The 127,677-nt window shown below is 38.1% G+C and overlaps 1 protein-coding gene and 1 pseudogene across 1 annotated transcript; both read right to left on the bottom strand.

Moving 5' to 3' along the window:
• Nucleotides 1-24,520: 24,520 nt before the first annotated feature.
• Nucleotides 24,521-24,935, bottom strand: LOC103230706 (large ribosomal subunit protein eL36-like; annotated as a pseudogene).
• A 33,700-nt stretch (nt 24,936-58,635) lies between these two features.
• On the bottom strand, nt 58,636-118,078 carry RGS5 (regulator of G protein signaling 5). Its single transcript, XM_007989722.3, has 5 exons — nt 117,920-118,078; nt 83,726-83,836; nt 77,347-77,408; nt 68,859-69,025; nt 58,636-63,837 (listed from the first exon to the last, which is right to left on the bottom strand). Exons 1-5 carry the CDS (start codon nt 117,961-117,963, stop codon nt 63,676-63,678), a joined length of 546 nt encoding a protein of 181 aa, XP_007987913.1. The 5' UTR covers nt 117,964-118,078; the 3' UTR covers nt 58,636-63,675.
• Between the last annotated feature and the right edge of the window lie 9,599 nt (nt 118,079-127,677).

The raw sequence follows: 127,677 nt of genomic DNA, 5'->3' as shown, positions 1-127,677 counted from the left end.
TTTGGCTTTGAGTTGTATTCCCAACAGCAGTGTGCAAGAATTTCCTTTGATTCACATTTTTGACAACATTTAATATGATTAGACATTTCAGTGTTTGCCAATCTGCAAAACAGGGATTGATGGCTCATGATTTCAAGTTGCACTTCCCTGATAACAAACATTGCACATCTTTTTGTTTCCTTGCTTTGTGATTTTTCTTCTGCAAAGTAGCTGTTTCAGTTTTTGTCCATTTTTTTCTATTTTGTTTTATTAAATAATGATTTTTAAAAATTTCTATATATCGTAGATGCTAATTCATTGTCAGTTGTACATATAACACATTTTTTTCCAGGTTTTGTTTCTTGTTTTTTTCCCAATATTTATGATGTCTTTTAATGAGCAGAAATTTTTATTTTAAGGTAGCTGAATACATGTTTTCCCTTTATGGTTTATCTATAATGCTAAAAGCATATATATATTTTCCTATATGTTTTCAAAATTATGTAGCTATGCATTTCATGTATAACACCTCTAATCCATAGGAAATTGATTTTTTTATTAAGTAGTTGATTAATATTTTGTTTTGCATGTATCCAGGTAAACATTTACTGAAAAATCAATTCACTTGACACTGGGTGTGAGTGCCAGGTGTGTCATAAATTAAATTGCCATATGAATAAGGATTTATGTCTGGAATGTTCTATTCCATTGGATCGTTTATTTATCCACCTTTCCTAACCTCATTCCCTCAAGCTTTTTTTTGTTTTGTTTTAAGGAGTGTCTTGGCTATTTTTGAGTCCTTATTCTTCCATCACCCTTGGAATTAGCTTGGCAGATTCCCCAAGAAATTTTGATGAAACAATTCTTAATGCCTTGACCAAAATTTTAACTGGAATTGAGTTATACTTACAAATTCATTTGAAGCTAATTGACATATTTAATATTCAATATTCCTGCTTATGAACATGGTATTCCTTCTCTTTGCATCTTTTTTTTTTTTTTGAGACGGAGTCTCGCTCTGTCGCCCAGGCTGGAGTTCAGTGGCCGGATCTCAGCTCACTGCAAGCTCCGCCTCCCGGGTTTACACGATTCTCCTGTCTCAGCCTCCCGAGTGGCTGGGACTATAGGCACTCGCCACCTCCGCTGGCTAGTTTTTTGTATTTTTTTTTTTTTTTTTTTTCAGTAGAGACGGGGTTTCACCGTGTTAGCCAGGATGGTCTCGATCTCCTGACCTCGTGATCCTCCCGTCTCGGCCTCCCAAAGTGCTGGGACTGCAGGCTAGAGCCGCCGCACCCGGCCCTGCATCTTCTTAAAACCTTTCAAAAAGTTTATAATTTGTCTGTAAAACAAATCCATACTTTCTAAAGGTGTATTTCTTGATGTTTTATACCTTTACTGCTAGTTTGAAAGCACTTTTAAATTACATTTTGTTATTGATGAGAAGTGTATTTGAATTGTAAATACTAATTTTATATTCAGTGTTCTTTCTAAATTGCCTCATTAATTCTAATAATTTATTTGGAGATTCATTTGGATTTTCTCCAAAGATAATCACGTAATTTGCAAATACTTATAATTAAATTTCATCTTTAACGATTTTGATGTACTGTATTTATTTTTCTCCCTTTACTCCAGGTTTAATGAAGGTAGTAATAGTGGTCATCCTCACCATGTTCCTAATCTTAAAGGGAATGCAACTTAATGCCTGCTTTAGGCTTTTTGGGGGTACTCTTTATCAAGTTGTTGCAGTTCCCTTCTATCTCAAGATTTCCAATACAACCATAAATGAATGTTGAATTTCAGTGAATAATTTTCTGAATTTATTGAGATAATTTACTTCCACCTATTTTTGCTTTATATATTTGAGCCTATATTATTTGGTACTATCAACTTTAGAATAATTTATATCTTCTTGAGATCTAAATATATTATCTATTAATAACTCTTGGATATTTGTTTTTTTTCCTGTAAAGTCTTTTTATCTGATATTAATATAGTTACATGAGCTCTGTATTGGTTATTACTTATCTAGTCTCTCTCTCTATGTGTATATATACAGATATATACATATACATATATATGTGTATATATAGACATATATAGACATATATACACATACATATATATGTCTATATATAGACATATACACACATATATACACGTATATTTATATTATTTTAATTTTATCTATTTTATATCCAGATATTGTCAATGTGTTTTTAAATATAATTTAAACAGGGTATTACATCTAGTTTGATAATATTTTCTCCTTTCAAGTATTTTAGTAGACTATACATTAACTCCTATTGCTGATATATTTCAATTCATTTTTACCACTGTTTTGGGGGTGGGGTGGGGTCTGTTTATTCCTTGCTTATTTATTCTCATTTTAATTGTTTTCTTCTTTATTATTTTGCAAGTTAAAATTTCTATTCCAATTATGTTCACATTTACTCTGTATACTTTAACACGTACATTTAACCAAGCAGTGTATTAACTAGTATTTGCCCTTTCACTGGATACAGTCATGTGTCCCTTAACAGGGATACATTCTGAAAAATGCATCCTTAGGTGATTGCATTATTGTGTGAACATCAGAGTGTATGGACACAAACCTAGATAGTATAAGCCTGCAAGACACCTAGGCTATACACAATAGCCTGTTGCGGCTAGGCTAAAAATCTGTGCAGTATGTTACTATACAGATACTGTAGGCTGTTGTAACACAATGGAAGTTATTTGTGTATCTAAACATAGAAAAGGTACAGTAAAAATGCAGTAGAAAACATTAAACATAGTACAACTTTATAGGGCACTTACTGTGAGTGGAGCTTGGAGGACTGAAAGTCGCTCTGGATGAGTCAGTCAGTGAGTAGTGAGTGAATGTGAAAGCCTAGGACATTACCATACACTACTCTAGAGTTTGGAAACACTGTACACTTAAGCTACACTACATTTATGAAGAAAATAATTTTCTTTCTTTAATTATAAATTAACCATAGCTTACTATAACATTTTTATTTTATAAGCTTTTAAAATTTTTTAACTCTTTGACTTGTAATAACACTCAGCTTAAAACAAACACATTGTACAGCTGTACAAAAATATTTTCTTTCTTTATATCCTTATTCTATAAGCTGTTTTCTATTTTTAATTTTTTATTTTACTTTTTAAACTTTTTTTGTTAAAAACTAAGACACAAACACGCACTTTAGCCTAGGCCTCCACAGGATCAGAATCATCAGCATCACCGTCTTCTACCTCCACGTCTTGCCCCATTGGAAGGTCTTCAGTGGCAATAACATGCATGAAGCTGTCATCCCCTGTGATTAAAATGCCTTCTTCTGAAATACCTCCTGAAGAACCTGCCTGAGGCTTCTTTATGTTTGCCTTTTTTTTTTTTTTTCTCTAGATCACGGTTTCACAGTGCTGAGGGGGCTACATTTTTCACATATATAAGTAGATGGAATACACTTTAAAATAATGTTTAAAAGTATCATACAGTAGATACATAAGTCAGTAACACAGTCATTTATTATCCTTATCAAGTACTATGTACTGCAAGTAATTGCGCTATACTTTTATATGATTAGCAGCACGGTAGGTTTGTTTATACCAGTATCACCACAAACACGTGAATAATGATGCTGCACTGCGACATTATGACAGCTACAATGTCACTAGGCAAAAGGAATTTTTCAGCTCCATTATAATATTATGGAGCCACTATCATATATGTAGTCCTATTGACCAAAATGTTGTTATGCAGCAAATAACTGTATTTCAAAGACCTTGGAATATTTTCAAGTCTATATTATTATCTTTACCGCAACTTATATGGCATAGCTGTCCATTACTTTAATTTTATTTTTTTCAAATACTCCAACCTGAATATTGTTGTATACTTATACAATCAATATCGTGTACTGAGTTTTTTGTTCAACATTCCTTCCTGCTGAAATAATTTTCCTTGTACTCAATGTAAAGCCCTTAGGTTTTCTTTAGGGGAAATCTGTGAGTGGTAAATTCTCAAACAACAAAATTTGTGATCTAAAAGTCTTTTAAATTTATTCTCATTCTTTAAAGAGAATTTCACTGGATATAAAATTTTAGTTTGAAGTTTATTTCTCCTTAACATATGAAATATAATCTTCCATGATCTTCTGATGTCCCTCATTGCTGCTAATGGAAAGTCAGCTATAAGTGTAATAGTTTTTCTTTGTTTGATAATCTGCCTTTTTGCTATCAGCTTTTACAATTTTCTTGTCTCCAATTTTTTTTTACTTGTAGATTTATTCATTCTATAAGAAGTTAGTAGGACTTGTTAAATTGTAGATTGCCTTTAATTAATTCTGGAAACTAATCATCATGTGCTTGATAATTAATTCTCCTCCCACTATCTCCCTTATTTTATTCTGGAACTCCTTACACATGTTGATCTTGACATCCTATATTTTATGCCTCAACTCTCTGGCATTCTGAATGATTTCTTCAGATCTGCTTTCCAGTGTACTAGTTTTTTCCTTCTACAAGTGTCTAATGATTTGTTTAAGCCAATCTGTTCAGAGATTTTTCTTATAAAATTATTTTATTATTTTACTACTTTTGCATTTACATTTAACATACATAATTTATTTTTATATACAGTGTACTGAGAAAAAAGGCAGAAAATAAGATTTAAAAATCTTTGTATGTAATGATCAACCTGGATACCCAGAATCCCAAAGTTGCAGTAAAATCTATTAGAACGAATAAGATTTGGTCAAGTACCTTCCTAATATAGCTGGTATGAATAACTTTTCCTTTTTATACCAAAATGTGTTGGTAGATGGAAATGAAAGTATTTTACTTAGTATATTACCTTTAAGAACAAATTTAATAATAAGTTATCGAATAAAAACGTTATCAGGAACATATAAAGAAAACTGTAAAATATTATCAAACATATAAAGTAAGAACTAACTAGAAAGATTCATAGTAGTGGATAAGAACTCTTAACAACATCCAAAAATCAATTTTTCCCAAGTTAATTAATAAATGTAATGCAACTGCAATTACATTCCCAATAAGATAATTTTGAAATTGCATAAAATGTTCCTGTCAAATGGGAAAAATGCTCAAAAAATAGCAAAGAAAAAAGTCTGAAAAACGAGAACAGTGAGGACAGAACTTGTCCTACCAATATCAAATATGATGTGCTATATTCATATCAGTAACAACTAATATAATGTATATTTTGTTTCAATAGGAAAATATTACATCCTCTTTCATCTTCCTTTTTCACATTTCTATCTGTATTTTCTTTTTTTTTTTTTTTTTTTTTTTGAGACGGAGTCTCGCTCTGTCGCCCAGGCTGGAGTACAGTGGCGCGATCTCGGCTCACTGCAAGCTCCGCCTCCTGGGTTCCCGCCATTCTCCTGGCTCAGCCTCCCGAGTAGCTGGGACTACAGGCGCCCACAACCGCGCCCGGCTAATTTTTTGTATTTTTAGTAGAGACGGGGTTTCACCGTGGTCTCGATCTCCTGACCTTGTGATCCGCCCGCCTCGGCCTCCCAAAGTGCTGGGATTACAGGCGTGAGCCACCGCGCCCGGCCTCTATCTGTATTTTCTAATCCAAGTGATGTTTCACTCTTCTAGGAAAATATTAATGACCCCTATTGGTTTTAATGACTCACTTCTGTATTTCCAAAACACATAGCTTTAATCAAACTCAGTTCTACCTACTTTTGTCACTCTGATACAGAAGGGAAGCGCTGGGAAAGGAAGGACATGGTCCCTTTAAGTGATACGGAAGGTGGGAAGGGAAGTGCTGGGCAGAGAAGGGCTTGGTCCCTGGCTAGGGTTCCACCCCAGGGCCTATGTCCATAGACCTAGGTGAAGACAGCGTTTTTGTTTTCCTGCCCAAATGTTGGATTTCTCAAGGCCACCCTGGACTGCCATGTCCCCATCCTGTGCCTATAAACCCCGCACCCCGTGCCCCTAGCAGGCAGACACACAGGCAGCTGGACATCGAGAAGAGCACATCAGTGAAGGAACATGCAAAAGTCTGAAAGTTGAAAGGAACGCACCGACATGACTTCACACCAGCAGGCCACTGACCAGCAGCAGCAGAACCATGTGGAGTTTGACCGCGGCAGTTGGAGGAGAGCCCAGGCCACCGAGCAGCCCAACTCCAGGAGAAAACTATCTCCCTTCTGGCTCCCCCATCTGCTGAGAGCTACTTCCGCTGAATAAAGCCTTGCATTCATTGCCCAAGCCCACATGTGATCTGAGTCTTCCGGTACACCAGGGCAAGAACCCCGGGTTACAGACAGCCTTCTGTCCTTGTGATAAGGCAGGGGTCTAATTGAGCAGATGGCTAAACTAAAAGAGCACCCTGTAACACATGCTCACTGGGGTTTCAACTGTAAACATTCACCCCTAGACACTGCCATGGGGTCAGAGCTACACAACCTGCCCATCTATATGCTCCCCTAGAGGTCTGAGCAGTGGGCACTGAAGAAGTGAGCCATTCGCCCTGTCGCATGCCCTGTGAGGGGGGCAAGGGAACTTTTCCCCTTTCAATTCTGTGATGCTTTCCTAAATTCCTGTTTATTTTTTCAAAAACAAAAATAGGTCTTTGAAGGCAAACCCCATGTGGAAGATTTCTTCTGTATATGCTATAGCTCTGGAACGTTGGTAGGCAGAGAGACTAGTGTTCAGCAAGTGTTTACAGGTGTAGTGACATTGATGTGCAAACAGTTAAACTTAAGATGTGATGTTATTTAAGGTGATTCCCATGCAAGCACCAGAACTCATTGGAGACATATCTCCCTCTTCACATCACTGCAGGACTCTAAGCTCTTGGAGCTGAGTCATATTATTTTCTGGAAAACCCACCGGGGGATAGGAGTAGGTATTCAACAAATGTTTGCTTATTGAATAAAAGAAAACTGAATACAAAAAAATTTTTTTAATGAGTCAAAGAGAAATATAGGAAAGAAGAAAGGAAGGACGGATGGGAGGAAGGGAGAGAGAGAGAAAGGAAAGAAAAGTTGATTGATTTAGTCCCTGATTGATTTGTAACAATAGAGTTTCAGGGAAAAGAAAGGCGAAATTTTTAAAAGCCAATATAGGAAAACAAAAATACATCAGAAAGCATATTTAAGTCAGAAACATATTGTGCTTGGCAACCATTTGGTGCACAAATGAAAGCACTGTTGCCCAGTCAGCTAAATGCACATTAGACACAGTTCAATTAAGAGGTGTTGTCGGATAGCCTGTTTTACTGGAAAAGGTGTTTTGGTCAGCTGAATTTTCCCTTCACAGATCACTGGGAGAAAAGAAGTCCCAATGGATCCAGTCAAGCAGATGTATTTGGATTAGCTTCTTCCAGGAAATGGAGTATTCCAAATAATTTTTAGGCACATTGGACAGTTACATTGTTTCTTGCATGTGACAGGTTGTCCTTTAATTAGTTCTTTCTCTCAACAAGAGACTGCTGACTCCAAACTGGGAAGAAACCCATTCACCAGCAAAATGCTGCTGAATTCACTCTGATAGTTTTTAAATCTCTCATCATGTGGCAATGATGAAGCCAGTATTGTTACCACAAGACTCAGATATATCTATCTCCCAAGATGATTTCTCTTTAAGATGCAATAAAAGGGACCCTTTCTCCCCGTTTATTAGCATCTGAGATGAAATGAGAGCCAGAGAAATAAAGGGAAGAAAGAAAGAGAATTTACTACCTTTATAAGCTGAAATTGGAACTATATTTCAATAAATCTCTTTTATTGCTTATACTTCATCAGTTTTAATTCAGAATGGGATGAGGTCAGTGATGGATTAAAGATAAGTAGACCTTGTTTAATCTTCAATGAGTCATGCTTATACAAAAATACCTGCTATCTGGGTCATTTAGCCATGACCAAATTATCATCCTTTCTTGTTAGCAATATTTCTCAATTTTATCTTCAGTTCTTTAAATAGGATCAGAAACTTCTTGAAATTTATGTCTACAGAGTAATAATTAAAGTGGAAGTAATGTTGCAAAGGCTCAAGGGTGATGTTTTTATCTGTGCCTGCCCCATCTCCCCAGAAATAAGAAAACCCTTTATCTGCAGCCTGAAAAAAACAGGAAAAAAAATAGACAACAGAATCTATATTTTCCAGAGACTGGTAACAATGAATTAAGAAAAATATTCAGAAATGAGCAGGAAACCAGTTTTGAGGATTTTAAAAAAAATTTTTTTTTTTTTTCTAGAGTAGAATCAAAGAAGACAAGCCGACACTTAACAGGCTATCCTGAGAACTAAATTATCTATTGGCTGTGAAGCCCTTAAAAAGCATTGTGTGATTTACTTATGTAAGGTGCTATAGTTAAGCCTGTGAGGAAAGGGAGAGTGTTGGATGGCCCCAAGTAAAGGCACTCCAAAGTCTGATTACAAAATTCAAACATTTTATTTATAGAGTAGGTGTTCACAATATTCAATAATCAATGAATTAATGTAGTTAAGGTCATTATGGTTTAGAAATAGTTCCTGAAAAAGAAAATCAGGCACCTTCTGATTTAATAAAACTTTGATGCAAATTGGAACATGAAGTAATATTTTAATATTGGGATCCTTGGGTAACTTGCTAATAGAAAATATTGAGAGTAAGAGGATAAAAAATTATCTAGGCCATTCAAGAGGTGAGAAAACTGAGAACTGTTTTTTTTTTCTTTTTTTTTCATGCCTCCCGAGTGACTGGTACTACAGGCGCATGCCAACATATCCAGCTAATTTTTGTATTTTCTTTTGGTAGAGATGGGGTTTCACTATGTTGGCCAGGTTGGTCTTGAACTTTTGACCTTAAGCAATCTACCCACCTCAGCCTCCCAAAGGGCTGGGATTACGGGTGTGAGCCTGCACCTGGCCCAGAGAATGGTTAATGATCAATTGTCTTTCCTTCACTTCATGTGTTCCTGGTGATGCCATCAGTCTTAATAGCCTGGCCCCTCCTTCTCTCCATGAGATTGATCTCATGAAATAAGCAAGGCTGTCCGACTCTGGTGATCTAAATGTTTTTTTTTTTTTTTTTTTAATTTATTTATTATTATTAAACTTTAAGTTGTAGGGTACATGTGCACAACGTGCAGGTTTGCTACATATGTATACTTGTGCCATGTTGGTGTGCTGCACCCATCAACTCGTCATTTACATCTGGTATAACTCCCAATGCAATCCCTCCCCCCTCCCCCCTCCCCATGATAGGCCCCGGTGTGTGATGTTCCCCTTCCCGAGTCCAAGTGATCTCATTGTTCAGTTCCCGCCTATGAGTGAGAACATGCGGTGTTTGGTTTTCTGTTCTTGTGATGGTTTGCTAAGAATGATGGTTTCCAGCTGCATCCATGTCTCTACAAAGGACACAAACTCATCCTTTTTTATGGCTGCATAGTATTCCATGGTGTATATGTGCCACATTTTCTTAATCCAATCTGTCACTGATGGACATTTGGGTTGATTCCAAGTCTTTGCTATTGTGAATAGTGCTGCAATAAACATACATATGCATGTGTCTTTATAGCAGCATAATTTATAATCCTTTGGGTATATACCCAGTAATGGGATGGCTGGGTCATATGGTACATCTAGTTCTAGATCCTTGAGGAATCACCATACTGTTTTCCATAATGGTTGAAGTAGTTTACAATCCCACCAACAGTGTAAAAGTGTTCCTATTTCTCCACATCCTCTCCAGCACCTGTTGTTTCCTGACTTTTTAATGATCGCCATTCTAACTGGTGTGAGATGGTATCTCATTGTGGTTTTGATTTGCATTTCTCTGATGGCCAGTGATGATGAGCATTTTTTCATGTGTCTGTTGGCTGTATGAATGTCTTCTTTTGAGAAATGTCTGTTCATATCCTTTGCCCACTTTTTGATGGGGTTGTTTGTTTTTTTCTTGTAAATTTGTTTGAGTTCTTTGTAGGTTCTGGATATTAGCCCTTTGTCAGATGAGTAGATTGCAAAAATGTTCTCCCATTCTGTAGGTTGCCTGTTCACTCTGATGGTAGTTTCTTTTGCTGTGCAGAAGCTCTTTAGTTTAATGAGATCCCATTTGTCAATTTTGGCTTTTGCTGCCGTTGCTTTTGGTGTTTTAGACATGAAGTCTTTGCCCATGCCTATGTCCTGAATGGTACTACCTAGGTTTTCCTCTAGGATTTTTATGGTATTAGGTCTAACATTTAAGTCTCTAATCCATCTTGAATTAATTTTCGTATAAGGAGTAAGGAAAGGATCCAGTTTCAGCTTTCTACTTATGGCTAGCCAATTTTCCCAGCACCATTTATTAAATAGGGAATCCTTTCCCCATTTCTTGTTTCTCTCAGGTTTGTCAAAGATCCGATGGCTGTAGATGTGTGGTATTATTTCTGAGGACTCTGTTCTGTTCCATTGGTCTATATCTCTGTTTTGGTACCAGTACCATGCTGTTTTGGTTACTGTAGCCTTGTAGTATAGTTTGAAGTCAGGTAGCGTGATGCCTCCAGCTTTGTTCTTTTGACTTAGGATTGTCTTGGAGATGCGGGCTCTTTTTTGGTTCCATATGAACTTTAAAGCAGTTTTTTCCAATTCTGTGAAGAAGTTCATTGGTAGCTTGATGGGGATGGCATTGAATCTATAAATTACCTTGGGCAGTATGGCCATTTTCACGATATTGATTCTTCCTATCCATGAGCATGGTATGTTCTTCCATTTGTTTGTGTCCTCTTTTATTTCACTGAGCAGTGGTTTGTAGTTCTCCTTGAAGAGGTCCTTTACACCCCTTGTAAGTTGGATTCCTAGGTATTTTATTCTCTTTGAAGCAATTGTGAATGGAAGTTCATTCCTGATTTGGCTCTCTGTTTGACTGTCACTGGTGTATAAGAATGCTTGTGATTTTTGCACATTAATTTTGTATCCTGAGACTTTGCTGAAGTTGCTTATCAGCTTAAGGAGATTTTGGGCTGAGACAATGGGGTTTTCTAAATATACAATCATGTCATCTGCAAACAGGGACAATTTGACTTCTTCTTTTCCTAACTGAATCCCCTTGATTTCTTTCTCTTGCCTGATTGCCCTAGCCAGAACTTCCAACACTATGTTGAATAGGAGTGGTGAGAGAGGGCATCCCTGTCTTGTGCCAGTTTTCAAAGGGAATTTTTCCAGTTTTTGCCCATTCAGTATGATATTGGCTGTGGGTTTGTCATAAATAGCTCTTATTATTTTGAGGTACGTTCCATCAATACCGAATTTATTGAGCGTTTTTAGCATGAAGGGCTGTTGAATTTTGTCAAAGCCTTTTCTGCATCTATTGAGATAATGATGTGGTTCTTGTCTTTGGTTCTGTTTATATGCTGGATTATGTTTATTGATTTGCGAATGTTGAACCAGCCTTGCATCCCAGGGATGAAGCCCACTTGATCATGGTGGATAAGCTTTTTGATGTGTTGCTGAATCCGGTTTGCCAGTATTTTATTGAGGATTTTTGCATCGATGTTCATCAGGGATATTGATCTAAAATTCTCTTTTTTTGTTGTGTCTCTGCCAGGCTTTGGTATCAGGATGATGTTGGCCTCATAAAATGAGTTAGGGAGGATTCCCTCTTTTTCTATTGATTGGAATAGTTTCAGAAGGAATGGTACCAGCTCCTCCTTGTACCTCTGGTAGAATTCAGCTGTGAATCCATCTGGTCCTGGACTTTTTTTGGTTGGTAGGCTATTAATTATTGCCTCAATTTCAGAGCCTAATATTGGTCTATTCAGGGATTCAACTTCTTCCTGGTTTAGTCTTGGAAGAGTGTAAGTGTCCAGGAAATTATCCATTTCTTCTAGATTTTCCAGTTTATTTGCGTAGAGGTGTTTATAGTATTCTCTGATGGTAGTTTATATTTCTGTGGGGTCGGTGGTGATATCCCCTTTATCATTTTTAATTGCGTCGATTTGATTCTTCTCTCTTTTCTTCTTTATTAGTCTTGCTAGTGGTCTGTCAATTTTGTTGATCTTTTCAAAAAACCAACTCCTGGATTCATTGATTTTTTGGAGGGTTTTTTGTGTCTCTATCTCCTTCAGTTCTGCTCTGATCTTAGTTATTTCTTGCCTTCTGCTAGCTTTCGAATGTGTTTGCTCTTGCTTCTCTAGTTCTTTTAATTGCGATGTTAGAGTGTCAATTTTAGATCTTTCCTGCTTTCTCTTGTGGGCATTTAGTGCTATAAATTTCCCTCTACACACTGCTTTAAATGTGTCCCAGAGATTCTGGTATGTTGTATCTTTGTTCTCATTGGTTTCAAAGAACATCTTTATTTCTGCCTTCATTTCGTTATGTACCCAGTAGTCATTCAGGAGCAGGTTGTTCAGTTTCCATGTAGTTGAGTGGTTTTGATTGAGTTTCTTAGTCCTCAGTTCTAGTTTGATTGCACTGTGGTCTGAGAGACAGTTTGTTATAATTTCTGTTCTTGTACATTTGCTGAGGAGTGCTTTACTTCCAATTACGTGGTCAATTTTGGAGTAAGTACGATGTGGTGCTGAGAAGAATGTATATTCTGCTGATTTGGGGTGGAGAGTTCTATAGATGTCTGTTAGGTCTGCTTGCTGCAGAGATGAGTTCAATTCCTGGATATCCTTGTTAACTTTCTGTCTCGTTGATCTGTCTAATGTTGACAGTGGAGTGTTGAAGTCTCCCGTTATTATTGTATGGGAGTCTAAGTCTCTTTGTAAGTCTCTAAGGACTTGCTTTATGAATCTGGGTGCTCCTGTATTGGGTGCATATATATTTAGGATAGTTAGCTCTTCCTGTTGAATTGATCCCTTTACCATTATGTAATGGCCTTCTTTGTCTCTTTTGATCTTTGATGGTTTAAAGTCTGTTTTATCAGAGACTAGTATTGCAACCCCCGCTTTTTTTGTTCTTGATTTGCTTGGTAGATCTTCCTCCATCCCTTTATTTTGAGCCTATGTATGTCTCTGCGTGTGAGATGGGTCTCCTGAATACAGCAGACTGATGGGTCTTCACTCTTTATCCAGTTTGCCAGTCTGTGTCTTTTAATTGGAGCATTTAGTCCATTTACATTTAAGGTTAAGATTGTTATGTGTGAACTTGATCCTGCCATTATGATATTAACTGGTTATTTTGCTCGTTAGTTGATGCAGTTTCTTCCTAGCCTTGATGGTCTTTACATTTTGGCATGTTTTTGCAATGGCTGGTACCGGTTGTTCCTTTCCATGTTTAGTGCTTCCTCCAGGGTCTCTTGTAAGGCAGGCCTAGTAGTGACAAAATCTCTAGGCATTTGCTTATCTGTAAAGGATTTTATTTCTCCTTCACTTATGAAACTTAGTTTGGCTGGATATAAAATTCTGGGTTTAAAATTCTTTTCTTTAAGAATGTTGAATATTGGCCCCCACTCTCTTCTGGCTTGAAGAGTTTCTGCCGAGAGATCTGCTGTTAGTCTGATGGGCTTCCCTTTGTGGGTAACCCGACCTTTCTCTCTGGCTGCCCTTAAGATTTTTTCCTTCATTTCAACTTTGGTGAATCTGGCAATTATGTGTCTTGGAGTTGCTCTTCTCGAGGATTATCTTTGTGGCATTCTCTGTGTTTCCTGGATTTGAATGTTGGCCTGCCCTACTAGGTTGGGGAAGTTCTCCTGGATGATATCCTGAAGAGTGTTTTCCAACTTGGTTCCATTTTCCCCCTCACTTTCAGGCACCCCAATCAGACGTAGATTTGGTCTTTTTACATAATCCCATACTTCTTGCAGGCTTTGTTCATTTCTTTTTCTTCTTTTTTGTTTTGGTTTCTCTTCTCGCTTCATTTCATTCATTTGATCCTCAATCGCTGACATTCTTTCTTCCAGTTGATCGAGTCGGTTACTGAAGCTTGTGCATTTGTCACGTATTTCTCGTGTCATGGTTTTCATCTCTTTCATTTCGTTTATGAGCTTCTCTGCATTAATTACTCTAGCCATCAATTCTTCCACTTTTTTTTCAAGATTTTTAGTTTCTTTGCGCTGGGTACATAATTCCTCCTTTAGCTCTGAGAAATTTGATGGACTGAAGCCTTCTTCTCTCATCTCGTCGAAGTCATTCTCCGTCCAGCTTTGATCCGTTGCTGGCGATGAGCTGCGCTCCTTTGCCGGGGGAGATGCGCTCTTATTTTTTGAATTTCCAGCTTTTCTGCCCTGCTTTTTCCCCATCTTTGTGGTTTTATCTGCCTCTGGTCTTTGATGATGGTGATGTACTGATGGGGTTTTGGTGTAGGTGTCCTTCCTGTTTGATAGTTTTCCTTCTAACAGTCAGGACCCTCAGCTGTAGGTCTGTTGGAGATTGCTTGAGGTCCACTCCAGATCCTGTTTGCCTGGGTATCAGCAGCAGAGGCTGCAGAAGATAGAATATTTCTGAACAGCGAGTGTACCTGTCTGATTCTTGCTTTGGAAGCTTCCTCTCAGGGGTGTACTCCACCCTGTGAGGTGTGGGGTGTCAGACTGCCCCTAGTGGGGGATGTCTCCCAGTTAGGCTACTCAGGGGTCAGGGACCCACTTGAGCAGGGAGTCTGTCCCTTCTCAGATCTCAACCTCCGTGTTGGGAGATCCACTGCTCTCTTCAAAGCTGTCAGACAGAGTCGTTTGCGTCTGCAGAGCTGCTGCGTTTGTTATTGTTTACTGTGCCCTGTCCCCAGAGGTGGAGTCTACAGAGACAGGCAGGTTTCCTTGAGCTGCTGTGAGCTCCACCCAGTTCGAGCTTCCCAGCAGCTTTGTTTACCTACTTAAGCCTCAGCAATGGCGGGCGCCCCTCCCCCAGCCTCGCTGCTGCCTTGCCGGTAGATCACAGACTGCTGTGCTAGCAATGAGGGAGGCTCCGTGGGTGTGGGACCCTCCCGGCCAGGTGTGGGATATGATCTCCTGGTTTGCCTGTTTGCTTAAAGCGCAGTATTGGGGTGGGAGTTACCCGATTTTCCAGGTGTTGTGTGTCTCAGTTCCCCTGGCTAGGAAAAGGGATTCCCTTCCCCCTTGCGCTTTCCAGGTGAGGCAATGCCTCGCCCTGCTTCAGCTCTCACTGGTGGGGCTGCAGCAGCTGACCAGCACCGATCGTCTGGCACTCCCCAGTGAGATGAACCCAGTACCTCAGTTGAAAATGCAGAAATCACCGGTCTTCTGTGTCGCTCGCGCTCGATCTAAATGTTAAGAATAAAACTGTCTCTGAGTTTATGCTGCTAAATCAGTTCCCTAGTTTTGAACTTCTCAGAGTCTGATAACTCAGTTATTCCTTTAATTTTGTCAACTATATAATACAGTACACACTATACAACTACAGTACATTCTTTTTGAGTCTTCTTGAGTTTGCCAAAGTTGATTTCTGATGTTTAAAATCAGAGGTCACTATTGCTAATAACATTGTCACCTGCAGAAATGTGTTCTGGCAGGTGGGTATTTCATAGGAGTCTTAAACTCTCTTTATTTAGATTTCTTGTATTTACTCCAAGCAACCTTCTGATTACTACTTTAGTTTCCTTATTTCTTGACCATTGGAGGCAGCTCTTCAGAACACTATCATTTTTTATTAAATTTTTATATCAGTTCTTACTGCACAACAAACTGCTCCAAAACTTGAAACTTAATGGCTTAAAACAATTACTCTCACTTTCATGCTTAGGGAACTGCTGAGGGTCCTCTGATCCAAGCCAGGCAAAGCTGGCCTTGTCCTCACGCTACAGTGTTGTGCCTAGTTCTTCTCCACAAACCTTCTATCCTTGGCCAGCAGGCTGTCCATGCTATGTTCTTCTCAGGGAGAAGTGCAAGATAGCAACACTCACTATGCAAACATCCTTCAAGTCTTTCCTATAATAATATCCTTTCTACTGACATCACATTAGCCAAAAGGTCACATGATCAAAGCCATGCTGGGAAGCTATATTAGGAAGTTCTTTATACCTATGGTAGAAGGAAGAAGAGAGTGAATATTTGCTGTAAGGCATTCTAAATTATCACATTCCACCTTTCATGCATATTTTAATATCTTTCCACACATAAATGTGGGTCCCCCACGAGCATCCCCAAGAGTCTCATTCAATCCCAGCCTCAAGATCAAAGTCCAGAATCACGTTCTGGTCTACATCACGTTCAGATGAGGCTCATATTCTACAGACCTAAAAACTTTCAAGAGAATCTGCCCTCCACACACTGATTACACAATGGGATGGAAACAGAATAACCGCAATATATGCTCCTATTTTGAAAGGGAAAGCATGGAAGACCCCTCATAGTCACTAGTCCAGAGCAATTCTGAAATCATGCATTCCTACTTAAATTATACAAACAGAAAAGTTCTAGGTCGAATGGACAAAAGACAAATTTTATTTATAAAAACAGAGAATCATAGCCCCCCCAATCAGCTTCCAGACTTAAGCCAGTTTACAGACCCAGAATCCCTTGACTGAAGGGGAGGCTGGGTCCCACTGAGGAAGGATCTCACTTCATTACTGACAATTTATGCAGTGAATCTCTCTCACACCCTTCCCCAAGGAGATGTCCAGGTTTTTACCAGGGTAACTGTGCAGTGGGGAAAGGGAAATGATCAGACATTTCAGGGACTACTGGACACTGGCTCTGAGCTGATGTTGATTCCAGGGGACCTAAAATATCATTGTGGTCCTCCAGTTAAAGTAGGGACTTATGGAGGTCAGGTAATTAATGGAGTTTTAGCTCGGATCTGACGTACAGTGGATCCAGTGGATCCCCGGACTCATCCTGTCCTCATTTTCCCAGTGCTGGAATGCATAATTGGCGTAGACACACTTAGCAGCTGGTAGAACCCCCACATTGGCTCCCTGACTGGTAGGGTGAGGGCTTCTATGGTGGGAAAGGACAAATGGAAGCCATTAGAGCTGCCTCTACCCAAATTTACTATTTCTAGAAAATTTTCTAGAAAATTTTTCTACTGTTTTCCAGAAAAATAGTAAATCAGAAACAATATTTCATCCCTGCAGAGATTGTGGATATCAATGTCACCAACAAGGACTTGAAAGATGTAGGGGTGTTGATTCCCACCACATCCCCATTCAACTCTCCCATTTGGCCTGTGCAGAAGATGGATCTTGCAGAATGACAGTGGATTATCATGAGCTTAATCAAGTGAAGACTCCAATTGCAGCTGCCATACAAGGTGTGGTTTCATTGCTTGAGCAAATTAACACATCTCCTGGTACCTGGTATGCAGCTATTGACTTGGCAAATGCCTTTTTCTCCATTCCTGTCCATAAGGCCCACCAGAAGCAATTTGCCTTCAGCTGGCAAGGCCAGCAACACGCCTTTGTTGTCCTACTTCAGGGTGTATCAACTCTGGCTTTGTGTCATAATCTTATTCAGAGAGACCTTGATCACTTTTTGCTTCCACAAGATATCACACTGGTCCATTACATTGATGATATTATGCTAATTGGATCCAGTGAGCAAGAAGTAGCAAACACACTGGATTTATCGGTGAGACATTTGCATGCCAGAGGATGGGAAATTCAGGGACCTTCTACCTCAGTAAAATTTCTTGGGATCCAGTGGTATAGGGCTTGTCCTTCTAAGGTGAAGGAAAAGTTGCTGCATTTGGCCACTCCTACAACCAAGAAAGTGGTACAATGCCTAGTGGGCCTATTCGGAGTTTGGAGACAACACAGTCCTCATGTGGGTGTGTTACTCTGGCCCATTTATCAAATGACCCAAAAGGGGGGTCCAGAACAAGAGAAGGCTCTACAATGGGTCCAGGCTGCTGTGCAAGCTGCTCTGACACCTGGGCCATATGACCCAGCAGATCCAATGGTGTTTGAGGTGTCAGTGGCAGATAGGGATGCTGTTTGGAGCTTTTGGCAGGCCTCCATAGGTGAATCACAGCAGAGGGCTCTAGGATTTTGGAGCAAGGCCCTCCCATCTTCTGCAAATAACTATTCTCCTTTTGAAATGGAGCTCTTGGCCTGTTACTGGGCTTTGGTGGAAACTGAATATTTTACTATGGGTCATCAAGTCACCATGTGACCTGAACTGCCTATCATGAACTGGGTGCTTTCTGGCCCATCTAGCCATAAAGTGGGTTGTGCACATCAGTATTCCATTACCAAATGGAAGTGGTGTACATGATCAGGCTTGAGCAGGTCCTGAAGGAACAAATAACTTACATGAGGAAGTGGCTCAAATCCCCATGGTCTCCACTCCTGCCTTCTCTCCCCGATCCTGCACCGATGGCCTCATGGGGAGTTCCCCATGATCAGTTGACAGAGGAAGAGAAGACTAGGGCCTGGTTCACAAATGATTCTGCATGATATGCAGGTACCACCCAAAAGTAGACAGCTGTAGCACTGCAGCCCCTTTCTAGGAGCTCCCTGAAGGACAGGGGTGAAGGGAAATCTCCCCAGTGGGCAGAACTTCGAGTAGTGCACCTGGTTGTGCCCTTTGCATGGAAGGAGAAATGGCCAGATGTGTGATTATATACGAATTCATGGGCTCTGGCCAATGGTTTGGCTGGATGGTCAGGTACTTGGAAAAAGCATGATTGGAAAATTGGTGACACAGAAATATGGAGAAGAGGCATGTGGATGGACCTCTCTGAGTGGTCAAAAACTGTAAAGATATTTGTATCCCATGTGACTGCTCACCAGTGGGTGACCTCAGCAGAGGAAGATTTTAATAATCAAATGTATAGGATGACCTGTTCTGTGGACACCACTCAGCCTCCTTCCCCAGTCACCCTTGTCATCTCCCAATGGGCTCATGAACAAAGTGGCCATGGTAGCAGAAATGGAGGTTATGCATGGGCTTAGCACATGGACTTCCACTCACAAAGGCTGACCTGGCTACAGCCACTGCTGAGTGCCCAATTTGCCAGCAGCAAAGACCAACACTGAGCCCTTGATATGGCACTATTCTTTGGGGTGATCAGCCAGTTACCTGGTGGCAGGTTGATTATATTGGACCTCTTCCATCATGGAAAGGGCAGAGGTTTGTCCTCACTGGAATAGACACTTACTCCAGATATGTATTTGCCTATCCTGCATGCAATGCTTCTGCCAAGACTACCATCTGCAGACTCATAAAATGCTTTATCCACCGTCATGGTATTCCATACAGCATTGCCTCTGACCAAGGCACTCACTTTACGGCTAAATGAGTGGGACAGTGGGCTCATGCTTATGGAATTTGCCGGTCTTACCATGTTCTCCATTATCCTAAAGCAGCTGAATTGATGGAATGATGGAATGATCTTTTGAAGTCATAATTACAATGCCAACTAGGTGACAATACTTTGCAGGGCTGGAGTAAAGTTCTCCACAAGGCTGTGTATTCTCTGAATCACCATCCAATATATGGTATTGTTTCTCCCATAGCCAGGATTCATGGGTCCAGGAATCAAGGGGCAGAAGTGAAAGTGGCACCACTCACCATCACCCCTAGTGATCCACTAGCAAAATGTTTGCTTCCTGTTCCTGTGACATTATGTTCTGCTGGCCTAGAGGTCTTAGTTCCAGAGCAAGGAACACTACTATCAGGAGACACAAGAATGATTCCATTAAACTGGAAGTTAAGATTGCCACCTGGACACTGGACTCATCCTACCTTTAAATCAGCAGGCTTAGAAAGCAGTTACAGTGTTGGCTGGGGCAATTGATCTGGACTATCAAGATGAAATCAGTCTACTACTCCACAATGGAGGTAAGGAAGAGTATGCATGGAATACAGGAGATCCATTAGGACATTTCTTAGTATTACCATACCTTGTGATTAAGATCAATAATGGGAAACTACAACAGCCCAATCCAGGCAGAACTACAAATGGTCCAGACCCTTCAGGAATGAAGGTTTGGGTTTCTCTGCCAAGACAAAAACCACAACCTGCTGAGGTGCTTGCTGAAGACAAAGGGAATACAGAATGGGTAGTAGAAGAAGGTAGTCATCAATACCAGCTACGACTACGTGACCAGCTGCAGAAATGAGGACCGTAACTGTCATGAGTATTTCCTCCTTCTTTTGTTAAAAGCATGTTTGTGCATGTTTACATTTGTACTAAGAAAATATCTTCATTTTATTTCCCTTTCCTTTATCATGTGACACAAGATTTATTGACTTCATATCAGCATTTAAGTATGTTAACTTCATGTAATAATATTTGGGTTGGGGATTGGTGCATTTCCAGTGGGCACTCAGCAGTGGCTGTAGCCAGGTCAGCCTTTGTGAGTGGAAGTCCATGTGCTAAGCCCATGCATAACCTCCATTTCTGCTACCATGGCCACTTTGTTCATGAGCCCATTGGGAGATGACAAGGGTGGCTGGGGAAGGAGGCTGAGTGGTGCCCACAGAACAGGTCATCCTATACATTTGATTATTAAGGATAGTTGCATTATGTTAGGCATAATTATGACCTCATTGTTGTCTTTATTTGAAGATTATGTATGATCTCAGGAGATGTGTATGGGTTCGGGTTGACAAGGGGTTGACTTGTGATGGTTAACACTGAGTGTCAACTTGATTGGATTGAAGGATATGAAGTATTAATTCTGGGTGTGCCTGTGAGGGTGTTGCCAAAAGAGATTAACATTTGAGTCAGTGGGCTAGGGAAGGCAGATCTACCCTTAATTTGGTGGGCACAATCTAATCACCTTATGGATACAAAGCAGGCAGAAAAAATGTGAAAAGAAGAGATTGACCTTGGCTCCCAGCCTACATCTTTCTCCTGTGCTGGATGCTTCCTGCCCTGAAACACCAGACTCTAAGTTCTTCAGCTTTGGGACTTGGACTGGCTCTCCTTGCTCCTCAGCTTCCAGACAGCCTATTGTGAGACCTTTGTGATCATGTAAGTTAATACTTAATATACTCCCATATAGAATATATATATATAATATATACATCCTATTAAGTCTGTCCCTGTAAGAGAACCCTGGCTAATACAGAGCCTCCATCTCTTCTTCAATTCAGTAAGCAAAATGGTACCTACTTTACAGTGTTTCTGTGAAGATTGAATAAAATTGTGCACTAACAAGTGCCTAACATAGGACAGTGGATTTGCTCTGCCAGCAAGGTTCTGAACCCCTTATAAGCTGCCTTCCAGTCCTGCCAGCCTGGGAAACCAAAGAATTATATCCCTCATAAACCACTGCAGCAAAATTTCTGAATGTGAGTTGAACTTCACCAATTGGATACGATTGTATGAATCTTTAGTATAGAAGGGAGATAAATAGAAAGAGAGCCGGAATATGATGTAGTTATTTTGCTGGCGAGGATCATGGCAACTGTGGTAAAATTCTGGATCTGGCACCTGTAGTGGTGACTTCCCTGATTCAGCAGCTTTGTGTTCATGGCCAAGGTGTTGACAGGAGCCATGGCAACTACTTTCTTGATTCTGCAGTTCCTTGAAAGTGGAAAGAGCAGCAGCTCCTTGGCAGGCCAGTTCTTTGGTGTGGTGTTAAAGTCATTTCTGGAAGCTCAATCCGAGTCTGTTTCTTCAGCCCTGCCAATAATTCTGTGAATGGTCTGTAACTGTTAATAAATCCATTTTTGCTTAAACTAGCTATAGAGGATTTGGTTTTTACAATTAGGAACCGTGATGAATATTGTAAGCAATAAGCTTATGAGTTATGTCTGAAGATATGTCTCATGGAAGGTATCCTTTTAGGGAATAAGTTTTGGTTTAGTGGGAAACTCATGGCTTTGGGGGACATCATATATTCAGATCCAGATGCCTTGTGAGTCATGGAACACCAGGCAAATTATTACCCTTGTCTGAAATTCGGGCTCCTCATCCGTAAAATGTTGTTAATAGTATCAATATAAATGATTTATTATTAAAATATCTATTAACTATTTACTAAATGTCAACTCTTTTTTTAACTTTTAGGTTCAGGGGTACATATGCGGGTTTGTTATATAGGTAAATTGCATGTCCTGGTGGTTTGGTGTATGGATTATTTCATAACCCAGGTAATAAGCATAGCACATGATAGGTAGTTTTGCAATCCTCACCCTTCTCCCACTCCCCACCCTCAAGTAGGTCCTCATGTCTGTTGTTCCCTTCTTTGTTTCCTTATGTACTCAATGTTCAGCTTCTACTTATAAGTGAGAATATGCAGTTTTTGGTTTTCTGTTTCTACGTTAGTTTGCTTAGGATAATGACCTCCAGCTCCTTCCAGGTCACTGCAAAGGACGTGATCTCACTATCTTTTATAGCTGCAAAATATTCCATGGTATATATGCACCACATTTTTTAATCCAGTCTACCATTGATTGGAACTACATGTCAACTCTTTAAAAAAACTTCTTTTGAACCAAATAGACTAATGCCTGTTTTCACAGAGCTCAAACTCCAGTGGGAAGATAAAGACAATGAAATATAGAAATAACGATACATACTCTGTCAATAAGTACTTTGAGAAGAAAAATAAGCTAGAGGAAGAGACTGGAGTACAATGTGGGGCAGGTGGATCCTGTTTCATGTAGTGTGGTCAGGGAAGGCTACTTTGAGTTGAGACCTGAAGGATGTCAGAGCAAAAGAGACGTGGATATCTGAAGTAAAAGAGTGCTAGGCAGATGGAAAGCATGCTTTTCACATTTAAGGACCAGCTGGAAGGCCAGTAAGTGATGGAAAGAATGGTTGGCAATGAGGCCAGAGTGTTAGCAGGTTAGAACCATGAACCAGACCGGGGTTTTCAAAACACTGAAAGGCCTTTGTATTTCATGGGGATTGACAATAAGATATAGGGTTGGTCACAATGGCTCATGCCTGTAATCCCAGCTTTTTGGGAGGCCAAAGTGAGAAGATCACTTGAGGCCAGGAATTCAAAAGTAAGATGTAAAATGTCCACCTCCTAGCCAGGCACAACCGAGTTCCCTTTTCTTTCCTCCACAAAGTTAGTTTAATACTATGATATAAGTGGGACTCTTAGGCACCACTGCAGTCTTATTTTTCCTGTGCATTCTTCTCCTCTTTCCAGAAAATTGTAAAAATCTTACTCATCTTCACAGGCTACCAATTTATTTTTCTTAGAACAGACCAGTCTTTAATAACCCAGTGAATATGAGGTGTGTAAAGGGAAAGAAAAGTATAGAAAGTAAGAAAGTAAGAAACTAAAGAAAAATGTTGATGTCATCCTCTGGACTGACATCCTGACACTTCACAAGAGAACAGCTTTGACAAATATTTGTAGCATGTGAGAAAAGTAATTTATCAGCTGTTCTGCTAAAGTCAACAGACTTCTCTGCATTGCATCTTTGACACAGAACAGAACCAGCTGTCTCCTGGCCTTGTCTCTCTTGTCAGACCTTTATGTGAAGCCCTTCTTCTGCTTGTGATGTTTCTTCTCTTTGGATTGACCTTGCTTCTTTTTGCCTGACAAAATCTTTTTGATTTTTTTTTTTAACAATAATTAAGACCTAGCTTCAGTGCCTCCTTCTCTGTAAAGCCTTCTTTGATTCCCCAGAGTAGAGTCGGTCAACTCTGCTCTCTGTTCTCAGAGCATTTTCTTATCTTTATTGTTAAACTTAGTCTTTCCTGTCTCTCCCGCTAGGCTTTGAGCTCCTCGAGACATAATTATGTCTCATTTATATTGGTTTCCTCATCATCTTTTTATTATTATCATTCGTATTTATTTTAAGTGCTGGCAAAAATGTTTGTTGACAGATGATTGAAAAGAAGAAAAGGAAGGGAGGGAGGGAGGGAGGGAGGGAGGGAGGAAGGAAGGAAGGAAGGAAGGAAGGAAGGAAGGAAGGAAGGAAGGAAGGAAGGAAGTTTGGTTATTTATATTCTTTGTTGCATGCCTTTCAAACACTTTTTGAAAGAGACAGAATATTTTAAACATTCAAGGAAACATAAAACCCTTAGAAAACTATAAACATATGTGGGCATTTGGTGATGATGACAAGCAAGGATTCTTGCTGGAGATAGACAATTTTAGAGAGATCACATTTTCTATAAGAAATACTTCTTTTGAAAAACCTTAACATTCCTAATTCACTCTGCCTGAAATTATGCTAAATTTCTTCCTGTTCCCTAAAAAGAAAAAAAAAAGATTTGCATATTTTCTTTAAGATGAGCAAAAATTTCCTAATTATCTTTATTCAAACAAAACATTGATCTGAGAAATCTGACTTGCTTAATAAAAAGCTAAGTCCTGATTTATCTTATCGCTTGGTATTCTGGCAGATGCAATAAAGGCAATTTCCACTGAAGGACAGTTTTCTTTTTTCCAAGTTGTTTTGTCTGTTCTGAGCTTTATTTCAACAAACCTGAATCAAAGATCTGAAAAGAGCCAGAACATTGTTGATAACAATAAAGCTCGTATTTATATAAGTCTTTTTTCTGGAAGGTTAGTGGATCAGATCATATTATCCAATCTTTTTTTTTAAAAAAAGGAAACAGATTCAGAAATTACACTATTAGTCTGACTTGTATAGTATAATTCTATACTGGAACAGTGAATTTAAGCATTTGGGAAGTGTTACTTTGCACCTACATTTTCACTTACTTTTAATTGTTAGTTTTGTAGTTACACTCTCTTTTTTTAAAACTACATTATTCTTTTTCTTTTTTCTTTTTCTTTTTGTGTCAAGCTGTTATTTATTTCAGGGAGAAGCCAGGGGAGGGGGCTCAGTCTTTCTTGGCAACAGCTTTCCTCATAGGGGCCAATACGTTGCTCAGCTCCTCCCGCTTCCACTTGGCGCGGATGTGCGTCCCCACCCTTTTCTTGATAAACTTGAGGGCCCGTTTGTCCTTGGAGACCTTCAGTAACTCCATGGCGCGCCGCTAGTACTGGGCAAAGCCACACACCTCCCGAATCATGTCTCGCACGAACTTGGTGTGTTTAGTCAGACGCCCGCGGCGGCGCCTGTGCCTGGGCTTGCTCACGTTCTTGGTCACCTTGTGGCCCTTGTTGAGGCCCACGGCCATAGGGTAGCGTAGAGCCATGGCTGCTGCTCTCCAGTGGCGGCCGTGGCGGAAGCAACTACATCATTCTTAACAACACATTTTATCAATTTATGGATATTAGGCAGGGCTTAAGGGGGCAAGGAGAGTCCTGGTAATAATCAGATTTGTGGTTTATATTTAAGAGAAAAGCACCGGGGCCTATCATGGGGAGGGGGGAGGGGGGAGGGATTGCATTGGGAGTTATACCTGATGTAAATGACGAGTTGATGGGTGCTGACGAGTTGATGGGTGCAGCACACCAACATGGCACAAGTATACATATGTAATAAACCTGCACGTTATGCACATGTACCCTAGAACTCAAAGTATAATAATAAAAAAATAAATAAAAATAAATAAATAAAATTTCAAAAAAAAAAAAGAGAAAAGATGGTATAAGAGTGAAAAAAAAGGTAGATATGGTCAGATCACTCAAATTTTTGAAAACGTAAATGATTCAAAAAAGATGAGAAGTTCTAAAACATGAGTGCCAACAAGGTGACAGTTCAGTAGTATAAGACACATGACAAAGTTTTCTAGGAAATAATAACTAAGTTTTAAAAGAGTGCATTTTATTTATTATTTAGTTATTATTTCTAGGAAATAATAACTAAGTTCTAAAAGAGTGGCATTTATTTTAGGGAATTCAACATAATTTTAACGAGCTTAACCCCTGCCTAACACCTAGAAATCAATAAGATACTATTACAAAACAGTGACTATATTTTCTATCTCCACATCCGGCTTGCTGCCATTCATAGCCTAGTGTGAATGTTTTCATAGCTTCAACCTCTACAAAATGCTAAAATTAAGATTAAATTTTCATCTCCAAAATAGTTATAATCCCCACTAATGTAATTAATGGATTATGAAATTTTTGTAGAGAACCAACCTGCCATTTGAGCCAAGAATTACAACAGCAGAGAAGAAATTAGCGGAGAAGTGTCATTCAGCCAGAAGCAACAGAGTTAGTAATTTCTCACTTGGCCTTGATAGCAATCCCACTGCGGAGGAAAAAAATGCTACCCTCGAGTTAAGAAAGAACTTGTGATTAAAGTCAGCAGAATCTTTAAATAATAAGATGAACTGGAATTAATTTAAGCCCTTATTATGTAGCTAGAAAGGTAATAAGCACTTTGGCAAGTATGTATCTTGTTTAATTATTGCTGTTTTAATGATGTTATTATTATCTCCACTTTACAAAAATTAAAATTGAGGCCCAGAAAGACTAAATAACTTGACTGAGGTCACAGGCAGGAGGGCAAGCATGGACACAGTCAGATTTATGACCTGTGCTTGAACAGAGAAGATTATATGGACTCCAAAAGAAAAGTTGGTATGATTTGCTGTCCCAGACATTTTTTAAATAGAGAAATGACTCAAAAGAGAGGGGATATGGACAGGCGCAGTAGCTCATGTCTGTAATCCCAGCACTTTGGGAGGCCAAGGCGAGCGGATCAACTGAGGTCCAGAGTTTGAGACCAGCCTGGCCAACATGGTGAAACCCTCTCTCTACTAAAAATACAAAACTTAGCCGGGCATGGTGATGGGTACCTGTAATCCCAGCTACTCAGGAGGCTGAGGCAGGAGAATCATTTGAACCCGGGAGGAAGGTTGCAGTGAGCAAAGATTGTGCAATTGCACTCCAGCCTGGGTGACAAGAGCGTAACTCCATCTCAATAACAACAACAACAACAAACAGAGAAGGGAAGCAAATGACAGCTATCAGTATAGAAGTTGAATAATATAAGCGTATTACAGGGTTCTCTAGGAAAGAATAGCTGAATGCTAAAAAGCCCCATGATAAATTTAACATGAATTAGGAGATGAACCTCCACTTCATAGGTTCAAGGAAGACTGGTCAATAATCTGAGTTAGTTATTTTTCTTAAAAAATTTCAACTTTTATTTAGACTTGGGGATCCATGTGCAGGTTTGTTACATGGGTATACTGTGTGACCCTCATTCCTCTCTCCCCCAACTAGTAGTCCTCAATGTCCATTGTTCTCAACTTTATGCCCACGTATACTCAATGTTTAGCTCCCACTTACAGGTGAGAACATGCGATATTTGGTTTTCTGTTTCTGTGTTAATTTGCTTAGGGTAATGGCCTCCACCTGTGTGTTGCTACAAAGAACATAATTTTATACTTTTTATGGTTGTGTAGTAGTCCGTGGTGTATGTGTACCACATCTTCATTCAATTCACCATTGACAGGCACCTAGGTTGATTCCATCTGAGTCAGGTCAATTCGAAAAAGGTGACTCATAATGATAGAGTTCACCTTACACTTACACTCTTCATAAATAGAATGCCAACTAATGTATGAAAATGTTCATTGGAACAAGGTATTTATGTGCACTGGATTGGAGCGTTATCCTCCCATAGACAAGGAAAAAAATCAAAATATCATGAAACTCAGCAGCTCAAATCATCTCCGCTAATCTCTTTAGTTATCTCCATCTCCATCTCCACTTTTTTATGTGTGCTAATGGGCTTACAGTTTACAGTCAGTTCTGCCTCATGATTCATTCTTTCACTGGTTACCTACTTAGAATTCCTGTAGCTCTTTCTTTCTCCCTGATCAAGCTATCCACAACAGGAAACAATCTCTTGTTCTCGGATTCCCCTCTACGATCACACACACACAGAACAAGGCTAAAGGGCAAAGATTCGTGTATAAGACTTTACAGAAGGTATTGGGAGGCTTTCAATATAAGAAAACATAAAACTTGTAATTCTAAGTTAGGTAACCATGTTCTTAAAAGTACTTTGGCCACTCTACCAAGATGCCCAATAATATTTTCTCCTCTACTCACCTCTCTTCCCTGATTTCCCCAGTATCTAGATTTTAGTTCTTTGTTTTGTTGATGCTATTTTTTATGAATTTTAAATTATACACAAGTGACACATTGTATTAGTTTGTGTTTATGCTGCTGACAAAGACACACCCGAGACTAGGAAGAAAAATAGGTTTAATTGGACTTACAGTTCCACATGGCCAGGGAGGCCTCAGAATCACAGTGGGAGGTGAAAGGCACTTGTTACATGGCAGCAGCAAGAGAAAAAGAGGAAGAAGGAAAAGTGGAGACTCCTGATAAACCCATCAGATCTCGTGAGACTTATTCACTATTATGAGAATAGCACAGGAAAGAACGGCTCCCATGATTCGATTACCTCCCCCTTGGTCCCTCCCACAACATGTGGAAATTCTGGGAGATACAATTTAAGTTGAGATTTGGGTGGGGACAGAGCCAAACCATAGAATTCCACCCCTTACCCCTCCAAATCTCATGTCCTCATATTTTAAAACCAATCACGCCTTCCCAACAGTCCTCCAAAATCTTATTTCATTTCAGCATTAACCTAAAAGCCTACAGTCCAAAGTCTCAGCTGAGACAAGGCCAGTCCTTTCCACCTATGAGCTTGTAATATCAAAAGCAAGCTAGCTACTTCCTAGATACAATAGGGATACAGGTATTGGGTAACTACAGCCATTCCAAATGGGAGAAATTGGCCAAAACAAAGGGGTTACAGGGCCCATGCAAGTCCAAAATCCAGCAGGACTGTCAAATTTTAAAGCTACAAAATGATTTTCTTTGACTCCAGGTCTCACATCCAGGTCACAGTGATGCAAGAGGTGGATGCCCATGGTCTTGGACAGCACTGCCGCTGTGTCTTTGTGGGATACAGCCTCCCTCCTGACTGCTTTCACAGGCTGGTGTTGAGTGTCTGTAGTTTTTTCAGGTGCATAGTGCAAGCTGTTGGTGGATCTACCATTCTAGGGTCTAGAGGATGGTGGCCCTCTTCTCACAGCTCCACTAGGCAGTGCCCCAGTAGGGATTCTGTGTAGGGGTTCTGACTCCACATTTCCCTTCTGCACTGGACTAACAGAGGTTCTCCATGAGGGCCCCGCCCCTGCAGCAAACTTCTGCCTAGGTATCCAGGTGTTTCCATACATCTTCTGAAATCTAAGCGGAGGTTCCCAAACCTCAATTCTTGACTTCTGTGTGCCTGCAGGCTCAACAACACATGGAAGATGCCAAGGCTTGGGGCTTCCACCCTCTGAGACCACAGCTCAAGCTCTAAGTTGGCCCCTTTCAGCCACAGCTGGAGCAGCTGGGACACAGGACACCAAGTCCCTAGGCTGCACACAGCATGGGCACCCTGGACCTGGTCCACAAAACCACTTTTTCCTCCTGGGCCTCCAGGCCTGTGATGGGAGGGGCTGCCATGAAGGTCACTGACATGGCCTGGAGACATTTTCCCCATGGTCTTGGGGATTAACATTAGGCTCCTTGCTGCTTATGCAAATTTCTGCAGCAAGCTTGAATTTCTCATCAAAAAATGGGTTTTTCTTTTCTACTGCATCATCAGGCTGCAAATTTTCTGAACTTTCATGCTGTTTCCATTTCAAAAATAGAAGCTTTTAACAGCATCCAATTCACCTTTTGAATGCTTTGCTCCTTAGAAATTTCTTCTGCCAGAAGAATCATCTCTCTCAAGTTCAAAGTTCCACAAATCTCTAGGGCAGGGCAAAATGCCACCAGTCTTATCTAAAACATAACAAGAGTCACCTTTGCTCCATTTTCCAAAACTTCCTCATCTCCATCTGAGACCACCTCAGCCTGGACCTTATTGTCCATATTGCTATCAGGCTTTTGGTCAAAGTCATTCAACAAGTCTCTAGGAAGTTTCAAACTTTTCCACATTTTCCTGTCTTCTTCTGAACCCTCCAAACTGTTCCAACCTTTGCCTGTTCTAAAATTACTTCCACATTTTTGAGTATCTTTTCAGCAATGTCCCACTCTCCTATTACCAATTTACTGTATTAGTCCATTTTCATGATATGGACAAAGGCATACATGAGACTGGGTAGAAAAAGAGCCTTCACATGGCTGGGGAGACCTCAGAATCATGGCAGGAGGCAAAAGGCACTTCTTACATAGCAGCAGCAAGAGAAAATGAGAAAGAAGCAAAAGTAGAAACTCTTGATAAACCCATCAGATCTTGTGAGACTTACAATCATGAGAATAGCACTGGAAAGACCTCCTCCATGATTAAATTACCTCCCCCGGCCCTCCCACAACACGTGGGAATTCTGGGAGATACAATTCAAGGTGAGATTTGAATAGGGAAACAGACAAACCATATTACACATTAATACATCCACCTTCAAAAACAACACAGAACATTGACAGTAAAGATACTTCCCAACCTCGGCTGGGAGCGGTGGCTCAAGCCCGTAATCCCAGCACTTTGGGAGGCCGAGACGGGCAGATCCCGAGGTCAGGAGATCGAGACCATCCTGGCTAACACGGTGAAACCCCGTCTCTACTAAAAAATACAAAAAAACTAGCCGGGTGCGGTGGCGGGCGCCTGTTACTAGGGAGGCTGAGGTAGGAGAATGGCGTAAACCCGGGAGGCGGAGCTCGCAGTGAGCTGAGATCCGGCCACTGCACTCCAGCCTGGATGACAGAGCGAGACTCTGTCTCAAAAAAAAAAAAAAAAGAAAGAAAAAAAAAAGATACTTTCCAACCTCAAATAATTTGCTCTTTATTTCTGGAGCAGAGAACTTTATTTCTTTGTTTTTCTTGTTGTTGTTGTTTTTGACAACCAATACTTATAAGATCTCACCTACCAATTCAACCTTATCAACTTATTTTCCAAACAATAATAGTTTCTTCTTGAAGAGACACTCTATTTCCAGCTCTAGGGATAGTTTTTAAAGCTGTGTGATAATCAGATTTCATAGTAAGCATGGAATCAAAACATGAGAAGGTTATTTATATTTTCAAGGGTTTATGGGGTTTTGTCTCCGATACACAGAAATAGACAATGACATGACAGAGCTCTTCTCACTTGGCCATTGATTATGGGTGCTGCTTATATCTGCCTCTGTCATTCTTCTTATTCTATGCTTCTGTTGCATGAATTTTATGCTTTCAAATGAGTTCAAGTCTTCATGTTCAAGGGAATTCTATTTCAGAGTACTAAAAACACCAGAACGATAGCCAATAATTTTGGAAAATTTGATGGAATGAAAATGGTACTCAAATGGAATATTCTTAAAGAAACTAATGAAGAAAAAAGAGGTTTTTATCTGTACTAGAGACTAATCAGTTCAATACAACTCCTAAAAAATTTTAAGAAGTTGATTATGCAGATGGCTTGGTAAGACATTGTAGTGAAAGAAGTAGTTATTACTGGAAAAAAGCATTGATTCATAGGAATCAAGTAATTGCAAATGGGTCTCATTCTTCTTTTTTGAGTAGATTTACTGGCATATCAGAGAACGTCAAAACAATATATTTAGATTCCGGCAGAATTTTAATATATATTTTAAAATACTATTGGATACCAGATTGAAAAATATGGAAAAAGCCAACAATTTAGTTAAGTGAATGTGTAATCAAATGGGAAATATACATGCATATGTGTGTGTGTGTGCATGCACATGTGTGTATATAATATTGTGTAAAGAAAAATAAACAGAGTAAGAAAATAGAAAGTGACAATGTAGGCCGGGCGCGGTGGCTCACGCCTGTAATCCCAGCACTTTGGGAGGCCGAGGCGGGCGGATCACAAGGTCAGGAGATCGAGACCATGGTGAAACCCTGTCTCTACTAAAAATAGAAAAAATTAGCCGGGCGCAGTGGTGGGCGCCTGTAGTCCCAGCTACTCGGGAGGCTGAGGCAGGAGAATGGCGTGAACCCGGGAGGCGGAGCTTGCAGTGAGCCGAGATTGCGCCACTGCACTCCAGCCTGGGAAACGAAGCGAGACTCCGTCTCAAAAAAAAAAAAAAAAAAAAAAAAAAAAAAAAAGAAAGTGACAATGTAATATTTTAGATAGGTATTAGTAGAAGATCAGAGAAAGAGACATTTGAACGAAAGCTTTAATTGACCTAAGAATGTGAGCCTTGTGTATATCTGGCAGAAAAAATCCAAATACTTTATTATTTTATTTTATTTTATTTTTTTAATTTTTTTTTTTTTTAGATGTAGTGTTGCTCTGTCACCCAGACTGGAATGCAGTAGACCGGTCTTGGCTCACTGCAACCTCTGCCTTTTGGGTTCAAGTGATTCTCTCACCTCAGCCTCCTGAGTAGCTGGGATTACAGGCATCCACCACCACTCCTTGCTAATTTGTTTATATTTTTAATAGAGATAGGGGTTCACCATGTTGACCAGGCTGGGCTTGAACTCCTGACCTCAAGTGATCCGCCTGCCTCGGCCCCACAAAGTGATGGAATTACAGGTGTGCGCCACTAAACCCAGCCCCCCAAATCCAAAGATTTTAAATAAAATAATAGCAAGCACAAAGTCCTAGAGAAAAGAATGTGTTGAATGTTTGAAGAACGTTGAGATGGATAATAAAAAATGACTAGGGCAAGAGTGGTAGAGAAGGAGTTTGGAAGGTGAGCATTAGATCATATAAGATCATGCTAAACATTTTAGATTTTATCCTGAATCTTATGGGAAACCATCATATGGCTCTTAACTGATTTAGGTTTTAAAAAAAATCACTTTGGCTGCAGTGTGAAGAATCGAATATAGTGAATTAAGAAAGCGAAGGCAAGAATGGAAGCAAAGAGACAGTTAAGAGGCTATTTCAGGAGCCCAGAAGAACATATTGATAGCTTGGACACAAGATGATAACTGTGGAGGTGGTGAAAAGTGGTCACATCCTGTATATATTTTTGAAGGTGACACAATAAAATTTGTGGAAGGAATGGGCAATTGGTTTAAAGAAAAGAGGAGTAAAGGATGAGTTTGAGGTTTTGGTTTAACAAATGGGTGACTAGTGGTATCATTCATTGAAACAGGAAACCTTGGAGAAGGGACAGAGGAGGGTGAGTTTGAGAACAAAATGTCTGACTCTAATTTTGGTTATATTTATTTTAAGATGCCAATTTTCTCTGTGATGAAGATAACATCTCAAATCAGAAGAAAAAAGTTGATTATTAAATAAGTGGTTCGAGGACAAATGGATAGCCATATGGCAAAAAATAAAGTCTATCTTGGACTTTACACTGGAATAAGTTCCAAATGAATCAGTTTTAATGGTAAATGAAACTATAAGATTGTGAGGAAAAAAAAATTGGAAAATTAGATAATCTTAATTTAGACAAAGTCTTCCTATGACGCAATGTTATTTTTAAACCCTCAACACTGTCAAAATCTCTGCTTTAGCAAATGCAAGATGCAGTCTGCTTGGTTTCATAGCCTCCATACCAGGCATGTGCAGCTTAGGAATCTATCACTGACAGAGGAGGAACTGAATTCAGAATTTTGGCTAATTTCTCTACCATTTCTTCCCTCTCAATGATATTGGCTCCTTAGTCCTGGCTGCTCCCAATGTTTGTCCCTCAGCCCACTGATACCACTGCAAACTGTAGGGTTCTACTACTCTCTTTTCAGAATTTACACTCCATGCCAAGAGTCAACAAATTCTCTGGGGGAAAAAAGCAATGGATAAATGTAGGACTTATCTCAGTACATTTTTCTTCACTCTAGGATCTTACCATTCAATTACTGACTGTTTTGGGTGCATTTTGATGACCTCATATGGCTATTTTTTATTTCTTCCACATATTATAGTTGTTCTCAGTAGGAGGGTTTGCACGATACAAGTTATTCCTCTGGCATGGACGACTGTTCCTTCTCTTGGTAAGTAATTGATCACACAAACAATAAATCAGTAAGAATTTAGATGATTTAAAAGGTACAATCTATACATTTGAGCATTTATAAACTTAACATGAAAACCAACAACTGGAGAATGCACATTCTTTTGAAGTTATCTTGAAAAATCTTCAAAAATTTATCATGTACTGAGATATAAAATGAACCCCAACAAATTTCAATGAATCATTTTCATAAAGAATACCTATAATTAAATAATATACGTAGGTTATGAATCAAAACCAAGAATGACTGGAAAAAATACATTTGAAGATTTAGAAACATACTTATAAATAATTAAAGGCAAAATTATAATAGAAAGCAAAGTTTTCTTAGAATTAAATAATTATGAAAACACTATGTATCAAAACTTGTATAATGGAGTTAAAGCAGTACTTAGATTTATTATATAGCATGCAGTAAAAATCAAGACAGTCTAAAAAATAATGAGCTAAACATCCAACTTCAGACATTAAAATAAGGAGAGCCAGATAGACCACAAAAATAAAGAAGGGAATCATAAAGACATGAGCAGAAACTAACCAAATAAAGAAAAATTACATAAAAAAGATTTGCAAAGCCAAAAAATTTTTTTAAAAGAAGCCAATAAAATAAACCAAACTTTCAGATAATTATCAGAAGAATTCACTATCAAATAATATTTAGAAAAAGTTGGTGTATGTGTATGTGATAACTATGGATCCTAGAGATTAAAAACAATGAAGGATATTTTAAATTAGCATGTAATATGTAAAAACATATACAAATAAGTTTTTTAAAAAAATGTTAAACACAAAAGAGACTAACTTGTGAAAAATTAAGAACCCAAGGAATCCAATAACCACTAACAAAACTGAATCAGTCTCAAATGGCTTTTACTGATAAATTCTACCAAATATTCAAGGAACAGGTAACCTCCATTACATATAATTTCTTCTGGAAAACAGAAAAAGAAAGAATGTTTCTCAACATATTTAACAAGGCTATCATAATTTTGATACCAATATCAAAATTAAAGGCAGATCTCACTCATGCAAATGGAAACAAAAATTTAAAAATATATATTTACACAATACACTTCACAAGAAAATGGAGGAATACATTATGACTTAAATTTATTCTAGAAATTTGAAGTGATTTAACACTGAAATCAGCATGTTTTTACCACATTACGCAATGAAAGGGGGGAAGTATATAAGTGTCTGTTACGCATAGAAACATAATATGATTAAGAATTCTCTTCCATTAAAAGGAACAAGATCATGTCCTTTGCAGGGACATGGATGGAGCTGGAAGCTATTATCCTCAGCAAACTAAACACCAGGGAGAGAAACAGCAGGGAGAGAAAACCAAACACCACAAGTTCTCACTTAAAAGTGGGAGCTGAACAATGACAACACATGGACATAGGGAGGGGAACAACACATACTGGGGCCTGTTGGAGGGTGGGGTTGAGGGAGGGAGAGCATTAGGGAAAACAGTTAATGCCATGTTGGGCTTAATGCCTAGCTGATGGGTTGATAGGGGCAACAAAGCACCGTGGCACACGTTTACCTATGTAACAAACCTGCACACCCTGCCTATGTACCCTGGAACTTAAAATAAAAATAAAAATTAAAAATAAACCAGTATCTTAATCACATTAAAAAAGAATAATTCTCTTCGTTTATAGTGAAATCTGGCAAATTAAAAACTGAAAAGCATTTTCTCTATCTGATAAGTGATATTTACATAAAAACTACAGTGAATGTCATATCTAAATATGAACTGTTAAAAACTATTGTCTTAAATCAGAAAAGGGCACTTCTTAAATTCAACATTGTACTAAAAATCCTAACCATCACAATAAAATTAGAAAAACAAGATATTTTCTAACTTTGGAATTGGAAAGAACTAAATCTACAATTTTTTTTTAGTTGATGTAATTATCTATACAGAGAAACTCAAAAGAATATACAAATTGTTAAACTAATAAAAATATATCAATACCAAAACTCAATGGATTTTCTGTATGCTATACACAAATAGTTAAAATGCAACAAAATATTAGTTTTCTAGAACTACTGTAGCAAATTATCACAAACTGTGTGGCTTAACACAATAGAAATTCATTTTCTCACAGTTCTGGAGGCTAGATGTCTGAAACCAAGGTGTTGGCAGAGCCATGCTTCTTCTTAAACTTTAGGAAAAGATCCCCCTTGATTTTTTTGGCTTCTGGTAGCCCTAGGCATTTCTTGTCTTGTGGCAACTTAACTCTAATTTCTGTGCTTCACATAGCTGTTTTCTCTTTGTATCTCTCTCCCCTCCTTATAAGGACACCATTTACATCGGATTAGGTTGTACTCTAATTGAGTGTAACTTCATTTTAACGTGATTATATGTGCAGATAATCTATTTCCTTGTAAGATCACATTCACTGATACTGAGGTTTAAGACTTTAACATATGTTTTAGAGGGGTGCATTTCAACCCATAACAAATGTGCATGGACTTTATGAAGACAATTATAATGATCTGTTGAAATATAACAAGGAAGATATTCCAAAGTGGAGAGATATGTCATATTCATGGATAAAAACTTGCATTATCAAAATAATGGAATTCAATCTCAATTAAGTCAGTGATTCAATACAATTTCAATAAATCAATGGTTTTGTTTGCTGTTTTCTTAGTGAAACTTAATAAACTGTTCCCAAAGTCTGTATGAAAAAGTGAAACAAAAAATAATCTATGCATTTCTTAGGAGAAAACTGAGACTCAGAACTTGCTCTGCTAGTATTGATTTTAATTATCTTATTTCCTCAAATCTAAGGTGGCATAATTTGTGAGATATATTACTATTTATGTACCATTAAGAAAGAAAAACACTGTCACTATGAGATGAAGCATGGTAGATTTGATGATAGGCTGCATAATGCATGAATGAGTCACACTAGCCTTTCAATGCTTTGAAATTTCTTTTATCTATTTGAGATTAGACCATTTCTCCTGTCTTTTGATTAATTGCTTTGTTTGTGATAGAAAAATTGTTACATGTATCTTAATAAATAAAAGTAAAATAGTGTCATCTACTTATGATTATCTTAATTTATTAGGTTCTATTAAGCATTTGATATTGTCTTTAAAAATATAAAACTATGGTTATTTCTCCAACAAGAATTTTATTTGCAACTTTATGCCCAACTGCTATGTTTGGGAGATGTTATGAATACAAAATGAATCCTCCTTTCAATAAGAAATCATAGTGCAAAATTTTAAAGAAATTCAAGTAGTAATTGCAGACATCACATGTATAAGTCATAATGCATATAATGTGACTTATATGTGACTTAATGTGACTACAGTATGATCATGTATAATTAAATTTGCAGTTGCTTAGGAAAAAAAAAATCTACATTATGACTGCCCTCTGGCCAAGTGATATTCCATCATCAGATGGGCTAAACGTAAACTAAACATGCATCTTATAATTTATTAAATATAGTATAAAACTCAAACAATTAAGATAATATGGTACTAGCACGGGAGAGAAATATAGACAAAAGGAGTACTGAAACAGACTTACATACCAAAAGTATGATAAATAACAGATTAGGTAATTAACATCAGTGGAAAAAAAGACTAATCAATAAATTGTGCTGGGGTAATCAAGTGTCAAAATGAGGATGGGAATGGGAACCAGTCATAACATTTACAAAATCCATTCTTGGCATATCTCAAATATTTAAATGTGAAAGCAATACTTAAACATAATTAAGATAAAATAATAGAAAATATGAATTTGAGATAGGAAAGATATTAAAAACAAAAAGTACAGGGCTATTAAGGAATAGATGGGCATATTAAACAATATCTTTTTTTGCTTAAATTCTCTTTATCAAAAGGCAAACTCTAGGCCAGGCACGATAGTTCATGCCTGTAATCCCAGCCCTTTGAAGGCTGAGGCAGGCAGATTGCTTGAGCTCAGGAGTTTGAGACCCACCTGGGCATAATGGCAAAACCCTATCTCTTCAAAAACTACAAAAATTAGCTGAGTGTGGTGGCATGTACCTATGGTCCCAGCTACTGGAGAGGCTGAGGTAGGATTGCTTGAGCTTGGGATATTGCAGTGAGCCATGATTGCACCAATGCACACCAGTGTGGGTGACAGAGTGTGACACTCTGTCTCAAAAAGAAATAAAAAGGCAAGGGTTGAAAAACTACCTTTCAGGTACTCTGCTCAGTACCTGAGTGACAGGATCAATCGTACCCCAAACCTCAGCATCACATAATATGCCCAGGTAACTGAATCTAAAATGAAAGATGAAAAAAAATTAAAAAGATATTTCAAAATGATAAAAAAGAAAATTTATTCTCTACCCTGAAGACATTGAAATAATCTTTTCTATTATATTCTAAAAGTTGCATTGCTTTGTCAATTACTGTATGTTTTTGAATGCCAGAAATGATATCCATCTATGGATGGATTAAATGATAACAGACAAATATTACCATTTATTTGTCTTCAACATAAGGCATTTGGTATTTATGAAAAAGACCTACTGTTTTGTTTAGTGTTTGAAAACAATTTTTTTTTCTTTTTTTTTTTTTTTTTTTTTAGATGGAGTCTTGCTCTGTCGCCCAGGCTGGAGTGCAGTGGCGTTATCTCAGCTCACGGCAACCTCTGCCTCCCAGGTTGAACCGATTCTTCTGCCTCAGCCTCTCAAGTAGATGGGACTACAGGCGTGTGCCACAACGCCCGTCTAATTTTTGTATTTTCTTTTTAGTAGAGACAAGGTTTCACCATATTGATCAGGCTGGTCTCAAACTCCTGACCTCATGATCCGGCCACCTCGGCCTCCCAAAGTGCTGGGATTACAGGCGTGAGCCACCACGCCCGGCCTTTCTCTGTGTATTTTAACTGCTTAGAAACAAAACATTTGAATCTCTTAAAAAATAAACATTATATTGTATCCCATAAATTGTTTGTCAATTGAAATTGAAAAAAGTTTATGATAATAAACACTATTTCATGTTTATTTTATGACCAAGTTTTAAAAAATAAAAAAGCAGTTCTATAATTATAAGAAAGCGACAAAAAAGAAAGGCGCAAAAAACCTGACTAGGCATCCCACAGGAGAAATAAGAATAGTGTATAGATAAATGAAAGCGTATTTTTAAAATGCTCAAACTCAATAATAATCAGGGGATGTAAATTTAAACCATAATAAAATAGCAGTTTTCACCCTAAAGGCTGGCAAGAATTAATAACTCACCTACATGCCCAACCAGGCTGTAGGCAGCTCACCCACACACTGTCTCCCACTCTATCCACGGTCTTCACATGCCTCAGGCAAAATATATATAATTCCATTTATGTAAATTTCAGCAACAGACAAAATTAAACAATATTTTATTTAAGGATACATGAACATAAAATAAGGATATATGAACATAACTTAAAAAGAAAACCAAAGTGTAATTAACAAAATCTAGGATAACAGTTGGAGAGGGTAATAAATCATTTAAGATTAGCATATAGGGAACTATGCAGAGATACATTATTTGTGTATTATTCTTTAAATGGTGCCTATAGTTTGTATTTTCTATTCCTAAATATGTTTCTAAAAGCCACAAGCAAATTCAAAGACAAAAGACGAATGAAAGAAAAGTTTGGATCATATTACAATGGATGAATTTTCCTCATCTATAAAGAGTTTATACGAATCAATAAGAAAATTACCAACAATCTAATGGAATGAATATGAAAAGTTCACAGAAAAGAATATATTGTACATGCATTAGTTAAACATAGGAAAAGATGTCCAACTTCATTCAAAATAAGAAAAGTGCTAATTACAATTTCTGAAAGATATAATATTTTTACTTATCAGATTGATAAAACAGTTTAATACAACATTATAGGCAATGTTAGCAAGGGTGTGGGAAAACAAGATATTTCATACATTGCTAATGGGAATATAAATTTTTGAAATCCATATGAAGGACAATTTGTCAGAAATAGATCACAATTAGAGTTGCTTCTCTCCTTTGACTTAGAAATTCTACTTTTGGAATCTATCCTAGAGATACACCTGCATAGGTGAAAAATAGCATGTGTATAAAGTTATTCATTGTGGTATTGTTTGTAATAGCAAAAGATGGAGACAATCTAAGGGCTAATCAGTAAACAATTGATTAAGCAAATTAAGATACAGCTATATAATAAAATATGCAGTAAAAAAGAGATAGATGAGAAGGATCTATGTTTACATGCTGTAATGTCCAAGATGAAATATAGTTATGGACAAAAATGTACAAACTAGCAAGCTATCATTTGTATAATGAGGAGGGGAAGATGTATGTATTTGCTTATACATGAATAATCTATCTCTGAAAGACTGAAAGGCTGGTGGATAGAAAGAAGGCAAAATTTTTCAACTTAAAGCAATGTAAATCTAGTTATTTGTTCAACAAATGCATGATACAAGGTAAAATGTTCAGGTCCATAGATACTTACATTTTTAAAGTATTTTAAAGCTTGAGATCCTTATTCTATTACATAAGTGGAGGTTGGAGATAACATATTTTGGTGTTATCTATGTATGGATTATATTTAAAGCTGTATGACTGTATGTAATTCAGTAAGGAAAAGGAGGAAGAAGTCCAAAAACTGAGCCCTCGAGTACTTCTTCATTTGAAAGTCAGAAAGATCAAAGTAAGGACACTAATAAGTGGACAGTAGAAAACAAAGAAGGTAATACAGCCTAAATCAAGTTAACAAAGTGATTGACTGTCAGATGCTGCTAACTTTGAATAAGGCAGTATCTATGGGTTCACTGTTAGATTTGGCAATGTGGGAGTTAGGGGGTGATACTGACAAGAATGATTTTAGTGGAATTATTAAGATGAAAGTTTGACCAGAACAGTTTCAAGAGAGAATAAAAATAAGTTTGTGGAGACTGAAAACCCTTTCAATACAGTAGATCATACCTAAAGGAAGATAATTGTTTTACTTTTTCGAGTTGCTATTTTGAAAAAAGGTAGATATGGCATCATGTTTGAACACTGGTGGAAATGATCCAGACAGAAGGTAAAAATGGATAGTGCAGGAGAACTGGGGTACAATTTGTAGAAGCAAAGTGACATTTGACTGCCCCCCCCCCAACCTAATGTTTTTCTTAGGACAAACTAGGCAAAATTAAAAGAAATAGGATTCAAAATTGGGGAACTATCAATACTTCTACACTTAGACCTATAATTCCCATCTGGAGAATTAGGCCATGGATATCACTTATTCCTATTTTCTGTAGATGACCAGAGCACAAAAACGTGCTGCAAAAAAAAAAAAAAAAAAAAAAAATGAAGTTTAAAGCTGGATGGAAAATGATCTAAAAATAAAATTGTATAGAGAGCAGTTGAGCCTGGAGGAATGAGAACTAGGGACAAAACGAAAAAGTAACCTTCAAATAGACGTCATGTGAAAGAATGAGTGCATCGATTTTCTAAACATGTTTTTAAAAGGCAAAGTAGGATAAAAAAATCACAGAATCACAGTAGGTAGATTTTGGTTAGTTATGTTTAAAAAGAGTATCCGTGTGTTTTGTACATGTATGAATGTTTAACAATTAAAGCTTTCAGCATTTACAGAATTATAAATATGTTATAACTAGATATGTAAAAACAAAGTTTAAATATTTTTACCATTTGTATTTGGTCATTTGTTCTCTTACTACTGGTTTTCAATGTTCTTTATGTATCCTGGATGCACTCCTCTATCAGATATATAATTTGAAAATATTTTCTCCCAGTGAATTGTCATTTTATTCTCTTATGTTCTTTTTTATGATCTTGTTCATTCCTAATTATCCCTTTCCAATTTTGGTTTTCTCTCTGTTTTTCTTGTTCAGTTTCATTAGCCTTTATGAATAACAAACTTTTAACATTCTTGATTCATTTGATTTTACTTTTAAATTCTACCTGGTTATTTTTTATTCTAATTTTCACCTTACTCAACTACTATCTTTAAGTTTATATTTTTCCATTGCTTTCCTTTTCAGATATCTGCTTATACCATTGTTATATTTAGATACTATTTCGCTCTAGTATAAGCATCTTAAGCTGTAAATTATTCTTTAAACGTAGACTTGGCTGCATCTCACAAATTTTGTCATAGTTTTGTAATTATTCAGCTGAAATATTCTCCAATTTTCTCTAGTTTTATTTGACTCATGGATTATTTAGAGGTATATTGCTCGGTTTCCTAAAATCTGAGAATTTTTTTAGTTATCATTACTCAATTCTGATAACTGCATGATTTTAATATCTTGAAAAGTTTTGAGGCTTGACGCATCTGCCAGTTTATGGTCATTTGTGCTAAATGATCTATGTCCACTTGGAAAAAAAATACACTTCATTTTAGTGGCATATCGTTTATATAGGATAACTAAGTTGAGTTTATTCAATACATATTTATGGCAAATAAGCATATGTAAAGATGTGGAAACTGCAAATAAAGACAACGAGGTACTATTACATACTTACTAGAATGGCTTAAATTAAAAAGCAAGAAACCAAAATTACAATATCAAATGCTCTTAAGGATGTGGAGAACAGGAACTCATATTTACTGCTGGTGAGAAATACAAAATGGCACAGTAATTTTGGAAAACAGTTTGTTTCTTATAAAGTTAAACATACACTTACATATGACCCAAGAATCCATTAACTGTGTATTTACCCAAGTGAATTGAGAACTTATATTCATACAAAAATCTATATATGAGTATTATAGCAATTTTATTCATAATAGTCAAAATTGGAAACAACTAAGATGATTTTTAATAGGTAAATAGATAAAGAATCTGTGTAGTAATTCATACAGTGAGATACTATAAACTATACAAATAAATGAACTATAGATTTATGTAACATGAATAAATTGTAAATTCATTTTGCAGAGGGAAAGGAGCAAGATCCAAAACACTACATATTGGATGATTCTATGTGCTTGATATTCAGGAAAAGGCAAAATTATACAGATGGAAAACAGATCAATGGTTGTCAGATGTTGGAAGAGGGTGGACAGAGTTTATTGCAAAGAAGCCCCATAAGAGAAATGTTCGGGTGATAGAACTGTTCTGTATAGTACTGTGATGATAGACACACAAGTCTATGCATTTGTCAAAGATTATGGAATAATGCAACTCAAAAAATGAACTTTATTGTATGCAAGTTTAAGAAAACTTCAACCAGAAGTTTTAAATAATAATAACGGGGGCTTCCTATTTACACCATTCTGGAATAGCAGGTGTCAGATTTACCTCCCTGTCTTAAGCAAGTATAAAACTGGAGAAAATGTATAAAGCAACTAGCTTCAGACATTGGACACAGACAGTGGTTCTATGATCATGGAGAGAATGGAAACATACAAACCGAGCTCTACTTTCACCCCAGCTTCCTGCTGAAGAACATTTTCTAAACTGCAGTTGAGGAAACTGAAATCAAAATAGAATGCAATGGTTTTTCCAAGTAGAAGAAAAAAACAGAGTTTGAAACTTCTACAGAGGCTGTACATTACAGGTTGTAGTACTCAAGAGTAAGAATTGCACAAAAAAAGAGCTCCAGAAATCTGAAAATTAGTCTCATTGAGTCTCCAGTCAAATTTAAAACTGAGCATGCACAAGGGGATACTGCACAAGACTGAGAGGAAAGCCACTGGGGGGCTGTGAGCCAAACAGATATTGTGGAGTTCACACAGTTCTAGGGTTATTAGAGTTTTAAACCCTTAAACAATCCCTGGTATAACATGTGGGATATATAGCTGAAACTGCAGAAGGGCCGCAATGCTGAATACAGCTCAGAAGTAAGGGGTATTATTTGTCTGATCCTAACAAAGCCTAAAGCAAGCCTCCACACACAAAAAATGCCAATCTGCCAACAAATTATCAGTTTACCAGTAAAATCTCAACACTGTCTAAAAGAAGACAACATCAATCAGACTCTCAAAAATGGGGCACTCATAATGCCAGGCAAATACTACAGGAAAATAACTATAAATTAATGACAAAAAGAAAAAAAAGACAATTGATGCACAAAGCTAAGATTGACTACTGGCTTCTTACAAGAAGTAATTCAAATTACAAGACAATCCAAAACAACAACAACAAACAAGAAGTAAAACAAAACAAAAAAAGCATTTTCTAATGTATAATTCTCTTTCCAAAGAAAATATACACCAAAAAAGAAGACAAAATGAGACATTTTAAGACCAAGGTGGCAGACGTATTACTAGCAAATATGCACTACAAGAAATGCTAATGGCAGCTATTTAGGCAACTCATACCTAAATAAAGGAATAAAGAATGCTGACAATGATAAATATGTGGGCAACTATAAAAGTGAAAGCGGGAAAAAATATAAAATGCAAACTTTATTGAACAGTAGAGAAATCAATAAAACCAAAAGCTGGTTCTTAAGATGTTTTCTTAAGTAATAAACATCTCACTAGACAAATCAAGAAAAAGAGAAAGAAAACACAAATTATTAATCAGAAATAAAAAAGGAAATATCTTACATATCATATAATACCTATGTCAGCAAAATCAATAGCTTAGATGAAGGAGGAAAAGCCCTTAAAAATGGAAACTTAATAAAACTGGCATAAGATGAAATAGAAAACTCAAATAGCCCATATCTGTCAAAAAATCTTCAGGCCCAGGTGACTTCAATATTATGTTCTATCAAACATTTAGGGAAGAAATAATACTAATTTTGTAAAAATGTTTTCAGAAAATAAAAAAAAAAGGTGTATCAGCAAGATGGAAGAATAGGAGGCTCCCTGCTCAAATTCCCCCACAGCAATAATTTAGCAGGCCATGAACAAAGTGCCACTGTTGAAACATTGAGATCAGGTAGAAAGTTGCAAAACCCTCGTGTACCCCAAGACCAAGGACAGTAATTCTGAGAAAGCAGATCTACTCCCAAGTAACAGATTGTGATCCCAGGTACAGACCCAGAAATAGCCCTGTCCCTCTGTGGACTCAGCTATAGTTCTGTTTGATTTTGTTCCTGTCACCAGTAGCATCTGACTAGGTACTCAGGGGAAGTCATGCCCACCTATACTATGTACAGCAGGCCTGCCAACCTCAGTCCTCAATCTTAGTGACAGATCCTGAAGCAGTCTGTGACCAGGCTCTGGCCCCTCTCAGTTGCAGTTTTGGGGCATTTCTGCCTTCCCAGGAACTTGACAGAAGGCACACCCATTCGTACCCCCAGAGGCCGACCTGTAGACCTTTGTTCCAGCTGTGGACTCAGGCAGCCCTGCGACTTGGTTCGAGTTCCTTTTAGCCACAATCCTACTTTCCAAGAACCTGCACAGTGACCTGCAAGGAGGCACCAAGGATAGATAACAAAGAAAGGGTAGTATTTTCAATAAATGATGTCAGGAAAACTGGATATCCATACGTAATAGAATAAAACTGGCCTTTACCTTTACCATAAACAAAACTTTACTTGAAATGAATTAAAGACTTAAATATAAGAACTTAAATTGTAAAACTCCTAAAAGAAAACAAAGAAAAAAGCTCCTGGACATTGGTCTTGACAATGACTTCTTGGACGTGACACCAAAAGCACAGGCAACAAAAGCAAAAATAAACAAATGAGACCACATCAAACTAAAAAGTTTCTGCACAGCCGCCGGGCGCGGTGGCTCAAGCCTGTAATCCCAGCACTTTGGGAGGCCGAGACGGGTGGATCACCAGGTCAGGAGATCGAGAACATCCTGGCTAACACGGTGAAACCCCGTCTCTACTAAAAAATACAAAAAACTACCCGGGAGAGGTGGCGGGCGCCTGTAGTCCCAGCTACTCCGGAGCCTGAGGCAGGAGAATGGCGTGAACCCGGGAGGCGGAGCTTGCAGTGAGCCGAGATTCGGCCACTGCACTCCAGCCTGGGCAACAGAGGGAGACTCCGTCTCAAAAAAAAAAAAAAAAAAAAAAAAAAAAAAAAAAAAAAAGTTTCTGCACAGCAAAGGACTCAATCAACAAAATAAAAGGCAACCGTTGAAATGGAAAAATATATGTTATTATTTTACAGATAATGCACTAGATAAAAGGAATCAATCTTGATTTGGAAGGGTATTGTCAGAATATCTCCATTAATCGGTGACCCTTCAGTTGGGCCTTTAAAGAATGGCTCATCTGGGAGAGGATGGAGAAAGTTCATGCAGGTAAGGAGAATGCATTGCATGAAGAATGAGGAGAGTAAGAGTGATTGTGTGCAGTGCAGCACCTGTTTAACTCATTCAAGTAGGAGGTAAATGGTAGTGACAATGTGGTATGGATATACAATCAAATTCATCTACTGTGCTGCACTATACAGGGAGCGCCATTTGGGGCCCCCTCCTTGAGGATTCCACAATCATGAGCTCTAGCATGTCACTTATCACATTATGTTGGAACTGTTTACACATATATCTTTCCAAATAAATTCCAAGTTCCTTGGAAATCAGGGATTGGATTTACTTTGTATCTGTATTCCTAACTTGCATAGGACTTGGCACATGGTTGGCATTCAATAAAGGCATGTATATTAAACAACTGTGATGAATTCTATACTTGAGTTCAGAACAAAGTGTTAAGGTTCTGAAAAGCAGGAAGCCACTGGCTTTGCTGAGTGTTGGCAAAGGTTTCCTAAGCAGTAATATCCACAATGATCAGATCAAAATCTTTTTGTTTATCCTACTAGACTGCAACTTTCTAAAATAAAACATTTTAGGCATAATGTGACTTATTACATTGATGCCTCAGGATCTAGAAAATTCAGCTGCTTGTCTCTTGAAGCTTAGGAATGCATGTTTCTACAGCTGCTGACTTGTTAACATTATTAGGGTTGTATGAACTTGGTCTCTCTGGGTTGAGTTACAGCTGGGCTGGAAGAAATATATTTTCAAAACTCAAAATTAGAACACATAGTCTGACACGTGTATTTCTGGAAAAAAACAGAGTAAGATATTTAAAATGGCAACTGTCTTGGAAAATCTCTGTAACCTCCAGTTGCTATTAGCATAGCCTGTTACTTGCTTGTGCCTAAGAATGTGTGAATCCCTTCGATTCCTATAGGATATAGTCTGTGTTTGATAAGAGTGAAATTGGAGCTAGATAGGATTCAGTGGAATGTGAATAGATGAGGAAGATCAACAAAAAGTGGATAGGAAGGGAAAAAAGAACAGGTACTCTGCACATAAAAATTACATGTTTCTGAAATAAGTAAAGGAGAAAATATAGGGCTTCTTCAGTGTAAGATAACCTTGTTTGAAGATCAAAAAAAGGAGTAATAAAATTAAGAGAGGAAAGAATGGAAAACAATAAACTCAGTGTTGATAGCTCCCATGTATCCAACTTGGCTGTTTTCTAGCTGCATGAACATGGAATTACCACTGACTCTCTCTGAGGTTTAGTTCCTGATATGGGTCTTGATGTTTGTCTCCTCCAACTCTCATGTTGAAATTTAATCATTGATATTGGGGATAAGACCTGGTAGGAGGTATTTGGGTCAGGGGAAACACAACTCATGAATGGCATGTTGCCCTCCTTAGGGTAGTGAGTGAGTTCTCATTCTATTAGTTCATGTGAGAGCAGGTTGTTTAAAGAGCCTGGCATCTCCTCCCTTCTCTCTCTCTTTCTCCTGATTTTGCCATGTTATGTGTCTGCTCCTGCCTCATCTTCTGCCATGACTGAAAGCTTTCTGAGGCTCTCATCAGAAACTGAGCAGATGTTGGTGCCATGCTTGTGTAGCCTGCAGAACTGTGAGCCAATTAAACCTCTTTCCCTTATAAATTACCCAATCTCAGGTATTTACAGTAATGCAAAAAGCAGACTAATACAGAAACTTGGTACTGAGAAGTGGGGCATTGCTATAAAGATACCTAAAAATGTGGAAGCAGCTGTGGAACTGGGTAACAGGCAGAAATTGGAAGAGTTTGGAGGGCTCAGAAGAAGACGGGAAAACCAAGGAAAGTTTGGGATTTCTTAGAGACTTTTTCAATGATTGTGACCAAAATGCTGATAGAAGTATGGACAGTGAAGTATGGACAGGCTGAGGAGGTCTCAGATAGCAATGAAGAAGTTATTGGTAACCAGAACAAAGGTCTCCCTTGTTATGCCCTAGCAAAGAACTTAACTGAATTCTGTCCACATCTTAGGGATTTGTGGAAGTTTAAACTTAAGAGTGATGACCTAGGATATCTGGCAAAAGAAATTTATAAGTAGTAAATGATTCAAGAAGTGACCTGGCTGCTTCTAACAGCCTACAATCATATATGGGAGTGAAGAAGTAACTTAAAGTTAAGACTTATATTTAAAGGGAAGCCGACCATAAAACTTTGGAAAATTTGAAGCCTGATCACACGGAAGAGAAAGAAAAAGCATTTTCAGGAGAAAAATAAAAGTGGGCTTCAAAGCACCCACTTGCTAGAAAGATTAGCATGACTAAAAGAGAGCCGTTTCTAATATCCAAGACAATGGAAAAAAGGCCTTGAAGCCAATTTAGAAGTCTACAGGAAATGCCCTCCCATCACAGGCCTAGAAGCCTTGGAGAAAAGAATGGTTTTGCTGGCCCGGCATAGGGGGCCACTTCACTGCTCAGCTACAGGATGCTGTTCCCTCATCCCGGCTGCTCCAGCTCCCACTGTGGGTCAAAGGGGCACTGATACAGCTTGGGCTGCAGCTTTGGAGATTGAAAGCCACTATAAGCCTTGGCATCTTTCACATGGTGTTACATCTGCTGGCTTGCAGAATGCAAGAGTGAAGGAGGCTTAGCAGCTTCCATCTAAATTTCAGAGTCTGTATCAGAAACCCTGACACAGGAGCAGAGTCCCCATGGAGAGACTCTACTAGGACAGCACTAAGAGGACCTGTGGGGTAGCCCCTAAATAGAGTCCCCACAAGAACACTCCCTATTTGAGCTGTGGGAAGTGGTCAACAACGCTTCAGAATGATAGAGCCATCAGCATCTTGCATCTGGAACCTACAAAAGCCTTAGACATTCAATTACAACCTGAGAGAGCAGCTATGGGGCCTGCACCCTGCAAAACTAAAGGGGCAGAGCTACCCAAGTGTTTGGGTGCTCACTTCTTGTATTAGTGTGCCCTGGATGTGGACATAGAGTCAAAGGAAATGATTTTGGAGCTTAAAGATGTAATGACTACCCTGCAGAGTTCCAGACTTGTATGGGGCCTACTGCACCTTCTTTTGGTGAATTTCTCTCTTTTGGAAGAGAATGTATATCCAATGCCTGTACCACCATTGTATCTTGGAAGTAAATAACTTGGATTTGATTTTACAGGTTCATATGTGGAAGGAGCTTGAGCTTGCCTTGAGTTTCAAATGAGACTTTGGACTTGATGTTGGCCTGAATTAAGACTTTAGGGGACTGTTGGGAAGATATTACTATATTTTTCAATGGGAGGAGGATGTGAGATTTGGAGGGCCAAGGGGAGGATGATACGGTCTGGATGTCTGTCTTCTCCAAACCTCATGATGAAATGTAATCCATAGTGTGGAAGGTGAGGTGTGGTGAGTGGTGTTTGGGTCAGGGTATACCTCATGAATGGTGTGCTGCCCTCCTCATGGTAATGAGTGAGTTCTCATTCCATTAGTTCACACGACAGCTGGTTGTTTAAAGAGCGTAGCACTTCCTCCCTTCTCCCCTTCTTGCTCCTGATCTTGCCATGCTATGTGCCTGCTCATACTTCAACTTCAGCCATGGTTGGAAGCTTCCTGAGGCTCTCACCAGAAACTGAGCAGATGTTGGTGCCATGCTTGTACAGCCTGCAGAACCATGAGCCAAATAAAGCTCTTTTCTTTATAAATTACTCCATCTCAGGTATTAATTTACAGTAATGCAAAAATGGACTAATACAGTTTCTCATAAGAAAAATGGAGTAAAAATTCTAGTCTCATAAAATCAGATGTGCAAAATATCTGGCATAGTATCCAACAAGAATATAAGCAAATTACATTTGAAGTAAGAAGGAATTTCTACCATAGAAATTAAAAATAAGTAGTAGAAAGCACTCAAGTAGTAAAAAGAGGAAATTCAGAAAAAGATAGGAAAGATTAAGCCCAAGAATAAATGATATAAACATATCAAAAACATAGAATTGTGGATCATCAGAGACAGAGTAGCTACAAAAACTCTGAAGGAAGAGAAACTGGACTTTGGAAGCCAATGTAATAAAAAATGGAGAAATGATTTGGAAATGTAAAGGAAACATCCAGATGTATGAAGTCATTAAATACTAAAGCGAGACAACCATGAACAAAATGAGCCAATATTAGGCTTCCATAAGTGGACATTAAAGCATAACATCAAATGTTAGTAAAGAGTTCCAGACTTTGGGGAAACAAGAGTGACAGATGGTCCAGCTGGCTGTAATCTGAGATCAAACACCTTTTTTAAACAAAGAAAGCTAGGCAAAGGCTTTGTATGCAAGCCTGAATGGCAGACTAAAGAACAGTCCTTCACGTATGTGCTACTATATCTTTCTCTTTTTTCTAAACCACTTAGATAAACTTTGATCCTGTTAGTGTTAATCTCTAATGAGAAGGATTTATTATTGTTACTACTATTATTATTGTTTTTAGAGCTGGGGTTTTGCTCTGTCACTCACACTGGAATGTGGTGGTACAATAATAGCTTACTGCAGCCTTGAACATCTGGGCTCAAGTAGTCCTCCTGCCTCAGCCTCCTGAACAGCTAGGACTACAGGCACACGCCACCACACCCTGATAATTTTTATTTTTTATAGAGATAGGGTCTTGCTATGTTTCCCAGGCTGGTTTCAAACTCCTGGCCTCAAGCATTCCTCCCACCTCAGCCTCCCAGAATGCTGGGATTACAGGAATGAGAAACTGTGCCCAGCAAGAATAACTCTAAAAGATTATATATATGTATATATGTGTGTGTGTATATATATATCATATATAAAATATATATTATCTAATATATACATATTAGAGAAATGCAAATCAAAACCACAATGAGATACTATATGTATAGTATACATACACACACATTTATACCACAGATCTCCAATACAGAGCACACAGATGTCATCCAAGATTTTTTCTGTCTCTATTACCAGCCCTGAAAAGATGCTATAATGCTGAACTTGTTAGCAGCACGCTGCAGAACCTGGTATAAGGAAGGAACTCCAGAGCTGGAGGTGGAGGCCCACGCTGTAGGCTCAGCTCTGCCAGTACTATCCGTGTGACTTTACCAAGTCCCTTAAATTTTCTGAGCTTCAGACTTCTTACGTGTGAGACGAACACTTGAATCCTACCTACTTTAACCACATCACAGTGTTGTGATGATGATCAAGTGAAATACCATAGGGAAAAGTTACACAACTAGTAGTTATTATTAGGTCGTTGAGTAGACTGTGGCGCTGAGGAGGCCAAAGCATCTGCAGTAGATGTCCGGTAGACCAGCTAACTGTCCATAATCATGTGTCAACTGGCTAAGTTATGTTCTAGGCTTTCAGAGCACAAGAACACCAGGAATAAAGCATGGTTCTATGTCTTTTTCTAGCTCACACTTAGGAAATGGCGGAGGGAAGGGGATGGTGGGATGGAAATAAGGACATATTACTGCTGTCTCTCCTGGTGATACCTGCTGCTTACTTTCTCTGATCATGTCCTACTGATTTACATCAGGAAGATAAAAAAGGAAGCAAATTGGCCTGGATGAGGATCTGAGAAAATAGCCTTATTCTATAGGTTATAAAACCTTTTTATCTGTTGTATTTCATTTACTCCTCATCACCTCACTGTGTTATAGAAATCCAGGTAGTTCCATTTTTGCAAGAAAAAAAGAGGTTCGGGAGTTAAGTTACTTGTGCTGCCCAAGGTCACATAGAGAAAGAATCTACCCTACAACTAAAATTTTGTGACTCCGAGTCACATAATACTAATCCAACTAGAGGCAGATGATGGTGGTAATTAGAAAAGCCATTCTTTCATCCCTAAAGCCTCATATTACCTATGCGCCAGTTTAAAAAAAAAAAATTTAGTTTTATTTTAAGATCTGGGGTACATGCGCAGGTTGTGCAGGTTTGTTACATAAGTAAACGTGTCCCATGATGGTTTGCTGAACCTGTTAACCCATCACCTAGGTATCAAGTCCAGCATGCATTCGTTATTTTTCCTAATGAACTCCCTTCCCCCAACCCCAACCCCTGATAGGCCCCCAGTGTGTTGTTCCCCTCCCTGTGTCCATGTGTTCTCATTGTTCAGCTCCCACTTATAAGTGAGAACACCCAGTGTTTGGTTTTCTGTTCCTGCCTTGGTTTGCTGAGGATAATGGCTTCCAGCTCTATCCATGTCCCTGCAAAGGATATGATCTCATTCCTTTTTAAGGCTGCATATTCCACGGTGTATATGTACCTCATTTTCTTTATCCAATCTATTATTAGTGGGCATTTGGGTTGATTCTATGTCTTTGCTATTGTGAATAGCACTGCAATGGACATATATGTGCAAGCATCTTTGTAATAGAATGATTTATATTCCTTTGGGTGTATACCTAGTAATGAGATTGCTAGGTCAAAAGGTATTTCTGGTTCTAGATCTTTAAGGAATCACCACACCATCTTCTACAATGGTTGAACTAATTTACATTCCCACCAACAGCATAAAAGCTTTCCTATTTCTCCATAACCTCACCAGCATCTGTTGTTTCTTGACTTTTTAATAATCATCATTCTGACTAGCATGAAATGGTATTTCATTGTGGTTTTGATTTGCATTTATCTAATGATCAGTGATGTTGAGCTTTTTTTCATATGTTTGTTGGCTGCACGAATGTCTTCTTTTGAGAAGTATCTGTTCATATCCTTTGCCTACTTTTTAATGGGGTTGATCGTTTTTCTTCTTCTTGTCAATATGTTTAAGTTCCTTATGGAATCTGGATATTAGAACTTTGTTAGATGGATAGATTGCAAAATTCTTCTCCCACTCTGTAGGTTGCCTGTTTGCTCTGATGAGAGTTTGTTTTGCTGTGCAGAAACTCTTTAATTAGACCCCATTTGTCAATTTTTGCTTTTGTTACAATTGCTTTTGGTGATTTTGTTATTGCAATCTTTGTCCATGCCTATGTCTTGAATGATATTGCCTAGATTTTCTTCTAAGGTTTTTATAGTTTGAGGTTTTATATTTAAGTCTTTAATTCATCTTCAGTTAATTTTTGTATAAGGCATAAGGAAGGGGTCCACTTTCAATTTTCTGCATATGGCTAGCCAGTTCTCCCAGCACCATTTATTAAATAGGGAATCCTTTCCCCATTGCTTGTTCTTGTCAGGTTTGAAGATCAGATGGTTGTAAATCTGTGATCTTATTTCTGAGTTCTCTATTCTGTTCCATTGGTCTGTGTGTCTGTTTTTGTACCAGTACCATGCTGTTTTGGTTACTGTAGCCTTGTAGTATAATTTGAAGTTGTGTAGCACATACACCATTTTCTGATGTCTGTACCTACAGTTCAAAGAGTCACTGATTTAGTTTTTACTAAAATATGCCATCTATATCTTTGGAATCTCTTTTAAGTCTGTTGCCTATCTTGAGGAAGTAGGTTCTGAGTAAATTCATTCATTTGGATTTCAATTGCCTTTATCTTCACAAGCAAACACTTCACAAGCCTACAGGCTGCTAATTAATAAAACACAAGGCCCTTCACACAAGCTAAAAATATATGTTATTTTGTTTCCTCTACCTATATTTAGTCATTCTAGAAAGACTGGACTGGGAAAATGTGGCAAAATGAGAGACACAATTCCTAAATGTCATTAAAACTTTTTAGAGAAATAAAGTGCAGTTTCAAAGGAGTAAGATAATCCCCCTATAACTGCTCACCACCTTAAGTGAAACAGAATGATATTAAAATGGAAAGTCACAATAGCTACCTGCTATAAAGTAATAAAAATAACTCATTTATTTTCTCTATTTTTTTAATGGTTAGCAAATTGGCTGGGGATGTGCAGGGATAAAGAACCTGATAGGTATCTAATCTACTTATCCAGAAAAGGAGCAAAGCCACAGAGTCAAGGAAATTTGATACGCAGCTACTTTGAAGGAGACAGAGTAGGTAACTATCTGCCTGGAGTAGTTTGGGGTTATCAAGCTTCCTGTCTGTCTGGGTACCAGCCTTCCCTCCTCTCTGACTTGGTATTCATCACATTGGATAACATTGGGATGTGGGAAGGATATTGTTTCCTGAGGGCAGTTAAAAGACGTAGTAATTTTAATATCCTTTCTTGGCCTATCTTCCTAGGAACTTAGGAGGAGATGGGTATCTGAAAGTTTACATGTCCAGATTTTTTTTTCAGAAGTTAAAATACCAGACATTGACTCTTTCAACACACTTCAAAGAGAATTCTCTAACCATCCCAAACATTTATCTTATCTAATTCATAGAGACATATCTTTAGTGAAAGTATGCCAAACGAGAGTAATATCACCCATTTTGGCTAGTTGGGGTCTGATGGGTGTGAAGGAAGTCTTCCTGGGGAAAATGACATCTATGTGCTAAGTCTTAAAAAATGTATAGGTGTTGGCTAGGTGAAATAGAGGGAATATAGTGAATAGTACTGGCCTGTGTATAGCCTACAGCGTGAGAAAGCTTGGTGCATTTGGAGAGCTGCAAGAAGTTGCTGACTACTGGCTGGTTTAGAGAACTTTATCTCTCAGGCTGAGGATTCAAGATACTATTCTCCACAGCAATGGTAATCAAAATTTTAGAATTATAACAGCATTTTAAGACTAAGAGTGGTTTTTGAGGGCATCCATATATGATTGGCTATAATATCATTATCTGTTCACTTAAAATATTCAAAATGCAAGCTGACAGAAATTCAGAAGTTTCTAAAAGTGAATTTGTATTTTACTATCAACAATTGAACCTGAGTGAGTCTAAAATAATATATGGGCTGGGCATGGTGGTTCACGCCTGTAATGCCAGCACTTTGGGAGGCCAAGGTGAGAGGATCACCTGAGATCAGGAGTTCAAGACCAGCTTAGCCAATATGGTGAAACCCATCTCTACTAAAAATACAAAAATTAGTCAGATGTGGTGGTGCATGCCTATAGTTCCAGCTACTTGGGAGACTGAGGCAGGAGAATCGTTTGAACCTGGGAGGCAGAGGTTGCTGTGAGCCAAGATTGCACCACTGTACTACAACCTGGCTGACACAGTGAGACTCTGTCTTAATAATAATAACAACAATCATAATAACATATAGATATGTGAAGTGTTATTCAATCAATGGATAGTGAAGAGTACACACAGGGATTTATAGACTAGACAAGTCTTTCTCTGTCCTCTGTGTCTGAAGACTATAGGAGACTGTAAAGCATGGAAAACTATTGAAAGGTTTGAAACAAAAGAATAATATAATCAGATAAATGCTCTAAATTATTTCCTCCCTTGTCACAAAAAGCAGTTAAAGATTATATATAAATTAGATTTTATATATATAATTATATATTATAGATAAAATTATATATAAATTATATATAATTATATATTATAGATAAAATTATATATAAATTATATATATAAATATAAAATTATATATAAATTATATATATAGTATATATAAAATTATATATAAAATATATATAATTATATAGTATATATAAAATTATATATAAAATATATATAATTATATAGTATATATAAAATTATATATAAATTATATAATTATATAGTATATATAAAATTATATATAAATTATATATAAGATTATGTATAAAATTAGATACATAAAATTAGTGTTACCTTTTTATAAGAATTTTCATTTAAAGGAGAATTCTTAAGTGATGGACAATGCTTAACAAAATGGAATAAATTGCAGATGACAGTTTGCAATGGGTAGTTGGGAAATTTAGTATGAGAACTCTGCCAGTTCTTTGAATCTCAGTAAAGAATAAAGCAAATACATGATCCTTGCTAGAGTAATATTTAGGATAAAAGACTTATGTGTGCATAAATCTTTATTTATTACCTGGTATTGTCAGAGAATGAGGATGTATATAATGCATATGAATTACCAGTTTTCATAAAGTAACACTACAATAGAGAGACCTCTCTCTTCCTCAGTCAAACCAGTCTTCTCAATCAGAACACACTTTGTTTCTGGGCTGTCTTCAGAAAGATTTTAAGAAGCAAGCAATATGTGTCATCCCGTTGGAATTATTTACATTAAAGAATGAATGGCTGTTAACTTCCTAATAGAACATCTTACACTTAAAGGAGTAGTTTGCTAACCCAAAAGGATAGTTAGTTGGGAAAATTATCACAGAGATATGGGAGAGGAGTCTATTTTGAGAAGCAGGGTGTTTTGGGGTCAACTCTATCCTATCATTTCTCTAGTGTCTTACAGTTCTTTGATACTGACTTTAAGAATGTCCATTATTATGGTTATAGATACGTAAATGTGACATAAAATGAATTTTATTCCAGAGGGAAAAAACCACCCACAGTAGGAATCAGATCATACTGTAAATACTATGGCATTATACAGATGTGTAACTCTGGACAAACGTTTCACTTCTATGGGCCTCAATTTCCTCATATATAAAATGGAGATTGGACTGGGTACAGTGCCATTGTAGGAGGGCAGAGTGGTTTTTCATGTGTGATAACCATTTCCTGACTGATCACTATTAGTAATTTGGCTGATATGACTGGTCAGGCGAGTAAGTTCCTCCTTTGTTCCCTGGACTCTAAGTGTCTGTGTCTGCCAAGCTGCTGGCATCTAAGCTGAAAAGAATCTGCACAGAGAGGAGGAGGGAACTTTCATCCTGGGCATATGAGAGCATTTGTAATGTCTATTCCAACTCTGACATTTTCTGTATCTGGACTTTTTCTTTTCTTTTCTTTCTTTCTTTTTTTTTTTTTTTTTTTGAGATGAAGTCTCGCTCTGTTGCCCAGGCTGGAGTGCAGTGGTGCAATGTCGACTCACTGCAACCTCCGACTCCCTGGTTCAAGTAATTCTTCTGCCTCAGCCTCCCAAGTAGCTGGGATTACAGGCACGCACCACCGCTCCCAGCTAATTTCTGTATTGTTAGTAGAGATGGGATTTCACCATGTTGGCCAGGATGGTCTCAATCTCCTGACCTCATGATCTGCCTGCCTTGGCCTCCCAAAGTGCTGGGATTACAGGCGTGAGCCACCACACCCAGCCTAGACTTCTTCTTTATCGCCTTCCTTGCTCATTGTTAGTTGAATTGCTTGAGAAACTCGAACAGTATAGAAGTTAAGACTTTTGTTTAGTGAAATTAAAATAGTCAAAATAAATGTTCAGTTAAAAGAAATATGGGAACATTAATCTTCATTCACACTTATGAAAGTGTCTAGGCTCCAATTTTTGTTTAAGTGTCTCTTCTGTTTTCCAAGAATTCTGCTTGGAAGCAAAGAGGCTTAGGGCATTTAGCAGCAAAATCTGAGGCAGGCATCTATTTCTCACTTGTCACAGACAGTTCCTTCTAGGGGCAGTCACAAGGCATCACTTTTTCAAAGCATAACTGACCTTCAAAACTGCCTATGGGCATACCCACCCCTGTACCCCTGTCATCAACAGCATTTTTCTATGGTGAAAGTGACTTGAAAATGTGACCTCATTAACAGAGACCAGGCTAACCTGGCCATGAAGACTGGCTGCCAAAGATCGAACAAAAAGGTTTACTTTTAAATAAAATTTTCATGGATATCTTTTATTGCTTTAACAAGTTAAACTGTTAAAAGAGGGCAAGATTTGACCAAAAAGTGGAAAGGCATGGAAAGTGTTCTAGGAACTTGCCAGATGAGACTAATTCAAATGCAGAATGCAGTGGAGGCATTGGGAAGCCATCTGAAAAGGTAATGAACTTGGTAAGTGGTTTATGGGCAAAATAATTTTCAAGGTACTACTAATTTAGAAAATGTAAAACTGGTACAATATGCTTTAGAAATCTGATAACTTGGAGAGCTTGGCCTACCTGACTTTGACAGATGGTAGAATGGTTTCCCGCTTGGAGAGTGGTTAATTTAGCCTTTTTTGCTCAAGTTAGAGCCAATAACCCTAAGGTCGTGAGGGATTATATGGGGTTACTTTTGTTTATCAGACCAAACGGGCATCTGAGAGACAGTCAAACTGACCTCTAATCTCTGTTCTGTTCTGCTACTGATTTGCAGAGCGACCTCGAGAATATCACTTCTCTGTAGGGGAAACAAAGAGGTGTTGATGATCTTTGCTCTAATAATAGTTCTTGGTGAAAACTCTTGGAGACTCATTCAAGATAATTAAAATAAAGAGAGAGTAGGTGGTATTGAAATGATTCAGGGGCATTATATCTATATTAAATACAGCTAGGCCTCATGGGACCTGGGAATAAAAATTAAGAAACTTACCAGAGACCAAGACAGACACTCTCTTTAATCTCTCTTTGTCTGTCTGTCTGTCTCTCTCTCTCTCTCCATGGTTTCTCCTTGTACATCTTCTTCTAATGCTTCTTTCTGAATATAAACTTTCCCCTTTTACCCAGTCCCAATCCCACTAGTTGTATGATCCCCTTTTACCCAGTCTCAGTCCCACATTATCTTAACTACCTGAGCACCAAATCTATGGTCATAGAATTAAGCTGCTTACAGTGGCATCTGGATTTCAAATCTTTCAGATCTTTCACCAGGGGAGGAAGAGAAAGGAACTACTATACTCACTGAATATTGCAGGATCCAAGTGATATAATATGTTCAGTCAGTTTCTAACAGTGATGGCAGCTGAGTCCATAAATTATTGTCACCTAAATCCAAGGGAAAGTAGTCAACAGAGTTTATGAAAATGGGGCACTTTGTATTTCCCTGAGTTTTGCATGTCAGGCTGTATTACAGTTATCCTTTATTAGTAAGCATCTTCCCAATTCATCAAGAGCTCACCTGGTGTAAGAAGCATGGTGAAAGCACAAGTCTATCTTAAGGAATAATGTTTCATATAGAAAATACTTGGGAGTCAAGAAGGACTCACATAAGGCTGTTATATAGATATATATTTAATATAATATGTGTGATTGTGGTTACAGATACATATTTGGTGCTTTATTTATCCAGAAGCATGAGTCACATAGTACATAAAGTATTGAATACAAAATTCTAAAGATAAACACAATTGTTCTTGAATTTAAAATGTATGGGATAAATGCTTACAAATGGATTTATAAACCTTTCACTTCTACTTCATTCTCCTGGCTGTGTCTTCTGAAGATGAGTTGCTAGTTGCAACATTAAGAAGATAGCTCCTTCAAATCCTGACACTATATGACACAGAAAGAACTTTTGGCAAATATTTATTCAGATTACTTGTCTCCAGTGGCAAATTTCTCAGCATTTCTCTTTGTTTTGTCTATGCCTTAGCCTGTACATTTTTCTAGAAAGGAAGTTAAATGCTTTTAATGTATTAATTATTACATAATTGAAGTTAGACCCAAATATGTTAAATATTTCCTCTTGCAAAGGGAGAAGAGGAATGGAGAAATAAGGGCAAGGTGGGGAGGAAAAAATACCTCAGGTGAGAGAACAAGTAACCTGCAAGAGGATTATTAAACTGTATATAAATGTTCAAGAGGCTGATTTGTAGTTTCTCTACTAGAAAAATAATAAGATTTATTATTAAACCGTGAGTTGAGAATAATATTCCAAATGTTTGTTGTTGTCGTTGTTGTTGTTGCCTATTACTCTCTGCTGTAAGTTTCCATTCAAAGCCAGGAGTGTTTTCTCAATTGGAAGAGTTGATCTTTTTAGATTCGGGATGGGTAAGTGATGCTGGGAAAGCCTTTCTTTAAATATTAATTGCTCTTGTTTGCCTTAGAATCTATTTGGTGAAAAGTGTGTTTAACATAACAGTAGCTGCTAAATTGTTAACTAAAGAGCCTTGTGCAAAGCAAGTGTTCAATACATCCTTGTCTAATAGAATGAAGAGACTATAAACCAGAGAGGTTTAATAGCAATTGAGCCAGGATAAACCAATATGCACCAAACTTTATGTCCAAAACCTACACAGAGTTGCCTAGTCCTTGCATTTGGATGCTTGGATGTTGGAAATTGCATTTTCCATTCTCTGCTTTCTGGCACATGCAGCCAAATATGGACAGGAGACCCTCAATATTTATTCACTTTTCTGGTCAAGGTTTTCTAGGATGTTAAAATCAAATTTTACATCTAGCTGCATTGCAAGTCAGGAAGTACTTTCCTGCAAATATGGAAGATGACAAAAGCCAGTTTCAACCAAGATGAGCTGCTCTTAAATATTTCCTAGCAAAGGGATTAATTTCATAGGTCTGGGCACTTACTTTTTAACCACTTCCCTTCTCCCCTTCTTCCTTTTCTTCTCATGACCATTCCCTCCTAAACTTGCTAAATTCCCAGGAAAAAGGAGAAATGACCTGCTAGGGGGAACAGTTTCAATAATGAAATCATTTCTCTGAAATATAACTGGCTTTTTCAATGATTCTCGAATTTGTTATTGGATAGGCAGTTTGGTAAACCTAGAAGGGAATGCTTATTAGTTTATCTATTTATTTGTTAATGGCCCAGTTTTTATTGAAATGTTTGCATGTCTGTTACTCTTTAGAAAATAACTAACAGCTCCATCCTATTCAAATGGCTTGTGTACAGAGCACACATCAACCAAATAAAATCCATGGCTTTGTAAAGGATAAAAATAAAAATAATTTCTTTCACCAAGTTCTCCTTGGCACTGAATTCTACTTAAAGCATAATTCATACAGTAGGGAATTGGAGTACATGGGGTATGGAGAGTAGGGCACAAAATGTTTCCATACATTTGACTTTATTGATATGAAAGCAAAGTCACTGAAATGCCTCAGTTAGTTCTGCATTTTAAAAGGTGTATACCTGGAAGAAACAAAAAAAAAAAATGTGTACGTGTGTGCGCGTGTGTGTGTGTGTATGTGTGTGGCGGGGAAGATGGAAGGTTATTCACATGCTTGAAGGCTATTCACACTGCTTTAACAAATAAACATGGAACATACCTCCTAATTAACTGTAGAGTTAATAGTCTGTCTCTTTGTCCTGATGTAATTTAGATCTTAATCTAACCCCAACTCTAAACTATATCAAACCCAGGCAGAAAAACTGAAGTTACAGGCAATTACCTGGGCTAATCTTAGTTTCTTTCTCAACAGTGAGAACCATATTCTCCTATTTCCATTGACCACAATTTGGTTCCACCACCTTTCTACATCCTCAATGCACTCCCAACTGTAGTTACATTTTCACAGGGGAGGAAAACTCCAGCACAACAGTGTTCTTGCATCAAGCTTCATGCTTTCCCAGACATTTATTTACTCAAGGGAACGTGGAGAGGAAGAGGAGGAGGGAGATGGAGTGATAAGTAGATGTTACACATGTTTTTCCTGGAAAGATCACCCCACTTTTTCTAATTTCCCAGAATTTAAAAAATGTATTTTATCTCTATTACCATGAAAATTACTAGTAACAGGATTTTTTTTTCTCTTTTCTAAGTTTCCAAAAACTTTCAAAAGTGTTCAAAGAAATTTTCTAGAACAATTTTAATATGTTGGATTTCTCATTTGGGGCTGGAATGTTTGTATTCTTTTTAATTTTATTACTTCATATATTAGAAGAGTTTCTAATATGTGTATGAATACAATTTTAAATGTAAGATTATATAGATGTAGATACAGATAGATAGATATATGTAGATATATAGAGATAATGTCACAATATCACTATAAGGCATTCCTTCTTCCATTCTTTTTATATCTCCACAGAACTGCTCTCATGGTGCCCTTTCCTGCCCTCTACCTCCCACATTCAGCTTATTAAAAGGTAAAAGCCCTTCTTATTTTCCACTGAAAAGTCTACCCACTTTCATAGGGTGTCCAGTCAATTTGTGAGTACAGTCCATTGGAGTCTTCATAACATCAGCCCTCTAGGTGAGATCTGTAATAGCTAGTTAATTATCTGGGAATTTTCAAACATTTGGATATTTCAAATAATGTGAATAAAATACTTGAATTTTAAATAATTGTTTCTTCAAATGTTTTCGCATTAATGAAAAAATAATGCACCAAGATTTTGGATTTCTAGCTGCATGAGAGAGTAAAGGGTTGGCACTTTATTAACTTGGGGGCAATGTAGACAGATGTTGAAGCTGGTACTGGAAGTGCACTCTGGAAATTTTTGTCTGAGTTTCTCATCAATCCTACAGAATTGCATGCAATGAGAATGTCATGATTGCAGCGTTGATCTGGCCTAGCTCTGGACTGCTTGATGAAGGAGTTTCCTGAAGCGAGCAATACTGGCAAATATGAATGAATTCATACCACTAGCAATTGTTGGCAGAACACCCAGCCACTCTACCCATTTTCAGAATGTGAAATGGCAAGTATTCAGCAGGGCAAATTATCCTTGAAGTCACAAAAATAGGGAAAATCCAACAAGCACGGTCAGTGTTTACCTGAACAATACAGTCTCATAGTTGCTTCACTTAGGAAATAACCAAATAAATGAGCTACAAATATGGGAAACTAAGAGTGTGTGAATGAAAAAGAGCAACAGAAGGAGGAAATACAAGACTAGACATTGTAGTCTTCTACTTAACATTTCAGAATTTTATTAATCCTTTAAAAATCACCCTCTTTCTTTTGAGTTAATATCCTCATCTCGACTACCATCATACATGGTTTAGTTTGATTCCGTTACTAAATTCTGTGAATCATTATTTAAGCAAATCTACTAAATATTAGAAAAAATTCTAGCAAGACTTATAATCATGAAATATAGAATTAAAAGTTTAAACCTACCAAAAGTCCTATGGCCTATCATTTAGCTGTGAATGAGGCATGTCAGGAGTATAAATCTGCACTTTTGACTGTAAGTAAAATTTACTAACGCAGGAAGCAAAACAGTGAGGGAATACTGGGGTTGCTAAAAGATTACTTTTTTTTTTTTTTTTTTTTTGCAAAATGCAGTGTACCTTAAAAGTGTCTCACCTAGAAGGCCTCTACCTGTAGTCACTTTTCTAAAGACAATGTTTTGTTTTGAAGATAAATGTCATTAATCTATGATAATAGCATGATAGGACAATTAGCCATTTTAGACTTGACCATATTTTCTCTTGTTAGTGTATAGCCGTCTTGATATTTAGGTGGGAGACTGCTCCAATGGAGCAACAGTTTCATTTTACATGATTGGATTTAGAAATTTATGAATTTTAAACACATAAGAATTTTAAATAATTTGAAAATGGAAACATTTGACCTATAGTCTAGGAGCATAAATACATTTATAAAATACTTCATTGTTCACCTTAGGTCATTGATTTAAAACAGAATTTGGTAACTATGGGCAGGCGGAGGGGGCCAGTGAGGAAGGTATAAAAGAGAAATCTATATGAATTGTGCTCAGATTGATTTTGTATAAACACAGTATATTCATGGTTGTATCTCTTATTAATAATACCCAGCTAACATGAAAGTGGTGCCAGGGAAGGATCAATATTTTAAATAACATATTTGCTTAAAATATCATACAGTGGCTGCTTCATACAAATCTTATAACCTTTTATTAACCAAGTTCAGAAATAATTAGAGGGGTGATCTCCCTGGATCAGAACTGAAACAAGTGAGATCAAATAAGCTCCTTTGAAATAGGTCTGTCCACACTTATATTCTGTTTTAGACCAATTTAGGTGGAAATCTATTACCTAAACCCACATTCATTGATATCATATTCTTGTCTTATATTTCTTTGCCTTAGGCAGGATTTGTCTGTGATTCTGACTGGGTCTGACTACAAACTGAAGATATCTTAATTAATAACAGGGCAGGAAGAATTGAGTGGGGAAACAAGGCCTTTGGACGGTAGATAAGTATCCAAATCTATGTGGGCAAAAAGAGTAAGCAACATCCCCTGGGATTTTTCCATGTGGGTATCATTGAGCAAAGCTGCTGTGGGAAGATATGTAGATTAATGCAGGGTTATTATGGAGGAAATAACTCACAGGATGATTTCATAGCCTGGCTAGATTACTACTTGATTAATTCCTGATAAAACTCAGAGCGCACAAAGCGAGGCAGAGAATCCTTTTCCATCAGGGCATGGATTCTTTTCTGGGCCATGTCAAAGCTGCTCAGGGAAGGTTCCACCAGGTTCTTCATTGTGATGTCCTTAGTGAAGTGGTCAATATTCACCTGTGGGCCAGGAAACAGGGTCACTACATAAGCCTAGGTTATAGAATTTGACGAGTCACGAAGAAGGAGGTAGAATTTCTTGTCAATAAAACATAAGAGGGGAGGAAAGTCATTAAAAAGTGAGACATGTCACTTCTCACTTTATAGGCAATGGGTTAAGATAGCTGATGTTCCAACAGATGCATCCAAACAGTATTAGACACCCACCAGGTGTCAGACCTCCCATAGAAGCTAACACACACATTACTTATTTAATCCTTGACAACAATCCTGAGAATGATTCTTCCCTTTTATAGAAAAAAATATGTGTATGCAGAAGGTTAAGAGGCTTCCCCAAGATCACAGAACTGATATGTGTATTTGAATCTAGAGAATCAGAACTTGAATCCAGGTATCCTGGGGCCTTTTTCTTTTCTTTTCTTTTCTTTTCTTTTCTTTTCTTTTCTTTTTTTTTCAGATAAGAGTCTAGCTCTGTCACTCAGGCTGGAGTGCAGTGGTGCCATCTTGGCTCACTGCAACCCCTGCCCTCTGGGTTCAACTGATTTTCCTGCCAGAACCTCCCGAGTAGCTGGGATTACAGGCATGTGCCACCACACTGGGTTAATTTTTGTATTTTTGGTAGAGACGGGGTTTTGCCATGTTGGCCAGGCTGGTCTCGAACTTCTGACCTCAGGTGATCTGCCTGCCTCGGCCTCCCAGAGTGCTGGGATTACAGGTGTGAGCCACTGCATCCGGCCCTGGTGCCTAATTTTAAAATTCTAACACAATATTGGGTTTCATATCTAGTGGAGGAATTGAACAGAGAGAAGTAAATTCTCACTGAGGATCCAGGACCATTTTCGTGGCTCCAGAAGAACAAGAAAACTTGTTCTTTCCAAAAACAAACCAGGAAACAGTCATTCTGACAGAATAATAATGAAAACAGCTAAGAGCAATTAACATTTATTGAGTGCTCGGTCTGTGCCAGGCACTTTGCAAGGATGAACTCATTTAATCTTACAACTCTATGAGGTATAATAGATGCTGTCATCTACATTTTACAGTTGAGGAAACAGATGCACAGAAATGTTACATGATTTACTCAAGGTTCATGAATGGTAGAGAGAAGATTCAGAAACCCAGTGATGTGGCTCTAGTAGACTCCAGCACTGGGATGTGCTGTGGCTTACATGTCCTGAGTGCAGGGCCTGTACATTGCAACCATACTAGGGTCTATGTGAATGGTTCCTCTGGAGTTGTGCAAGGTGCAGCCTGTTTGAACTTGGCTAACTATGAGTTTAAAGGAATCTTTACACTCTATGTTGTAAGATTTAATGATTCTTAAGGATTTTGAGTGTAAAAGAGACAGAAATAGAATCCAAATCAGCCTATGGTTGTGAATTGAAACGTTGATAAAGGTTTTGGGTCTCTCCTGGGCTGTTAGAGGTTCTTGGTACTAAATAGAGTTCTTTGGGCTCAGAGAATTATGAAGCAGCTATTAGTTGGAGTTGGAGACAAAATGCATGATTCCCTGAGGAGCCAGGTCAGAACAGACAGCAGGAATGAACTGTTCTTCAAAGTCCAGGATGAAGGGCGTTGAGCTACAGCAAGATTTTCCAGAGGTGAAAGGGGTCAGCGTACTTTATGCAGGCCTGGTGGAAGACCAGACTGTCAGAATTGGGATTAGCGTCAGAGCCGACGAAGTCCAATGTCTGCCTTTAAATGGGAAGACCTCAAAGAGCTCAGATTACATGCCCACAAACAGCTAGTGCGAATTAGAGGTGAGACTGTAACATAGATTTCTCTGTTCTCAGTCTATTACTCTTCCCGCCACACTGAAAGCAATGCTTCTTCCTTCTCTTATATTAAATATATATCTGTATTGAGCTGAGTAAACAGGTTTATTCCAAATGATTGAGATTCTAAAACTTATAAAAGTAGCTCCTAAGCTTATTTTTTAAAGGAGTGATGCATTTTAAACCCTCTAGGACATAGTATCCACCAGCAAATAGCAGCGATTTCTCTTATTATTTTTATGTGCTTAAGCCTTCTTTAATGAGTCATTCTGATACATATTTATCTGTTTAGTTATCCAGAAAAAATATTATTTCATTAATTTGAAATATGGTCAAATGATAATTTGCAGTGTATAAATTATCTACTTATTGACCTCCACATGGCCATTTCTCTTGTTTAAATTTAGTTCCAATTCTTACCATTGTATCTCTCAGTCAGTGTCTTGTATTAAAGACTTGAGGTGAGTATTCAGAGAAACAAAACTCAGATTACTATTTGCCTGGGTAATTAATCTAGGTCTTATATAGGTCAATTTCACCAAAATTAAATAGTAAATATTTACGCCAAAATACAAAATTCAGAGAATTTTTTAAGTAATAAAAGCTATGATTTAACATACTTCAGATGCACATACATATACACAATATGTTTACAGTTAGAAGAACTGAGGATTAGAGAGCTATAGCTAGAGACTTGCCCACATCTAAGAATGTCTGAAGTTGGATATTTTCATGCTTTCATCTCAAAAATATTTCTTGAATGCTTTTCATGTGCTAGGAGTAGGATTCACATTCTCTCTAACGCCCAGCTCAGGATCATTATTCCACATAATTCTGGGATGCCTGTATTTGGGGTCTAATGTATCCTATTGTACCCTTGCATAAGCATAGATCATTTAGAATGAAGGGCGAGGCTGTTTTAATTATAGTCTTGCCACTAGTCACCACAATTTATTTGTAACTCAGCGAGCCATGGTATTATTTATTTTAAAATTATATTTTAGATTAATGTCTCATATTTTCATAATAACCAATAATGTTTTCCCAGAGCTCAGAGTAACTAACAATTATCTGAGTGGGGTTTCTACCATTTGTAGGTATTTCGGCAAATCCTAGAATTCTGTGAAGAGGAAGTCAAGTGATAGGAAGGTAAGTTGGAGAATCCTTTGAAATGGGGAAATGCATGTCCAATTTAATATTAAATTAATCTTCTTGTCAGTATATACAGAGAAATAACATGCTGACAGAAGAAAGGATGGCCCAGCACAAATGATAACAGAAGTAGGATAGAGCTAACATATGTGCTTAGGGTGGAGGTTGAGGAGAAGAAGGGGTGATCTGGAGAGAATTTCAAGATCAATATCCACATCAAAGCTAAATCTAGCTTCTTTCTAGGACCTTTTCATTTTCGTGGCTTTGACCCACAGTACTCTACATTCGCATATTCCTAACCTCCAACCCTGTGTCACGGAGGAGGCACATCTACTAGTACCAAGGTACATAATTTGTCCATCCACTCAAACACATTTAGGGTAACTCATAACTAAAGAAATACATATCTAATGGTGGAACTCCAGGAATCTAGAGCGTCTGCGGTAGAAAAGGGATATTTGGGAGTGTTTTTCTCTCAAACATCTTAAGCAGATTGCTGCCTACTCACAAGGCTTGCCCAGATCACCTCTGTGCCTGACTCCAAACCTTGATGAAACATTCAATTTCCTGACTGGTTGAAAAGAAACAAGTGAAATTAGCGCAACCTGACCAAACTCTGATGAACAGGGCTTGCTGTGGCCATCCTGAATTCCACAATAGGCTTTCAATGTGGTTTTATAAATAACAAAGAAAAAAGCAGATCAACTTCCCCAAAGTTTCTTTGAAATCAACAAAAATCTGGGCTTTAGTAGTCAGTCAGTGGTATATTGGCTTTCAACATCTCTAGCACCGCTTTCTTGTTATATTTTGATTTTCATGAGTAAATGTACCATTGTCCCAACTACAGTGTAAATGGCAAAGTCCAAGTGGGAAAATAAAGGATAAAGAAGAGTAGAGAGGGCAAAAAAGAGAGGTGTTTAAAGGAAAGAATAGGAATGGGAAAAGAAAGAGGAACAAAGAAAAGTTGTAGAAATACTCATTAGGCATTAATGAGTTCAGACACTGAGATACTGGTTGATGTAGTTTGACTTTGTCCCCACCCAAATCTCACCTTAAATCGTAATAATTCCCACATGTCAAGGGCAGGACCAGGTTGCAATAATTGAATCATGGGGGTAGTTTCCCTTACACTGTTCTCGTGATAGTGAGTGAGTTCTCACGAGAGCTGATGGTTTTATAAGGGGCTTTCCCCTTCACTCCACTCTTATCCTCTCTCCTGCCACCCTGTTAAGTGGTGCCTTCTATCTTGATTGTAAGCTTCCTGAGACCTCCCCAGCCATGCAGAACTGTGAGTCAATTAAACCTCTTTCCTTTATAACTTACCAAGTCTTAGGTATTTCTTCACAGCAGTGTGAGAAAGGAATAATACACTGGATGAATATCACGGAATGCTTGGGACCAGAAGTGTTTCAGATCTTGAATTTTTTTGAGATTTTGAAATATTTGCACGTACATAATGAGATATCTTAATATGAGACCTAAGTCTAAACACAAAGTTCATTTATGTGTCATATATACCTATAAATATAATGTGAAGGTAATTTTATGTAATATTTTAAATAACTTTGTGCATGAAAAAAGTTTTGGCTGTATTTTGACTGAGACCTATTGCATGAGGTCAGTGGAATTTTCCACTTGTGACATCATGGTGCTGAAAAAGTTTCAAACTTTGAGGCATTTTGGATTTTGAATTTTCAGATCAGAGATGTTCAACCTGTATAAATTTTTATGCCCACTATTTAATTTAATCCTGACAACATCTCCATAAAGTAGTCTCCATTATTCTTATTTTCACAAAGGAAGAAATGAGACTCAACAACTCATGCAAGATTTCACATTGGTATGATCCCCACTGGAGGTTACATGCTAGTGAGGTGAGACCCATAAAACTAGAAAGCGGTCTGAACAGGATTCATGTTCATATATACTTGACCATATTGCTCTGCCTTTGTACTCAGTGGGTGCTTAATAAGGTGGCTGACTCACAGATAGGACTAGCCTTTGGCTCCCAACGGGAGGTCTGTGTCTCAGATGTAAATCCTTCCTGAGAGCTAATGAGCTGCCCTTAACTGACCCACCTACCCACAGACCAACCTCTTTAGGAGCCTCTGTTTGAATGAATTCTTCATATATTTGCTTTGCCTTCTCAGTCATCTTGGCAGGGGACTTGATCTTCTTGTAATCCTCACAGGCAATCCAGAACTCAAGGTTTTCCTCACTGAATTCAGACTTCAGGAAACTTTTGAAACTGGCAAGTCCATCTAGAAACAAAAAAAAGTCAGTTGGAGAAATGTATTAATTTACTTAACAAATGGCATACCATTCTATATAGCCTAGTCTTACTTAACGTTGTTCTGTCATTTACGTAAGAATCTTACAAATGTTAACTCATTTAATTTTCCTTAAAAACCTAAGAGGCAGGTGCTATCGATATCCCATTCCCTAAATGAGGTCAGAAAGATCAAATGACTTTCCCATAAATAACCAGCTGCTAGTGGCAGAGCCAGAATTCAAACCCAGGGAAGTCTGACTCAAGAGTTCGTGCATTTATCCATTATTCTAAGCTACTTCTCAAGAGGTGCATAATTCAGCTTCTTGGAAAAGAAACTGTCCAATAATGACTGCCTGCTTTCTACTGCACTTGGACTGGGAGAAAAATACAAGGCCAACACAAAGGTTATATCCGCGAGAGAAAGGGAAGGGGCTTACCAATACTATTCTATGCACAAAGTTTTAGCTCATTCATGTCTAGCTTCCTTTACTCCTTCATTCGAATGCAGAAGGAATGAGACAGAGATGGAACATAGACAGCAGAGAACACAGAGCTCAAGCCCTGCTCATCATGCAGAGCTGTATGGAACTCTAGAACTACATAGATTTACCACATTGTCTTTCCAAACAATCAAATGCAATGTCTATTTAAGTGACAAATGTTTACCTATTTACGTATCAAGGAACACTATTAACACTAATGCCATTCTGGATACTTAACAAACTACCAAGGAGAAAATAATACATTTAAAACTTGGCTGGTCTATATAAGTAATGTTAATGTTAAGTATCACTATGAACTACTTACAATTCTTTATTTTCTCTTTGTACAGATGATTTTTGTTTAACTATTATGTTCCAAGCACTATGATAAGTCACCATGATAAGTAAAATAGACATGGTTCCTGTCCTAATGGAGATTATAGATTCTGGAAAAAGTAGAAAGAAAATGAAGAAACAGAAGAAACATTTACACAATGAAAGGAAAACTGTATGAAAGGTAGCAACAGAGTCACAGGAGAGTACTGACTTTATTTTAGGCTAAGGGAAAGCAAGGAAGTAACATTCAATTTGAGACCCAAAGGATGAGTGGGAAAGGGCCAGATGAAGTTACCCCATGTAGTGTACTTACCATGTCCATCAATTATACATCAGGTTTTTTTAACATGTTGAACTTAATATGATTATAGCTATCATGATTCTGTTTCTGGTGTACAATTGCTTATGTAGGATAAACTTTAGTTTATAATTTAAAAACTATATCTATATATAATATATAGATATAGTCCATATAGATAAAGCCTATTATATAAAGATATAGTTTTTAGTTGTAAACTAAAACTATAAGACTAAAATTATAAAATTATAAAACTATGTATATGTAAGGATTCTTAGGCCTGATCCAATATTTTCCTTCTCCTTAATGCTGAATATATATATGTATTATTCAGCATATATTACACACACACACACACATATAAATATATATATATATACACCAAAATTCTAAACAATATATAGCTATAGGGAGAGAATTCATGTTCATTTAATATCTAAGAAAAGTAAAGATTTCAAATGAGAGAGAAAAACTCTAATTTTCCAGAGGCTGTGTCAAAATCACAGACCTACCCTCAGTAACACGTTTCGAATGTCGCTTTGCCCCCCCGGGCAGAAGGTAGGATTATTGTCACCAGTACTTTAGAGTCTAGTTTTCTCTAATTTGCCCCCACCTGGAGACACTTCTGCAATACATTAGTTGTGCTTAGGGATCATATTTACATTCTGAGTTCATTTCCTTTGGCCTAATTTCCATTTATTCTTTTTCCCTATTCTTTTTATAGGCTCTAAATTTGTATTTATTAGTCATTGCCAATACATTGATTTCACACAAGCATAAAATGTAAGCAATGATAAAAACAAAGACACTATATATAGTTTTCCATTTTCAATTTACCTCCTGTATAATTTTACTGTTCTCATACCCTTCACAGTACCCTGAAACCATACCCAATTTTAAAGAAAAGAAATGGCTAGGATGATAATTAACTTGTATTAGGGTCACCATCAATTTCAGGATCCAAACAAGATACTTTGCAATTTGATCCCTTCTTCCTGTACTTACCTTAAATACATTTTCAATCGATTAACAATACAAAATATCTAGGAGCAATGGTAGGTATAAAAAACAATTTTCAACACTTGTGAAAAGAAGGGAAAAGAAAAAAAAAGAAAAAAACCACAATTTTTTTCTAGAAACTTGGCCTTAAGAATTACTTTAAAACCATTTGATAACCTGTTAACTGGATAAAATCAGGTGTATTTTCTCTCTCTTCTAATATTTCCTACTATATTTCCAGCACTATTTGTCTTAACTTAGTGACACGAGAGTTAATGTAAGTGCTAAAAGAAAAATATAAGACTTGTTTCTCTCTCTGTCATGGTAAGATGTCCATTGTTTCTTAAACAAAAGGTGTCAGATAGTCTCTGTTAAAATGAAAACATTCTCAGGCACGTTTTAGCTTACAGGAAATGAAGTCTTACAGGCTCCCACACAATAAGGTCTAAGACGGTGGAGGCAAAAATAATTCCACAGACTAACTCTGTGACAAATTTATTCTCATTAGCCCCATATCCCCACAACCTCTCTCTGAATCACCCATTCTGCATCTTTGGAAAGCGTAGAGACAAAATCTCAGTCCTCCCAAACATTCTTATTTGTGACCCGGGGATGTATGTCGGGATTCCGCAGAAATGTTCACATTTACTGTCTTTCCAGGGAATAAGCTTGCAAAATAACTTTCCTGTGCAGCAAGTCCATTTCCTGGATACTAATTTCATAACTTTCGTTAAATTCCACAATATTCCTTTAACTTTTTTGTTCATGTATGACTCATAAAATAGCTTTACATTGCATTGGTCTGTAAGATGTGTAAAGCTATTCCTTCTCTAAATCTGTGCCTTTTGGGCACTCTCTAGAGGGTCCCTCTAAAGCCACCCCTGAGACACCTTCTCCTCTTTAGCCTCTGGTTGTCTGTCAGTTCCTTCTTCAGCCATTCTCTCTGTTTAGTTCCTATCACCCCTGTGGACATCCTATTGGGTCAGAGTCAAACACAATCTAGGCCGAATGTCTCTATTCTGCAAAGAACACCCATTTCTTCTTTGCCCTACCACCATTCTTCTACCCACTCCAGTAAAGCCTCAGCACACCTCCCTGACAGATCACCACATTCTTCCCTGCTGAGCCTGCACCGAACCTCTCAACCCACCTCTCCAGGCATCCACTATCTAGAAAGCCAATGAAACCCACATGATTATCTGGTCTTAGGGAAACACTCCGGGTTGTAATCTACATTACAATTCCAGAGTTTGCCCTAATGAAAGGTGTCACTTTTGACATCCATGTAAACTAGCAGCCAGCCCTACCTAAGAACAAGATGAAAATACTTATAAAATCCCTTTGAAAATTAAAGGAGCATTAGACAAATCCAAGTCAGTTTGCTATAAAGGAAAAAAAATTAAAAACTAGATTAATGCAAATCTCTTCAACCAGGGGGGATAAAAATGAAGTCATTGATAGTTGATAAGCACCATTTCTAACTTATTGGTTCAAAATTATATTATTGCGATAACTTGAGCAAGTCATCAAATCTCTGAGACTGTTGCATCATCTGTGAAATAGAGATACTAATGCAACCTATCTGATGGGGTTGTGCTAAGAAATAAATGATTCATATAAAGTTCTTACATGGTACCCGACATAATTATCATTATGTAGCTCAATACATGTTGGCGTTCTTTATCGTTATTCATTACAAATTTAAAATTAATATTTTAATTAATTAAAAGCCCAACTCCAATGTTGCCCTCATCTGTGAGGTAGTCTTTACCTACTACCATTGACTTGCTCTTGAGGATTTTTATCATTATGAGAGAAGCAGTCATTTTCTGTTCTTTTGTTGGGATTGTTTGCTTCTATATCTTTTCCATGAGGCTGTTCATTCTTCGAGTTCAAGGTTTGAGTTTCACCTGTTTGCTCCTCTTTTGCATCCCACCTCCCAGTCTAAATCTGCGCACCTAACATTTAATAGAGGTTCCCACAGAAATAAGACACATTCAGGGAAGCATTTCCTTCCAAGTGACAGAGTCAAACAGCACTAACTTTAAAAAAAGTAATTTATGGATTTTGCTGTTATTATAGCATTTTATTTCATGGGCAAGTTGCCTAATCCCCCTTAATCTCAATTTCATTTTCTGAAAACTAGGGATTGTGATGGCACTCAAATCCTAAAATCATTGCAATCATTAAATTAACTAACATATGCAAAGTGCTTAGAACAGTGCTTGGCACATGATGAATAATAAGTGTTAGCTATTGCTTTTATTATTATAATAATTATTTTCAAGGAAATTATGGTTGCCCATGAGGGAGATAATGACAAAAATGAGCCAGAAACGAGAAGGAAGAAAACCAAAGAGAAAGAAGCAAAAGAGTAGTGCAAAGATGGAAACAAAAAGATGTGTCTGCATCCAGGCTCCTTCAATCCCCATGGACAAATAAATCGCAAGGGTGTTTCAGGGAGAGCTCTGACCTTCTGGAACTCCTTGGGAAGGGAGATTCACATAAAAACTTTGCTGCTTTTGGCTTGTTTCATTCTTCTCTGCTCTTAAAAATGGTTATGTGGGGAACTATTAAATGTCACTGTCTTATTTAAACTCCCATGTGCAATCTATTTTTGTGTTTGAAGAACAACACACTGTTTATACGCCCCATGTGCCTATGAAATGAAAACAGATGGTGCCACCTAAAGAATTGAAGGCAAAACATGTAGGAAGTTGATGTACTTTCAGAACACACTCACATATACTGGATGATTAAAATTTACTTTAAAAATGAAGGAAGGTAAGAAGAATCTTGTTAGAAGAGATTGAGTAGCAACTTAACTGTCTTACAATTTTTAGAAGCTTGGTACCAATTAACTTCATTTTCACTCAGTAAAAATTAAGAAAGATGTGAAAATAAGGCATTCTTGGGGAACTATTTAACATGTGAAAGTCAATATCCTACATTAACATCACAATGCCAAATTTCCCTTATAAATTGACAAAGACGCTACTACTCCTCAAGGTTAAATGGTTTAAATTTATCAAATCAAACATGCAAAAACAGATTGTGAAGTGGTTTGTCTTTATTTGTTTTTATAGCAACAGGGTCTCTCTCTGTGGCCCAGGCTGGAGTACAGTGGTATGATCCTGGGCTCAAGCCATCTTCCGGTCTCACACCTGGCTAATTTTCTTTTCTTTTCATTTCTTTCCTTTTCTTTTCTTCTATTCTTTTCTTTTCCTTTCTTTCCTTTTTGAGATGGGGTCTTTTCATGTTGCCCAAACTGGTCTCAAACTCCTGGCTTCAAGCAATCCTCCTGCTGCAGCCTTCCAAAGTGCTGGGATTACAGGTATGAGCCACTGCACTTGGCCCCAATTGTGAAGTTTTAGATACATATATGTCCCAGATGTATCTTTCTTCATTACCTGTTTTGCATCAGCCACAGCTAATGTTGGGTAATTTCTGATTATAGACTACTAGTTTTTGTGGATTCAAATAAGAACTTCCCATAAGAACTGATTTGTCGGTTTGGCTTACAGTTATTCATGATATTCTATAGCTGGTGCCTGGGAAAATAGGTCAAATATTGTCTCTTCAGGTCAGTGATGTTGGAGTAGAATTATCTGGGCATGCCTGGCATTCCACTGGTTCCTCTCTAGGAACAGCTAGACAGAGAGAAGCAAAGGGCAAAGACAGCATGGCAAGAAAGACACAGAAAAAGACAAGTCATTGGGAGAAGCAGAGACAGATAAAGAAGAAGAGAGCAATAGAGTGACGATAAGAGTAGAGAACTAGAGAGGGGAGAGACTGTCTAACTTACTGACGGCTTCGCTTCCCAGAGGGCATGGCTTGCCTTTGTTTCTGTGAGATCTCCATACCATAACACTTATTTTTTAGTTGGGCTACTTTGAATGGATTAGTGTCCCTTTTAAGGAAAGCATTGATTAGAATACTTATAAATGCTTTCCTATTTGTTGCTTTAGGGAAATTAATTGCCCAGGTCTTAAAAATATTAATTACTTAAGAAAATAATTATGTGGAACTTATATATAAACACACAGGCAAACACACACAAGAATACATACACATACATACTACATACACATATATACACATATATAATTTTAAAATGCATATAGAAATTAAATGAAATATTGTTACATATATATACACACACACACACACATACATGTGTATACACACACACATACCTGAACACACACAGGTGTATGTATATTTTCCCCTCTGAGAAGTAGAAAATATTACTGTGAGGCTCTCGGGCCTCAATCTCATACCATGGTAACCATCTGTTTGCAAGCTGAAAATCTTCAGTCCTTCAACAAACACTAACTGCCTCTAGCTTAACTCTCTTTAACTCTGTCTAACCCTAGCTGTCTTATTCCAGTAGCTCTCTGTCTCCTAAAAGCCTGAAATATGTAGACATGTGGCCCTAAGGTTTTAGTGTGACTGAAAAGGATTGCATACGGGCACATAAATATTTATTATTCTCCTTAATGGTTTTGAAAACATGAAAATAGTTCTGCTAACTCTCAGGTTTTTTGACAATAGCAATAAATACCTGTGCTCAGAGTACTAGTATTCATAATTTATCAATAGGTCAACTGCCAATCTGCTATTGTCCCAGAAACCACTGGGGCAAGATAATAAGTCCATTAATAAACATAAATATTATTCTGCTAGTTGACCTCATGGAATTTCTAGGTCCAAGAAGCAAAATGAATTAGTTCATTCACTTATTCACTACATAAATATTCACCAAACCTCTTATATGTGTCAGGGCAGGGTACTTTGTTCAGCATAAGAAAAAAAGAGAGAGAATCAGAAATGAATAAGCAGAGAAAGTTCCAAATTAGAGACTGTGGTGTTCTGTCTCCAATAATAAAAGATTAATTATATTGCAGGTAAGCAGAAAATCTTATGACACCAAAAGCAAGACATAAGGAATGTTCATATACAATTCAACATATATTCTTTGTCATCTATTCTGTGCCCATTAATCATAATGGTCTTATGAAAAATATTTTGTAAATCCTTATTTTTGCAAAGCATGTAACAAAGTTCTATATTCCATTCTTGTTATAAAGATGGAGAAATATAGGTGGGGTATTTTAAATTGACTCATACTTTTAGAGTGAATTATTCAACAAATATTTGTTTTCCCTATACTATATACTTCCTGTTGTGAAACTATCTACATGAAAAAGACTAACTCTTGCCCGTTGGTGAGTTTATAACCTATCATAGAAGGGAGCCAACTATGAACAGAACACAAGGCAACAAGTATTAAGTGGCATAAAAGATGTGCGGACAAATGACTTTGGAAGTTCAGAGGGTGGATAAATTGTTCTGGATGGTCAAGGAACACTAGGCATTTCTTATTTGAATTATCTATTATAGGAGAGGGAGAATTTGAAGAGAGAGAGATATGAGTAAAAGATATTCCACAAGGGGACTATATGGAGAAATCCTGTATGGAACAGAGAACTGTTCAATTTGCCTACAGACCAGCCATATAGTTGTGGTGATCTTGAACATCAGAAATTTGAACTTGATACTATAAGTCATGGGAATCAGTAAGGATTTTGGATTGGGGAAAGGCACCTAGTTCTTATTGATGCACTGGTATTAGCTTGGAAAAGAGTCTGCACTGATCATCACCTTTATCATTCCTTAAATGAAGATGTAAGAAGCATGGTGCCAGAAGAGGAAACTGAGGCTGGGGGAGATAACAACCCATGTCAGGTCACAAAAGCAGTTGACAGTATAATAGTTTGAACTAGGATGACTTGAACTCATGACTTGTTAGCGATCTTTACGCTGCTATATCTGATCTTTATTAATTTATTATGAAGCTAAGTAGAAAACCTAGTTTCTCTATTTTACTGATGAGAATGTTGAGGAGGTCAAGCCACGTGTTCCGGCTCACGCAAGTAAGCAGGACAGATGGGAACACAATTGCAATCATGAGTCTTCAGAACACCTTATGTTCACATTCCCCCATAGTGCCACAGACCCTCCTTTTCTTGTGAACTGGATAATCACATACCCGCAGCCCCCTTCCCTTATTGATACCACCTTCAAAAATTGAAGAAGTGTCAAAATTGGGGAAGAAGAATACAGGTAACACAAAAGTGTTTTTTGTTTCTGTCCCAAACTTGACCTTTATTTAAAAAAACAAGGGAAACTTACAGTTGTTCTGCAGGAGTTTGTCCAGGGAATCACGCCACTGCAGGGCCTCATCCAGCGAGGGTCTACAGCAATTATAAGGAGAGAAAAGGGGTATGGCATAAGTAGGCATTGAAGCACATGTACCAGCAATAACTACTTCCTGTTTCTCTCAGATGGAAATGACATGACTGCTGGTCTATCCTCAGGATAAGGAAGTTTGAGTTATTTTCTCTCTAACAATTGGGTTTGATGAGCTAGGTTTGCTTTCATACATCTTTATTGCATATCTTCATCTTTTTTGAACATTTTGGTTAGGTCTTTCCCTTTTTAAAAGTAGAGTTTGTTTGACATTAAGCTGTGTCTTGATATTGTTTATCTATTCTCTCTCTCTTTTTTGTTTTCTTTCTATTTTGATTCATTCCTATTTTCTCCTTCTGGTTTTCTTGAATTGATATTCTTATATATCCCATGAAAGTTGTTACAATTGTGGTCTTTTTTCCAAATATAACTTCATGAAATCTAGTTGTCCCATTACAGAGATTGAACTCCTGTTTTCTGCCTCACCAATACTGCATGTTAACCAACTAACTGAATCAGCAGGGGGCATTGGGGCTCCACATCCACATCCCAAAGCCATCTAATTAAGGCTAGTGGAAGATATGAGTGTATAATACTTTCCTTACGTTGGGATTGTGATCATAGCAAATTTACATGTTAAAAAATGTAGGTGCATTTTTCCTACCCACTTAGAACAGGATCAGACTTTTTAAAAAAGATTTACTCTGTCTAATTTAAAAAAAAAAAAAAGAGTGGTTAATATATCCTGAATTGGAATGTTACACACAAATGCTCAAGATGCTGACTAAAAAGGAGAAGGTTATAGCCAACATATAATTTCTCCTTAGGCTTTTTCTATTTTAACATTTATGTATGCAGAAACCCTGCAGCTATTTCATCTCAACCACCAATTTTTCTCTCACAGCAGGATGTGTCAAGTGGAGCTGGTATTGTCTGGGAAAAATGGCTGACTGCACACACTTCGGCTCACCCGGCTCGAACTCTTGCATTATGATGTGAATTCTTCATTGTCAAATCAAAACAGACTGACAAAGCATTTACTAGAATAGTAAGGCCAATTCAGGTGTTTTTCCTAAACTGGAATTTCCTTAGCTCTTAATTTGTTTATCAACTGGCCAGGCAATCAAAAAAAATTCCTGCTTCTAGTTTGTATACAATGATATATCGGGGTGGGTTAATTATTCAGATTAGTAGCTTTGGTTGATATGACAGTTGTTTGTTCTACTTTTCATTTTCATTTTGCTGTCCCAGGTGCAGAATCAGCCTCACTTTACTTATGTAAGGAGTCCAAGACGGCAGTAGGTTTGGGCTAAAGTATTATGAATAATCCCTTTACTTCTCTATTCCTCATTGCAGAACATGCATAGGTTTTGAGTCCTGATTATATGATGTTTCACAAAATTTTATGTGTTCACTCTTTGCAAGTTAAACTCGCCAAATTGAGGGTAACAAACCTTGTGAAATAATCTTGGGTGGTTTCTGTTTTCCTGGCTAGAAACACAGGCATCATAGATGGAAAATATACTAATGCCTCAGAAATTTATTTCTGACACGAGCTACCCATCCCTCTTCCCATTTCCTCTGGCTAGTATAAAGGATCACACGAAGAAAAAAAATGGCAGGAACAGGGTGATTATAAGTATGTCTCTATAGCATTCTGCTTCGTTTTATTTCTAACCAGAAAAGGACCTGTCTACTAGACGTTAATAACTCATCTTGGCTCTTTTATATTACTGCAGGTGGAGAACTGTTTTCTGTGCATATTATTTCATACCTACATGTTTAGCACAAGGTCTTACACATCTTACATTCTTCACTATAGTAGGTTCAATGTTTTGCACATAATAGACACCCACCAAGTCCCTATTCATTGTTCACAGAAGCCGCAGGACATTAAATTATTAGACAAAAGAAAGTAGCTCAGAGCAAGAGGAAGGCTGGTTTACTCACAGGATCTCCTGATTTTATAAATATTCTCATTAAATGAAATCACTTTCCTGCCCCACTTTTCCTCTGGTTAGTATAAAGGAGCAAAGGAAGAAGAAATGACATGAGCAGGTACACCAAACTTAAGCATGTTATCCGATCTGATTTGTCCCAAATGGTCTTGTTGGAACCAGGCTAATGGTCAATAACAACAGCACATCACAGCCAAGATTAAATTCCTGAAAAGGAAATGTGCAGAGCCTGCTTAGGGGTGAAATTGGTTCAAATTGATTTAAGGGCACAGTCAAGTAGGACACATCCCCCACAGCATGAAGCCCAGTGTTTTGATTACCAGCCTAGGAGTTAACAGAGGTTCATCCTGTCCTTATTCTCAGAATTTGCGAGTCCTCATTAGGTCTGACTTCACTGGAAACAAGATAGATGCAGATCTAAATGGCCAATAAATGTCCTGGTTTGCAAGGTCATAGCTGACCACAGAGGATGGGTATGGAGTTTCTGTGTGTGGGAGTGTGGGGGAGAGAGAGGAAGCTATTTCAAATGAAACTCAAAATAAACATTTATAGAGATGATTAACCACGTGTTTTATAATGCCTAGTGTAAATGCCACCTGGCCCAGGAAGTGGCCATCTCTGCTGGAAGCACTGTCTCTCTTTTTGCTCTACTCTTACTGCTTTTACTCACTGAATCTCTCACATGGCAATGATGCACTCACTGCGAAAGGGTATAGGTTGTCATGCACAGAGAACTTTTCCCATTCCACCCTAACCCATGGTGTATCAATCCACCTTGCAATAAATGTGTGTCGGATTAATAAGTAAATGAATGACGGTTTTGTCCTGAGTTAGCCTGGTTTATGAAAGCCACAAATAACCCCAAACTCAGATTTTAATGACCAGTCCCATGAACCATTACTACTGCTATTGGCAATGCTAGAACTTACTAGCTATAACCTCAAGTGCCTGTGGTGGGTTTTTTGTTTGTTTTTGGTTTTTGTTTTGTTTTGATTTTTAATCTGTGCAGTGCCTGGCACATACTTAAATGTCTTAAAAATGTTCTTACACATTGATGCTCATAACAAGGAAAATAAAATTCAAGTTATTTACTGTGAATTAGATGTCCCCTCTCCCTTCCTGCCTGACAGTGAAGTCTGCTCATGACTAGGCTCAAGTTTATGAGCATTTATTGAGCCCTTACCTGATAACCAGTGGTGACCTGGGCACCATGGCTGGGCATACAGACTTAAGAACAAGTAAAACATGTCATTTTTGGACATCCATATGCAGGCCTGAAATTGTGCATAGATCCTTAGTCTTCACAACCAGGCTCACTCTAACCAGGTGAGCGTATGCAGGACAACTTTCTGTAACTGTTTTCCACTAGCACAGGCTAGGTACTGTTTATGTGTGGAGGTCATTCTTTAGTATAAAATGATCACTACAACAATAAACCAGAAAAAGGGATTAAAAATTGCTGACATAGGCAGGGGAAAGGGAGACATTTATAATATAAAATAAACTACGTGAATATCTATATCAGCTCCTAACATTTCACAATTGATGATATTGTAAGCCATGATAACAGTTATCACGAACTAAACCTATGTGGTTGATTAATGTTGTCTATTGTTTCTTGGGAGGACCTACAGCAGAGCCTTAAGGAATGCTCATATCCAGAGGGTGAGCAACAGTGGGAGCACTTAGAGAAAGAGAAGGCAGGAGGGGAATGCAGGACTAGAAGTCAAGGAAGAGAGTTTTAAGAGTAGGTCAACTTGGCTGGGCGCGGTGGCTCACGCCTGTAATCCCAGCACTTTGGGAGGCTGAGGCGGGTGGATCACCTGAGGTCGGGAGTTCGAGACCAGCCTGACTAACATGGAGAAACCCGTCTCTGCTAAAAAATACAAAATTAGCCGGGCGTGGCGGTGCATGTCTGTAATCCCAGCTACTCGGAAGGCTGAGGCAGGAGAATCGCTTGAACTCGGGAGGCAGAGGTTGCAGTGAGCCGAGATCGCGCCATTGCACTCCAGCCTGGGTGAAACAGCGAACTCCGTCTCAAAAAAAAAAAAAAAAAAAAAAAAAAAGAGTAGGTCAACTGGTGAGCCATCAAATGCTGCAGACAAGTCACAGATGGGGCCTTAGTTCGGGTGAGGTAGTAAGGTTGAAGCTGGATAATAAGGAGATACAGAAAAGACTGAAAGCCATGAGTACAGACTTCTCTTTCTACAGTTAGCCAATAAAAGTAAGAGAAAGGTAGAGAAGCAGAAAGAGAGAAAGGCGGGGAGAGAATTTTTCAGCATGGGACATGAGTACCTGTTTGCTTCTAGGGGAAGAGGGTCCACAGAGCAAAAGGGCAACTAAAACTGCAAAAAGGGGAACAGAGCTGTCTTTAGGGGGTAGGAATATAAGCACTTATTTCTGTTTATCTCAATGGTCCATTTTTTTTAAAAAATGAGAACTCAAAACTACATGTTAAAAAATAGAAAATGGTTTTAAAAAAACGGATTACACTGATGTCAGTAACCCAAAGAATATGAGAGGGGTTAAAAATACCTCCAATCAAGAGAAGGATTATTTTCCCCTCTGAAAGAAGAACGTGAGTTAAAAATACAGAGAAATTTTAAAGTGAGAGAAGAGACAGAGAGATGGAGCTGATGTGGAACACAGTATTTCCTGTCAGATAAATGGCATAGAAAGTTGCCAAACATGAGGAGGTGGGATGGGGTTTATGGATTCAGAAAAGAGTGGGAAACTTTTTTATTGGTCACTGTTGAAAATGCAATGGACACAGAATTATTCTCTAGGGAGATGAAGGAATTTTCCAAAACAATTTAGGCTTCTGGAGGAAGAAAGAGGATGGAAGACAAGAGAAGTAAATAATCCAATAAATGGTCAGCCCCAGGGTTTCTGCCAAAACAGCTTCTCTCTGAATCCCTTTTAACCCCAACAGTTTAAGGGTCTACGTGAATGTTAAAGTAGAGATTTAAAGCAGGAAATGTAGTACTCTATTTTTTTAAAGTTAATTCCAACAGATCAATAAATTATCACATTGTTTACTTCAAAATAGATGTTTTGATCTGTTGCTGCTATGAAATGTGGTTCTTATTCTCCACTACCGCTTGGTGCCTGCTGCTCCACACTGAATTACCTTCTCCTTTTCAAATGCAGAAAAACTCAATTATGCCTCATTTCCTGTTTAGAATCACTTTGAAGTAATAAAAAAAAAATGGAAAAAGATTAAAAAAAGAAAAAGAATAACTCATCTCTTTATCTCCCAATCAATCCAGCTACATTAAGTTGAGGTCATTTGGAAAAAGGACAGGCTGGCCAATTTACACAAATACTCCATTTAAAAAGAGAAATGGAGGTTAAAGGGACTAATATATTTTTACCACACTTCTGTGATATCCTCAAAGCTCTAAGATAGCAGAGTGAAGGAATTTGAATGCCTTGGCCTTTTCTTCTTCCCATTTTCCTTTCTTGATTTTCCTGGGTATCTCTGTTTTAATGGGAAGATGGAGGGTATCTGTCTAGGTAGCCACAGCCTCTGCATCTAGCAGGGATGATAACGAACAATGGGAATGCTGGGAGTCATGTTCCTGAATGAAAACAGGGCCAATGCACACCGTAAGACCTGGATTCACTGCCATAACATCATGACTCTTTAGAAGGAATAGTTCCCTACGATACCTGAACTGACAGGAGGAATATGTAGGGAGAGGAGAATGGGGATGAGGGAGGACTGCAGAAATCCAATCAAGAATATGAATTTATGAATTGGGAAAAATACCTGGTGTACATTAAATAGAAATAGCTAGTCAAGTGTTCATTCTTCACTTAAGTAACAGACTTTGTTCCTCTGTTGGACCTTGAGGGGCACTATCTTGGAGAAGAAATGATAAGGCTGAAATTGTCTGCCTTGTCCTTAGTATCTTCCTGAGGGAAATGTTCTCACATCCTCCTGCTGAGGAAGCAGCTTTAGATGGTTCATCAGCAGGTAAGCATCCAGGGCTCATAATTAACTGGATCAGGAGTGGTTACCAAGGCAGTAAATGAGCAGGTATTTTTACCACACTGCAGTAGTGGCTGGTATCATTTTATAAGTATGGTCTGTCTGTTTTATAAGTATGTCTGTCTCTCAAAAATAAGGCAGAGTCTTATCTTTTATTTTTTAAGTATTCTGCCTGTATTCAATAAGATGCTCCAGACATGAGATAGTTAAGAAAAAAAAAGAGCTTATTTGCAAACCAATGCTCTGAGGGCTCTTATGATCCTTAATGAGTAATTGAAGGGGGTAATTCTACAGATGAGGAATGGTGCTAAACACTTGAAAAACAGCCATCCTCTGGAGGAAATGAGTGGAATCCATATTCATGACTCACTTATGGGTCTTGGCTGGTTTCTCCGGCTTCTCATTGTAGGGAATGACAATGTCACCAACTGAGTCTGGCTTCTGGAGGAGAATTCCCAACTTGATCTTAATCTCCTTGGCCCTGAAAGAAGAGACACAAGGGGAAATGAGGACACCACATGTGCGTACAGATTTTAAAAAAAGATTTCTTCCTGTGTCAGAGAAACAAAAATGAACAAAATCCCATTTCACTTGTGTTTTTCTTGTGGCAGAAAGAATACTAATGCAGAAATTAGAATACGTAAGTTCTAATAGCATTTACCAAACTCTTAGTATGTCCTTCATTAATTTGCACTACATTTTAATCCTCATTATTGCTTTATATGTGTTCTCTCATTTTATATCTACAGATACTATAGTATTATTTCCATTTCGCAGATGAGGTCACCGAATGAAAGGAGTTTAAATAACTTAAGATAACCAGCCAGTATTTGGTGGAGACAGATGTGAGCCCAAGCTGTCTGTGCTAGAGTTCCCAGGTAGAACTCCTCATGCATTGCCTGCTAGTCTTCTGGGGGCTCTGGTCCTCACTATTATTAGATATATGACATTTGGAAAAAATGATCACTTTTTACTGCCAGACTTCAGTTCCCTCATCTGTAAAATAATGAAGTTATTCATCATTTTAGATGGTTTTTGAGCCATTTCCAGCTATAAGATTAAATAATTCTACTTGATTATTTATTTCTCTATAAAATTTTTGTTTCCGACTCCTTATCCATTGTTCCCTATGGCTGTCTATCTTATGTGCAGTGAACCTTGATAAATGAGTACTAATTGCCAAATGACAAACTACAGCAGAATTTACTACTTCTTTGTATCTTCAGTATTTTAGTGACTAGATATGGTCAGAATTCTGGGTACTCCTCCATCACAGGATGCAACTATTTTCATGCTCAGTTTTAAAACTAACCTAATCTATCCATCACTTTATCATAATTCTAAACTAGAAAAGCACCAGGCAAATCTTAAATATTAATCCATAGGACAAGCTGTTGAATATTGGGAGACCCAAAAAGCTACCCTTTCCCGGTCACCTTAGCACTTGCTTACCCATGCTTGTAAGAGATGGTTCATCATATTGCATTTGGTCATTGACTTACATTTCTATTTCTCAACTTGGATATGAGAACTTTTTGATGGTAGGAATTTAGTCTTAAATACCTTTTAACCCCTGTGCCTAGCACAATGCTTGGCAACATAGTAAACATTTACAAATACTTGCCAAAGTAAACTAAAACATCTTGATTTTGTTCCTTACAAATCTGCTAACATTTACCTCTCAGTCAATGCTAATCATAACCAAAGTCTTAAAAAGATGTGGTGAAGTTCACATGGTGGCCAAATAGGATTTTACTATTGTATACATACTTTCCTCATTTGTTCACAGGGATTGTTCACTTACTGATTTACTCATTGGTCATGTTTACTGTGTCGGGCAGTATGCAGTAAATATACAAACACCATTAGGTTTGCTCCTTGCTTTCAAGGTACTGTTAGCCTGGAGAGGTCTTAGATGTGGAAACAGTCACAAACAGGTGCTTAAAGACAGACTGTCCAGAAAGCAGCAGGGCTCTGGCGGAGGAGCACCAGTGTCCACAAGGGCAAATCAGGGGGAACTTCTCAGAGGAGGCAAAGGAGGCAAAAGAGGAGGCAGTGATGAGGCAATTTAAGTAAATGCCTAAGATTCGCAGTTATGGATATTAGGAAGAAAAATGTAAGGAGACCTACTGTGGTAACTTATAAAAACCTCACAAATACCGAATTATCATAACATATTTTCCTTTAGGCTAGTAAATATGGTTTTGAAAACTATGTTTTAGGAGTAGTCATCTCTACAGCGTCATTTCCTTTTCATTTCATTCTGCTTTCATTCTTTCCCTAAGACCCTCTCACTGACTAAAGCCAACTCAGGTCCCACAGTACCTCAGATCAAGCTCAGCATGACATCAGGGTAAAAACTGGGACTGTTCTGCAGAGGGAGCTTATATAACACTGTGAATTAGATTAAGTGTCGCTTTAATTCCAGGCGTTGCAAATTACTTAAATTATCTAATGTTTAGTTCTTTCGCCTAGAAATTGGGACTGATAAAATAGTATATCCTAAGGCTTTTTGAGATGATTAAATATGCGAATGCATATGAGTCACTTAGCACAGCATTTGGCATAGAATACGGCTTTTCAAAGTTAGTTCTAACTACACAATCATTTTTCCAACCCACTACCCATGTTCCCTAGCTTCGAACATTACATTGAAACATACAAAAAATTCCCTGCAAGTTACTAAGGAGTTACTACACCCACAACCTTCTATATTCTACCTCTGGGGACAAGAATTGCCAATTTTATATTTATCTGAAAAATGAAGAAAACATTAAGTGGAGAGGAGAAATGCATGCAATATTTTTGGCTGCCCTCTGCTGGCTAACATGCAGTATTACAGTCAGAGATGCAAGGTGAACTAGGACACAGTATCCCACCCAGTCCATGAAAAACTTCAGCCATAATCCATGTCCTCCTGGCTCCATAGGTCCCTCCCTTCCTGTACATCTGTGGAATGCATGCTGCAACTCTTTGCAGTTTCAGCCTTGACCCAGTGGTCCACTCACCAATATTTAGATGACAATGATGTAATGAAAGTCTCTCATGTTTAGGTTTCTGTTCGGTTGGTCCTTTTGGTTTTAACTTTATCCCCCCTCTCAATTTTAGTTCCTTTTTTTTCCTATCTCTTGCTCCATTTGAACTTTTTGCTTTTGTAAAAGGCAGAAACATATTTGTGTTTGATTTCCTGATGCAAGAATAATAGTTGGAGATTTGGAGATTAAGGGATAATTAGAACAAAGAAATTGAATGTATGTAAAAGAATTATTAGTTACTTAATTCATTGATTCCTTACTGATTTACTCATTGGTCATGTTTACTGTGTCGGGCAGTATGCAGTAAATATACAAACACCATTAGGTTTGTTCCTTGCTTTCAAGGTGCTTTTAACCTGGAGAGGTCTTACATGTGTAAACAATCACAAACAGGTGCTTAAGGACAGACTGTCCAGAAAGCAGCAGAGCTCTGGCGGAGGAGCACCAGTGTCCACAAGGGCAAATCAGGGGGAACTTCTCAGAGGAGGCAAAGGTGGAACTAGAGAATGAGTAGCAGTCAGTCAGTTGGGCTAGAAAAGAATGAGCTTTCCAGACAGAAGGGTGGGTGCGTGTTATTTGAAGGGATGTAAAAGTAGTCTGTACTGCAAAAGGGTGAAACATGAGAGAGCAGAAAGCCAATTAAATGAACTTACTCTGTCTCCCTTCTAGATAGAGGGATGGATGTTGGAGGGACCTCTATACAGAACCTAGCTTGCAGCAAAGTTGGTATGAAAACAAACAAGAGATAAAACTATAGAAAGGTGCCTTTCAAAGACTCTGTATGTAAAGAAGTGGCATCCTATCATATGAACTCAATGTATCTCACATTTTCTTTTACTATTTCACGATGCACCTTCTATGAAAACACCATTTATAAATGGTAGTTACATGCTCAAGACATGCCACAAAATCCTTTTAAAACCAGGATGAATCAGAGCCCTATTACTATTTTATCTATATCACTGCTTAAATAGAGTATTTCTGTGGAATGATCTAGAAATCAACTATCATTTACAACATTGCCTAGAGAAAATCATATTTCATTTCCTCAGAGCAGACCAACATACCAGAACATCAGGTTACTCTTTTCCTCATATTTGCCCTGGAGATGTAAGGGAGAAAAGATATTCAGTGCTTTGGAAAATACTTCTTTCTATGGCTTCAATTTCTGGCTTGGTATAGGCTCAAGTATAGAGCATTACAAAGTTAAGAGTATTTAAGTTGTGAAGTCCATTAAATTTAACTAAGAGTTCATTATTCAGGGAATGAATAGTAGTATTGCATTTCTGCTCATACAACAGTAAAGTTTAAAGGCCGAGGAGTTGACAAATGCTGAAGTTCAAACCACTTTAAACACTGCACTCTTTTCACAAGACTAAATAATGTTAGATTTGTTTCTCTCCTCAAGAATTCCTGGAATATTATTTCATTCCCCCTTTCCCTTTCCTCCCTACCATAGCCTCACAAACATATGAAAATGAAACAAACCAAATGAAAAATTCAAACAAAACAATAGCGCCAGCCCACCAAACTATTTTCCCTTTATAGATAAACTTGAATATATCTGACATTAACTTAACATCAAAAACAACACTATCCAGAGAAGATAATTTTCTAACTTGTTTACAGTTTCATGCTTGGTCTCGGGCTCTCTTTGACTGCACCCTAGACATTTTTTCCTGGCCACATTACGTTAATGCTAGTTAACAAGAAGCTATTTTTATCTCCTCTCATCTCTCCTCCTCCTGTTATTCTTTTGTTTTACAAAGAAAAACTTGTTTTGAAATAAAATCAATTGAAAATGCTTGAGTAAAAGTTTAATTAAAGGCTCAGAGGAAGATAATTCTTTGTCTAGATGACTCACACTAGTGATTTCAAACTGAAAATGATTTGAATAATTCTGGGGCTGTGCAATTTTAAATCTGCTCCCTGTGTGGGTATGCTGCCTGGCTGGGAAGTCAAAATTCAAAAGGCCACGGACCACCTCAGTCCTTCCTGCTAGTGCGTGAATTTAGTGGGTTATCACCTTAAGATGCATAAGTGTGGAAAACTGGTACAAGCAATCACTAAAAACAGAAACATAGTTAAATTTTGAGAAATATATTCCACCAGAATGTGTGAAGAACCAATTATATGTAAAGTCTTATACTAGGTGTTTCAAGGGTTACCGAGTTGTTTCTCACTTCAGAGCCACTTGGAACAATTGAATATAAAACACATACATGTAAACTGTATAGCAGATATTTTTCCAATCATTGATGAAGGTAGGTGGAGTATAAAAACAAAAGAACACAGGCCGGGCACAGTCACTCATGCCTGTAATCCCAGCACTTTGGGAGGCTGAGGAGGTTGGATCATGAGGTCAGGCATTCAAGACCAGCCTGGCCAAGACAGTGAAACCCCATCTCTACTGAAAATACAAAAAAAGTAGCCAAGCGTGGTGGCAGGTGCCTGTAGTCCCAGCTACTCGGGAAGCTGAGGCAGAGAATTGCTTGAACCCAGGAGGCAGAGGTTGCAGTAAGCCAAGATCATGCCGCTGCACTCCAGCCTGGACAACAGAGTGAGACTCCATCTCTAAATGAATAAATAAAGAACATAGACTCTAACCTCAAGGAGCCCTAACTTCCTAATGTGCAATGGGAGACATTATATACCTAAAAACTGCTCCTAATATATTCTCAGAGCCCTCTGAATTTTTCATTCATGGCATTTTTCAATTTGCATTTATATCTCCATATGTATATGTATATGCGAATATTGTCTATCGTTCCCATTAAAGTGTCAGGTCCCCAAGAGCAGAGTGAACATCTGTTTAGTTCACAATTACAGCTTTAGCACTTAGCACAGGGCCTGGCATTTAATGGCATTCAATAAAGATTTGCCATGTAAATTGATGATTGAGCAAATGAATGAATGAACTGAATTGCTAGGTTATAGTAAAGCTGCATTTTGGGGTGGAGTAGGTGAAATATTGGAGTGCAGCTTAGAATGAGTCACTGAGGACTAAGATGTCTCTAATTTGCTAACTGGACAGAGGTAACACCATTAAGTGACTATAAGCACTATAAAGTAAGTGAATTCAATTTCTGTCCTTGTAAGAGATTGAGAATGGTCAAGTGGGGCATTTAGTTCCTCATATTATATAGGACATATGCTGATGAGAAGAGGCAGGGAGGATAATTGCAATCACTAGCAATCTGAAAAGAATCAATTATGAGACCATAATTTTTCAGTATATAAAAGAAACAGAAGTAGCCCTGGGGCATAGGTTATTCCTGTGGTTGAAAGACTTTTGGCAATCACAGGTTTCGCTGTAGACACCAGACATATGTCCGGAAAGAGAAGGAAGAAGAAATGGAGGAAAGTTGAGAAGCATAAGGCAAGATTTTTACAACACATTTCCAAAAGAGGTGTCCTAACAGGGGATAATCCCGTTTAAATTCAGTGCAATTTAAATCCGTGTCTCAGATGCCCCCTGCTGGCCGTGGGAAGGCGTGAGCTTTAGCAAAGAACTAAACAGAGAGCAGATCGGTTCCGGGCTGCTTCCTTCTTAAGAAACACTACGAAGCTTCTTTCCACGGACTAAAAAGAACATGTCTGGAACAGATACCCAGGAAAGATAAACACAAGCTTCTAAAACACTCACTAGTCGTCAATGTCTACAGCCGAGAGTAAGGCATTTGCCGGATTGGAGACCAGAGGAGAGGAGCTCCTCTGAGTTCCGTGCAGCTGAGAACTAATCTCAGAGGCAGAACCCAGCAGAAACTGACAGAAGGAAAGGGGCCCAGAGGGTCCCTGCGCGGGCCCGTCAAGAGGGATACATTTTGTTGAAAGCTGGAAAAGCCTTCTCCCTGGCTGCTCATTTAAAACTTTAGATCAGTGGAGTTTGCTCCTCGTAGGTGGCTCCGAGACAGGGTAATGGATGATCTTGAAAACCCTTAGGGGAAGTATAAGAATATGATAGTGGAAAGTCAGCTCAGTTCTGGGACTGAAATCCTCAATTTCCCAGGATCCTCAGCATGGCCCCTAAAATCAAGATGGACTCTTAACTGCAGAGAAAGGCAGTGCCGGGTGATTGTGGTGGAAAGAATCTATCGTTCTGGCATCTACCATCTACCCTTTTTCTGAATTAACCTACTTCAATTTGAACTACAGAAAATTCATTCATTGTTTGTGCTTTAACAGTATATGAAAGAGAAGTTTAGTAATGCAGTGTGATATCATGTTAAAACATATTTTTTTTCTTACTTGATTTATATAATTAATATATAATACATGATGGAAAATGACTCTATGGTTAGTTAATATGAAATACTCCTCAGGTGCTCCAAATGATAAAAAGGTGAAGAAAATGCTAACGAATATATAGTAGTAGTAGTATTAATTTGTTATGATGAGACTTCAGAAATGACAGCTCTGTTTCTAAACACAAGTGAATCATTCCCTAGCAGTGTTTTAGGCTTTCGCTCATATTAGTAATTATATAATAAGCCCCTTCAAACTATAAGATGGCTGAAAAGATGAAACTGACAATGTCATTTGTGTCAAATATGTTCACAGAAGAAACGTTTATCTATTATACCCTTTCAACTCTTGATATGTTCGAACGTTTCCCTTCAGCAGATTGTCTTAATAACAACTCTTTTCATTTTTGTGTTCAAGCTGTTACCTCAAACGCCCCAGGTTAACTCATTGTCAGTAAGGGACCATCACAAGTAATCTGCAGTAACAGACTAGGAAGTCTCCCAGGGTTCTTGTCTAAATAAGCTGACTTAATTTCTTAGGACCATGGTGGACACAGAAAAGCCTGTGCAAGCCAGGTGCGGTGGCTGACGCCTGTAATCCCAGCACTTTGGGAGGGCAAGGCGGGTGGATCACCTGAGGTCGGGAGTTCGAGACCAGCCTGACCAATATGGTGAAACTCTGTCTCTACTAAAAATACAAAATTAGCCATGCGTGGTGGTGCATGCCTGCAATCCCAGCTACTCAGGAGTCTGAGGCAAGAGAATCCCTTGAACCCAGGAGGCGGAGGTTGCAGTGAGCCAAGATCATGCCATTGCACCCCAGTCTAGGCAAGAAGAGCGAAACTCCATCTCAAAAAAAAAAAAAAAAAAGAAAAAAAGAAAAGAAAAGAAAAAGAAAACCCTGCGCAGCCTCTCCTTTTGTTCATTTATTTATTCAACAAATTTAAAGTATGTTTACTGAACGCCTACCACATGCTGTACACTATAATATGTTTTGATATTTTCAATGAAATAAAAAAAGATAAGGTCCTCTCATTGAGTTTATGTTTAAATTGGGCAAGACAGATACAAAACAAGAAATGAAAAACAATGAAATAAGACATTTTAGCTGGTTGTAATCACTACAGTATGACATTATGTACGTCATAGTTAATTCAGCTACTTGCCCTAATCAAGCATTCACATCTCAATGGTGGTCTGCAAGCTCTTTAGAAAGACCATGCTCCAAAGGTGGCTGCTGTAGCTGCCTCAGCTATCCCTATCGAGATCGACGTCAGATGCTTTGCCAACTAGCAGAACGCGTGCTAGAAGTGAGTGTTTATAGGTAGGCTTCTTCATTAGATAATGGGCTCTCTCCAGTCACAATAATAATATTCAAGTCATTTGGACTGGTGACACTATTGTGGAAACCACCACCTATTCCACAGAAAGTTTTTAAAAATGTAATTTGCTCTTAACCCTTAGAGATGGCACCTGTGGCTTGATTCCCACATAGTCCTCTATCGAGACATTGATGCTAAGATTTCTTGTTGCCTGATACCAACTAAAGAATCCCAACTTAGAATATTATTGTATCTGAGCAAACCTTTCATACAAGGTGTAGTCAGGGCAGAAAGAACTAGGACTTTATTGAGATTATAGAATAAGTCATACAAACATTTTACACGAGCTTATTAATAAGTATTTGTCCAAAAAGTATGGCACAGTTGGATTTCGTTATACATAGGGTGGTCTTGCTTTCATAAACCTGGCCCTACTCGTTGGGCATCCTCTTGCTCAGTCACCTAGGGGAGAAACAGACTTTATCTCCCCAGATCCCTGATATATCCAAGTGTGGAGGACCACATGAGGTCACCAGACTTTCATTTAATCATACAATTCCTGAATCTAGGTGCAAGGACTCCACCCATGATGACGCAGTCACCCCTCTCAATGGCAAACAGGCAGAAAACAAGCGATCTGTAGCAACTCTTAAAGATAATAATAATAGCTTAAATACATATTAATGTATCAGGTGTTAATTCATGTGTTTCTCCACATGTAATTTTTCCTCTTTAAAGACTGTAGCCAGGCATTTCATGCTTTCTTGCCTCTGAGGGAGTTGTGTTGCGACGTCAAAGGCAAATGATAATTGACAAGAGTATCCCATTTTGGTATTTGTTTTCCAGAACCCCCAAATCACTGAGATACGCCAGCTTGTTTCCAGAGAGAAAGACTGAAAGACTACTGTATTTGATGAGTGGTAAAGAAAGAAACAGAAAGCCTGAGCGTGGTGGCTCATGCCTGTAATCCCAGCACTTTAGGAGGCCGAGGCAGGTGAATCACCTGAGGTCAGGAATTCAAGACCAGCCTGGACAACATGGTGAAACCCCATGTCTCTTTAAAAAATACAAAATACAAAAAAAAAAAAAAAAAAAAAAAAAAGCCTGGTGTGATGGTACATGCCTGTAGTCCCAGCTACTGGGAAAGCTGAGGCACAGGAATAGCTTGAACTCAGGCGGCGGAGGTCGCAGTGAACTGAGATGGTGCCACTGCACTTGGGCCTAGAAAACAAAAGGGAGACTCTCGTCTCAAAAAAATTTTTAAAAACCTAAAAATTTAAAAATAAGTAAATAAATAAGTAAAAGAAGTAGAAAAATAGGGAAAAGAGAGAGAATCCCTGAGAAAATGTCAGAGGACAGGGATTTAGGGTTCAGTAACTAATCAAATCCTCATCTTCTCTAGCCACATACACCTTTTCAGGAGTCCAGGGAGGTGGTAGGAACACAGAAGGGGACAACTATATGGTACCCCTAATGAGACTTGATCCTAAGCACCAGGATTCCTACCCTTAGCCGAGATGATACCTAAACCCACACCAGGAGCTCTAGCTTCAAGAGATTATGAAGCTTCGAACAAGAAACTGATGAATAATGATGCACTTATAAATTTTCAAAACCCAGCCACCTATAAGTGTGAAAGGACCCTACCCCAACACACGTACATACACATACACGAAGAATGCTTAAACTTAAACAGTAAGTGTTCAGGAGAATTTACCATAAAGTGATGATTAAACCATGGAAATTGTGAACAATAAATGTGGTGAAGTTTCCATTACAGAAGAAAAGTCATCAAGAAAAGACTAGCAACCAGTTGTTTTGGATAACTAAGTCATATGACCACCTGGATCTGTCCAAGCAATATCATAAGATACTTTCCAGATCCCCATTCCATTACTACAGTCACAAGTGACATGTTGAATTGTGTTAAATCTTTCCCACACTTGGCAGAGAAAGTGTCCAACTCCCAACCATGGCAAAAATCCTGCCTCAGATTATATAACTGGAAGTTTGTAAAGCAAATACTATACATGTTAAAAAGACTGTTCCTAGAGAGAAAGTCAAGTGAAATATTGAACTCTTAGAAAATCCATTTAATACCAAAACTAAACTCTGTTTCTTAAAGCAAGAGACAGAATAACATAGTGGTAAAGAGCATGGATATTGGAGCCAAACTGCCCAGATTCATCTTACTACATGTGTGACTTTTGGCAAGTTTTAAAACCTTACCTTGCCTTAGTTTTCTCATCTGTAAAATGAAGATAATAATGGTATCTATTTCATAAGCCTCTTGTGATTAAGTGAGTTACTATATGTGAAACACTAATGTTAGTGCCTAGCACATGTACTACGGTACTCCATAAGGGGCAAGGTTTATTATTATTATTACTTACAGAAAGTCCTGTGCCAACAAAGGAAAATATCCAGCTTATTAACAGAAAAAAAAAAAAATGAGAGCTGTCAACATAGAACGTAACATAGAGCATAACAATTGGAAATAGAGAAAAAAACCACAACAGTACAACAGCAAAAGATTTGCCCTTGACTAAATCCTATTATCAACTCAGTCAGTACTTTTCTGGGTGATCTTGAATATGTTATTTGAGCTCTCTTGTTTTCTGTCAAAAAAGAAAAGGAACAGAAAGAGAAAGGGAGGAAGGAAATCAGTTTAGTGAGAAAACCTCTAATAGCTCCTCCAGCTATAAAAAATTAAGATTTCAAGAGTATCACATTTAATATATTTACTATATAAATGAGAACAATCAAGGACCTGAGGTGTTCAATGCCTTGTGAATGGCACCATGTATTCCTTTTTACTCAACCCTTCTTCCCAATATTCCATTTTATGTAACTATAATATTCTCCTTACTCTCACAATTTATAAACTCTCCAATCTACATTATTTAGACTATTTCCTTTATTGTCAATAGCTAATTTCTCACAAGTGTTTTTCTGTCTTCCTAGAAAATCCTTTTATTTTTATTATTTGAGACGGTCTCATTCTGTTGCCCAGGCTGGAGTGTAGTGGCATGATCTTGGCTCACTGCAGCCTCCACCTCCTGGGCTCAACCAATTCTTCCAACTTTTGTATGAATATTTTTTGTAGAGATGGCATTTCGCCATGTTTCCCAGTCTGGTCTCAAATGCCTGAGCTCAGACGATCCACCCACCTCCACCTCCTAAAGTGCTGGGATTACAGGCGTGAACCACTGCACCCAGCCAAGGAAATCCTGTTAAATGTGTCCTTGCTTCTTCAAACCTACATTTACCACCTTTCTCTAGGTCTGAATTACTGTAACATCCCACCTGCACATTTCCCTTTTCCTACTGCAGTGCCTTCAGCACTCCCTATCAGACCAGCCTTGCAGAGACAATTTCCTCCTCACCTCTAATGGTTCTCTGTATTAACCACAGTAGTTCTCAAACTTCAGTGCACCCAAATCACTTGGAGGTCTGGTTAAAACACAGACACTGGGCTTCACCCCAAAGTTTCTTTTTTCCCATCTTTTTTGGGTGTACAAATGTATGAGTTTTAACACATGGATTATTGCTACAGTTAGGATACCGAACAGTTCTGTTACCCCCAGAAATTCCCTCATGCTGTCCCTTTATAACAAAGCCCTTACCCTATCCTTATCCCTAGCAACCACTGATCCGTCCTCCGTCCTTACAGTTTTGTTTTTTCTCATATACATAAGACCTTATGGTATGCAACCTTTGCCTCTGGCTTTTCTTCATTCAGGAGGTCTGAGGTGGGGCTGGAGGATTCACATCTCTGGTTCAGGACCACACTTTGAGAACCGCTGATCTACCATATCTACTTCAAACATCACTTTCTTCCTTCTAACATCCTCCATTGCTAACCTTATTTCCCATTATTCTCCACAACCACGTGTACACCTACTCCTGTTGGCCTCCTCAGTAACTCCCAAGCACACCATCTTTTTCTCCCTCCACCTCTATGCCAGTTTAATACTCCAGGACCAGAATAAGTCTCACTCTTTTCTAAAACCTCTGTAACTACTCCATCCCAGACTGCTTTATCACTTTTCTACTATAAAATCACAAAACAGAGGCAAATTTAAGGGACCTCAGAGAGCTTTTAATTTGCACCTCCCCATTTTAAAAGTGGAAAAACTGAGATTTACAGAAATTAAAAGACGTTTCCAAGTTCTCATGGCCAATAAGTTACAGAGCAAAGAACAGAACGCATTTCTTCTTCTAAAGTTAGGGATAGCACGTTTTCAAGCAATGACTCTAGCTTTTTGTAATGTATACTTAAGAGTCCCACATGTATGTACTTCCAGTGAGATAGCAAGCTCCATGAGGATGGGCGCCATGTCTTACTTCCTTGGTCTCCCCAAAGCATCTTAAAAATAACTAAGTATCGTAAAGTTGCTTTAATTCTCAGGATGACATAGATGATAAGACCACAGGTCCACACTGCTTGGGTTTATATTCCAGCTCTTACTTACCAACAGAGTGACACTGGGCAAATTACTTAAATTCCAACCCTTCATTTTTCTATGTAAAAATGGTGATAATAGAATTTCTAACTCATAGATATGTTGTGATGTTAAAGTATGCATTAAGAGGTTTAACATGGAACTTGGTGTATAGTATTATAAATACTCAATAAATGTTACCTATTTTTATTATTGTCACTATCACATTTCTCCTATCCCTATCAGCGTATCTCGCATATATGTGTTGATTAATATATGTTAATTGAATGGATGAATGGATAGGCTAGCCTAGGACAGGATGGGATAGGATAGGCTCAACAAAGATCTATTTGACTAATATTCAAGGTAAACTCCTTTCAGAAGATCTCCACCTCATAATGCAACCAATTCTGATAGCAAAGAGAAGATACACTGCTGGCCTCTTCATTGGGAACTCTTGTGGAGCAACAAAGAAAGCCAGTGTGGAGACCTCCACTGTTGCCTAGTTCAGCTCAATTACATTGTAACATCACCCCCCTGGTGCTGTAATTTTACTTTAGTTTTAAAAAGAGTATTGTTTTTCCCAAGCACTGGCCATTCCCTACTCAAGGATTCCCGTGGAAATTGAGATATTTCCCATGCTTTTCTGGGCTGTCTCTGACATGCTCATCCCTCAGAGTAGGCTACTGGGGGTAAGGAAGGAGACAGTGGAGGGACAAGACCAATAGGACAGAAACAGTTTATTTCCCTTTGACCTTAAATTCTCCCATCTTATTCCAAATGTTGTTGGCAGGATGGCCGGACTTCTGGCAATTCATTTTGGAAGCCAGATAATGAATAGTGGGAAAATTGTCCTCAAGTCAAGGAAGACAGGCATTTATGGTTTATTTTGGTTTCCAAAGGTGGAGGGGTCAGAAGGGATTCCCACGAGAGCTCCTCTGAACACTGCAGTCATCCAAAGCCTTGGAGTGTCTCCATGTCCTTCTGCTTTGAATTATACAGAGGGGCTTTATAGACTGAAAGTTTCTTATTGTACATGGCTCTATTTTAAACTCATTTTATATATCATGAAAATGTAAATGAAAGTGGTAGTAAAAGGTATTGGAGAAGGAGGGAGGGAAAGAAGAGAAAGGTAAAGTTAATTGAGATCTTAATAAACATTAACATGTATTACATCACTTAATAAAACTACAGTTCCCAGAACTTTAATGTGTCCTCTCACAATACATTTACATAAAAGATACAAATTCATGAATGCAAACAACAATACTTAGTCAACATTTATCTTTGCCAGCTTTTTAAAAGAGTTTGCTGAGGAAAATAATAACATAACAATGAGGAATAAGAGGATTGTTTCTGAAACATAGAATTAGATCTCAAACCATTTCTTCTTTCTCCCCCCAAACTTTAACAGCCACTTATTATTCCCAAGATTTCTATTTTCAGGAACAATATGTTTACTGATTCATGCATTCAATTCATTTCTGTATTCATTTACTTGTCAGATTTTAACAAAGCAACCACCAAATTTGTCAGGCACTGTACTAGATGCTATGGGGTTGTTTTACAAAATTAATAAGCAATTATTCCTGACCTCAAATTGCTTTCATTTTACAAAGGAGACATGTATAGATGCTTTTATTGAGATGCAGCTGTGATATGGTAGAGCCCTTGGTTTTTGAATTAACACACCTGAAGTTAAGCTCAGGGTTATGGAGTATATTTTCTGTCCTTGGGCCAGACATTTAACTTATTTGCTGGTAAAATAATAATGTTGATAATACCTACCTTGGAAGACTATGCTAAGAATTAAATTAGATAATATCAAATACACAGACAAGTTGACTCTGAGGAAAATTGAGTAAAAGTGATATAAAATATAAGAATAATTGAAAAGTTCTTTAAGAGTTTATAGAATGAAGGGATAGTTTCTCTCTGAGGGAGATCTTGCTGGGACCTTGCATGTCAGAGAAGGAAATGGTATTGGTTTGCATCCCAAAGCAGGCACCCTCTTCCTGTCTTTCTCCCATCTCTCCAGTGATTCCTTCCAATGTTTAATATGGAAGTTCACATTTCCCTAATAAGTTTTCTAAAACTTTCAAATAAGTTTTCGGGGTCCATGCAAATCACATTCCCGGAAACTTCTCCTCAGCATTCTTAGAATATTCCTTCCTTTTCACCCGGTGAGCCATGCAGTCTGCCCCATTGTTCTTGCACATTGAGGACTAAAGAATAGAAACTCCCCTAAATTGTGTAGTTACTGGAACAGGAGTCACCAAGTTAGAGATCTGGGCTTAATGGAGCAACAAAGTCTAGGAACCAAGCAAAAGGTCACCCTGTTGCCACAAGACAACAGGGTGTCTTTGGGCTGAGTACACTTTTCTAGACTGTAGACAAGAACCATTTTAAACAGATAGAAATGTAATTTTATGTACTTCAAATGCAAGTCACAGGTGACAGGAGATCATCAGTTATAAAACATACCACCAAGGGGAAAAAAAAGAGCCCTGAGAACTTGGAGAAGCCACAGAGAGTGCTAGGAACTTTTACCGACCACCCCATCCCTCCAAAAAAATAGGGGAAGAACAATGTGTGTTAAATGAAAAAGTATCTAGGTCACAGAAGAAGGGTTAGCAAGGCATAGAAACAGAAATAAAAGGAGAAAGGGGAACAAGTCAGATGGTCAAAGTTACATCCCCACATCGCCCTCCGTGGTGGCAGAAGGGACTTCTCAGAAGTGATAAAGTTAAGGATCTTGAAGTGGGAATTTATCCTGGATTATCTAAGTTGTCCCAATGTAATTACAAGAATCCTTGTAAGAAGAAGGCAGCAGGGTCAAGTCTGAAGGCAATGTGACAATGAAAGCAGAAAGAAAGATTAAAAAATGCTATTCTGCTGGCTGTAACATGAGTCAGGGAATGCAAGTGGCTTCTAGATGTTAGAAAAGGCAAATAAATCAATTTTCCCCAGAACCTCCAGGAAGAATGCAGCCCTAGGGATCCATTTTCGATTTCTGGCTTTCAGAACTGTATGAGAATGAATTCATGTTGCTTTAAGTGACTAAGCTTGTGACAACTGTTATAGCAGCAAATATGAAACTACTACACCTCACTTAGCTTTTGTTTTTTAAACTTAGTTAACTATAGAAAATAGACTTAAAACCAGTCAGACTGTTCTCTGATCCTCATTCTACCATTCTATTTTCAGTTAATAGATAATCCTAATTCTTTTAACCTCTTTTGAATTATCTGTTTCTCAGCCTTATCTAACCTTCCTCTCCTGAACCAGCTATTTGTTCCGATATTGCTCCTTCTCTACTAAACCCAAAAGCTCAAACCAGAAAAGACAGTGTCCTATAGTCTTTACACACACATACACACACACACACACACACACACACGCAGAGGGGTGTGGGTAGGCTTCATTTTTATGGCCATGTTACCTATGAATTATTCCCTGGGGTCTTGCATATTGGAGTCATAGCTGTTTTTGAAATCAAATTAATAACTAACAACTATAAAATTGTCCCGGAAGATCAGGGCTTTTGACTTGAAATCATCTAAAAATTCCTACAAGACAAGGTGAGGGTTCAGAAGAATGAACCCATCACCTGCTACAAATAGCTTCCCTTTCACATAATCATATTCCATCAAGCGTCCGGTTATCCTCTGAACCCCCCAGCCTCAACTTGGTTATCTGTGATCCTCCCTTCTCTCCTTCCTCCTGCCATCCAGTTGTCTCATTTACTTTCTTATGTTCCTTGCAAGGGGCCCTTTCATGGGAGTCCCATTCTTACACCTCTGTAGGGAACTGAAGATAACTCCTGATGCTTTCCAGTCCCCTGTTCTAGATCCATTCTGAGGTTGGGCTGCAAGGCTGTCGCAACCTGAAGATAACTAAGAAAAAGCACACATTAAGAGAAACCACACATTTCTCAGTTAACTGCATGGTTCACTCAACACATTCAATGCATAAACTTATTTAGTGCTCACAATAATCCTGTGAGGGAGGTATTACTGTGACCTCATAGAGAACTTAGATGATTTGCTCAAATTCACCAAGTAAATGATAGAGGTATAATTCAAACTGGTCTCATGTCAGCATATGGGTTTTTAATTATTATCATGCAATATCACCTCTCTTGTGTTGCTCAGGTATTCTAACTGGCAGTTATATGCATCTGGCAAATAGAAATAGAGAAAAAAAAGTCTTTTTTTTTTTTTTTTCTTCTGATATAGAGTCTCACTCTCTCACCCAGGCTGGAGTGCAGTGGCGTACAACCTCTACCTCCAGGTTCAAGCAATTCCCCTGCCTCAGCCTCCTGAGTAGCTGGGATTACAGGTGCCTACCACCACGCCTGGCTGATTTTTGTATTTTCAGTAGAGGCAGGGTTTTACCACGTTGGTCAGGCTGGTCTCGGACTCCTTGCCTCGTGATCTGCCCACCTCGGCCTCCTAAAGTGCTGGGATTACAGGCATGAGCCACCGTGCCCAGCCCCATTTCTTTTTAAAGATTGCAGTGTAGTAACCAAAACTTTGTAAAAGATGTGCTAATGGAAGAATAAATATCTTAAAAGCAAAGACAGACAAAATTATGAATATATGACCAAAATTCCTAAATAAAAGTTTATCTGATAAAATAAAATGAAGATTAAACGTAAATCTAGAGGCCTTGCATAAGCTCAAACTCACAACTATGTGACCTTGGACAAACCCCCAAAACAGTTTGGACTTGTTTTCTCATCTAGACAACAAGAAATTGGGCCGGGCGTGGTGGCTCCCGCTTGTAATCCCAGCACTTTGGGAGGCCGAGGTGGGCGCATCACGAGGTCAGGAGATCAAGACCATCCTGGCTAACAGGGTAAAACCCCGTTTCTGCTAAAAATGCAAAAAAAAAAAATTAGGCGGGCGTAGAGGCGGGCACCTGTAGTCCCAGCTACTCAGGAGGTTGAGGCAGGAGAATGGCATGAACCCTGGAGGTGGAGCTTGTAGTGAGATGAGATTGCACCGCCTGGGCGACAGAGGAAGACGCCGTCTCAGAAAAAAAAAAAAAAAAAAAAAAAAAAAAAAAAAGGAATTGATCTGTTACCCTGAATCAATTCTCAGTCTGTGATTCTAAACTGGTCATATTAGAGAAAGGGGAAAAAATTCACATCCCATATCAGGAGCAGAATCTATCAATTCCATTCAATAGACTTGTATTACATGCCTCTGTGTGATTAAAATTGTGCTAGGCACTCATTCCTAGTCTGTCATAATTGTCAACTGTCTTTGGTATTCTTTTCTTTCTCATGCTCTTGAGCCAGAATCCATTTAATAAAATCTTTTCCATAAGTAGCTAATGGCATTTACGTATCCCTTTCCCTCAGCTGCACTCCAGCCATCTGCACTCACATTTCAGCATAATTACAAACATCAGGGCCCCATCTGGACCAGGAAGGGAGATAAAAACTGAGCTATACTTAGTGGATCCAGAAGATAACAGATTAGAGGGAAATTTTTAAAAATAAAATAAAAGTTATTTTAACTCTTAGATTAGCATTTGAGAAAACCTTATTTGCATTTTTCTCGATCTTGCCAGCTAAATGGGAATGGCTATGGCCCCCTAGTCACCTATATTGGTTTTTTGTCCAAGGTTCCTGGTTCATAATTCCCATAGCCCTTGTTACAGTCTTTTGTGATAATGGGTGTGTTAGGCCTTAGGAAACAGAATCTCTTTCCAGCCTTCCTTTCACCTACCACAGGCAGGACTCTAGTCTTCTCCCACCTTTGTGACTGTGGGTCTTAAGACACTCCCCTGAGAGGTCCCGCCTCATACCCTGGCATAAGAAACACTTCTTATAAAAGCTCAAGAGAAGTGGGTTCAGGGAGCTTCCGGATAGCTGGACACCTGGAGGTTCCCAGAGGGTGGCGCACCAGGGAGGGCATGGGAACTCCGCGCCCCCTCCCCCATGCCTCACCCTAGTGTCTCTTCCTCTGTATCCTTTCCAACATCCTTTATAATAAGCCAGTAAACGTTACGTGTTTCCCTGAGTTCTGTGAGCCACTCCAGCAAATGAGTCGAACCCAAAGAGGGGTCCTGAGAACCTTAACTTGAAGTCAGTTTGTCAGAAGTTCCAGAGGTGTGAACTTACCACTGGTAGGGGGAGCGGTCTTGTGGGACTGAGCCCTCAACCTGGGATTTGACACTATCTCTGCGTAGATAGTGCTGGAATTGAACTGGAGGACACTCAGCTGGTGTCCAGTGCTTGATGTGTGGGAGTTTTTCCAGAAGTCACAGAAGTCGTCTTGATGATTGTTGTGGTGGTGTGAGAGCAGAGGGAAAACATAGCTTGAGGAGAGTTTTTCTGACATAGTATGAAACTGCAGCTGCACTGCACTCAGTTGCTAAAAGCCAGAGTTATCAATGGAGTTTAGAAATGGTGGTAGATCTGACTCCTGAGGAGCTGGTTCATTGGATATGTAAGGAAATACAAACTAAGAAGAGGTATGCTAAGCATACAATCCCCTGGTCATTGTTATCTTTAATAACTAAATTCAAAGTGCTGGGTTAGATCTCAGTGTTGGACCAAGTTTAGGTATGAGTTTGTCTGTGCTTTAGCCACTATCTTGAAAGGCACCCACAAAAGGAAAAATTATGCAGAACAACAGAACTACCTGTGAGCCCTCTGGTAACCCAAAAGATAGTCAACAGGGAGAGGGCACAACCCAGGAACTACTGAAACCAGGGCATATAGTGTGAAGGAGTTCCTTCATTTTGTAGATTGGTATCATCAGCTTCCTGAAGAACCTTTACTAAAATGGATTTGGGGTGGATTCTGGACCCACAGCTCATGATGAGATAATCACAAAAGGTAAAACAGGATCCAGAGACATACGAGGTTATTCCTGAGGGAAGAGGCAACCTGGCGAACTAGAGAAAAGCTACTGTGGCCGGGCATGGTGGCTCACACCTGTAATCCCAGCACTTTGGGAGGCCGAGCTGGGCAGATCATGAGGTCAAGAGATCAAGACCATCCTGGCCAATGAGGTGAAACCCTCTCTATTAAAAATTCAAAAATTAGCTGGGCATGGTGACATGCGCCCGTAGTCTCAGTTAGTTGGGAGGCTGAGGCAGGAGAATCGCTTAAACCCGGGAGGCAGAGGTTGCAGTGAGCCGAGATCACACAACTGCATACCAGCCTGGCAACAGAGCAAGACTCCGTTTCAAAAAAAAAAAAAGAAAAAAGCTACTGTAAGGTTGTAAGGTCTGTCTGTCCCAAGAAAATGAACTGTTCCTTTCCCCACATAAATGACATCTAGAACAGCCCAGATGAAGCAGCTGTTCTGCTTAGAGTGCGAGCCATGTGGGACTGTCTGGTGATAATCAGATTATTCACTCACTGAATATGCCTGTGTTCCCAGGACATGGTAAATGCCGTGGGTAAGAAAGTACCATTTGCATGGGCACTCCATATAATCTTACTGTGGCAAAAGTAAACGACAATCTAGGAAGATTTATTGAATTTGCTATCTTGGCTTCCCCTCATGGGTTGTACATATACTAATAAAAACGATATAAGTAGTTAACAAGAGGATGGCAAAGGGCAGAAGGAAGAGTCAAGGAACTCATCCCAACTCTTCTCAACAAGGTAAAAATGTTTAAAATATTAAGACATTAGGTGATTAAATGGAGCAAAACAAACAGAAAAATAAAGAGATGTAAAATGGGACTCATGCAAGCATGATAAAATCTTTAGATGGTTATTAAGAAGTGCAGTGAATACAACAAACATTGTGATGGGGTTAAAACAGGGGTCTTAATACAACACTGTCAAAGTTTGTGGGAGTCAAAGTGATCTCTGGTGATTAAAGAGCCCAGTTAGGAGAAGTTTAAAAAGCCAGAAGACTAGATTACAAGGAGAAATATGACCTCCAATTGCTTGGAGCAAAAGTTAGACCACTCAATTGAGATAAAGATTGACAAAGGGATCAGGGTCTCCAGGCTCGACCCCCTTGTGGGAACCCAAAGCCTTTTGCTATGAGTGGGTAAATGGTCAGAGAGTGGAGAAGAAAAGTTTCCAGAGCTCCTAGAAACAGGAGTCTCATGCACCGTGGTACCAAAACCCACTGGTAACGTCCTCACTTAGGCTACAATGAAATTGAGAGAACAGAAAAATTTGAGATTTGATAGAATTTGAAATTTGATAGAATTATGAGAATATTTGAATGTGATAGAATTATGAAAGTTGGAATGTTTAAGCAGGCTCTGTGTGAAGTGGTTATATTATGGGGATCAACATTGTATCTGACTGGGGAGTATTTCCCCTACCTAGTATTGTAACACAGAAGACATGTAAATCTGCTCTCCAAACAATGCTAATTGAACATGCTAAATTAGAACCAATAAGATTGCTCAAGCCCAAGCAATATAGAGTAGAGGCTGAATGCACAGAGACTTTGTTTGAAAGCCCTATACAGAGCATGGACTGAGGCTTATAGAAAAAGCCTGTGAGTGCCTCCCCATGACAACGAGGACTTTGGACTACAGAACTTCCATTTGAGGGTCAATTATTAGCTTGCTATTGGACATTAATTGAAATTGCCTCTATAACTGAAGGACGTAAAATAATCTTGAAACCTGAAATACCCATGGTGTCTTGGTGATATCAGAGAAACACTCTAATGGGGATGGCAATGCCTGGAAAAGTTCCATAGTAAAATGAACAGGATCTTACACAGGATTATACTACCTGGAGAATGCAAGGAGAAGATACCAGCAGGGAGCCCCTTTTACCCTAGGACTGACTGTGGAACTGTGTGAGGAGCTGCCAAACTCTATCGTCATTTAGACAATGCCCTACAAACAGTGCTCGACTGACTAACAGAGTTATTTGGTTTGTGGACAGTAGTTCCAAGGTGTATGGACAGCATCCTGTTGGAAGACTGTCACTCCTATCAAAGAAGATAAAAACAGGTGAGCCCAGTGGGCTGAATTGCATGTTGTTTTCCTAGCAATGATGGAATAATTTAACAATGATTAAAGCCTCTGTGTTTCAGTTTTTACTGACTCATGGGCAGTGGCCAATTGCCTGGCCATATGGTCAGTGGAAGCCTAGCCTATTAAAGGGATGCCCACATGGGGCACAGCTCTATGGAAACTACTATGGGAATTCAAGGGGTTCATTAAAGTAGGACATGCTGATGGCCATCAGAAGTCCCTTTCAGGTTTGAAAGGTGATTGGATCAATACATATATATATCCCTGTGTGCTCTCCTGTGGTGGCCACCTGGGTCCATGAAATGAGTGGATATGGGAGTACTACAGCAAGGCAGAGATGGACTAAATCTGGACATACTCTTCTTGCACACTCTAAAAAACAAAATGCCAGTAAGAACTGTCCAGTTTGTCAGCAAAAGAGACAGAGACTGCCGATGGCTGTGGCAGATTCCCTGGTGGTAAGGGCATGGACATAGCTGGCAAGTGAGACTGATGCCAGTAGCCTTGGAGGGCTACAAATGGGTCTTGACAGGAAGAGCCACTGACCCTAGAGAGCGTTTTGCTTATGAAGTGTCAGATGCAAATGCTCAAAATGCTATAAAAAAATAAAAGAAGATAGTGCAGCAATTTGGGTAGCCAGCCATCATCTATTCAGACCAAGGAACACACTGTATAGTCTGTAATGTCCAACAATGAGCAGACAGATATCCTCCTCAGAGTAACAGTTTAATGGAGAAGGGAAACAAGTAACTGAAACATTGGTTATCTAAAATGGGAGCAGTGAAGGTGTGAAGGGCTGGCTTACTACCTTCATGAGTGCGTTTTTTATTATGCCATAGTCTAGCCCCTGATCTCTGGCCATAAACTCCTGGCACAAAGTTGCTAAAACTCTTCTAATTTCCTGACTGATAAGGGTGCTAGGAGCATCTTTTGTTCTAATATTTGGTTTTTGACCTTGGTTCTTTACACAGAGCTTGTAAATCCCTTGGAAATTCCTGGGTAAGAGGACTGTGTTTTGCTCTAATGAGGCAACTCTTGGTGGATAAGGGTTGGTCACTAGAAAAAACAAACCATGATTAGAAGCTTGGAGCTTTCAACAAAGCTTCCTCTGGGGAGAAAAGAGGGGCTGGAGATTGAGTTAATAATCAATTATACTAAGTAATGAAGCCCCCATAAAAATCTCTAAAATGCAGGGCTCAGAGAGCTTCTGGGTTGGTGAACAAGAATGCATCAAGGGGCTGGGAGGGTGCTGTACCCGAAGAAGTCACAGAGGCTCTGTGCCCCTTCCCATATGCCTTGTTCTACATACCTCCTCATCTGGTTGTTCAACTGTATCCTTTGCAATTGTATCTTTTGCAATAGCCCTTACGATAAATCAGTAAAAGTAAAAATGTTTTCCTGTGTCTTATGAGACATTACATAAATTATTGAAGCTAAAGAAGGGATTACAGGAAACCCCAATTTATAGCTGAACTTGTAACTGGCATCTGAAGTAGGGGGCAGTCTTGTGGGGCTGAGCCCTTAACCTGTGGGATATGACGTTAACTCCAAGTAGATAGTGTCAGAGTTGAGTTGAATTGTAGAACACACAGTTGGTGCCTACAAAAAGTTGGAGAATTTCTTGGTGGGGAAAATCCACACATTGGGTGTCAGAAGTGAAGTGTTGTGTGAGGAGAGAAAAAAAGTTTGTTTTTCCCACTTACTGTAAAATCCAAACTATGAAGATAGAAAATACCTATTTGCCTAAGGTGGAAAAACTTCCCAAAAATCTACATTCATCTTTGTGAAAGAAAAAATGTTTCTTCCTACCAGGCCCAGCTACACTTTCAGTTTGTGTGCACAAATCTCTGATTTCAACAAACAACGCATCTCTTATCCAAGTCATAAACAATATTGAGGGTACATGTGTGTAAGTGTGTGTGCATGCACATGCATGTGTGTGTTCAAATGACATCTTGTTTTGCACTTTGGTGATTCAGAAGCAAGATTTAAGACTCTGGAAGCTTGTCATCCAGAAAGCATCAGACCACCAGATCCTCTGGGAAAGTCTTCAGTGTGACCTGCATTGTTGACCTTGTCCCAAGTACACAGGTTATGTGGTCTCACACTCCCATTCACTGGATATCTCTCATAAACTATCACTTAAAATAACTTGCCAAAATACAGGAAGCTATTTTTTAATGGAACATCTTGATTCTTTCTAAACTTCCTGAATCCCATAGACAAGTGCCTCATCAAGAAACAGATGTTCGGCACAAGAAAATATCAAGAGGTGGAAGCTTGACCAAAACAGCTCCACACACTTTGCTAATAATAACAAACACTTGCGAAGGAGAGCCCTTCACATTTTTACAAGTACTTTATTTTGTGTTGCTTTTCTTCTTCTGACTCTAATATGATAGTTCCAATGTCTTTCTAGAATGTAGAGTTTTAAGTCTCTAAATGATCTGTCCAGATGGGCTAAGTGCTGTTTTGAGCAGTGCCTGGGGAAACAGGAAGGAAAACATGGAGAATATAGAATAAAGGTCTTAGCCTCACTTACTATTAATGAAACCAACATGATCATCAAGTATCTACTGTTCAAAGTATTCAAAAGCTGCTTGGCCAATTCCTTTAAACATTGAAATATTTTCTTTTTGAAGGAGAAAAAAAAATCAGGTTGTTATTTTACCTAGGCATGGCAACTGAATGGAACGCCTTGCAAATAAATACTCTGGACTTTTCAGGAGCTCTACGGTCAGGGTAAATAAGCCTAAAAACACACATGGATTAGCTGTGTTGATAATGCATGCATCCTATAATTAGGTTGACCACACCTACAGATTTTCCAGGAAAGACCCAATTTCTAATGCCTAGTCTGGAGGCAAACTATATGTGCCTAACCTGGTTGGAATTTGCAGTTGCTGAGCATATACACGCCTGACATGGATTTATGCAGTCAGCAGTCTTCATAGCACTTCCAAGAATTGTCAGTACTCCATGATCTACCCAGATGGCAGATGAAAATTGGTTAATTATGTAAAGGCCTAGAAACCCTGACATACCCTTCTCATCCCATCCTCTAAGATGAAAACTTTTCCACTGTTAAGGCAAACGACAAGTTTACCTCTAAGCAGCATTCAGAAGGGCAGGAGTGGGCCACCCTTTCCCACTGGAGAAAATGTAGTGTTGTATAAATGTAGTCAGTGGTGTCACACCCTTGAAGTCAGATGCGTCTGTGTTTACTTTTTTATCTTGCCCTCAATGACCTTACACACTTGAAGAAGAAAAAATGAAATTAACTGTAAATGAAGTGCAAGCATCATACACTGTTAGATTCAGATTCTAATTCATCCTCAAATTGTACAAGAAACTTTTTCTTCATAGAATTCACCAAAATAAAACAGAATCACTTTCCACTGCATATTAATATATACTTTTCAACTTATCACAAGTCTTTTAAAGAAATATGGGGTTCTTAATTGAGTCCATTGAGATTTTTAAAAATTATGGGAAGAAAATTGCACATATTTAATCAATTTTGTTTTGTTTTGTTTTGTTTTGTTTTGAGAGAAGTCTCACTCTTATCCCCCAAGTTTGAGTGCAATGGCTCAATCTCGGCTCATTGCAATCTCTGCCTCCCAGGTTCAAATTATTCTCCTGCCTCTGCCTCACAAGTAGGGGGGATTAAGTCGCCTGCCAACACGCCCGGATAATTTTTGTATATTTTAGTAGAGACAGGGTTTCACTATATTGGCCAGGCTGCTCTCGAACTCCTGACCTCAGGTGATCTGCCTGCCTCGGCCTCCCAAAGTGCTGAGATTATAGGCATGAGCGACTGTGCCCGGCCGATTGCTTCTTTTAAGTTACATCTGGAAGTTTGTTTCCCAGGCCTTCCTATATGACTTAGATGAGATACGAATTTAGAATAAAAATGGATTATTTTCTCAAAATCCATGGTGTCCCAATTCAGAATAGGTAGGTGTTGGAGCTAGAAGGAGTATAAAGGACCATATAATTGATCACGTCTTATTACAAATGTAATAGTGATACTTGGAGAGGGGAACTGGCACATGACTTATCCTCCACCAGGTAGTAGAAGCCAGTGTTACAGCTCAGATGCCTGTATTCCCCATCTAGTACCTTTCCCACATGTTATATAGCCTCTTAGGCTTGTGTCTAAAAAGACTGTGTTTTACGAATAAATTGCAAAGAAAGAATAAACAGGAAGGCTATTGACTAAGAGAGATATAAGATTAAGAAGTCTCAATGTGTGAACATTTTGGGGTCATAATACAAAAAATCCAATTGAGAAAAGAGCATTGAAAATATTTTGATTCTTACTGGATATCCAGTGAATTATAGAATTATTGTTAATTTTTAAGTATGATCATGGTTTTTAATGAGTCTTTATTGTTTTGTAAAGAGTTGATATGTTTTGTAAGAAGAAATATATGTTGATAATTAAAAAGACAAAAAACAGGCTGGGCGCGGTGGCTCACGCCTGTGATCCCAGCACTCTGGGAGGCCGAGGTGGGCGGATCACGAGGTCGGGATATCCAGACCATCCTGGCTAACACGGTGAAACCTCGTCTCTACTAAAAATACAAAAAAATTAGCCGGGCGAGGTGGCGGGCGCCTGTAGTCCCAGCTACTCGGGAGGCTGAGGCAGGAGAACGGGGTGAACCGGGGAGGTGAAGTTTGCAGTGAGCCGAGATCACGCCACTGCACTCCAGCCTGGGCGACAAGAGCGAGACTCCATTTAAAAAAAAAAAAAAAAGTCAAAAAACAGTAGATGTTGGCATGGATGTGGTAAAAAGGGAACACTTTTACACTGCTGGTGGGAATATAAATTAGTACAACCTCTATGGAAAACAGTATGGGGAGCCCTTAAAGAACTAAAAGTAGAACTACCATTAGATCCAGCAATCCCAATCCAGTGTCCGCCCAAAGGAAAAGAAGTCATTATATGAAGACATATGCACACGCATGTTTACAGCAACACAATTTGCAGTTGCAAAGATATAGAACTAACCTACATGCCCATCAACCAGCGAATGGATAAAGAAAATGTGCTATACATACACCATGTTGTATATTAGAGTGGAATAATGTCTTTTGCAGCAACTTGGGTGGAGCTGGAGGCTATCATTCTAAGTGAAGTAACTCAGGAATGGAAAACCAGATATTGTATGTTCTCACTTATAAGTGGGAGCTAAGCTATGAGGATGCAAAGGAATAAGAGTGATATAATGGACTGTGGGGAATCAAGGGGCAAGGGTGAAAGGGGATGAGGGATAAAAGACTGCCTATAGGCTACAGTATGCAGTGCTTGGGTGAAGGGTGCACTGCAATATCAGAAATCACCATTAAAGAACGTATTCATGTAACCAAACACCAACTGTACCCCAAAAACTACTGAAACAAAAGTAACAATAATAATTTTAAAAATATGTATGTTGAAAAAAATACGGGTAAAGTATTTTTAAAATACTGTACTATTTTATAAATTTATTTTTATTATTTTTAAAAAGATGAGGTTATGATGAGGAAGGATAAAAAGAAGTTTTATCAAAGGCTTTGGCACATAATTGACTGACTTAATTATGTTTTCTTCACTGCCTACAAAGGGGAAAAGAAAGATAAAAGGAAAATAATTATTTAATAGGGGTCCTTCTACTAAAAACTAGTCACCTTACATATAATATTCCATTTATTTCTTTTAGCACAAGATAAATATCCTCATTCACAAATGAGAAAATGAAGTTCAGAGAGGTTTGGTGACTTCCCAAAGTTCACACAGTAAGGAAGAAATAGAAGTGAAGTTACGACCACTGTTCTTTCTACCCCACACATTACAGTTCAAGGGCTGGTCTTGAGGCCGGGGTGAGACTGTGAGCTCACATCCTTCCTTAGTCTGCACATGTTCTTTCCTGTTCCTGAATCCTGTAATCTTAAGAGTAACTTTCTCCAATGTTTAGAAACAATCATGCTTTCACGGTCTTTATCCTCTGGGTGACTCAGCCTTCAAAGTAGTGCAGATACAATGTTATCTGAGAACTGATTAGAACTTTAAAGGAGGAAAGAGATAGGAAACTGTTATCTTCTGGCCTCCAGCCATATTCTGGTTCCTGTTACTAATTATTGATCCTGACTGAATTAATTAAAATTTAGCCCCTTTGCTCTCTGGTCAGCAGTACAGACAAAAACCATTAACACTGGCTCCGGAGACATAAATAAACTCTCTCCCTAGATATCATCTATCCCATAATAGTGTGTAGTCCTTGCTAGAGAAGGAGAAACAAATTAGATAACCTTTCAGGGATGTTTCAAAATGTAAGATTCTGGGATCTAAAAGTGTTATGAATTGATATCTGGTGATTCAGCATAACCCAGACTAAATGAAAGAAAGAATAGAAAGGGGCAACTAGCTGTAATACAGAATGTAATTCACTAAAGAAGCTTCCACAGTAACTGCATGAGGAACAGCCCAGGCAGTACAATTTCCTAGAGCTCACCTAAGGGATACCATCATTACAGCTAAAAGAAGACTCACCTCTTTAACAAGGCTTTCCTCATTATAGAAATGCAGACAGTCTCCTTCACTTTTCTTTTTCTCCTAATCCCCACTCCCCTTCTCTCATAGCAGACACCTGTCTGTATCTAGCAACACACACTCTTTTTTCCATTATGGCCTAAAATGTAACTACTGATACTGTTCTTGTTCTCCCCAATACCCAAGGAAAGCAGAGAAAACACCAAGCTGTCCTGGAAGTGCTCCTGTCTCTATTTGCTGTAAATTCATTCATGCATTCCTTCAACAAAATGTTTATTTGGTGCCTACCATAGTAAATATAGTCTATCCTTTTAGTAATTGAATCATTTAGGCAAAGGGGATGACCATCTTACCCCTGAATAAATCTCTTCCATCCTCAGAGTTGGGAACAGATGAGCACTGGAGAAGTTCCCAGAGAACCACATGCAGGATGTGCTGCCCAGTAGGTTAACTGTGGTTAGAAACTCAGTGGTTTCCCTCCTTGCTGGACTCTGAGAGATAATATAGGTTGTACATAGACGTCATAACATCAGCCAATTTGGCTGCACCCTCCAATCTCTGGGTCTCTGCACATACAGGCTTGTCCCCTTGACCTACATGGCCTTCCTTCTCTCTCCTCTTCCTGTCTAGACCTGGCTAACTCCTCTGTCCTCTTAGACTTTGTTCAAGCATCATCCTTGTAACCTTGTAAATTCTTCCCTGCCCACCAAAAGCTCTACGGGTCCCGCCTACTACCCCAACTTCTGTGCTTCTTAGCACTTTATGGATATATTCCTTCATAGTGGATTGCAACACTGAGCATTAATTTTTTCTTATTTATTTCCCTAACTGGGCTTAAATTTCCATGGGAGCAGGGCATGGGTCTTTCATCCATATGCCTAAGGCAAGTATACAGGTTTGAAAGGCAATCTAGAGAAATCATTGATATTGTTTCATCAGTAGGAATCAAAATAAATGGTTTTCTTAGTGATCCCCCTCCACATTTTATGAAATAGTTCGTTCACTTTCTTAACATTCTAAAGTCTCACTGCAATGTTTTCAAGACGTCTCTAGAATATCAGCTACAGTAAGCTTGAAATTCATACTTATTCTCAGCAAGCATGATCCTAAACCCGACCAAAGGCTCTGCTAGGACCTCTCTCAGGCTTCTTTGATGGTCCTCAATTCACTCCAATTGAGCTATCAGTTGTTCAAATTAATTGCCAGTCTTTAATTCACTTGGTGCTTGCCTTTTCTCTACAATTAGCCCAAGGATGTGCTCATGCCTTTGGTAAAGGCTGTATTTATTAATCCTGAAAACCCAGAAACCTTGACTCACTCTAGTGCTTTTAAAGGTTGAACAGCCTCAGAAGATTAGTTCATTAGTAGTCCTGCTTATTAGCTGCCTTTCTATTCTAAATTGTCCACACTTGACCCACATAAATCAGAGAACATGGGGAAAAATGATTGTTTTGTAAAATAAAAATACATTTTAAAACCAAAATTTTTTAAAACGAAAAATTTAAAATACATTTAAAAATAATAAATGTTTGAAAACTACCTTTCCCATTTACTTCCTATTGCTTCTGAAATTCCTAGCATCGACACACCCTTGAGATGGCCAAAAGCCCCTATGTGAACTGTGGATTAAGCACATTATACCCTTAGCAACCTTTTTAGTCTGAAACAGAAAGCAGATCTATGCCAGTCACCCAGAGTAGCAAAGGGCTTGCAGCTCTTTAAAATACGAATAACTGCACTGGTTCCTTTATATGATGATGATATTTAGATTTTTGAGACCTATTGTTCATTAAAATTTTAAGTAGGCCTTACATACTTTTATAGATTTAAAGAGACAAAGAATCCAAACTTTTGGGCAATGAATAACCATAAGCACACAGTTTTAAGCCTAACATTCAAAGCTGTAATCATAACATAAAGCAACCAGTTCAATTATTAGTATTTTCAGTTTTTTAAAATAACCCTCTTTTTTCAGAGACGGGGTCTCACTCTGTCACCCAGGCTGGAGTGCAATGGTGGCAATCACAGCTCACTATAGCCTCAGACTCCTGGGCTCAAGCAATTCTCTCACCTCAGCTCCTGAATAGCTGGGACTACAGGTGCTATCCACTGTGCCTGGCTAATATTTGTGGTGTTTTTGTTGTTGTTGTTGTTTGTTTTTTTGTTTTTTTAGAGACAGGGTCTCCCTGTGTTGCCCAGGCTGGCCTTAAACTCCTGGCCTCAAGTGATCCTCCCACCTTGGCCTCCCAAAGTGCTGGGATTACAGGCAGGAGTAATGTGCCTGGCCAATAGTAACACTTTTTGTTTCATAATACATTCATCTTTTCCCAAAGAGGAATATTTACTTTAAAATGTAAACTTGTTTAGAGAAATTCAACAGACTCTGAAAATATAATAAATTTTCAAAAGAAGCCTGAAATTCAAACTTGAAAATCATGGGCAAAAATAATATCTTCAATTGATGCAACTCTTTTCTTTTTCATTGACAGTATAAGATTCTCACCTATGTAGTACAGGTTTCAATATGCCGAGGGCAGAAAATGTGTGCCTATGGTTATTCATTGCCCAAATGTTTGGATTATTTGCCTCTTCAAACATATAAAAGTATGTGAGGCCTACTTAAAATTTCAATAAGCAATAGTCTTAAAATCTAAATAAATAAAGAATAGTTTATTCAAATATATCAAAGTTGACTTTGGCTGAAAGTTTCCCTAAATATGCAGAAAGGAATATTTTTTAGGATTAGATTTCTCCTTACATGTCATGAAAAAGTGAGTCTTTGTTAATTGTTGAAATTTTCTTACCTTACAAATGCGGCAGATTTTGGATATCCTCACCCATTATATATATTCCACCTTTTAATCTTATGGAAAAAAACTTCTTTTTGTTGTTAAACAAAAGTTTATTTTATATTCTTTGCTAATAAAGAGTTGCTGTCAAAAACAATTCCCTTTACAGGAAGCAAATTATTCTCATAATTGCTTTCTTACAAATCAGCATTAGAATCACTGAGCAGGTTGCTTCTGCCATGGCCCAGTGGTTTCAGCACAGGGCTGGGTCCTTGATTATTTTTCATTATTTGATTCTTCATTCCTCCCAAACTTTATTTTTATTTTACATTAATTAATTAATTGATTTTTAGAGACAGGCTCTTGCTCTGTTACCCAGGTTGGGGTACAGTGGTGCAATATGACTCACTGCAGCCTCAAACTTCTGTCCTCAAGGGATCCTCCTGCCTTAGCCTCCCAAAGTGTGAGGATTATAGGCATGAGCCATCATACCCCACCTGGTCTCAAACTTTTATAGAAACATAGGAAAATTTTCCTTTAATCACATCTCTTAGTAGTCATTGAGACTAAGCATACCTCACTTCGTTAACATTACGTTAGAACTGGAAAACATATTAGAAAACAATGAATCTAACTTTTACCTATTAAATTAGCAAATAGAGTCCTGAGAAAGTGAAATAACTTGCTCAGGGACACAAATTCAGATAATGACAAAACTGAGTCTGCACCTTACTCCTTAACTAGTACTTTTTCCACTGTGATAAATAATGATATGCTATTCAGATTTTTGTAAACTGAATTTCGTTTCTAATGCTATATAGAAGTTAGAACTGAACTCTTCAGCAGAGCTTTTCATTTAAAACAGATTTTTCATAATGCGTACTTTTTGCCCTAATTTATTTTATATGAATTTAAAAATATTTTTGTCTAAGCATTGAAGCATATCCATGTTCCTTTTGTGGCTTGGAGAGAAGAAATGCAAAGGCAGGAGCCTGTGTGGGGGAGGAAGGTGGGAGTCAGAGAATAGAGCCATGGAAGGCAGATTTGGAAGCATTTATTCAAGTATCATCTTCCCCTTAGAATAGACAGTGTTAAACCCTTTCCATGGGTACATGCTAACAGCTTCACAGCTCCACAATTCCATTTCTCCAAAACATTCTTCTCAGGCAGCATTGTAATTAGAAATTACAATGACCCTGTCTACAATCAGAACAGATTATGAAATAACATGTAACAGTGCACAATAATTGCAGTATTCTACCACATTCCAATAAATAAAAGACTCAGTGAATCTATGAGGAAAAAAGCTCACTCCTCTACCACTCACCACTCTTTAATATTCTACATGAACATTAGTTATATCCTGGTGCATAAGAATTTACTGTGCATTAAAAGATAAAGTGATCCAATATTAATGTTGCTAGTGAATCAGATATAACATAGTAATAGGAATCATTGAAAGAAATGTACCATCCATAGATCTCAGTGAATATTATGCATATTTATGAGAACACATAAAGCAAAATAATGAACATGGCAAATTTCAACAGAAATTTTATTGATTTCTCACCAAATGCCAAGCAATGTGTCATAGAATCACAAAATGCTTGGCAAACTGATGTTACAATCATTCTAAAGTCAATTGTTTGCCAATTAATAAGGTAAGATTTATTCACTACATAAGAGTACAAAATTTCAAACAATAAGTAGGCACAGAAGGCACAGAAAATGCTCCCTATTTCTTAGGCTTTCTATATAGTAAGGAAGAGGAAAGAACAGGCTAATAGCAATAAATAGTATCCACCGTTAAAACCTATCCTCTTCCCCAGGATTGGTACAATGGACAATATTGATCCCCTAGTTACAATATAACTACTACAACTTAACAGCTACAAGTTTCTTTTATGTAAATTTAAAAACAATAATAACATTCTGTTTTTATTTAATTATCAATATGTAAGTATGCACAAGGTCATTAGGTAAACTATATTTCTTACTATTAATCATAATAAAAAAAAAAGTTTGAAAGTCATAATTCAAAGAGTAAGTCTCCCTGGAGGTTTCATATTCAGTTACTAGATAGTATTGTTGGGAGAAAAAATTATATGCTACAATGTTATCTCCTTAAAAATTATTTTTAGGTTATTTCTAGAGTGGAAGTCATCAAAAAGAAGACCTGAACTTGTACGAGACAGAAGTCATAAATGGCCCAGTAAACAATAAAATCTTCTGAGACAAACATTGCTAATGCCTTCAGGGATGAACATCTGTGCAAGGATCTTATTTATTTACTTTAAATAACAAGGGATCAAGCCCAATTTAACCAAATACATTCTTAATAAAAAAAGAAACATCCCTACTTCTCTGCATCAGAGAGGATGGTTGGGTTAAGTTTTCTAACAAGTAAGTATTTGTTCTTCTATTTGCTTAGCCTAGATACCTAGGATTCTCCAGAATATTGTCCAGCCTAGGGGAAACCAGGGAGCCTCAAAGATTTTGATGCATTTATCTGAAAAAGAATGCTAGCTAATAAATAACCCCTGTGTCCCAAGGGCTTTTTCTCTGTCTAGCCATCCAGCTACTTCTATCTAATGAGGTCAGAGAACAAAGAACAATGGGAAATTTCCTCTTCCTCACTGCAAACTTGCCTCCCTCTCCCAGTCCCCGTACATTAATAAAAACTAACATTTATACAGTCCTACTAGGTGCCAGACTTGGTTCTGAGTGCTTCATATACATTAATTCATTCAGTCCTCATAACCAGCCTGTGAGGTAGAGAACGCTTAGTATCTCCATTTTACAGATAAGGAAACTGAGCTATATCAAGGTTAAATAAATTTCCCCAAGCCACACAAATAGTAAGTAGTAGAGCCAGGATTCTAGTCTACACAGTTTGATGTTGGAATCTATATCCTTAACCATACACTTTTTACTCTAAATAAGCACTTATAGAATAGGCGTCTCCTTGAAGGAAATGATGTTCTGGATATTAAATGATGTATGAAATACTCTACATTGTATTAATCTCCTAGCTTGGATCTTCCAAAGTCTCTATATTGTTTACAGAGAAGAGATAACACCCAGTCTACAGTCAAGCACCTGTTTCACCTCAGCTTGGCCACAAACTACAATACCTCTGTTACCTCTGGACAGCCTCTCTTGAGTAAAGATTCTCCAAATCTGCATCTCTTAAACCAAAATAACTTGGTTCTCACCTTTCCAGGCATGAGTGGGGCAAAGCTGCAAGTCCTTTGCACATTTTGGCAGGTGGCTTAGCTCCTCCGCTTTAAGTACAACTTCTTAACAGCAGAGCCAGTCTTTGAAAACTTCAAAACTGTCTGGGACGCCTTTCCTTCTGAGGTATATATAGAAGCTCTTTCCCAGCCCTCTGTTGCTCTTCCAGCCAATCCAGAGCCTTAGAGGAAACTGCAGGCTGGAGAGCAGCAGCAGTGGGGCCTGAGGTGGAGGAGGGAATCCTTTCTCTGCTGCAGGCACTGCTGTGGCATAAGGCTTTCATCTGCTTGTATCACAACACACTCTTGCTGACCGGCCAGGACAGGGTTAGGCCCTAAACTGTGCACAGGTCATTGGTCATTTGAACTCCTAATCTCAGGCCAATCACAGGGAAGATGTGAGCTTCCTGTGAAGCAAAGTGCCTTGGACCACTTCAGATCGGTCAAAGTCATAGATTCTGAGGACTGTAAGGGCTCCTGGAGATCGTTTAGCCCAACTTGTTTCACAGTGAAGGAAATTGAAATCTAGGGAATTCAAGGAATGTGTACGTGAGTACTTACCATGTGCCAGGCACTCAGCTGGATCCTAGGAATTCAGAGAAGAAAGAGAAAGCTCGCTGCCCTCAAGACCCCAAAACATATTATAAGTGAGTGATGGAGGCCAGGCTGGGATGTTGTGAGCCTTCAGGGAGCACCAGGCAAGGTTTTCTGGAGCTGAGAGACAAGATCACTGTTTATATAAATCAAAACAAATATGAATAATTACTATATATTCTTTATGAATCCATATGTCTGTGAAGTTACTAAAAAAGTGACCTGAGAGACCAAACACCAAAATCTTAAAAGGGATTGAGTATAATGATATCATCCCTGAACTCTGTTAATTCTGTCAGTGGTCTTCTGATTATTCTTTGCTTGGATGACTAATGCTTTGTAATTCTTTAGACCTCCCCACCCTAGCCATCCTTGCCTAGGCTTGTCTTCCCTTCCCCTTCAAACATTTCCGACCTCCTATCACTCAAGGAATATTTACTTGAATATTTACCAATATTTACCTGAATTGTGTCTCATCCTGTCGGGGCGCAAGGTGCTCATAAGTTAATCTATAATTGTAAATGTCTGAGGCAGCCATGAGTCCAAGCTAAAAACAAGTGGCACTGCATAATCCATAAGAACAGCTCTGAATTTGCAATTAAAGATTATTCTCATAATTTTCTCTGTTATCTGAAATTAGTTGTTTTAAATGACTCCCTCTTTACCCTTCTTGCAATGGTTGATCAACAGCTGTTACTGGCTTGTAAAGTCAATGCAGTGCATTATGACCTGATGCTTTTAATGAAACAAATCGAATAGACAAATATCCAAGTGCACTGGATGTAGAAAGTTAGTATTGTTTTCTGAAATTTTGACTTTATCAAGACGTATGTGTGCACAGGGTCATCAGGTAAACTATATTTCTTACTATGGATCATAATCAAAAAAGTTTGAAAGTTGTAACTCTAAACCACACACACACACACACACACACGTTTTTGAGACAGAGTCTACCTCTGTTACCCAGACCAGAGACTGGAGTGCAGTGGCATGATCATTGCTTACTGCATCATCAAACTCCTGGGCACAAGCGATCCTCCCACCTTAGCCTCCTAAGTAGCTGGGACTAAAGGCTCATGCTACCATGTCTAGTTAGTTTTAAAATTTTTTGTATAGACAGGGTCTAGCTTTGTTGTCCAGGCTGGTCTTGAGCTTTTTGCTTCGAGCAATGCTCCTGCCTCCGCCTTCCAAACACTAAGCACAATGTCAGGCACATAGACATCTGTGAATACTGAATGAGTTAAACAAACTGTCCAGCTTCTGCCATCTACTGACTGAGTAAACATGGGCAAATCAATTAATTATCATTTTTGAGAGATAGGGACACTGTTGTTGACTATTAAATCTAATAAAGGGAATATAAAAACAGTATATATATATTATAGTTTTTATATATATAAAAATATATATATATAAATATTTATATATAAAAAATATAAAAACTCTTGTCCTTGGGACAAGAGTCTAAATCACTATTTGATACCAAGGGACTTTGTGGAGATAACAATATGGAAAAGAAAAACCCCAAGTTTAATGTAGAGCAATGGAGGGTGATGTCTTGGTGAGGGCTAAAAATCAAAGCGTGTTTCTGATTGTCCCAAAGGAGATCATGTGATGGACAATTTAAGAATAAAAATTATCTCGACTTACTAAAACATGGAGTAGAACCCAAAATGTAAAATTCTATAGAAATAATATTAAATCCAACACTTACTTGTTTTTAAAACTTTGTAAGGATGGGATAGCCAGAGAGTATGTAAAAGGGTGTGCTCTAGAAGCAGAAAGTAAAATAGTGATTGCTAGAGGTTAGAAATGGGACAAATGGAGGAGCTGCTATTCAATCAAGTTTCAATAGGTATAAAGTTTCAGTTATGCAAAATGAAAAATTTCTAGGAATCTGCTGTACAACAGTGTGCCCATAGTTAGCAAAAATGTACTGTACACTTAAAAATCTGTGAAGAGAATAGTTCGTATTATGTTTTTTTAACCACAGTGAAAAAAAAAAAAAGAGTATTCTATGTAAAATAAATTTGAAGTCTTTGAAAAAATAAATTGAACTATTTTGAAATCTCCTTTCCCTCCTGAGAATCCTTCAGAAATGACAGTAAATACATGAAAAAGGTATAAATCTGTAATAGCAAAGAAAAAGAGAAACAAGCCATCGTATTCTGAGTGATTTCAACCACTTCTTCATGGAATGTGAAAAGAGGTGATTAGGACTGGTACCTAATGAAACAGGGAGAGGAATTCGGGGGTGCTTCAAAGAGAGATCCATCTGCCCTGGAGGATGCCACAGGGGTTTGGGCTCCAAAGCGCTAGATATTACAGTTCTACAGAAGGCAGGAGTTAGCTGTACAAGTGGAAGTAGTGAGAGACACTGAACATTTTCATCAGATGAAAGAATCTCCTGCCCCCACAACTGCTCTGATTCAGCTCTAATTCATTTCCTTAAATCGTGTGTAAGTGTCTTTATTTTAACTATTATTAGCAATATATTTATTGAGATGCATTTTATCACTTCCAATTTGGGGACCTCTGGGACTATGTCATCCATTGTGAACAAGCGTCTCCTCACTAATCTCCCTACTCTCAGTAAGAGTCTCGCCCTAAAGCCAGCTGGGAGCACATGGAGTAAACAGAGGCAAGGTCTTTACCTTCATGTTGCTTGATTTCTCTTTCTTTCTGATAAATGTTTTAAATCGCATGCAAGCTCAATTTATAATTCTACCACTCAGAAATATATACTGTCAATAGGTTGTGATATTGCTTCCATGCCTTTTTTTATTTAAAGAAATAAAGAGGCAATGGATAAAACTAAAGTCCCTGGACTTTATATTAAATATAGTCCTACTGAACCTGCTGGCACCTTGATCTTGAACTTCCCAGCTTCCAGAACTGTGAGAAATAAATGTCCACTGTTTATAAAGTATCCAGTCTCAGGTATTTTGTTATAACAGCACAAACTAAGACAATATGGATTCATTAAAAGTATATAGTTTATGTTGCCTTTTTATTTTTTTAATGAAAAAAAGAGGACTCTCATGTCCATTATTTTCCCCCTTTCATCACACTCAGGACCTGTTAAGATTTTCGTGTATGGTCTTCCAGATCATTTTTTAATGTCCTCATATACATATGTACTATGATCTGAATGCTTCCCCCAAAACCCATGTGTTGAAACTTAATAATCACCAATGTGATAATATTCAGAGGTGGGGCCTTTAGGAGGTGATTAAGCCATGAGGTCAGAGCTCTCATGGATGAGATTAGAGCCTTTATAAAAGGGCTTGAGGTAGGGGGTTCATTTTCTTCTGCTTTTCTGCCATGTTAGGAGACAGCAACAAGGCACCATCTTGGAGAAGCAGAGAGCAGCTCTCATCAGACACTGAACCTGCTGGCACCTTGATCTTGAACTTCCTAGCTTGCAAAATGGCAATAAATAAATTTCTTTATTTATAAAGCACCCAGTCTCAGGTATTTTGTTATAGCAGCACAAATTAAGACAATATGGATTCATAAAAAGTATATAGTAATTATTGGTAGATATTTTGATTCATATAAATATAATCTACATCTTTTATTATTTAAAATTATGAATTTTTGTTTTTGTTTTTAGATTATAATGACAACTACATTATTGAATAATTTCTATGTATTAATCACCTTTTAAAACACTTCGTGTATTTCCACAATCACAACAAAAGCATGAGGTAAGTGGTATAATTTTTGCTATTTCAAAGAGAAAACACCTGATCATATAAATGGATGAAATTGTTTAGGATTAAAAAACCATCAGTATTAACATGGGAAGTATAAAGTCTATACCTCTAGTTTATGCTTTTTAATTGCTGGAAAGAATTCTGTCATATGAATCTAAGAATCATTAGAATCAAAGAATCTAAATATAATTGCATTTCTTTATAGACCCATTGTTAAATAGTTAGGTCATTTCTAATTGCTTCTGGCAAAAGTACTTAAATTAATATTCCTATATATGTCTCCTGGTGCATTTATCTATAATGTAGTTCATAAAATGAAACTGCTGAGAGGTGTAACATGCAAAATTATCACGCAATCAGACCAATTTAGACTGCTAACAAAAATGTATGAGAGCCTCATTTTCCCCAATATACAACACTTGCCAGGCTTTAATTTTTTCCAGTGACAGGCAAAAAATACCAAGTATTTTTCATTTGTACATTTCTAATTACTAGGGAATTTGAGCTTCCATTCATATACATATTGGCCATTTTAATTTTTCTTCCATTAGTTGTATATTCCCATGCTTTAAACAATTTAATTATCTGGCTTTTTAAAATTGGTGTACAAGAATTCTGTATAAAAATAATGAAACTAAGTATGGAAGAAAGGAGAAAAGAAAAGTAGAAATAGATCATTGATTGTTGTAGAAGCCGTTAAAGAATACCAATAAAATTGGATAAACCAGATAACAGGCTAAATAAGAAAACAGGAAATGAAAGGCACTAAGAAAAGTATATATATACAAAGGTAACCATTAGAACAGAAATATAAATCCTCCTAAATATCAAAAAATAAAAAAAGGAAGATTAAAAGACAAAGAATAAACAGTTCATAGAGAATGAAATATAGAAAATATCATAAAAGACACACAATTATACAATATTGTGTGATAGAATTTTGAGAGCAAACATATATCAGTAAATGTAAATGTTCATAAATTTTCCATTAAAAGAAAAGTTTTAGTTAGGCTTACAAATAAAACCCAGCCTGGGTAACAAAGTGAGACCCCGTCTCTACAAAAGTAATTTTTAAGAAAGGTAGCCAGGCATGGTGGTGGATGCCTGTAGTGCCAGCTACTCAGTGGGCTGAGGCAGGAGGATTACTTGAGCCCAGGAGTTCAAGGCTGCAGTGAGCTATGATAGTGTACACTCCAACCTTGGGCAACAGAGCAAGACTCCATCTCCATTTAAGAAAAAAAAAAAGTAAGAAGTAAGACCTAACTATATTCTGCATACAAAGGACATACCTAAAACAAATTTATTTAGAAAGATTAAACATAAAGAAATGGACAAGGGTGTAACTGACATAAACAACAAGAAAGCAAGAGAAGTAAACCTGACAGAAGATAAATCCAAGCCAAAATGTACTGAACATAACAAAGGCAAATACTTTTTAAGGCTAAAAAGCCATAACTTAAAATGGAAATATTCAATATAAATATTTTTGCACAAAATAACACAGCGACTGCCTTTCTGGTACATAGAAACACACTAATAATCACAGACTGGCCTGCCTTATTCTTAGTACAAGAAAGAGAACAAAAAATAAGTATTATGGTAACACACACACACACACACACACACACACACACACACGTAGTTCTTAGGGATATATATCAAACTCCACACCCTGCTACTAGAGAATCTAACTTCTTCTCAAATATCTGTGAAATATTCACGGAAAATTAGGGTGTAATAATTCAAAAAGAAAATTAGTAAGTCCAATTAAGTAGAAATATTACAAACAATGTTCTATGATTGCAATGAAATAAAATTAACTGTGAGTAACAAAACCTAAAAGCCCCTTTCTCCTGGAAATTCAAAAACTTTCTATTAAATAACAGAGTGAAAAGAAGAAATACAAATTGAAATTACAGAATATCTTTATCTTAAGCTAAATTTCCATGTGTACTTAAGTCTATTTCTGGATTATTCTTTTCCACCAGTATATTTGTCCTTTCGTATATCAGTAGAATATTGTTTTAATTATGCAAGATTGGTAGTGTGTTTACTGTCTAGGCATTCATGTATGTTCATTCTTTTCAAGTTGAACCTTAGTATCAAGTCATTTTACTCCCTATAATACGCTTGTTGAAATTTTTATTAGGATTGTGTTAAATTTGTAAATGAATTTAGGGAGAGCTGACATCTTTATAACATTGAGTGAGCCTATCCAAAGACAGGACTATCTTACCATTTGTTTGAGTCTACTTGTGTATCTGCCAAGAGTGTTTTATAATTTTCCTTTTGTTGGTTTTATACGTTTCTTGCTAAGTTTATCCCTAAGTATTTAATCTTCTTTGCTTCTATTATAATTGGAATTTTCTCTACCATTATGTCGTCTAATTAATTTCTTATTAATTGTGTGTAGTAATCGTGTGTGTGTGTATATATATATAGATATATCTATCTCTCTCTATATATATTTTGAGACAGCATCTCACTCTGTTGCCCAGACTGGAGTGCAGTGGCATGATATTGGCTCACTGCAACCTTCGCCTCCCAGGTTCAAGCAATTCTTCTGCTTCAGCCTCCCAAGTGGCTGGGACTACAGGCACATGCCACCATGCTCGGCTAACTTTTGTGTTTTTAGTAAAGACGGAGTTTCACCATATTGGCCAGGCTGGTCTCAAACTCCTGACCTCGTGATCTGCCTGCCTCAGCCTCCCAAAGTGCTGGGATTACAGGTGTGAGCCACTGTGCCTAGCCTATTAATTGTATATTATGATACCTCACTGAATTATATTATTTTTCAAGGTAGTTTTATTGTCAATTCTCTAGGGTATTTGAGGCCTGCTGTCATGCCTTCTGCAAAAAGGGATGGTTTTCTTTTTCTTTACCAAATTGTATGACTCTAACTGATTTTCTTTGATTATGTTATCTAATATCTATAGTACAATATTAAGAAGGGCATGTTTTTGCCTTATTCCTGATATTACTGAACATTTTCTAGTGTTTCCTCATTAAGTATGATATTTATTTTAAAATTACAACCGTAATTTTCTTTTTCTTTTCTTTCTTTTTTTTTTTTTTTTTTTTGGTATGTCTTTATTTTATTTATTTATTTAGAGACATGGCCTGGCTCTATCAGCCAGGCTGGAGTGCAGTGGTGCAATCTCAGTTCACTACAACCTCTACTTGTCAGGCTCAAGTCATCCTCCCACCTCAACCTCCCAAGTTGCTGGGACTACAGGTATGCACCACCTTGCCCAACTAATTTTCTTTTTTTTGTGTTGTTGTATTTTTTGGGGTACCGATAGGGTTTCACCATGTTGCCCATGCTGGTCTCGAGCTCCTGGGCTCAAGCAATCCACCTGCCTCATCCTGTCAAAGTGCTGGGCTTACAGGCATGAGCCACCCACTGCACCAGGCTGTATGACTTTATTCTTATTAAAGAATTATCAATTATTTCTGAATTAAACATTTTAATGACTATACATTTTATTTCTAAGATTTCTGTTTGGCTCTTTTGAATAACTGTTCTTGTTCTAGTTTTATGAATATAATGGCCTGGCTTAATTGCCTTGAATTTTTTTAAAACACTTTTAAAGGATTCCAGTGACTTTTTAGGAGGCAGTATAATATAGTGGTTAAGAGTATGGACTGAAGAAAGAGGAAAAGTGTCCAATTCAAACTATAGTTCTATCACTTTCTAACTGTGACACTGGGCAAATTACTTAAAATTTGAGCACCTCGGTATTTTCTATAAAGTGAAATTAAAGGAGACAATGCCTAAAAGCGTTTATAACAGTGCCTTACATACAATGAGCACTCAATAAAGATTTGCTATTGAAATTACCATCGTGCTACTTAAAATTTTTTCCATGACACTGAATTTACTCATGGCTGTTAATTTCTGTCTAGGATTTTATCTTTTGTGGAATTACCTCCTGTAAGAGTTTTCTCCCAAGATAGATTACATGAAGGTCAGGTCTCTACATTGGCTATGCCTGACTCTACTGTGTACACTGGCTTTTTAAACCTGGTCGTATGTTGGTGTCTTGGTTGGAATCTGGAGAATGGAGTAGGGGAATGAATAGCTTAAATCTAGATTATGCATATGGAAGACCCAAGTTAGGAGCATTTAGGAATCCTAAATTAAGTCAGGAGTAAACAGGGGTGAGATGGGTATGGTTTGATTCAGGTTTATTTAAGCTAGTTGACTGAAAAAATATCTTGAAGATTATGATGTCAGAGAAGTTGTGGGTGCAGAACTCCATTTGTAAGAAATTTGCTAGTGAATGGGAGTTGAAGTAGTTAAAGCAATGAACAAAGATTTCTTTTTTCAGGAGGTTAAGGGTGATTGGAAGGAGAGAAATGATGTTAACTAAAGGAGCCATAAGGTTAATTATTTTTAATAGGAGAATGAGATGTGAGCAGAGTGAATGGAGTGGGAAGGCTGAGGTTTGGAAATGTGTAGGCCCATTCTGAGACAAAGTGAAAAGAAAATTAATAAAATGATTATTCTAAGAAAACTTATTAAGGGAACAAAAGGTGAGGGGGCTGGGGTTTTTTTGGTAACTCCTTAGTTGAGGAGGTGGCGAAGGTATAGAAGCTTTAGAAGGATTCTCACTGGCTCTCTTTGCTTGGTTCATGAAAGAATTGTGACTGGAAAACTCATATTTTGTTACATTATTAAATGTTTTGATAGAATTTTCTCTAGGGGGTGGCCTCACTGTATCTAAACCCCACTCAACTATAGAATAAGATAATTCTAATGGAAATTCCAGGAATCTCTCACCACATACGATATATGAGAAGTAGGATGGAGTGGGGTTCAGGCTCCATGCTTTTTGCCTCTGGATAATATTTATAAACAAGGAGTCCTACTCTGTCTCTAAAAAGAACAGTCAACATAGTTTTATGAGAGTTGCTTTTCTGGTATAATTACTCTAATGTTGTATTTATCCTCAAGGTCAGTAGTGGCCATTAAAAAAGCTGTCCCTTTCCCTGGAGAACAGCATCCTCCCCCGACAAATAATTTCTGTTGGAAGAACATTCTGTAAGTCCATGTTCTCACTACAAATATTATCCAGTGTAGCACTGAAGGACGTTTCAAAAACAAAGTCCTTTTTGATCTCTCTGAGCCAAAATGTCTTAGACTTAATTCCTTTTCCACAAAATAAGAAACATCTTTTGGATTGAGGATTAGTCTTGCAATTCCTAATCTCCTTCTTCACAGATGTTTTTATTTAGTTTTGGTCCCGTGTCTGAATGAGGGATTTGAATAGATGGCCTCTAAGTTCCCTTCCATTTCTAACATGCTGACTCTTTGAGTCTGGGTGATTACAGCTACTGTGTCTTATTACCTTGATATTAACTGTCTCTTTGAGTCTGGGTGATTACAGCTATTGTGTCTTATTTCCTTGGTATACACTAAGCTTC

This window comes from Chlorocebus sabaeus, chromosome 25 (assembly GCF_047675955.1).
Source record: "Chlorocebus sabaeus isolate Y175 chromosome 25, mChlSab1.0.hap1, whole genome shotgun sequence".
In the NCBI taxonomy this organism is placed as follows: domain Eukaryota; kingdom Metazoa; phylum Chordata; class Mammalia; order Primates; family Cercopithecidae; genus Chlorocebus; species Chlorocebus sabaeus.
Note: the sequence above shows the minus strand (reverse complement) of the source record. Positions and strands in the feature narration are given on the sequence as shown.

Excerpts from the sequence above, each read along its gene's own strand:
- RGS5 (XM_007989722.3), bottom strand. The coding sequence starts at position 117,963 with ATGTGCAAAGGACTTGCAGCTTTGCCCCACTCATGCCTGGAAAG. Across the intron at positions 83,837-117,919 it reads CCCCACTCATGCCTGGAAAG|GGCCAAGGAGATTAAGATCA; the intron begins GTGAGAACCAAG and ends CTCTTCTTTCAG. Across the intron at positions 69,026-77,346 it reads CAAACTCCTGCAGAACAACT|ATGGACTTGCCAGTTTCAAA; the intron begins GTAAGTTTCCCT and ends TTTTGTTTCTAG.